Source organism: Pseudopodoces humilis, chromosome 4 (genome assembly GCF_049639895.1).
Source record: "Pseudopodoces humilis isolate 2021_Gansu_Grassland_sample_001 chromosome 4, ASM4963989v1, whole genome shotgun sequence".
Lineage (NCBI taxonomy): Eukaryota > Metazoa > Chordata > Aves > Passeriformes > Paridae > Pseudopodoces > Pseudopodoces humilis.
In genome coordinates, this window is record NC_142203.1 from 27,555,246 (window position 1) to 27,699,424 (window position 144,179).

At 40.4% G+C, this 144,179-nt stretch overlaps 3 protein-coding genes across 6 annotated transcripts in view; 1 reads left to right on the forward strand and 2 right to left on the reverse strand.

Annotated features, from left to right (window-relative positions):
• Nucleotides 1-2,899: 2,899 nt before the first annotated feature.
• On the forward strand, nucleotides 2,900-12,177 carry LOC148184471 (uncharacterized). The gene is made up of 4 exons (XM_088054622.1): nucleotides 2,900-3,002; nucleotides 5,821-5,914; nucleotides 6,199-7,077; nucleotides 8,217-12,177. Exons 1-4 carry the CDS (start codon nucleotides 2,900-2,902, stop codon nucleotides 8,251-8,253), a joined length of 1,113 nt encoding a protein of 370 aa, XP_087910748.1. The 3' UTR covers nucleotides 8,254-12,177.
• Nucleotides 12,178-21,464: 9,287 nt separating this feature from the next.
• On the reverse strand, nucleotides 21,465-107,665 carry MOB3B (MOB kinase activator 3B). Of its 3 annotated transcripts, none has more exons than XM_088054548.1 (4): nucleotides 107,585-107,665; nucleotides 68,283-68,890; nucleotides 38,928-39,130; nucleotides 21,465-26,262 (listed from the first exon to the last, which is right to left on the reverse strand). In XM_088054548.1, the coding sequence occupies exons 2-4, from the start codon at nucleotides 68,698-68,700 to the stop codon at nucleotides 26,233-26,235; spliced, it is 651 nt and encodes a 216-aa protein (XP_087910674.1). In that variant the 5' UTR covers nucleotides 68,701-68,890; nucleotides 107,585-107,665; the 3' UTR covers nucleotides 21,465-26,232. The 3 variants fall into 3 exon arrangements, with proteins under 3 accessions (XP_087910674.1, XP_014114199.1, XP_087910673.1); XM_014258724.2 differs by lacking the exon at nucleotides 107,585-107,665 and adding an exon at nucleotides 107,215-107,330; XM_088054547.1 differs by lacking the exon at nucleotides 107,585-107,665 and adding an exon at nucleotides 107,163-107,330.
• Nucleotides 107,666-128,867: 21,202 nt separating this feature from the next.
• C9orf72 (C9orf72-SMCR8 complex subunit) overlaps nucleotides 128,868-144,179 on the reverse strand; it is a 15,663-nt gene continuing 351 nt past the window's right edge. The window contains exons 1-11 of one of the 2 annotated variants that reach the window (XM_088054553.1): nucleotides 144,067-144,179; nucleotides 142,556-143,041; nucleotides 139,569-139,628; nucleotides 138,584-138,679; nucleotides 137,879-137,943; nucleotides 137,000-137,072; nucleotides 134,013-134,129; nucleotides 133,057-133,292; nucleotides 132,502-132,559; nucleotides 131,893-132,002; nucleotides 128,868-131,810 (exon numbers count right to left, since the gene is read on the reverse strand). The exon at nucleotides 144,067-144,179 is cut by the window's right edge and continues 82 nt beyond it. In XM_088054553.1, the coding sequence (XP_087910679.1) occupies nucleotides 131,624-131,810; nucleotides 131,893-132,002; nucleotides 132,502-132,559; nucleotides 133,057-133,292; nucleotides 134,013-134,129; nucleotides 137,000-137,072; nucleotides 137,879-137,943; nucleotides 138,584-138,679; nucleotides 139,569-139,628; nucleotides 142,556-142,999 (1,446 nt within the window). In that variant the 5' untranslated portion in view covers nucleotides 143,000-143,041; nucleotides 144,067-144,179 and the 3' untranslated portion in view covers nucleotides 128,868-131,623. The remainder of the gene's footprint in view (nucleotides 131,811-131,892; nucleotides 132,003-132,501; nucleotides 132,560-133,056; nucleotides 133,293-134,012; nucleotides 134,130-136,999; nucleotides 137,073-137,878; nucleotides 137,944-138,583; nucleotides 138,680-139,568; nucleotides 139,629-142,555; nucleotides 143,042-144,066) is intronic. The other variant, XM_005529972.3, reaches the window with a different exon arrangement.

The window sequence follows — 144,179 nt, forward strand, 5'->3', positions numbered from 1 at the left end:
AAAGAAAAAGACTCCCTTTCCAGGGCACAGACTGTTGCCTGAGAACACCTCAACACAGGGTCCTCCTGCAACGAGCACGCCAAGAGCCGCTCTGGACGCTGACGCTGTGCGTGCACCAGGGCAACCTCCCCCTGACCACGCTGTGACGTGGCAGCCCTCCGCTGACATCACAATAGCAGCCGCTCTAGGTGGGTCTGTGAATTTATGCATAGTAACACAACCTTCTCTGCAGCTAATGCGAAAGAAAGCCCAGAAAGTTCTCCTCTGTCCCAAAGCAGCACAAACCCTCCTTGCAGTCCAGAACCCATAGCTCAAAGGATCCAAGAGTAACACTAAACAGGCCCCAAGCACATGCACCCTCTCCTTTGGCCACCAGTGCTTCTGACTAAAGCAAGTAACACTTGCTTCATTTCTATGGATGAGATCACGCTTTGGTAATATCCCGGAGAGTCCCCTTAATTGGAATGCTTGTCATTTTACTGCCCATTTACTGCATGGCTAACATCGACCAGCACACTGTAGGCTCGCTGAAGGAAGAAGGATACCATAGTGGGGAAAAAGTGCCAAGTAACAAACTAGCCAGAGGTGTTTGCATGACACTGGAGCAGCATTTGTGTTGTCAGTATGGCAGGGACAGTATGGCAGTGCCCATGTCCTGTGCGTGGCAGGGGATGCCCTTGGAGCGGGCCTCACGGTGTGGGCGCACCCACGGGCGCATCTGCCCGATCTCTCCACTTCCACCGGCTCCCAGGTCAGCCCTTCACTTGACAAAGAGCTCTGTCCAACACGGGGCTTTGCAAAAACCCACTGCCTTTGGCTTGTGGGAAACCTGTGAGGTCAGATTCCTCCATGGGTGTGGCTTGGAAATCTCTCTCCTGCCTGTTATAAATAACGCAGTTCTCTAGTTGGTTCTAGAAACCAGTAAAAGAAAGTAAAAGTTCTAATGATGTTTGCTTGTTGTGTGTGATTGTACGGCTGTACAGAAACGTGCTAGCCGCTTTTGAACGCTAGAGTGGGCTATGAGGGTAACGAAGGCAGAACGGAATGGAACATTCTAGATCCTCATTGGCGGAAGGAACGGACCAATGGAGTGTCGAGTTTCAAAAATGATTGGTGGAGGTTGCACGATCTTAAAGACCAATCAATGGACCGTATTTAGACCTTACACACTGCGGATTGAAAAACGCACCAATCCCACACTGTGAGAGACTTTAAAACCCCCGGGGTGCCCAGCACACGGCTCTTCCAAGGGAACTCGAGTCCTGAGGAGCACACAGCCGCGGTGGTATGCAGGCTGTACCAGGTTGCTTGTTATCCAAGTTGTTGGTGCAGGCTGCTGGGCTTATCCCAGGGCCTCGCTTTCAGCCATTCTTGGGGTTTTTTTAATAAACGAGTTTACTTTTGAAAGGACAAGTGATCGACCTTGTTTACAACGCTGCCCATGGTGGATATGTGCTGCATAGTATACTGCATTTTTCAGTCATTTGCTTCACTCCAATTTCTGGTCTGCAGAAGCTGCATAGATTGATCCTGGCTTTCCTGAGCTGACTCGGTCTTTTCTTTTCTGGACCGCATAGCTCACAGAACTGCAGACTCCGTGTCTGCTGGGGACAGCTGCAAGCACCAAGCGGGGAAACAATACAAAGTGCGTGTTCTGTGGAATTCTCCGCCACTTCATTCTAGACCTCCTTGTAACGTGCCACACGAAGGAGCAAAGAGGTGCCAGTGCCACGGGTAACAGGAGAAGGCTTGCAGGTCAAGAGCAGGAGTTCAGCCCATGGCTTCTGGAAGCAGAGGAATTTGCAAAGCAGCTGAGTGCTTGAGATGCTGGAGGCCTGCCAAGCTGCCCGCTCTTGTCTTGGTGCTGAAACGCTGAACTTCAGTGCTCTTGAGAGCACCGCTTCCACCTAAATCCCACTGGAATCAGCATTTCTTAGCAGGACTGGCATTTGCTGAGGAACAGCTTCCGCTGCTCATCATTTTGACAATTAACCCGGGCCGTGTTTTGGAAAGGAGGTAGCCAAGTGAGTCTTTGGAGTTTGCTGCAAGGAAGAAGCCCTGTGACAGCAAGCAGCATTCCCAGGCTGCTCTCGGGGGGAAAATCCCAACAAGCTGAAGACTCTGGATGTAAAGAGGTAAATATGCTTGTGAGCTACCTTGGCCTGCAATGGCAAGGTCCTGGCCACAAAGGTAAGGGGCACCTTTACGGGCCTGATGTCCCGTTTCTGCATCTTTCTGGGAAGCAGAGGAATCCTGCCTCCGCCTGTGAGGAACTCGGCCTGGGAAGCAGCAATACTTCCCTTCTGGTTTGGGTTTTGTCTTTTTTCATTTTGGACAGCAGCTGTCCAGCCTGGCTGCTTGGACCCTGTCAGCGAAGGCATTGCAGGGAGCCTGCAGAGGAGGCAGTGGTGCTTGAGGAGGCTTTGTGCCGTGCCGGCTCAGGCCGTGCCGGCTCAGCGCAGGCCTGGCAATCGGACGCCCTGAAGCCTGCCCTCCATGGGGAAGATTCCCTTGCTCGTCAGGCTGCGCTTAAGCTGGGCGTTGCCCTGGCGCTGTGCGTGGCTCTGCCGCTGTTGCGGGCGGACGGACGGCCGAACAGACGGCCGGCCGGGTCCGTCTGTGGCTCGGCGCTGCTCCGCAGCTGCCCGAGGCTCTCCCCCCTCACAGAGGGGCCCCGCCCCGCCCCGTCCCGGGCGCCCCCTGGCGGCTGCTCCGCCCCTCCCTGCAGGCACGGAGCGGCATCGGGCCCTGCTGCTCATCCTGTCACTCGCGTCCCTTCTCTGCCCAGAGCCAGCAAGGCTTGAAAGGAAGCCTTCTTCAACCGTTTCCCTCTGCTTTGCTTTGGCGGGGCGGGGGGGTGGGTCCCAGGCTCTGCCTTGAAGGTGGCCCTAGCGCGTCCATGAGAGGCAGAAAAGCCCCCTTTGTTCTCCCACCGGTTGTCGTCACTGGCTCAAAAGCACTGCCCAGCTCTGCTAGGAGAAACAGCCCTACCAACAGCTTTGGTTGGTCCAGTGCAAAGCTTTGGTGCAGTGCAGATTTCTGATCAGGCAGCACTTGCCCTTTGTGGCTGAAGATGCTGAGGCCTGGAGTCCTGCCATCACCTGGCTCCTCAGCCCAGCCACTGACACCTGGGAATTGCGATCTGAACTTTCACATGCAGAGAGTGATCGGGCACCTCACTCCTCTTTCACCCAGAGTGTCACTGCAGAAGAAGAGGCTATCTTTTGTGCCGTTACAGAAGCTCAGGGTTCTCACTTCTTGGTGAACCTGTGATGCAAAGGAACTTGTTAAGGAGGTTAAAATCATTGGGAAAGTATTAGATAGTCTTAGAAAAAGTTACCCTTCGGTTGGGGGTTCGGTGTCCTTTTTTTTCCTTCTCACTGGGGAAAACCCGATGGCTCGTGGTTGTTGGGTGCCTGAGAAACACAAAGAGTTTGGCAGGGTCCAGGGGGGAAGGGGGCAAGAAAAAAGGAGGCTGTGGACAGCTGGGGGCTGGCTGGCTTCTTGGGCTGGAGAGCAGGACACTCTCTCTCTCTCTCAGAGATGTTGCGGTTTAGAGAAGGGAATTCGCCATCACCCAGACAGAGCTGCTGCTGCTTCTTCCCTCTTCGTTGGTGGCCTCGCACCCCCGGTCCTGCCGGGACGTGTGGCAGTGCCAGCCACCGCTGCAGAGCTGCTGCTGATCCACCTCAGCCACCGGCCCGGGATCTCTGCTCATCCCGGCCGTTCCAGCTGAGTGTTGCTCAGAGCCCTGCAGGAGCACCGGCACTGCCCGCCCGAGGGGGTTTGTGAAGCAAAGCCTCTCCTCCATCCCTTCCCGTCTCAGCCGAGAAAGCTGTCTCGGGGCCCTGGTTCTGATTTGTTGTTAACGCCGTAGTTATTGTTGTTTGTTTGCCTTGTTATACGTACTAGTAAAGAACTGTTACTCCTATCCCCAGACCTCTGCCTGAGAGCCCTTTGATCCCAAAAGTATAGTAATTTGGAGGGAGGGTGTCTACATTTCTGAGAGGAATGCTGGGTTTGTCTTTCCAAACCAGCTGTGGGTCTGCTGATAGATGAAACTAGCACTGAGAGATAAAAGAAGCAGTGGGATGGATTCCACTGGTTGATGAATGGAAAAAGATATTTGCCTTTACAAACAAACTGTAGGTTTGCTGGTAAATGAAAGTGGATATTGAAAGATGAAAGAGACGGTGGGGGAACACTATAAATTCCATGAGAATTAAAGCTTAAGAGGGAGGGTTGTACATTACAGGGGAATCTTAGGCTTTCGGGGAAGTCTGTAGCACTCAAGTAGCTCAGCCAGTGGGGAAAGAGAGAGGGACATGTGGCTGTGAATTTAGGATAAAAAGGAGGCTGCATCCTCCAAAAATTGGAGAGACCCCAGGGCAATGCCCCATGGCCTCTCCCTTTATTCAAATAAAGTAAAAGGACTCCTCTGTCTCCCTTTTGGACATAAGCCTCTGGGGTTTTCATTCAAACCTCTGACCTTTTCATTCTAAGGGAGGCTCCTGCCCTCCCTAGTAGAAGCCTGTCTTCTAAACTGAGACACCTTCTTACAGACCAAGATAACCAAGTCATTCCCTGCATTGCTCCTCTTTAAATTCTTTCAGTTGTCTACTCTGTTAGGTCATGTTTCTTCTGGTGCTTCAAATGAACTGATGGTACTTGATCTGCACCAAAGCACAAAATCATCTAGAATCATCTAAACGGAGCACAGAAACAAACTACCTCTGTCAGACCATCTTTACCTTCTAAATCACTGTCAAGATGTACATTGAGGTGTTGGAATGATTATTGCCCAAGATTCCCTTTCTGGCTGTAGGCTCTGGAGCTCCTATCTCTGAGTTCACCCAGGGCTGTGTTCCCGAACAATTCCTGGTACTATCTCCATTTTCCTTTGGGCACAATAGTCTAAATGAAAACCTAGCCTGAAATCTGAAATGAAAACCATGGCACAACTCTCTAGGCTACAAGGAAAATAAAGGACAAGTTTGTAAAGTTCTCAAACCATTTGTCCTGGACTGCTGCAAGAGTCTTGCTGCACACACAGTGTTGAAAGCCAAGAGAAGCTGCAATTGGCAGCACATTTTGTGACAGAAGCTCAACCTAGCTGTCCAGTAAAGAAAAGAGCTTGAGAAGAGCAAAGCTGACTGTGGAAAAGATTCTTGGAAAACTGAACGCTTTCCTGCAGTGATACGGAAAGGGAAAGAAACAATCCAAGACGTTCACATGTATGTGATCCCCTTTTCCGTGTTGCACAAGTTCTACATCACATTAATTCCAAATTCATCTTACCTCTGAGACCTATGACTTCACAAGATTTAGACACTCCATCATTAGCTACACACAGTTGGCCTTCCCTTGTTTTTCTTTGAAAGCAATACTGGAAAGACAAGAAATCTGCAAATGTAAGACCTTAGAGTACAGTGCTTTGCTCGAGTGTGAGTTCTAGAGGCAGGGAATAGGCTCTGATAGTATTTTACCCTCAGCAGTGACCATACACAGCAGCAACCATGGTGATTTGTGTGACACTGTGCGGAGGTCAAGACTTGTTGTCTTGGATTAACGTGGCAAAGTTAGCATGTTTAAACAGACTCGGGATCCAGCCTCTTTTGGTTTTCTTCCTGTGTCAATAAACAGCGGGAGAAATGAGCCAGCCAGCAGTTTCTTTGCAGAGAGGCCCTTTGCTCCAGTGTGAAAGTGCTGGACTGGCAAGGGAGGAGAGACGTGGGGGAGAGCTGAGCTGCTGTGTTGGATTTGCGTCCAAACTGCGGCAAGAGTAGCAGCTGAATTCTTTTCTTTTAATCCTATCCGCAGCCTGCGGTTTTCACCTGGAGCCGGACAAGAACACCAACAGCCCTGGCGCCAAGAGCACAGACGGGGGAGCCACGTCACCTTCCCACCCCGAGCGGTCGGGAGAGCAGCGCTGTCCGGCAGAGGCTGCATTTCTCCCTCCCCATGCGAGGCTTTGCCTTCCCGCACGTGTGGGCTGGCTCTGCCTGACGCTGGCAGGCTCCTCATTCAACACTTGCTAATGCTTCCGGGGAAAGTCCGGATAACGCTTTGCTTGTGTGTGAGGAAGAGATGGCAGTGCGGGGCGAGTGGGAGGGATGAGGCCCGGGGGAGGTGAGCAGCAGGGGAAAGTTGCAGGTTGCCAGAGATAAAAGTTATACCGTAGTGAAGCAGAAGCTAAAGGAGACAGTGGTTTTGGCATCGGCACAGGAGGAAGAAAGAGCTGCTCCGTGACTGCGGCCGAGCCCGCTTTGGCCTGGGAGTGAAGTGGCCAGTGCTGGCTCGGGGCGCACGGGGCTCGGCCGTGGGGCAAGCGGAGCCGAACGGAGATCGGACAAAGGGAGAAACGACAAATGGACGCGCGGACAAACGGTCCCGACGCTTCAGCGGCAGCAGCGGCAGCAGTGACTGCGGACTCTCTGCGTCTCTTGCTCTAGGTCCTTCTCTCCCTCTCTCACTGTCTTGCACCTTCTCCCAGTCTCCCTTTCCTTTGCCCTCCTTTCCCAGTCTCTCTGCCCACCTTCCAGGCCAGGCCACGCCTCTGGCCCGCCCTGGGCCTGGGCGGGGCTGTGCCCCTCACCAGCCCGGGGGTCCCACCGCGCTCTTGTCTTCACCCGGCCCTTGCCGTACTGCCTGTGACACTGCTGGCCGGGCATCAGTAGCTGGGTGTTGGGAAGCATTGTCATCCCTTGGGCTGGCTGGCTGCCTGTCACGACTCTGGCCCCGGCTCCAGCCTCATCCCTGGCCCCGGTTTTGGCTCCTCTTCCTCTTCCTCCGCTGCGGGTTCCCCGGCCCGAGCACTGCCACTCGGCAGCGTGGCTGCCGGCCCCGAGCCGCCGGTGCCCCTTTCAGACGGGCATGCCCGGCCTGGGCCGATTTGGGGGGCCGTAGGGGGGCTGGGTGGGCACCGCTCCTGGACCCAGCTCGAACGCCGACAGCCGCGTTTGGCCGGCAGGGCAGGAGCGGGAGGTCCTGCAGGAGCGACACCGGCTGGGTACACTGCTGGGCCACGGCGGCTTCGGCAGCGTCTGCTCGGGGACGTGCCCGGCGGATGGAGCCCCGGTGAGTGGGGGGGCTGACGGGGGGCGGAGAAGGAGGAGGGCAGAGGAGGAGGAGGAGGGCGGAGGAGGATGGGGCTAGGCAGAGCGGGCGGCAAGCTCAGCCCACTGCTCTCCTTGGCTAGCAGGTGGCCATCGAATGTGTGTCGCGGGATAGCATCAGTTTTTGCGTTAGCTAGTGAGGAACCGGGGCCAGCGGCAGAAACCAGGGCGAGATGGGCGGGGTAAAGCGAGGCCCGGGATGGTGGAAGCGGCCAGGACGCCTCGAGGGAGAGCAGGGTGGGGTCAGCGGAGGGCGCAGAGCATCCCAGGATGGGTGAGGGGTTCCAGACCCATGACACGCCATCAGCCCCACTGAGGGCATCGTGGTCTTACTGAAGCCCTATGGCACCCACTCAGCCCTGGAGATGGAGCTGCTGGACAAGGCATGCACTGGGTTCCATGGTGGTGTTTAGCTCCTGGATTGGTTTGAGCTCCACAACAACTTCTTGTTGGTGATGAAGAACCCAGAGCAGCCCCAGGACCTCTTTGATTTTTTTTTGATTTTACATTGTTGTGTGGGGTTCCTGTCGGAAGAGGTGGTGCAGGGGCTGCTCCACCAGGTGCTGCAGGCCGTGTGGCACTGCAGCAGCTGTGAGGTGCTGCACAGGGACATCAAGCCTGACAACATCCTCCTCCACCTGGCCACCAGACAGGCCAAACTGATTGACTTGGGCTGTGGCACCTACCTGCAAGTCTAGGCACAGTTTGCAGGTGAGCCTACACAGGGCTATGCTCCCGGTCCCGGCAGCTCATGGCCCAACCTCTCATGGGCCAGCCTGGGTGTGGCACTGGAGATTCCCCCTTTTGCTGGCAGTCATGGGTACACCTATGAGCCACAGAGATCTGCTTGTAATTGACAGCAGGAAAGAAGGAAGCTTCAGGAGCATCATTCCCTGTTTTCTCACTGCTAAACAAGTTTTCCTCTCCCTCATAAAGTCAAAATGCACTTTTTCTGTGCACTGATAGCAGCTTATCGCACCTGCTGAGCTGAGAGGCTTTTTGCCCTGCTACTGTGCTACGGGCCGGGATAGTGGCATTACCTAGCATGGATATACAGAGAGGGTCCTACAGCAAATGACTTTGTGCCACTTTGTCTCAAAGGTCAAAACTCTCAGCAGACACAGATGGAAGAGACTGACGTGCTCCCTGATTGCTGTGTTGATGCACACCTGGCTGGCACAGCTTTCCCTGATGGAGAATAACAACGAGGGACAGCTCCCTCACACCCATGCAGCCCAGAGAGCTGCAGGACATCATCAGCCCCTGGCTTTGTAAGTGACCAGTTCTGCTGGGATGCAAGCCAACCACCAAATCCTGGCTGACTTCAGTGGCAGCCGCAGCAGCAGCAGCAGTCCCTGCATCTGGTCCCCAGGTCTGGGGCTGGGCTGGACAGAGGATGCACACGGCACACTGTTCCTGAAGAATGGGACTTTGGAAACAAGCACCTGCCACTGTCCCCTGTTGTTTGCAGTAGGGTCACACCAGCCTGAGGCACCGGGCAGCCCTCAATGCCACCTGGGACAGCAGATGACAGGCCCTGGCCTCCAGGACCAAACAGAGGGGGGAACTCGCTCTCCAGATGGAGCTTCCAGATTGAAAAGGCTGCAGTGAGCAGCCACCACAAAGGGCAGACAAATGAGGCTCTCCTGCACTTTAGCTGTGCCAGCTACACAGCCCTGAGGAGCAGCTGCCGAGTACGGGGACAAAAGAAAGCAGAGAAAGCGGGGTAAACCCAGTCAAGCCCAGAGACTTTTCATGATTGCTGAGCCCCAGATGGCCCCCAAGAGTGGCATCAACCGCCAGTCCTTCTCTGTTGGCAAAGAGCAGGTCCAGTGGGTGCCTTCCTTCGTTGGCCAGGCACCTCCCAGGCTGATTTCTCTCCACTCTCCTGTACTGCCAGCAGACCTGCCAACTTTCTTGGTTCCACTTGCAGAGCCTCGTACCTCTTAGCCATGGCCACCTGGGAAGCGGGAGCAGTCCCAGAGGAGATGTGCCATCTCCACCAGGCAGGAACCACAAGCCTCTGTGTGCACAGCTGAAAGCCTGTATCCCCACAGGATGTTTTGGCTGCCCTGCTCTTCATAGCCTGTTGGCTGGAAATGCAATTGCACTTTCTTCCTCATGCAGAAGTCCACGGCTGGGCAAAAACTTGGCCGCTGGAATGTAATCCAAAGGCAGTGGAGGTTGCACTTGCTAAAGGAAGAACACTCCCAATTCCAAACCACACCCGAAGGTCCATAGGAAGGACATTGCATCTTTAAGAAAGAATGGACAATTCAGAAGGGGAACATAGAGCAGTATTCCCTGGGAGACAAGGAAGGGAATCTTCCAACTGGCTTGAGGGTTTCTAGGATTTTATTCTGACTCTGCCTGTGAGCTGGCATTGGAGAAAGTAATCCTGAAGTGCACCTGGTCATCTTCTCTGCTTCCTCGATTGCTTCCCTGCAAGTTTCCTTCATTTTCATTTGAAAAGCACCTGGAGTGGAGATTTATGTGGCGGGGGCCCTTGTGATCTGTAGAAGGAATAGCAGAAGTACTAACTAACAGTCATAAAAACAGCAGCAGTAGGAAACCAGCCACACAGACAATCCATTTCTCTGGAGCATTTGGTCTCCAGTGACTGACGACAAGGCAGGAGTCTAAAGGCAATCTAGGAAGCCATCTGCTCTGATCAGCTTGGCCAGACCAGCACACACACGTTGACTGGGCCATTTACTGGGTCGCAGCCTTCTGCTGCTCGGGAAACAATCCCTGCTTTTGCCTTTACTGCACGGGGAAGCTCAGGCAAAGCCCTCCCACTCCCAGCTGCCCTCACAAAAAGAATGTCCCAAGTGCTCCCTGGCTGCTTGCAAGCTCAACAATGGCTTCTGTAGGGGGTCCAAAGTGTGTGTCTGACCCCAGAGGGAGGAGGAACATGTGGTACAGCTCATTCTGAAGCACACACACTAGAATACCCTGCTCCATGTGACAAGGAATGCACAGGACGTCCTCTGCAGCTTCAGGCACCCCCTTAGCAGCCTGACAGCCAGCCCTCTCCCACAGCTCCAGCCTGGCTCTGCAGGTGCCTTCCTGTGAGACCTCCCTGCTTCATACCTTCATACCTCTTCTTGGTAGCTTGAATGATGGCAACTTCCTGCTTCATCTCGAGCCGCTTTTTCTCCTGCTCCCTCTGCACCTCTGCCAGGAAGTGTTCCCGTTGCTCCAGCGCCTGCAAACGCTGTTGTTTCAGCCATCTTTCGTGATGTAAGGAACAGAGATTTCCAGATGAAGTCCCAGCCATGCTCCACTATCTTCCTCATATCTTTATTTTCCTCATAAAAATAGTTACTGGATGAAAAAAGAGACATCCATCAGCTTGTTCCGTGGATAAAGAAACAGAGATAGTTGGAACTTCATGTTCATCACAGACACACTCGGTTGTATGCACAAATATGATGAGATGAAAAAGCATAACTGGGCAGACTGGAGTTACTTGCAACTATGTGTTTCAGCAGTCTCCATATTCTAGATCAGCCTCACTTATGTGGAGTTTTAGTCCTCACCTTTCATTTTTTCTTGCCTGTAAGCTACAACTCTTTCAAATATCCTTGTGATTACAAGGCTTTTCGTTTAAAGATGTAATTATTTCAAACCTCAATTTATTTTTTTAAGATAATGCAGAGTGTAGATTCTCAGTAATTTTTGGCATGGTTAACATTAAATCAAACACCTGGGAAATATATCCTGTTTGTAGTCTGTAACAGTCTGCCAAACTGACTGCCCCTCTGCCAGAACACTTTAAAGATATGTTAAGGTTAGAGATTGTTTCTAGCTTAGCTGAAGTGAATAAAAGCAAATTAGGATCCGAAGTGTCAATGTCTCATATAAGTAAATGATCTGGCTCCCTCTGCTGACTACAGAGAGACAAGTCAGATTTTTAAAATGAAAACTAAACAAAAAAAAGAGAGAAATGAGAGTTACAGAACAAAAATATGAATAAAATCCAGCAACTAAGAAACGACACAACTATATTAGGACAATATATATTAGGACAATAGAAGTCCACAGTTTGTAAATATTGATTTAACCAGCACTTTTGTTAGCTGAATTATCATTCACTCAATTTACTCATATAAGCAAGATTTTTAAAGTTGACAGAATAATGCGAAGATGAGGAGGAGCATTTCTGGTGTGGCACATTTGGATCCAGTCTGCAACCCTTGGTAATTCAGTAAAAAGGCTTTTGACTCAATGAAACTGAGTCCACTGATCATGGACCATGATTCTATAGCTATCTCTGTTCCCAGAGGCATTCGTTTTGGTTGTAGCAGTCACTGCTTTTCCAAACTTAAACTAGGACATGAGCGCTTGAACTCTTTGTGGTGGACAATGTCATATCTTTTTTATCATCAGAGATGAGTGTGTCTCTCTTTGGAGGAAAAGAAAGGTTAAGCCTCTGACTGAGGTAGACTGAATTCAAGTGATAAATCCCTCGCTCCAAGGGAATGAAATGACAGAGGCAACTGGCATGTAGTCATCCCCTGCATAGTCAGTGCAGGCAGTGCACAGATCTGTCCACAAGGAATTCAAGCTAAGATTAAACATAGTGTGTGTGACACTAAAGATTTGGATTCATATCCAAAGCAGTCTAGGAATGACTGACTCATTATTGAATAGCAGTGTTAGGAACTACCGGGGTGTTTGTATCACAAGACATAAGCAAATGTGATTTTGAGCTGAGAGGCTGAATTTGCAGAACTATACACATGGTAAACAAGAGGCTCTGGAAAAAAGCCCCCACAACATGACACTGAAACTATTCAGATTCATTATGCATATATTTTGCTTCCATACAGTGACTATTAAAAGATATGTGTGCATCTGTATTATACAGATAGTCTATAAAAGGTTTAATTTCAGGCTACTAGTTCTTAGCTGTCTTGTAACTGATCTACAAAAATCTAATTGTCTTATTTACTTTTCTCCTTTTACCACAGATCACAGATTCACTTCCATTTTCATTTTTCAACAAATAATTATACTGCCTGACATCTTAATGAATAAACATTGCTAGAATAATAAAGTTAATGAGATCCATCCTGCTAATTTCCTGTCATGGTCTTTGAAAATGCTTTATGTTTCACACATAAACATGTATTCTACTTAGAATTATCTTTTCCTCTCTTTGCTCTCATTAAGTGCTCCAGAAGGGAACCAGTTTGGTGTACCAAATCCAACACTTCCTGCCTGTGGATGATTTTCTATTATTTCTGTGCTTGTTTTTTCCTAAAACAAGTACCAGAGGAGGCTGTTACTAACATAAAATCCCCACAAAAACGCACACAAAATCCCCAAAACACCCCCAAAAAGCAAAGAACAGAATAAAACAAAACTCCAGAACAGAATAAAATACGAGGCACTTCATACCAGTCCAGGAACTAATTTCCCCTCATGATTTTCTTTCTGTCCATCAATTACAGAATAAGGTTTTTGGTTAAAGGCAGCAAATGGCATACCACTTGGAAAGAAAACACAGATTTTTCCATCTCATAACTAAAAATATATATAGTGATTACACAGCAGCCTTAAAGAATGGGAGTTCCAGTGCCATTTCTAACATGATGATTCCTTGCCACAGCTTTACTTTGAACAGAATTTTAGTAATTCACTTTTACGGACTTGGGTTTGACATCCAAGAAAAAGGCTTAGTGACTTTAACCTACAGAGAGAATAAGACAAAAGGATTGGACATTTCCTGACGTTTTTTGCCTCCCCCTAGACTTAGGACAGAAAGCCTAAGGCAGAGCAGCAGAGATGCTTAAAAAACCAAAAGAAACTGTTATAAATGCAAAGGCAGATTTGGGTTAAATAAAAACAATTTATTATAAAACAATTTCTATAAAAAAATAAACAATGAGGGAAAACCACAATAAAACAAACAGCGCAGCGCTGGGTGGACAGGGATCTATACCTAAAGGTATAGGTGTTCCCAAATCCACGAAGGAGGGTAAACTGTCCGGGGTTTTTATAGGGATTTTTAGCCTTGAGGCCAAATTCCAGGCAGGCACCATTCATCAACAGTCTTTGATTGTCGTATGAATTGATTTCCTGGCATTGGAGAATAGAGTCGAATGGACGTCCGGACCGAGTCTCCTCATATGTAAAGAAATTCTGAGTGGCTCTTGTGGTCCAGGCCATCCGGATGGGATGGCTGGATCCGGGTTGGAGCCGATGGATATTTCGGCTGGATTTTTCCTTTTGTTTACTTGATGGCTTCCCCCAACGGTAGCCCGCAAGGCGAGGTGTTCGGGTCCGGTGATGAATATCTCGTCGGTGCCTCTCCGTTTTGGCTTGATGTTTCGTGTCCTGCCTATTCTTCCCCGTTGATGGTCACCGAGCCTGTCCTTGTCAGTTTGAGGAGTTTTTTTTCCTGTCAGCTTGATGGGCCGCGTCCTGTCTATTCTTTTGTTGATGGGCGCCGGCTAGGATCGTTATCCTTTGAGTGGGAATTCGTGGCTAGATCTGGGAAGGGCTTGTGTGTCATATTATTGTTATATACATTTATTTAGATTTTTACGAATTTTTACAAGTTCATTTCTCACAAAACCCAACCTGAAGAACTTAAAGTCTGTACAGTAAAACTACAGAAGAGACAGTCTTGTTTTCCTTTATTTAAATATAAAAGTACACGGGCAACAGCTGATATTTTTACTTTCACATAGAAACTAGAAGTGTAAAAAAACAGTGTTTCAGAGTTTGGACTCGAAAATATTTGATTAGTAACAGTTTCCAGCTCTTTCAGTAGGAAAAGCTAAATACCATATCTCTGTTTATTGTCTTTTATTCTTTTACTGGTTCAAACAAAGACCTTTCTCATTTATTCACTTGTGCTGTGGGTTTCTTTGCTCTGTACATCTCGCTTTCCTTTTGACAAAAACAGAATGTCCCGTTCCGCTATAAAAGGCAGGGTCAGGGACGGATTTTTCGGTAGATTTCTTGGATGTTTTGGGTTAGGTGTCCTTCTTTAGTTCTGGTTTACCTGTGGAATTTTTACCCATTAGTTGCAAGAAAAAAAGAAACCTGACTGTGGGTACTTGGTGGGTACTTGAGAAACACAAAAAGTTCGGTTGGGCCTGGGAGGGCCTGGGAGGGAAAAGGGGCAGGAAAAGGGAAGGGTGGGAACAGTTTGGCGGCTTTTTCAGCTTCGGAGAAGGACACTTGGGGTGTGGAGCTGTTGCGGTTTAGAGAAGGGAATTCGCCATCACCCAGACAGAGCTGCTGCTGCTTCTTCCCTCTTCGTTGGTGGCCTCGCACCCCCGGTCCTGCCGGGACGTGTGGCAGTGCCAGCCACCGCTGCAGAGCTGCTGCTGATCCACCTCAGCCACCGGCCCGGGATCTCTGCTCATCCCGGCCGTTCCAGCTGAGTGTTGCTCAGAGCCCTGCAGGAGCACCGGCACTGCCCGCCCGAGGGGGTTTGTGAAGCAAAGCCTCTCCTCCATCCCTTCCCGTCTCAGCCGAGAAAGCTGTCTCGGGGCCCTGGTTCTGATTTGTTGTTAACGCCGTAGTTATTGTTGTTTGTTTGCCTTGTTATACGTACTAGTAAAGAACTGTTACTCCTATCCCCAGACATCTGCCTGAGAGCCCCTTGATTTCAGAATTATAATGATTTGGAGGGAGGGGGTCTACATTCTTTCATTCCAAGGGAGGCTCCTGCCTCCCTAGCAGACACCTGTCTTCCAAAACCGAGACATCGGATGAAAATAAAACATAAATGCAGCAATATTATATCTGAGAACTGTTTATTAGTACAAAAAAAGGTAAGTGTTCCTACTTGACGGGGGTAGAAAAAGAAGCATAGAGGGAAAAAGAGAGATAAAGAAACAGAAGAGAGGGACATCGTTAACCGTAAGAACCCTGGCGCTCTGTCAGCGTCGGCTTGGCTGGCAGACAGGGCGCTCCTGCTGCGAACCGTGGTGCATCTCCGAAGCTCCCATGGCGGGCTGGGCATGATTTCCAAACAGCAGCAGTCTGTGTGTCCCTTCTGTGTAAATGAACTTCTAAAAATTCGTAGAGATCTAAATAAATATATTTGTAGCGATAATAATATAAAATATAAAGTACAGTGTGGCCCACAAGTCCTTCCCAGATCTAGTCGCGAATTCCCACTCGAGAGATAACGACCCTAGCCGGCGCCCATCAACGGAAAAGAATAGACAGGACATGGACCATCAGGCTGACAAAGGAACGAGCTCGGATGAGATACTCATCACCGGACCTGAACACCCCGCCTTGCAGGCCACTGTTGAGGAAGCAATCAGGCAGACAAAGGGAAAAAGTCCAGCCGAGATATCCATAAGCTCCAACCCGGATCCAACCATCCCATCCAGATGGCCTGAACCAAAATGAAATCAAGGAACACTCAGAACTTCTTTACATATGAGGAGACTCTGCCCGGACGTCTATTTGACTCTATTCTCCAACGCCAGGAAATCAATTCATCCAACAATCAAGGACCCTTGGTGAATGGTGCCTGCCTGGAATTTGGCCTCAGGACACAAAATCCCTATAAAAACCCCGGACAGTCTACCCTCCTTCGTGGATTTGGGAACACCTATACCTTTGGGTATAGACCCCTGTCCACCCAGCGCTGCGCTGTTTATTTTATTGTGGTTTTTCCTCATTGTTTATTTTTATTATAAAAATTGTTTTATAATAAATTGTTCTTTTATTTAACCCAAATTTGCCTTTGCATTTATAACACTTCCATCGGCGGAGAGCAGGCTGCTGTGGCTATGGGCGCGCTCTTGGAGCAGCCGCGGGTTCTCAGTGTCGGGGTGCCACAGCTGCGGGCTCGGCTGGCTGCGGCTGCCCCCGCTCCCTCGAGGAGGCAGCGGAGTGCGAGGTCGTCCCGGTGGTGAGCTGGCTCGTGGAAAAGGTGAAGCAGGGCAAAGCAGGCGCGGGTAGGAAAGCAGGACCCCAGGGAGGAAAAGCGAGAGGGGGGGGAAGAGAGCCAAGACGACCCTCCGAGTCAGCCCATGATGACTCCAAGAAACGTAAAGCAAAAATAGCTGGCGTTGTGTCGCAGCTATCTGCTTTTATGTGCTAAGGCTCCTCCCGCAGCCCGACTTCACGGTCATTTTTGACGGGCTTTCTTTGCGGGTGTAAGGGCATTTGCCCCCACCAGCCTGTGGGGGACTTCGCTCACAGTCCGATCCTGGAAGTTCTTTCTGCCCTGACGGGCTGTCAGGCGAAGCCTCTCCGGGGACTGGGCTGTTGCACATGTACAGCCCTTACAGGAATCCTTCGCCTCATGTGTAACATACGTTGAGGCATAAATAAAAATCAGATCGGTCCCTCTCAAGGAAGTTTCTTTCATCCTTCTGAATACGGCCCATAACTGGGCTAGCTGGATCAAATAATGAACCTTTGGCTGTGCCACAGATGCAGGAAATAGCCAGCCTGTTAGAGCAACTGTTTTGAATGAATGCAATAGATCCACCTTGAATCTTGCAAAACCACCTCCAAACTAAGAACAGGAAGTGACAGTAAAGTTCAGTCCCATTTGTCATTCCAGTCAGTGAATGAGAGAAGGACTCTAAGAGCCACTTGCTTCAGAGTCTCTTACACCACTTACTTTATAGACATCAATTTTTAAGCCATGAGTTTGATCTCAGGTGTGAATTTTTGCGCGTTTTGTTATGTTCCTGTTACAGTAGTTTGGCCACTTTTCAGAGACCAGTTTGGATAATGGCAACTTGTGGAACTGCAAGATGTCACGAATCAAAGGTAACAAACTAAAGACTTTTTTTTCCCCCTGCACATGAATTGGCAGTGTCAGAAATAACAGCAGTACAGGCAGGCCTTTGACCTCACTCAAGGCCTGAGGAATAAATCCATCAGCTTGTTTAGTTGTTTTGCTGGTTTTTGTCTCTGCTGTACTTTGTATTTTGGAATTAGTTTTTTTTTCCAATGGGCTGGTATAAAGAATAATTTATGTAGGTCCATTAAATGAAATCAACTTGTGAAATGCTGGCTAAAAGCATCAAAATGCTATGTCAAACTAAGGTAGTAATTTATCACAGTCCCTGCTCATTTGCTGGAGCATTCAGGTTGTTTGAGATAGAAACCCTGGCAGACACTCAGACATTCATCTACCAGTAAAATTCAGTTTTCTCTGTGTTAATTGGAACAGACATTTTGAGGGTCAGACCTACATCAGAAAGCTCAAGATCATGCACTGGTGATATGAAAAGTTGATTTTTTTGAATCAACTCAGACTCTTCCTTTAGTTCAACATTCCTCCCATTTTTATAACTATATGTCATGTCCAAGTAACTCTGAGGCAGAAACACAGACTGGACAAGTCTGATTTTATTTCCATGGATAATCATCTTCAAAGAAAATTATCAGCAGATTGGTTGATCAATGGGCTCCAAACACCACTACTAAAACAAAACAGTGCTCTGTGCAATTTTCTTTTTTTTATACTGATTTTTTTTTCTGCTAGGAAAATCTAGCATGGGAATATTTAATGAAGTGTGTCCTGCCAGTGAGACCTTCTTATTTAAGAAAATCAGCACTCATTCCTAGGCACATGCACTCCATCAGAAATTTATTGACAAAATTATAGACCCATAGAACGGTTGGAACTGTAAATGTCACCTACTTCCAACCTCCTTGCAATGGGCAGGATCACCTCCCTCTAGAGCAGGTTGTTCAGAGCTCCATCCAATTGCTCCTTGAACAGCACCCCTGGGCAACCTGTTCCAGTGCCTCCAAAATCACAGAACCTGCCTTCTTTCAGTTTAAAGTGATTATTCCTTGTCAAAAGTTTTCCTGTAGGTCCCATTTAGGTATTTCATACCACCCTGTTTGAGAAGGACAAACGCAGTATAGATCATTAGGATTTTGGGGGTTTAAAGAGTTTTTTGGCTAGTAAATCTCATTTGTCTCTTCACATTTGGTCATGCCATAGCTCCCTAAAAATTAGGCAATCAAGTAGATAGATTAATTTGCCATGGTATTGGTATCGCTGGGAGTGGCAACTGGGATCAGGGGACTTAATGCTTGGACTTAACACTGCAGGTCTTACCTGTGTGTGTCCCTGAAGCCACTGGTATAAGAATAAGAGATTTTGGAGTGCACTGTTAACTTATTTCTCTGATTATTTTCTAAGATAAAGCCTCAGAAAGTTTGAACAGGTAGTGAAATAGTTTTCTTTATTTTGTTAACATAGTATAGAGTCCACATACATTTAGCTTACTAAATACTTGTCTTCTGGGAACACAATGGAGAAGTTTGTGGAAACTGATTTTTAAAGCTTGAGTCCAGGGGAGGCTGAAAGACAGAAACCATGAGTGAAGTGCACTCCAACACAGCATAGGGAGACAAGGCTTGGACAATCACTCACAGCTGACCCTAGACCTATCTGCAGACTCAGAAGATCTTCCAAACCTCAGCCAGAATTCTGTTACTATCACTGCATCCACTGATTCTCTTTCAACTAACGAAATTTGTTGCCAGTGTGTAGAAAACAAATTGACAATTTGTATAAAATTACAGTGTCCCTAAGCCAGAGACTATCAGCTATAAAGGATGCAGCTTTGCTCAGTGTGTTCCCAGCCATTTTGATGTTTTGCTGCTCCATCCACATAAAGTTAGGTGTGTTCAGCAAGCTCCTTCCTTCATTTGGAAGGAAAAGTGATGTCACTTTTTAGAAGCCAGTCTTTTGCTATGCTATGAGACCTTTCTAGTGCGTGAGTTGGTGGCTGTTGCCCATTGCAAGTCAGAAAGTAACATGAAACATTCTTAACACTGAACAAAAAAAAGTATTTCTGTCCTGATTTGCAGAGCTGGCTAGCCTGACAAGATTTTGTGGTGCTCTAGGACTACTCTGTGATGCAGTTTGTACATTATAAATGTGAAATTTCATAACTGGTCTGGTTTTGGTTTTATGTTGTGTTTGTTTTTTTTTTTTTTTTTCACTTTTCGATGGATAGAATGGGATTACACCAAGAGAGCCCTAATGTTTATGCACCTTCCCTCCTAAATACTGCTACCCTTTGTGCCAAATTTATTACTGAATGCTTAGTAATTATCTACAATATGGCTTGTAGCGGTGTGAGTTATGTATGACTTTTACTCTTCCAGAATGGCTCCACTTCCCAAAATGCATGCACCAGGTGGGTGACAACTTCAGATGACCTGTCAATTTACTTGAACTACTCTAATTGCCAACATATTAAGCACAGTCTAAAGTTTCAAACCAAGAGTGCCATCTGTTCTGTGCCATCTAATTTATTTTTTTTTTTAAATCAGGAAGATCTGCTTGTTTTTCACCCCATCACCTTCTGGCTTTGCCCCACTTTTATGCTCTTTCCAAGGACTGTGAAGAACAATTTGGAATAGAGAAGGGAGGCTGAATTCTGCTTTGCCAAATTGAGCAGCAGTGGGAAAAAATCATCCCTGTTATGGTGGTAAGGTAAGTAAACAGCTGAGCCAGCTTGTGCACTGTAGCAAAGCATGTGGGTTTTAATAGCCAGCATCACTTCTGCCCCACTCCTTTGCTTCTCAGCTGATGCAGGGGGGTGCCTTCCTCTTGCTGCTCAGCTTTCACTGCTGTATGGATAGGGAAAATGAAGGAGGCATGCAACAATATTCTATAGGAAAGGGTTTCCTACAGTGATTTCCCCTGACAGAACAGGTCTCTTTTGGCCTCGACAAGGGGGGTGTCAACAGCAGACTGCAGAGCCTCATCACTGCTGGACAGCCTAGATAAGCTGCTGTGGTCACAGGCCCACCACACCACTGGACTGGAGGCACTGCAGACAGTCCCTAGTTCAATGCCACATCAGAACAGGGTCACTTTGAACTGATTTTTCATGTGTTTAATAGGAGTTTCCTGTAGTTTGTGTCCAATTGCTTTTGTCATTGGATAGCACTAAGAAAAGCCTGTTTTCTTCACTCACCTCATTAAATGTTTATTCATAGAGATAACATCCCCCATTGGCCTTCTACAGGATAAACAGTCCCATCTCTTTCAGCTTTGCCTGTCTGAGATATGCCCTGGTCCATTCATCATACTTGTGGCCCTTTTCTGCATTCCTCCAGTCTGTACCGTCTCTTGTATTGATGCATCCAGGAGCAGAGTTAACTCTCCTGACATGTCTCACTAGGGCTGATCACAGAAGAAAGATCAGCCCTTGAACTGCAGGTAACATTTCTCTAAATGCAGTCCAGAAGGCTATTTGACATATTTGTTGTGAGGGCAGATTGTTGGGTCGTGGTGAGCTTGGTGTCCACTGGGGCCCTGGGTCCTTCCCTGCCAAACTGCTTTCCAGCTGGGTGGCTCCTGCACATACAGGCTGTCTGGTCCTCTCAATTGCAGGAATTTCCATTTCCCTTTATTCAACTTCATGAGCTTTTTCTTGGAATTTTTCTATAAACTTTTGAGTGTCCTCTGATTGTTGGCACAGCCCTCTGGTGTACAGAGATGCACATGCCACCCTGCAAAACTTCCTGCTACCTTTGCCATTGAGCTTCTTTCAGTTTGCCAAGTTCCTCAGCTTCCCTCAGCAGCTGCTTTGCAGTTACTCCATTAGTCCCAGCAGCTCTAATCTTCAGATTCTCCCCATGCCACAGAGAGACATCCAAAGTCCAGCATCGGCTCTCCTGCTAGCTGTTTTCTCCACAGTGCCATTCTTAGCCCCAATGCTTCTGCTCCTCTCCAGCTCTGTACCCGACTCGTATTAGGTGCAGTAATTTTACATTTAATTATGCACATACATGTGCTTATCTGTGCTTCAGGAATGAGGGCAAAGAGAACAATGCATTGAGCTCCGAAGTCCATATGCTGGAGATAGTTTCTATTTCCCTATTAGACCTTTTCCCTCTGTGGAAGCCAAATTCAAACCGAGGCTCTTTAGTTTTGATTTCAGGAGACAAAACTTTGCCTTTAACTGGCTTGGTGTTGCTTACAAGTCACTTCTGGACACTCCTTGAAGCATCTGATCAGGAATCAGCTGAAGGACAGGAAGCCGGTGAGTTACCCAAGCCCTTGGGTAACTTGACAGGGAACTTTGCCTTGACAGGCAAAAATGAGCAGGCCAGCTTAGCTAAGGAACAGCTACTCACAGGCTTTATCTGATCCTACAGTGTTGGTGAGAGGCTGGCCACTTTGCACTGGCATGACATTTGGTCAGCTTTTCTTGATGTCACACTGGTGACAGGAGGACTGTGAAGCTGGTGCATTGGCAGTGATGGATCTAACCTCTGAGTCCAGGGACTCTGACAGGGAATTCTGCTCTCTGGTATGAAAACCGTATGCATTTTTCTTGCTGAAGAGTTAGATAACAAATAACTTCACAACACTTTTCCATTGCTATGTTTATTTTATTTATATTTGTATTCCATTGCTTCATCCATTATGATTGGTTTGTAATGTAAACTTTCTTTTTCTTTTAATGACTACAACAGTTAATGTCGGTCTCTCTTCCCATTCAGTTGAAAAAAATCAATTAATAACAAATAGAACTAAAAAAGTCTGAGACAAATGTGACATCATCAAAAAAAAATTAACACACCCAACAAAGCTGATGCATGGAGGACGAAAAGGAATTAACCACTTGTTTTTTAGAAAGATGCATTCCCCTTAAATATTACCAAAATTTAAAAAAATGTATCTTATAGGAAAGACTAGTTAGTGCACACGTGCATATGCTGATGCTTCCACATCCATATCCCCAAACACAGACACCCACACACATATATATATATGTATATATACGTGCACATGCACATACACAGACAAGCATGTATTAGACCAGAAAAGTAATTAATTTTTTTCCCAGGAAAAAATTATTACAACTTTTAATTATATTAATTACATCTGTCTTTAAAATGGGAAAACTTATTAAAACACAGAACAGAAACTACTTTAAGAACTCTAACATATTTAGCTATACCTTGGAAATCACTAACTATTTAGCATAAAATACATTAAAAAAATCAACTTTGATAATTTTTTATTTAAATGTACATCATCACCAGGTTCTTAGTGCTGTTTTGGATTGCTTTGCCACTGGAATAGTCTCCATAATTATTAAAAATTTCTTCCAATATATAGGAAAAATGTCTGAATACTGACCACATGTCTATACTGGGTGCCCCAGTGTTATCCCCTTTCTAAAGCCCATAGAGCATGCTTTACTATAGCAATCATATTCCCGTTTTACAAGCAGTGACTCCTGTTTTGCTGCTCTTGCAGGTACCTCCTGCTCTCTTGCTTTTGTTCTTCTGAAAAGAAGTACAGACAGCCCTTGATGGTCTCTCTTAAGAGGGCATAGGTGAGAGGTGGCCCTTCTGGAGGCACAGAGATAGGTGAGAAAGCTACTTTTTGTAACAGAACTGTCCTTGGGGAAGCAAAATGAACACTGAAAGGCTGAAGGCTGGCTCTGAGACCTCCCACCCAGAAAATGAGAACACACAGAGAAGGTAAAAAGTGACAGGAAAGAATACCTTTTTGTGAGAGGGCTCCAAAATATGTAATTTATTTAACCCAAAGGTGCTAAAAGATCCTTTTAGTCTGTTGTTAATAGAGACTTTACAAAAGTGGCTTCCCAACTACAAAGAGTATCATTCTCTGCATCCTCTCCACAGACAAGGAATTTGTGATCACTGAGGATAATGTTCACCCATTAAGTTTCTGCACATCTTGAGTTGTCTGTAGGTCCCTGTGGAATTTCACATTATCTGTTTTCCTCCTCTTTCCCTCCCTTGCTCTTAATGAATCCATTCTTCAGGGGAATCAAATAACTTGCCCGATGTAAGTTTTGCTGCTTAGAGCCTGAGGTCTTGGAGAAAACTAGCAGGTTTCGTAAGTCCCCAGCTTCTCTCAAATCTGATAGAAATCATCAGTTTCGCTGCTGTGGATTAATAAAAAAAAACCCCACCCTTCAAAAGACCCTGGGACTCCATTTTCATAAAACCTAAGGGAGATTATGTTCAGATTTGTTTCATATTACAGTTGTCACTAATTCCATGTTCACACAAAACAGAAGTTCACTACAAAATGATTCCTCTATAAAGGCACTCTATAAAGTGCCTTGAAGCTTAACACAACAGCATCCTTAAAGGTAAGCATCAGGAAAAAAAAATAGGTAAGAAAAACAAAACCATGCTGAGGAACTAGAAAAGTGATTAAAAAACCACAACAAAACAAAAAATCCAAACAATAACCTCCTCTCTCCCTCTCCTCCCCTCACCTTTCCCAATCCCAGAACAATATGGAATGCTGGCATTATTTGGAACATACATAATAATATGATCAGGTAGAAAAAGCATTAACAAGCAAAACATGATTCTTTTAGTGGCCCTGAGCAAATTATGGATGAAGCTGGAATCCTTGATCACAAGATTCAAGAGGAAGCTGCCTTTCTTTCTCTATGGGAAGGGGTAAAACAGTACTTTTACGAAGTGATGCCACATTCCAAACATTCGTAATTGCTTATCAGCTACCATGGAGTGGAACAGGAGGAATGGCCCAGGACATGAGATGGCCAGGTGGTGGCTGAATAGCTGTGCTGCAGAAGAAAGAGTACCTGTTGGGATATACTCCGGAGAAGGCCACACTTTGTCATGTGGAGGAAGGAAACTCCATGTACTTCCTAGCAGAATAAGCAACTAAAACAAGTACACTTTTCTCTCCTTTGCAGCTGGTTCATCTCCTGTGTAATAACAGGCTTTTACCATTGCAGTGATTTTGGCCAGGTCAAACACAAATCCTCTAGGGTTCAGCTCTGTACTTCACTTTTTTGCCTCATACGGTGTGCCATACCAGAAAATGAAACGTAAGGGTTTGTGGGAAAAACACAGTTTAAAGGAAAATGAAAACACTCCAACTGATAAGTTTTGCATTCACAAAATTTATACATTCACAAAAAGATTACTGAGAAAAAATTCTGCCTAATCTTCAGACTGAGATGCAGTGAATAGTCTCAAAACAGCATATGGTAAGTAGTGTAATAAAATGAAGACTAAATTATGCATACAAAAACCCAAGTTTTTCAATTTGTGTCGTGACTTTGATCTTTATGCACTAAATTCCACACCTTTGCATCTTTATGTTAATCTTTCAAATACAGTGCTGCCCAGACTGAGAATACCACATGGCAACTGTCCATGGTAGCCATGGAATTCAAGTGCACTGCATCAGCTAGAGCTCCATCTCAAGAAGTGCCACAGCCCAGGCACTTTTCTTGAAGAGTTCAAGAAACCCTTTATATGCAATTGAAATTATAATTCCAGGCAGTCACCAGCTCCATGAACCAACCCAAAGAAGTTATGTTTTTCATCTTTAAAATGAGGCAAGATCAGGAGTAGCTGTGGCAATGAATTCCAGAAGCTAGTTATATCCTGCAGAAGTGCCAGCAGAACAAAAATCTGTGTGTGCGTTCCAATCCCCAAGGAATTAATCTGATTGCAAAGACTACCAAAGGAGGTAGGAACACTTAGATGCATCCCCTTGAAAGCAAAGGATAATGCTGCTTATGTAGTTCTAGAGATACAGAAAAGTTCCCATTGTAGATACACCAAATGTTCACAGAAAAAAGCACTTTTTCCAAGCAAGAATGTGATCACTGACATTTTACAAGCCCTGATTTAAGCAAGCAGGCAAGTAAATCAGAATGTGCTACAACATTGATGTAGAAAATATTTGCTATTATTCTTTAGTGCCTACTACCCCTCTATTTTGAATGTTCAAATCATTGGATACTCCATGAAATTTTCTTCTGTTTCTGTCTCAGAAGATGTAAACATATCTAAACTTATTAGAGGAGAAGGCAGCAACAGGGTTCAGCACTTACTCAGGAAAAGGAAACTTTTCACAATAACACAAGTGTGCAAAATTCATTACAAGGCACAGAATACATAGATGTGTTGCACTTGATTTCCATTTATCCAGGAGTATTTCTCTTGTGATACCTCTGTTAAGTATCACTCTAATTTTTTTTTTTTTTTTTTTCCAGAAGAAAGTCTCCTCAGGGTGTATTTGGCTTAAAAGACTTGATTTGCTGCACAGAATCCTTCCAGGCTGTCCATACATGTGTTGACTTGGATCAAGTTCTGGAAAAAAGTATTGTGTTAGCCTGGTGTATAAAGCAAGTCACATTGCTGGGCACTGCAACAGAGACCTTCAATTAGTCCCTCCTGCTTTAACTTTTTTACTACCCATCTTTACTGTATCTTCCTGCAAGCTACTCAAATTAAATTTATTTTTCTCTAAAAAGATTATATTTAAGGGTGATTGAGAAGGATCCTTTTCCTAAGGGGGTAGAAAGATATGAAATTACATGACAGATTGGTGTACTTCCTAGGGTACTTCAGGAAAATGATGACTGTAGCTGTTTTTTTTTTTTTATGTAATATGGAGATACTGAGATCATTTGCTGTCAGTCACAGCATACATTCAAGGAAAATACCTCAGCACTGCAGAGCCTTATCTGGATCCCTGTTCATGTAGTTGAGATCAGAAACCCTCCTACTGTCATTAAATTATGAGTCACAATGAAGCATAAACTGCCTGTTCAGCTGAAAGACATGGCTGTCTTCCCAGGAACACAAGGCTTGCTGGCATTTGGGAATGGGGGCCAAGCCTTGGGTGGTCTGGAGCAGGATAGGGGGCATTAAAGGCTAAGTCTTCTTTGATTCTAGAACCTCTTAATAGTCTGTTGCAGTTAGGAAAGAAAACACATACCAAGAAACAAAAGAAAAATAAAGCAAGATTGCAGATTTAATTTCAAAACAACTAGTCTGGAGGTCAGCCCAGGGACTTGTATTTCAGTAAAGCTTTGGCAGCAGGGGCACTGTCTGCTGTTGTTTGTGGCTGAATAGGTTCTTATTTCTGATAAAGGAGCTTGAACTGACATGATTCTTCTTTTTCTCAATAATCCATGTTGCTCAGATGAGGTTCCTAGCAGCATATTTAGGGTTAACAACTTTGACTTGAGAGAAGCATTTGTGACAGTAACTTTCCAGCTTTCAGGGAATTACAAGCAGGTTCAGTCCACAAGGGCTGTCATGTTTTTGAACTCTGCAGTAGGAAGAAAATAGAACTTTGCTTTTCTTCAGCAGGTAGTTTTTAGTGACACATCCTGGTTGTCATCTCTTTCTGTAAAACAAGAAGGGGAAATAAAAAAACAAGTGGCATTTGTGATAAAGTGTACACAGTCCCCTTCACTGTTAATATTTCTGCAACTCTGCAAATTCATGTGGTTTTATATGGCACCATGTTTCTGCCCCTCTCTGTCACTTGCAAGGACAATCAACATAACTGGCAAATAAAATATAGCATTTTGTCACTTTTGACAGCTTTAATAACCTAATAAATCCCTAGACAGGTCAGGTAAATGGTGCTACCTGCCCAAAGAAATAAATCAACTGCAAATGCCAGAAACCTTTTAATTTAATGTAAGAAAAAGAATTCAAACCATTCTCGTTGAACCTGCAGCCAACAGGAGTCCTAGATATACCTTCTCTGCCTAGTTATTTCTGCCTGCCCACAGGTACAAAGGGCATAGGAATACAAACCTTGAGGACTTGACCAGAGCTGTGGCATTCATCTCTATGATGGGGTTTTGGACCACTCACAGACTTCATTAGGAACTGGGGTTTGGGATCCACATAGGATTTTATTTGATCCAATTTACAAGCACTTTGATACAAACTGTCTGGTAACATAAAACCTCATATTTGTCAGCAGATTTTCTGGAAGGCATTATCTGAACAACAGCCATCCACATATACCAGACCACACAGCATTTACCTTGGAAAATCAATTGAGGTTTACCAAGTTATCAGAAGTCTCTGAAAAATCTCTTAGCTTGCTTGATTAATTTGTTAGAATTTATAAGGTTAATAAGATCTAATGCAAACAGCTTCATGACAATTTTGTAACTGTATCTTACTCTGTGTTTAACAGATTACTTTTCCACCTAGAATCCTATGCATAATCGTGAGACTTCTCCCTTTCCAAACCTTTGACTAGTTTTTCTTTCTTGTATACTTATCTTGCATTACTTGTTATTTTGTTGCTATGCATGTAACAGAAGGGAATGTTGTCATTTGTTATAAAGACAATGGTAATTAGTACATGAATTTATACAGTTATATGTGATCTTCACAGTGATTTATATAGTAAGCTGAACTAGTAGTGGCCTCTCCTCCAATTTGTTAAATTCGACAAAGCTGACTGTTCATGGAAAAATCTGTCTCCTTTTCTCCTTAAATGTTTTGTAGAGGTTTTTTTTGGGTTGTTTCGTTTTTTTCTTAAAAAGCTGTGATTAGGTTTATTTCATTGGAGCAACAAATACCAAATGCAGAACTAAATAATATTCAGCACAGTGTTGGACAGCTTCCTACTGAGGATTAATTAGGTGTTAATGTATTTCAAGGCAGTTTTTATCTTTGCTGGCCCCTAATTTTACACATACTCAGTATCTGCATGTTCCTAGTGTACTTCCTACAGTCAAGGCTAACAGATCTGTGAGATAAAACACTGCAAATTCCTTCTGCAACTGCTGCTGAACAGTGATTTCAGTCAGACTGTATCATCTTGCCCTGTTATAAAAGCAGTCCAGGGAGTAGCAGTCCAGTGGAGCATACCAGAGCCATTGTAAATTGGGCCACCCTCCTTCAGACACAGTGGGAGGCAAACTGCAGTAGCATGAGAGGTAGGAGTCTAGATATGGATAAATGTGTTCAGGAAAAGGGCAGAGTCAGAGCTTACATGATCTGTGCATAAGATGTAAACCAGAGGTTTTTAAACCAGTTTGCCAGGACAGCCATGGAGCATGAATCTATCACGCCATTTCTAACTTCTCTCTAGTGGCAGAATTTATTTTTTATAGTAATATAAATTCATCCCAAGCCTCTTTCTCCCTTAATTTCTGAATTTTTTTGGTTATACAGTTATATCTGCAGTCTTCTCCGTAGATCCTGTTTCCTCACCATGTTAGGAGACCATTGCTGCAAATGGCTCTGTAACTTTCTCTATGCAAGGCCTTCTGTCCCAACAGCTGCTTGGCTACAGTTTTGGAAATCTCACCAGAGTTGTAAAGTCAGAAAAATGTTTAACCTTAAAAAGCATTGACATCTCTGATGCATAGAAACATTCTCTGTATTGATCCATATTGTTGTTGGTAAATGAAGGACACACAAGTACAGTCACATTGCATTCCTGCATATATGTGCTTGAGCTTTTACTGATTTTACCCAATGAGAGTGAATTAGATGTGTTTTTAAAAAAGCCCATGATTCCAATGATAGTGAATTGGTGCAAGCTTTGTGGGAGTGACCCATTTCTACTTGTTATTTTCTTAGAGGAATTCACAAAACAACCAGGAAATGTGCTCTCAAAGAGACTGATATAATTTGGATGCTGGCAAAGAAAAAGTTAGCTTCTCTCAGAATGCTGGTGAGGAGGAGAGGAAGGGTCAAACCCACGGTGTCCAATCTTGGCTGGGTGGCAGCATGAGGCATGCTGTGTGCTGCAGAGCCTGCTGCTGAGCCTGTTGCCAAACAAGCTGCTCCTAGTTGCCAGACTCTGCAAGACCCCTCTGAGATACTTACCTTTAAAAATTAACCACACGCTCTTCACAGAGCCTGCTGGCACATATCTCACTGATTCTGATGGGCACCAGAGAATTTAGCACACAGTCCCCCCTCCACCTAAGTCTTCAGAACAGTCCCCCTCAAACCTCACCAAAGATCAGATCCTGAGTTATTCTGCGGCTGCATAGCCTTAGGTGAGCACTGTCTTTAACAAAAATCTGAATGTTCTTCAGTGTCTCCTGCGTCTTGGGTTTGTGCTTCTCTGAAACATCACTGTTCATTTTAAATTGGGAAGGCTGTAAAAGTATGTTCTTGACTAACAATTATCAATTAAGAGTACATAAGAATATTTCCCAAACACAGCAAATGATAATTAGCCATCAACTGAGTCTTCTGAGGAAGCAGGAAGACTGGAAATGCGCTTTGCCTTAAGGTACTGTGATAGCCAGTCCCATATTATATATATATTATGGATATTGAATGAAATATAAAAGCTACACAGACAAGGGAATCAGAAAATCAAACACAGAGACACAGATAGACACACATGAGCACTTGAAAACATATTGAAAATTTCAAAGTCCTTCTGTGTTCATTAACAGAATCTCTCCATATCAGAGCTTTCGATAGCAGATGCACTTCCTCATGAAAATTATTTGCAAGACACTTCAGAATATTGTTCTGCATTGCTACATTCAGACTTGTTCCTGCTCTCTATTCTGGATTGCACTAACTCAAAAAAATGAAGGCAGAAGTAGACGCTATTTTTCAAATCCAAAATCCACAGTGGAAGTCTGGACCCATTCTATGTGTTGAATATGCCCAAAACCAGTAACTATGGAGAATATAACACGGAACTTACTTCTAAGGAACATAAAGAGAAGCATTTGCTATTCTTTATCAAATCCTTGAAGTATTTACTTACTCACTGGAATTAATCCTAATAATCCACTCTGTAACCTGTTTTGTTAGTATTTGTGATTTCATGGAAGGACACATTTCTAAATATTTTTCAGGGAGTACCAACTTGATTTCACAGATGAAGGGAAAAAAGAAATATTTAAAAAGGTAACCAATATTTATATCTGAAGAATGTCTAGTCCTCTTTCCTCCATAATGCTCCAAAATAAATTTCAGAATCATTCAGCACATAAATCTACACCTAACTATTTTAATTTTTAGTCCTCAGTTCACCTTTAAATGCAGCAGGAGAAGAATGGAAAAAATGCAACATAGCCAGGAGCAGTTGAGGAAATCTCTTTTTATCATGACAAATTTACCTGTGCTAAGATATTGATTGTATCTGAATGGTTTACAATAATGAATTTCCCATAAGGAATGATGTTCTTCTAAGAAAATTGTGTTTCTGTGCTTATGTGAGTAAAATATATAGCTGGCAAAACACAAGGTAAAAATCTTTCAGGCAAGCATCACCTTTGTACCAGTATGTAATAGAACCTCTCCTATGGAAAAGCTGATGACAAAGAAGATGAAGTGAATAAACAGTATAAATAATAGTATTCTATAAGAATACCAGAAAAAATAATAAATGCAATAATGACTAAAACCAGTGTTGTTTTAAAGACTCAAATCCTCCTTCAGTGCCTGGATCCCATCCTCACTTCCAGTTCTCCAAACTGAAGCAAAGCATGGCTTGACATTCCCTCTCATCAGCTCCTCCTGCTGCCAGTTAGCAAACTTAAGGATGATGTGGAAACATCTTGTTTTAACACTTTGATAACTGTTTTAAACATAGTGAGGTTTTAAAATGTATGGACAAGTGTGTCAGCAGACAAGTGGATAGAGAAACAGCACTACCTGCTGACAGGCGGGGACACCTTATCTGGAGGCACCCATCAGTCTGGAAGACCTGACCAAGTGGGGAAGAGGAAGAACATGCCAGCAGTGGGCACCATGCCAAATCCACTTGCCAAGCTTACTGACTCCACAGGAAGCCACTCATATCTCCAAATACTGCGACCAAAAAAACCCCAAACAACCAAAAAACATTGCCCAGCATTAATCACATTCTCACAGGAATTATAAGTAAGGAATTTATAATCTATTCAACCATCCTGTGAAGTAATACACAGTGTTGGGCAGAAAGGCGATACACAAACAGGCCTTTCAGTTTATGGACCCATAACAGTCCAATCCAATCTGATGTGAGGTTCATGACTAGAAGGCTCTACTGAGCAAACACAAGCATCACTGGGACACACCTTTCTCCTCCCTGCTCTCATGGACAGAGAAACAACGCAGAGCCACAGGGAATGCTATATGCATACAGAGAGGCCCAGTGATGCACCAATGCAGCCAGTTCACAGTATTTTCATAGTTCAAATCACAGCTGCAGAATAAGCAGAGGAAGAAGAGAAAGATCTGTTCTTCACAGCACAAATGCCTATGACATCTACAACTTCTTCTTGGTGCTTTCTTCACAAACCTCTCAATAGTTAACAAGTAATTAACATGTGGACAAAGCTCTTTGTATCCTGGTGACAAAGGAAGCTGTTTACAACAGAATACCGATCATGAGGTCTGTGATCCTGTTCGGCAGAACTGGTTTGTATTCAGACTGCTGATTGATCAGGATAGGAAGGCTGACAACAGAATTGTAGCAGTAAAATAATCTACAAAACTCCATTTTTGTCTTTTGGTTTTTTTTTTAATGGAAGTTTTACTTAAAACCATGCCCTGAATATTCATTTAGAAATTGTTCTCTCCAAAATAGTAAAAAAAAATTCCTCTAGTTCTTCCATTGTCTCTCTCTCTGTATCCTGACTGAAAACACCCCAACAGAATGGTAATTGCTGTCCAGTGGGTATATTCATCATTCAGGTACTTCCTTTGTTAGGTTTCATAATGACTTCCACTTGAATGAGACTCAATTATCATGATGCACAGCATTAAATTAACCTCTCTGGCTTCAGGGTAGTTATTTGGAAGCTAAGGACAGGCTGACAATAATCTTATTTGGTTCCTCCCGAATTTGTTTGGTGATGTTTGCAGGACACGGATAATACTCCTGTCTGTAAATGTAACCACTTATCACTGATGACAAAAGTATTTTGTCAACTGACTGCAAGCAGGAACAGGATCAGGAAATTGCCCTGCCAAATACACCTGTGAGCTGTTAGACCCAGCTAGATAAAAAGAATGTGCATTTTGATGACTAACTTGCTTAAAATTGTCATATTCCAAGGAGGTATTTTCACCTTCTGCATGCTTTTGTCTTCTGTAATAATAAAATAAAAGTTGAATTTAGTGTACCTTACCCTTAAATGGACTTGAAATATGTTGCTTTTCACACTAAAGTAATGCAGAATCAATAAGCAAATATTACAACTACTACTACTTCAACTATCTTTAGCATAAATTTTGTATAACACTTATCAGGAGCCATTTTAGTTCCCTACTATGAACTACAATACAGTTTCATATAGTAGGTATTTTGCATAAATTATTTTATACACTAACCTAATTAAATGGGACATAAATACATCTTTCCTCCTTTCTGTTTTCTTTTGCAGAACTAAGTTTATGTGATATGAAATTTTTTTTCTTTGACAATTAGAGAAAGTGGTCTTGCTGTTTCTCAGTTTTTTGGTTCTTGCAGGTTTAGAAAGAATAGTAACAGTCCAGTGCAACACTCAATAAAACTAATAGAGTCACTCACCATATACTGTTCAAATTAAGAAAACACATGTTTTTATCTAACTAAAGTAGTTTTTCTGAAATTTCTTCTTAATACTGACTTCATAATTGCCTGATGACAGACTACTGAAGGGAGCTGTTAAGTGTTAAAGAAACTAAATCATAGGCAATTTTTGACAGTTAACCAAAATCACACTAGGAAAGTCCTTCTGTCTTGAGTCCAGTGCAAGCAAAGCAGCTGATGCCATAGAAATAGTCACTAAAAATGTGTGCAGAAATGATATACTCAGAAAATCCAGCACAGCAGTGACCCTTAAGGCTCTGCTTCTTTTGAGCATCAGAGTTGAGAATTCCATTTTTCAGTAATATTAAGTCCTAGAGTTCTCAATTTCCTTCTAATTTCCTGCAGGATATGGAAAATACAGCATTTACCTATAAGTGATTTCATCTTTAGTTAGTGATCAGATCTATTTCTTGAGAAATTCTCACTGTTTATACAAGGTAAAGAAAAATCCTGTTGGATATTAACATCATAACTGGACTGGGGGCAGGAAACACGAGATTGTTCGGGTTTTTTGTGTTTCTAAAAGAAAAAAACCAACTGTTTTCTAGTTGGCAGTAGTGACTGAACAAGTCTGAACAAGATTAAACTGTTACATGTTCTCTGCCCAAAGCTTAAACCATCCAGGCAGCACATACAACGCATTGGGAAGTTTGGAAGGATAAGCAGCCAAAGATATCTTTAAAACAATGTGTTAATATTGCTGTTGCCTTGCTTCTTCTAAGTGCTATAACACAGGACACCTTGAAAAGATCTGAAGGGCTGTACTTTGATGGGCAGCAGTATAAAAGTAAAACTGGGCAGCTATAAAGAATAGTGACAACAAGAACACAGTAACTATAATGAAATCAGTTCTTCTGTACTTTAGAGCTCAAACTGTCCCCTGCTGACTGGCAAATAATTTGTATTTCAGACTCTACTGATTCATGGATACCTTCACTGCTAAGTGGATATACAAAGAATATGGACTGGAAAAGTGCAAATTCTAATTTTCACCAGAGACATTACAAAACCCAAAACCTAAGCAGACAAAGCAACATTTTGGAAAAAAACTCCAGTGAATTAAAAAAGGAATCCTTTTATTTTAAAATATATGCTTGAAAATTTTGTCTGCATAAATAGTCTCTTCTAATCATCCTGTTTCACTCAGCTGTGCTTCATCTGTGTGCACCCTGTGTCAAAAGTGCCAGTACTTTGCCATGTTTTGCTAAACCTGCAAGAGCTGAGTTTTCCACTGTGAGTACTGAATGAAGCTAGTGTTAGAAGTGTTATGTTTATAGTACTTCTACTACATCTATGACATTTCTGGCAATCAATTGCCTGATAGGCAAACATTTTTTTTTTTGTGGTATAGACAAAGATGCAGCAAAGCTGCTAATTATTTAGTGAAAAGACATATACCTGTAGCTACTTTGGCTTCATGCACAGAGGCAGAGTTATGAGTTACAAGTTACAGAAAGACAAGAGTTATGGAGCTAGGGGACTGATATTCATGAGGTCTGTATCCCTGAAAACACAAAAAGCATAAAAGAGAAATTCTAAATTGTTCACCTGAGCCCTTTATGACTACAGTACTGTTAGTTGGCCCATCCTGAAACAGACAGGAGACTTGGCAAAATCTGTGTGAAAACAGAGACTTCTTGATTTGTTATCTTGACTTCAATTTTATAATAACTTTTAAGCAGCTTCAAATATAAGATGAAAATGTTTTCAGAAACCAATCATGCTATATAGCCAATGGAAGCTTTTACACTGAGAATAATGAGTCAAGAAAATCCTAATGTCCTTGCTTATCTTGCAGATGAAGTCCATGCTCATGGAGGCAATTACCAGCTTCACGATTTTGATACACTCAACTCCACTGATGGTCACCACTTCCAGCCCCGATTCTAGCCAATTGCTACCAAAGCTGATAGTCTCTGCATCTAAATGAAACCAACATTTCAAAAGTAAGCAGAACAGTGCATATAGGGAATAACCATCTCTACTTTTTGTCATTCAAATGTAATTATTACTTCCTGTTCTTATGAAAAAAATGTTCATAAAAATTACTTTGAAAAAAAGCTCAATGTTTTCATAGGATGTGATTTATAAAAAAAAGAAAAACTTGAGAAGAAGAAGCAAAGCAGATTACCATATTCTGCTATCTATTAACCCTGACCTCAGAAGAAAATTTTGCTACCATCAATAGTTTCCACTTATTTAGGAATCTGCTGGGAAATGAACTGATTGCACTGCTATCAAACTAGTAGGAGTAGGATGGACTGAGGTTCCCCTCCCACTGGCACTTTTAGATTAAAGGCCTCCTCACCACATTTGGCAAGTCTATCATGGAGATGCTCTTCCCCCCATCTGACAGATGGACCTATCAGCCCCTAGCAGACCAGGTTCATAAAAGCTTGCTCACTCCCATTTCCACCAGAGTAACTCCTAGAACAACTCAGCAAAGCATATCAGCAAACACCAAGTTAAGGAACACAGAAAGCTTGGGTCTTCCCATTGCTTTTGTATGTGGCAAAGATCCAGTTTGCTGTTGAAGGGAGGATGTAGAACTAGGAGCAAGCTCTTCTCTTAGTACAACTCTTATTTGTGGCACCTGAGTATTTTGCAAACACTGTTAAATTCAAGCTCACAAGACTTCTGTCAAATGATAAATATTTTTATATTTCGCATAAGAAGACTGATGAAGAGACCTGTTACCCAAAGACAGGCAAAAAACCTAAAACAAAATTGGAAACAGAAAGTAAGTCTTTAACCAACAGATCACATATGACTTAGAAGAGGATGCTTTGTACTGGGCCTTACTGGAAAGGTTTTGGTGGCAGGGGGCTAGCAGGGTGGGTTATGGTAGCATAAAGTGTATATATACACCATATGTATATATATATATATACACCACATATATGGTGGCATACTGTCCTGTGCCATCCAGCTACTTCCATCTGCCCTAACACCACTGCAAAAAACCCACTGTGTGCCAAAATTTCCGCTAGAGAAGCACGTGGTGCCTCTGCTCACAAATATTTAAGAAAACAGCAGTTGTTAAGAGAAGACAAATGGTGGCACTGTTGGGATGTTGTTGGAGACATATTCTTGGAAGGAAGGTGTGCCAGAGCAGACACAGCCCTGCAATGGCTGTGGGTCATGGGTGCACACCAGAGCAGAGATGCTGTGGAGGGACTATGTCCCACAGAAAACCCACACTGGGGTGGAGGAACATAAGTAAGAAGCAAGAAGCAAAAGACACCCCCCCAGTCTTCGTGGGGTGTTGCCCCTCACTTCACCAAAGGGATTAGGAGTATCTAAATGTAACCTAGCAAACTCACAGTGAGTGGAGACCTGCAGGCAGGGAGAAGTTTTTACTGAATTAGAACCCAATGAAAAAAGGCATTTCTTTGCCAATTGTTTGGTTTAATTATATTTTTTCTCTTTAATACACAGATCAGCAATCAAAAGCTTTGTTAACTGGTAATAAATTAAGTAAACTTCATGAACAATGAGAGTTTTACTTATGATGTGCTTATAAAGTTACAGGGTATATTTCTTAAGTCCTACATACTGTAGAATACATTGTCAGAGGAAAGGCTTCACAGGAAGGAAGCAGAGGGGCTAATACTTGCTGCAGGTCTGCTAATGTTTGAACAACAAATTTATGTGCTAAGGCAGCTGCATAAAGATTCTCACTAAAAAAATATATTTAGATGCTGTGTTTGAAGTTTTACAAGCTGTCACCTACAAGGGCTGAGGGTGGGATTGAGGTAATAAGCACCCCCATGTCTGTGGCGTTTTGACCATTGGAAGAGACTCAGAAGTGAATTAAGGTGAACTACTGACAGTGGGAAATAATGCTGGTCACACAGGGAAATGGCACCAAACAAATAACACATCTTAAAGCTAGGTATGTTTCCCCATAGCCTCCCCATGAAGGCATAATTTAAAGGTCTTCTGAGAGCTCTCATGGTGCTGCATTCTCTGCTGGTTGCAAAAAAGAAATCATATGCTTTCAGACATCTTCTTTTTCCCTAAATTAACCGATTGGACATGTGTTTTTTTCCTCAGGACCCCCTGAGGGGGTCAGTGGGGTCAGTGACCACATTAGTTTCCTCTTTTGTCCCCATATAAAGCAACTCTATGAAAGACTCAAGAATCTGTCAAATTAAACTACTGATGGGTATGGGAAAATGACATATAGCATTTTTAACTATAACCACCTCTTTGACTGCAGAAAGGACAAGTTATGCAACTCCCAGATGGGAGGGAGAACCCTGTTTGAATTATTTGCTTCATTCGATTTTATAACAGCTGCACTGGGTTGCAAAAGGCTGATAAAATCTATTTTAAACATAGAGCATAAGTCCTGCAGACTAATACTATGATTCATCTACTGCCAACTTCCCCAATTATTCTCCCTTCTTAAAGTTATGTTGATAAATCAATTGTCTTCCCATTTATTAAAGCATGTGGCAGTCTGTTTATTTAATCATCTCTAGGCCCATTTTCTAATTAAGGGAGATAATGCAGGCTCATTTCCTGTCATGGTGAACCTGACAGTAGTCCACAGGTCTGCTGTCCTTAGTCCAAATGACCTCAACTACTACATTAAAATTCAAATCTATTTGTAATGCCTGCTTTGTTTGGCCATTCCCTCCATTTCCCTTGCTCAGCTGAAGAGAAAAATACAGGAATGGGGTTTTTTTCTGCATTTCCACACTGCTCATACCCACCCACGTCAAAGACAGGAAGAGGGAAGCAAGTGAAACATTTATCTGGGAGATGGTGAATCCCAGCAAAATTAATAATCATACAATGATCCCAAGAATAATTTTGTGAAGGGAATAATACAAAAGGAAAGCACACACAAATTGGAGCACATTTTCCATCTTGCTCTGCTGCTGGACTTGAGTAACCTCCTGCACCACTCTGGCCCCAAACCTTCATGTGTCAGCTTTGTGCAGGGATATTGATACCCACTAACTGCAGCATTAAACCATTTTTGTCCCCTCTGTTAAGATCTCTTATTTCTGAGATACTCTGATTTGTATATTTCTATTGATTCAACTTCAGTATTTAATAGTTACAGGATAACCTAGCATCACTACTCTGGCTGAAAAACTCTCTTTAGCAGGGTTGCCTTCTACCCCTTAGGACATATTTATAGAGCATATTAAATTCTCCTATGCAGGAAAAAACATAAATACATTTCAGCTTATCAATACATGTCAAATGGAGTGTCTTTCAGTGGGCCTTGCAAACTGCTGAGAACAAGATGATACATTTTCTCTTACTTCACAGACTCTCCTCCAATCAGTGTAAGTATGTACAAAAACCACATGTGCAGCTACTCCAGTTCCTGCAGAAACACAGGCAAGCATCACTTTGCTACACTGTCAGAATTTTTTCATGTCAACTGTGCTATACACATCCTTGCAATGTGCCTTTATGTGAAACAACTAAAACATGATGTGATCCTGGGTACCCTTTCTAGGTGACACAGGGATTTGGACTACATGATATCCACAGGTGCCAGCCAATATCTCAGCTGTCCTGGGATTCTGTGTTCAAAAAAAAAAAAACCATAACAGAAACACCCACAAAACAAACAAACAAACAAACAAAAAAAACCCCAAAAACCACAAAACCACAAAAACACACAAAAGCCCAAGACAAACAAACAAACAAGAAAACACAACAAAAAACAAAACCCAGCGATTCTATCACTTCTTAATAGGCTGTAGGATACAGTATATTCCAAACTCTGACCTATGGACAAATATCTCCCTCATGCCTTTTAAAGTTGGCTAAACACCCACAGTGTGGATTTGAACTGCTTTCTGAACTGTCCCTAACTTTTCCTTCTCTGCTTATACTTTTTTATTTGCATTTGCAAGCAACAGCAAAAACATTTCCATTTCTGGGCCCTTGCTTCTGGAAACAATGATTTTAATTTTAACCTATTTCAGTCTACAAGGAAATGTTGGTTTTGTTACACTGCTAATTATCTGAACCTCTGTCTCACTTCATCTAACTTAGAATCAGAGTGTCCTCTGGATCTAGCACACTCCATACCTTCACAAACACCTACTTAAAGACTTAAAAAAACCTCACAATTCACCTTTATATAGATAACTGTTCCCTTTATATGCATTCAAGTGACTGCTATGAGTTACTGACCAGTGAAAATAGACAGAATAAAATTATATACTAAATACATGGTACAGGAAGAAGCAGAAGACAAATTAACTTCTATTTTCAAATGTCAGGATTTTCCACCTTGTATTTTTCCATACAATTTACATTGCACTTTTCTCTTTCTGTAGAGCCTACTGAGGATGTCACAAATACTGCAGCAGAAGGGTCTGTGCAGAGAGGCAGAGTTCATCTCTTTCAATTGTCTGTTGAACAACAGACCTTGCTCCTAAAGGAAACTCACTGCAACAATGATGAGAAAGTCTTGGTGAAGAGAGGAGGAAAATTTCCTATAGCTTTTGCCCAGATCCCACACTTACCAAAGGCTCTAGTTCTTTGCGGTCTATGAGGTTGAGCTCTGTCACAAAATAATAAAAATGCTTGTAACAGGTGTTGACATGGGCCTCAGCACCCATAAGGATGATACGGTCGAAGTGATGGATGTAGACATGAACAAATACCCGAAAAAGCCGACAAAGTATCTTCTTGCAGATCTGGAGAAAGTTTTTTGGAAAGGGAACACCTGTGAATAGAGAAGGCAAGGTTATCATAACCATCCTGTCATCCTCCCAACACAAAAGCTTTACAGCCAACTGTGAGATTGTAACTGCAAACTAGGTTATGACTTCCTAGGCCTCCTTTCCAATCCAGAAGATGACTTTATGCATACATTTATTTGACAGCTAGCACCAAAGATACCCAAATACTTAAACAACTTTAATGAATCAAGATTGACAGGAACAGGTTCTTCTTTTCCTGTGTATAATTTAATTCCAGTATTGTAACATTCAGAAAGGTGATTTTCACTGAAGTGCACGCTGACCTATTACCATCAACGGATTTACATAATGCAATAACTGTTTGCCAAAGTGATACATACAGAGTACTTCTTAGAAGTAACACACTCTTCCTGCTCATGGTGTTCAACATGGCATTTCACAGCACCAAATTTAATAAAAAGTTAAAAATAACTGATAGAAGGACTCCTTTGCTTTCAACCTCCTCCCAGTTACATGTACCAATCTGATTGCTCCTTTAATAAAAAATCTCTTGAAGAGATACAGGAATGGCCCTTTCAACTTTTAAAGTTACACGACTTTGCAGCTGGAAACTCCAAAGCAGAGCACCATTTACTTATAAATTGTCAGGCATCAATAATGGGGCATGAATAATTTCTTCAGAACTCTCCATTAAGGACTGATTTTGCATGGAGTTATGTGCCGCTAAACTGTCCCCAAAATCTTAAAGTTTCATCTCCTTCTATGATTGTCTCTCAGACATAATGACTTTAGTGCCATGCTTGGAACTTTACTGCTACTTTGCTTTGTTGCACAGTTTCCTGATTTTTTAGTTATCTAATTCATGTTTTCGTTGGATTTGAACCACATAAATTCAGCTTTTTCTTTTTTAAAAAATAAAAAACCTCACAGCCAAGCATTTTCATACTGCCTAAAAGCCAGTTCATGCTCTGAACAAGATAAACATTTATTATGAAAGAAGGTGGAGATAATAAATAAACACTTTCGTGAGCTTTCTAGTTTTCAGATTTTAGTCTCCTGTTAAATATTGCTCAGCACTCATAAGAATGGTGAATTAATGGACAAATTTACCAGTTTCACTGAGGGTGATGTGAAGACATACAGAGAGAATTTCCATACCAAACCCAGATTTTTGATTACAGATGACATAAATTATCCACTGTGTCCTTATTTTGGAATCCCTGGCCAAGGACGTACCAGGATATATCCACTGTGGATATTAACATTGGTGTGTCCATCAGCATATGAGTCTGGAAACACATCAGCCTGCAGAAGTATCCCTGAACTACTTCTACATTTGCCACTGCTGAAGTGCAGATAATGTTGGGAAATGTCTTGCTTTTTTTGGCCTGTATTGTGTTCACCAGATATTTCAAAATCCTTTTGAAATAATTTTAGGTAGCTTGTAGAGATGCAATGGTGTCCTTCTTATTCCTAATGTACAAACCAAGGATCAGAAAAATAGATGCATCTATCAAGCACTGCTACATTATTTTCTTAAGAAAGGTTTGCTTTTTGTTGTCAAATACATTCATTTAAGTACTAAAGCTATTATGGAAGGTCATGGAGGAGAAGGTTTGAATGCTCAAGACATGGTTAAATTACAGAACTGACAGTATGTACAGATATCTTGTTTAAGTCACAACTCCACACAGTTAGCTAAGCACCTGGATTATGACAATTGTTGCTATTTCCAAGGGCAAAATAAATATAATCTATCAAAAACTTAATAGAAACTCCAAGTAACTGCTCATTAACCAGGGGGATCACATTCTCATTCCAGCCATTAGAGCATGGCTAAATTCAAGAACGATTACAGAAGCAACCTGCTTTACATTTCTGTAAAATTTAACCATACCAGAAATTAAAAAATATACCCAAGAAAATGTGAAGTCTTAAAAATGGCAGAAGATGAATAACTGGCACTTTTCACTGCAAGCTAGTTTGCCAAACTGAGAGATGAATTCTTGAAAACCCTGTATTTTCTAATACAGAACAGGTATGTTCCAAAATGGAGAATAATTAGTTTCATCTTCCAAGGGCTGGCACATAGTTGTTACTGAAGAATGTTGCTGTAATGAAGACATTCCTACTTCTGTATTAACTGACTAAAACAATCTGGATAAACCAAGCTGACAAACCCTTTAACTTCTCTTCAGGCCACGTTCCCACTTCACAGCTATAGGCAGTAAGTGCAAAAGCCACAGAACACTGTTTCTGCTTCAAGAGAGGACTTTCATCTGACATTTTTTTAGATGCATTATACAGTCAATTTGAGAACATGTAAACAACACATTAGAAAAATAGTATAGAACAGCCTACGATTCGTAACAAACTTGCAGTGTTTCCCTCTGCTCCTCACATGAATCAAGATTTCAGACAAATTGAGTACCTTCACTTGCTGTTGCAAAATTTTTCCTATTTTGTGGAGTTGTATCTGATTCATTTTCTCTTAAACAAATAATAAAATTTAAAGAAACATTGCTGCTATCACAAATATATCATCTGGGCACAGCAGAATTGGTAGTGGCTCTCTGATTTCTTTCCTATTCCAGCAAAACTCGTTTACAAACTGACACAGTTTTAAAGAGTTAAAAGGCATCTCACAGTATCACTGAAAGCAACTGGTAACTTTGTAGTGACCTACCTACACTCCTCAGCCTTGAACAGCCTGTCAGCCTGTCTGTCTTTCCCTGGCACACAGAAGAGGCTTGAAATCTGGTCAGCCTCAAGGTACAAATACACATATTGAGGTGCTTGCAGCCCTGCTTTGAATGTACATCCTGCTGTTCTTTGTGTTCAAAATTAGATAAAAGAGAATAGATTCTGACCTCAATTACAATAGAATGAACACAAAGTAATGCCATCAAAATTGAAAAAAATCAGAGCAAAATGATTCTAGATTTATATTCTGAGGTCAGATTTTGGCCTACTGTTTTGTTCCCATTGAAACTCTAAAGTTATAAATAAATCAGCCACAGAACAGAGTAATTTTAAGTGACTCTTGGGAACAGACTAACTTAGATTTAGATCATTTGATTTGTTAAGAAGCCTGTTCTCTGTCCTTTGTCTCAGCCACAGCAGTCTTTGCCTTAGAATCATCAAAGTTGAAAGAGACCTACAAGATCATCAAGTCCAACTCTCCACCCAGAACTATGACTGTAGTCTCTAAAACACTAAACCACATCATCAGCACCAGACCCAGATGCCTCTTGAACACTTCCAGGGATAGTAACTCCACTACTTACCCCAGGCAACCTATTCCAGTGCCTGACAACCTTGCAGTTAATATTTTTTTTCTAATTACTGATCTGAATCTCCCCTATCTCAGTTTAAGGCCATTTCCTTTTGTCCTCTCACTGCAGGCACAGCGGGACTGACCAATCCCAATGTCCAGTCAGCTTCTGGTTCCAGTTCCAGGAACTTCTCCAGTTAACCAGGACTGCTGATAGATGATTGAGAGGGGCTTGGCAAGTTCTTCCACCGTTCACTCATTCCTATGGGGTGGATCCCATCAGAACCCATAAACCTGTGAGTGTCTAACTCGCAAAGCAGGTCACTAACCACCTCCTCCTGGATTATGTGGGCTTCACTCAGCTCCCTGTCCCTAACTTCCAGCTCTGGGGGCTGCATATCCTAAGGACAACTGATCTTGGTATTAAAGGCTGAGACAAAAAAGGCATTAAGTACATCAGTCTTTTCCACATCCTTTGTCAATACACAGCCCTCTGTATTTAACAAATGATGGAGACTCTCCTTGGCCCTCCTTTTGCTGCCAAGGTATTTATAGAAAGTTTTTTCATTGTCCTTAACTGAAGGCCAAATCAAATTCTTGCTGAACTTTGGCCATTCTAATCTTCTGCCTGCATGGTCTCATTGCAACCTGATAGTCCTGTGAAACTACCTAGTCCTCCAGAGACAATAGATTTTTTTCCCTAAGTTCCAGCTGAAGTTCTCTGTTTAACCAGGTCAGTCTTTAACCAAGTCTCCTGGCAACCTGTATTTCTACATGTGGAGACAGTCTGCTTCTGAATACTTAACAGTTCTTTTCTAAAACACATCCAGCCTTCCTGGACTCCTTTGCTCTTCATGGCTGAGTCCCAAGAGACTCTTGTCAATCAATCTCCTAGACATGCCAAAGTCTGCCTGCTGGAAGACCAAGGTGAAAGCTCTGCTGGTGCCCCTCCTTAATTCACTCAGTATTGAAAACTAACATTCATGGTCACTATGCCCAAGACAGCCCTGACCACTACATAACCCACCAGTCCTTCTCTGTTTACAGTCCACCAGTGTAGCAGGGCACCTCCTCTAGTAGGCTCATTTACCAGTTGTGTAAGGAAGCTGTCATCCTTAGATTCACAGACACACTTCAGGAACTTTCTAGACTGCTTTCCCTCTGTTGTGTTGCATTTCCAGCAGACACTTGGCAAGCAGAAGTTGCCCACAAGTATTACGGCTGGAGACTGTGAGACTTCTGCCAGTGCTTGTTGAATGCCTCATCAGTCTGTTCATCCTGGCTGGGTGGTTTAACAGACTCCCACCACCTGCCTTGCTGATCTTTGCCTTGATCTTCATCCATAGGCACTCAACCTTGTAATCTTCATCATCATCACTTTCAACACAATCAAAACACTCCCTAATGTACAGAGCTACCCCACCTTCTCTTCTGCTTTGCCTATCCCTTCTGAAGAATTTATAGACATCTATTGCAGCACACTAGTCATGAGAGTCATTCCACCAAGTTTCTATGATGGCAAATACATCATTGCTTTCCTACTGCACAATGGTTTCCAGCTCCTTCTGCTTGTTATCCACGTGCATTGATGGAGGTGTACTCCAGCTGGGCTGTCCATTGCACCAGCTCTGGCATGTCACCCTCATGCTGCATCCATTTGTATGCAGGCACTAATACATATATATCTTATATATATACAAAACAATATATCAATCTAAACAAATATAACAATCAACCAACCATGTTCCCCAAGAAGGGTGTAAAAGGATAGCAATAAGCACCCATGATGTGTGTTGTGCTTTGATCCTCAGCTCCAGGAGCAGCTAAGAAACATCCATCTCTGCACTGGTTGCTATGACCTGCTCTGCAGGAGGATGCAATGGCACATTTGCATCCTACCTCCCAAGTCCTTCAGTTTAAAGCCCATCTCACCAAATTGGCCAGTGTGCTGCTCATGATTCGTTTTAGCCAGGGAGATCCCCTTCCCCCATAACAGGCTAAAAATCATAAAAACACAACCCACAGTTATAAAAGCCAAAACCTTCTCAATGGCAGCAGCCACCAACCCAGACATTGATCTGCATAACGTGTCTGCTTCTGGATGTCCTGATTTCTCTAAAAAGGTGGTCAGATGAGGAGATGACTTGGGCATGGGGATGACCTGGGATGTTTTTCACCTGCTTTGCCATGGCCTTATAGTCTTCCTTGATCCCACCTGTATTTTGGCTTGTGGTGTCATTAGTATCCATATGAAGAAATGATGGGGGTAGTGGTCTGTGACAGGTCAGGGTCAGGAACACCATGGATCCTGGTTCTGGAGGGCAGGATGACTCATGACTGTCTATCAGGCTGTCAGATGGACAACTCAGTGCCCCTTAACAGGCAGTCACCCACCACAATTCTGGTTTCTTTTTACAGTAAAGTGCTGCTGGTGAGGTTCTCCTTGTTGGCCTTGCTCATGGACTTACAAATCCTTTAAAGCACCATATCTGTTTGTGCATCACACCAGCACAGTAGAACAATCACGTTGTTTTGTTTTCCCTGTGTGTCAATCTCCCCATACTCTTTTGATCTTTTTGCTTCTTTTGACTTGCTGGAAATGCTACTTCTCACATAAAGCAGGGCTCTTTACAACTTACAAAACTCAAATGGCCCAATACATTTCTGAAAGTCTTAAGAAAGACTGAAGGTCTTTCTTAGGTCATCAGAAAATAGAGGGATGTTCCCTTTTGTTTTGAAATCAGCCATGTATCCATGGCTCTCTGTGGCTACCAACTTCATTCCTTACATTTTCTTAATTTGCTGTCAGGTGATCTGCTCCTGTGCTGGAGTGAGGATCCAGGTCTAATCTATCCATCATCAAATAGACATACAGCTCAGTGCTAAAAAAGTGAATCATGACATTGATCTTTTGTCTTACTTCTTTGCATATTCCACCCGTGTAACTGCAGAGAGTGTCATGGCCTTCCTCTCATGACTCACTCTCCAAAGGCACAATTACAACTCCTGTCTGCTCAAAAAGCTGATCACAATCACATGTGAATATATGCTGAGTATCCTCTGCAATGACTACCAGTAAGCTAATGGTTTGCTGGTTTAAAACACAGATGTTTTAATGTCACAATGAAGGTCCTAATTTAAATCCTGCTGATACAGAAATTATTCTTTGCATGATGAAAAAAAAAAAGAAAGATGGATTAAGAATTAAAGTAATTAAATTAGGTGGGGATAAAGGAGGGTGACTAAAAGTCTGAGATGAATGCCACAAACAGCTTATCTCATTTGACAGATGATAATCTTGAATCTTCTTATTTCAATATGCATCACTGTGTCCCTGGAATAGGTCAATTGCATAGTTTAGAGAAGAAACAGAAGAAAAGTTGTTATACAGTTAGTCTTTGTTGCCTGTTTTTCTCTAGGCAAGAATCAGAATGCATAAGGTCACAGAAAGACAATGCTGAGGAGCCAGAAAGAACAACCTACCCTTTTTGTCTGCCACATTAACTGCAGTTCTCAACTGCCCACACTCCTGTCTGTAACATGCAAGGAAAATGACTGCCTAGTTAAACCTTCAGTGATCCAGACACATTTTACCAATTTTACCTCCTGTATTTGTGTGGTTTGAAGTCTTGCTTTACTCAAGAGCAGGTGTTAAGTCCTTTGGCAGTCATGCACAGAAATTTTGATGCACACTTGAAAATCCTTTTACAGGCCACAATCATAATTCATTCTTTTTTAAAAATACATGTGAGGGAAAAAAAGATTGCATTTCTGCTGTCAAAAGCACTGACACTATCCTATTGCAAACACAGCTTAAAAATTTAACAACCTGGTAAAGTAAGAACTGTTTTCAATTTTGTAGTAACTAGCAAGAAAACAATGTTACCAGAATTCCAACGATGTTGAGAAGTTAGCTGAACCAAACCCTTCCACTCCTACTGCTCCCATGCACCCAAAGCACAAAAATTTGCAACAGATGCCCTTGGCTGCAAAAGCACCTATCCTGAGTGAAAGCCAGTGTGTAATGTTGTCACAGTGTGTTAGTCAAGGAAGTGTCTATCTCAAAGGCCAATGAAAACAATGTTAGTTTTGCTGGACTTTGTTCCGCAAATAAATAAGTAGATCACTGCAAAATATTAAGGATAATCTACACAACCATGCACCTACATCATCATGATACTGCCCTCCCTTCTGCTGTCAAATCAGAGGGAGAAGAAGGAAGGAAAACACTCTTGAGATTATATGGCTTTCTTAGCAAAGAAACTTTCTTTTTAAATGGGAATAACCCCTAGCAATGTTACTCCTCAGTAACATAAATCAGCAGGCATGTCCACTGTTAGTTCTTAACAAAAGTATTCATATGTTGTCCTGGTAGAGAGCTCTAAAGGAACAGGTTACAAATCAGAAAATTGTTGAAAGCATTGCAATATTTGAACATCCTTAACAGCTCTCTCTGCTGCTCGATTTCAAGAAATGGGTGACAGCACTAAAATCTGCCATTTAATTGTCAATTTCATCACAAGACCGGTCTTATAATGCAGATATTGTGAAACAGTATGCAAAGCATCTGAATAAAACTCTCCCTGAAATCAGATTACAGAGACCTAATTTCCTGCATTGCATAAACCAGACCCCATGGACTTTAAGCAAATTTACAGTGGCTGTGAACTTGACTGCAATCTGACTCCTCCCCTTTACTGATTACTTCTCCTGCTGCTGCTTAAGAAGAGCAGAAGAGAAATTCTGCAATGCCACAGTGCAGAACACTCTTGCTGCCTGTTCCAAGCAAAGGTGGTTTTACTCCAGACAATAATCAGCCTGATAAATCCATTAGAAAAGCTCTGTAACTCTTCAAGGCAAAGAGAACACTGCCATAAAAAGCTGCAGAATCATGATTATGGATCAGTATAAATCACCTGCCATGGAAGATCCATTTTGACCATAGTAACAAAATTAATTTTGTTGGATAGCTGCATTTGAGGAAGCCTGTATGGAATTTACATATATATGTATGTTCTAAATTAGCTTGGAAAACCATTAGAATACTTCAGAGACCAGAAACCATAGTACAGGTGAACAAAATGCAGCCCGTTCTGGGACAGAAAATATAGCAGCCATTTGGCAGTGTAACAGCTTAGGAAGTGAAAAGAGAATTTATTAACCCGTTGAATGAACATAAGGAAAAAGTATGTATGTTTGTACAACACTGGAGCCTTGCCAAGTTATCAAAGGAAAAGCATTCCTCCCCTACTTGTTAATAGCCTTGCTCATGTAATACTTACCATGAACCAACAATTTCTGGGCAATGGTATGGTTTTGGCTTTCCATGCTCAGCACAGCTTTTACTTTCCTTAACTCCTGATGTCTCCAGTAAACGAACAATCTGGCTGCCCATTAATTTCACAGGGACACTGGAAGACACATGCTATTCTAAGGGCATGTTCTCCAGAGGGGCTGCAAGAGGCAGCAAAATGAAACATTATCAGAAGTAGCAAGCAGCACAATCTCAGTGATGTATTCAGGACCAGACCTCCTGTCTGCAGGAGGAGATATTCTGGCAGTTAACTGAAAAACACAGGCCCCACATCTGACAAAATTCAGCATGACAATAAGCAGCTGTAGTTGACAGGTTAATATCACGAAAGAAAATTTTGTTCTTAAGATGATTACTGTGCTAAATTAATTTTCAGTCAGCCATTAGAAGAGATAGGCAACTCTAACTCCTCACACTGCAGCCCTTATGTCCTCTAATGCAACGTTTTCTGACTCTTTGTGCTGACTTAGGAAGCTTTTTATGTGCATGAGAACATTCTCAATTAATATCAAGAGATGATTCATAAAAGGAAAGACGTTTCAAATTATTCTGGAAAAGGAACCTGGACTTTAGACTCACAGGTGACAGCACTTTCCAAGAAATTTCAGCTTATATCAGCAGCCACACACATGTGCACACACACAAACACATTCACGCACAGGCATACAGGGAAGGCTGCAGAAAAGCTATCATAGACCGACAAGTTTTGGATCCAGCATAATTCCAAACCAGGACCAAAAACTATATAAATAAAATTTGAATATTTTGATTGCATATGCCCCATAAGATTTATGTTTACTGTTAAAGTAAAGGTCAAAAATGCTTGGATTTTTAAGGCACTCAAAACCTACAACTGTCTGTGCAAAAGGAGTTACTATCACTTAAACAGATTATTCCAGCATGTCATCAATAGATAAGATCTGACTCTTCAGATAACACAGGGGTCTGTCTGGTATCTGGAAATCAAAGAAAGCTTTGCCATTAATTTAACTGAAAATGAATCTGGAAAATCAATAAGCAAAAGTATCCTACCTCTTTAAAAAAACAAACAAACAAACCTAAGCAGAATAATAATATATTAATGTCACTAGCAAAAGACATTTACAGAAACAATTTCAAAAGATGCAATAACTTGACCTTCACAAATGAGTTTTGTAAAACACATTCAGGGCTAAGTAAAATTTTGAAGAAAAATAACTAAATAAATATCAAATGCTCAACTTTCGAAAGTTTTGGAAGAGAACAAATAGAAGGGTTAAGACATAACTAGCCAAGAATAAGTTGATTTGCTCTATCATCAAGTACAGCTGAAAAAGTGAGGCATCCTGATTTCACTGGAGTAAATTTTATTTTTTTACAGATTAATCACAGGGTTAATACAGTCAGAGTCCTTCCCTAAGCTGGCATCCATCATCCAATTCTAAAGCAACAGTAAGAAAGTTAATTGTTCCATTCCCTGCAGTAGCACCTCATTAACATGAACGCTTAGATTTTTCTTCAATGATCAATTTGAGTGGCCACAGAAGCTGAAGTACAATCAATTTCAGTAGTCTCTGGGTTCTTGCTCTTTATTCTTTTAACTCACACACTCATAACACCTTGGTCTACTTAACTCTCTTTGGAAGTTATTAATTTGGCAGTTTAGCCATTTTCTGCTATTTCAACTTAGTGCTCAGGTGTATTGCATCACCAAGAATAATTTGGTGCCCTTGGTGTATAAGACTTTTGTAAGCAAAAGTTCCACTTTAAAGATCACAAAAAACTCTTAAAACTTTCCTGCTGCCCTTTACTTAATTGCTTCAGGAAGTCAAGTTTCACCACACTCCTGGAAGTTAATGTTATGTATGGCCTTAGACTGAGATTGTCCATTGCCCTGAATCATGTGCTGCTTCTTAGACATTCCCAGAATCCACTGTAAGGCATATCCAAAGAATCTTGAGTTTCTGTCATTCATGCAGTCACATGATCAAATCATTAATAATTTCTGAAAATTTAAAAGTTACTCCAAGCTTTTCCTTTTCCTTTGAGGCCACCAACATTAAATGTAAACATTAAGAGTTTCATGCTTCTGCTTAAAAAAAAAAAAAAAAAAAAAAAAAGAAAGGAAAGACCCAATTAAAAATGTGGATGACTTTAAAAAGCAAGTGAAATATTAATTGGAAGCTTTGTGGCTATATCTCTTGAAATAACCATGTTAGAAAAAAAGCACTGTGCGGAGCTCAAATGTGGTATGCAGATGATAAGTTTAATAGGTACCTTTAAGCACCATTAGGTAATTTTACAGCCTGTCCCTGGCCAACAAGGGGAAATGGGCCATTAAAGATGCAATACTAAGAAAGAACCATCTGCCAAAGCCTGCAGAGGTTGGCTGGTTGAATTAGTGGCTGGGATCTGCAGCTGAGAGGCCTCATACTCATGTCTTTGTCTGTCTCAGTCAACAGGAATTAACAATAGGAAGTTTAAAAAAGAAAGCAGTGTCCACTTCACTCTGCAAAGGGAATTGGAATTTCCTCCAGGAAGACAAACTACTTGCCTTTTTGGGATCATATTCTGACAAATAATTTTTTAGTCAAAACTTAGTCATTGGGTAACAGAATTTGTGGTAGAAGGTAGCGGACATAAATTCCTATTTGGCTGAATGAATCTAGACCAGATGAATATACAGAGGAGAATGCTGGGATCATATAGCAACCAAGAAGAGAGAAAATATAAACAAGAGGAAGATATTATTTGTTCTATTCTAGAAGAAAATATTATGAAGAAAAAGAAAAAGAAAAGAAAAATAATCTGAAACTAGTAAGCCTGATTTTCAATATTCTAGTTTTCATAGTCAGCCATACTACAGTGAAGGCAATTTTCAGTTTTAAATAATTTAAAATTTATCAGTGATTTTATTTATAATTTATATTTCCATCCTATCTTTTTCTCTTTGCCTACAAGACATATCATTCAAACATATTTACTGAACAAATAAGTGTGCATAAGTAGCTACACTCTGAGAGGTTTTATGAAACAGACTGCTTGCCACACCTTCTGTTATCCATCCCCAGAGCCACTTGCCTGTGTCTCCCAGCAGCTGTTAGCTACACTGTCTCAAGGGGTTTTGGAAGAAGGAGGTTGACATCCACTAGATACAGCAGAGAATATTTTGGCAGGTCAGATTCAGGCTAGTTTGTCATCTAGGGTTGAACCACAAAATGACATTTAAAACATAGTTACATGAATATCAGAAACTGTAACATTTTTTCTAAGTGACTACATTATAAATGTTCATGGACTGGTTAGAGGACTGCAATGATTACTGACATGGTTATATTGGGAATAACCTGCTGCATGAGAACATTTGAAATGCAAACAGCTCTGCCTTGGGACAGGACTCAGAGAACAGCTTCTGCATCAAGATTAGTGGGCAGACCAACGTGGGAACTGTTATGGTGGGAACATGCTATGGCTTGCCCACTCAGGAAAATGTAGGTAATGTCTTGAGTAAACAAGCAGAAGTTTAAGATTCACAGCCTCTAGTCCTCAAGGGGACCCAGAACACTTAAGATCTGCTGGAAGGACAGTAGGACTCAAATAATCTAGTATACTTCTTGAGTGCATTGTGACCTACTGGAACATATAGTGGATGAGCCAAGAAGGAAAGGTACTCAGCCAAGTTTAAAACTTGAAAATGGAAGAACTGTTGGGAAATAAAAAAGTTAGGGTCTGCCTTAGCTGCAGTGACTACAAAGCAGTGGAGAGCAGATCCTAAAAGGAGATAGGAAGGCAAAAATCAAGACCACAGCCTTGGATTACACAAAAAGCCATTTCCATCTCTTCAGGGGTCTGCTTGGAAGAATGACAAAGGATAAAATCCCATGTAGAAGAAGGTTCCAGTAGGGCTGGCTGATGTGAAAGGATCACCTCCTGGAGCTCAAGAAAGGTCTGTCCAGACATGTATGAAATCAAGCAGGATAATCTTCCAGGAGGTCTGCATGGAAGCTGAATCTTGGAAGGTATGTGAACAGCAACAATAAAGGATTTTACAAGTATATAAACTGCAAAAGGGAAACAAAGGAAAATATGGGTCTGCTGCTGAATGGTGCATGGGAACTGGTGACAAATGACACAGAAAAGTTAGAGGCTTCCTAGGCTCAGTCTTCACTAATAAGATTGACCTTCAGAAATTCAAGGCCTCTAAGACCAAAGGGAAAGTATGGAAAAAAGAATAATTAGCCTCAGTGGAGAAGAACTGACTTAGGGGAAGGTTAAGCATATTTGGCATGCAGAAATCTATGGGGCCTGAAGGGATGCACCCAAAAGTGCTGAGGACACTGTTACTGCAAGGCTACTCTTGATTACCTTTGAAAGGGTGATTGAGGGATGTTCCTAGAAACAAGGAGAAAGCAAAGATCACTTCTATCTTCAAGAAGGGTGAGTTGGAAATGTGGGGAACTCCAGGATACAGAGCCTCACTTCAGTCTCTGGGAAGCCACTGGGAGACAATCTTTTTGAAACACGTCTTCAAACACATGAAGGACAAGAAGTTTATTGAGAGCAGTCAGAATGTATTTGTGAGAGGAAAACACACTTGTCCCACCTGATGGCTTTTACAATGAGGTCACTAGCTAGGCAAATAAAATGGGGAGAGCAGCTGATGTTCTTTAACTTGACTCCAGCGAAGTCACTCTACCTCTGCCATCACAGTCAAGCTGACAAAGTGAGGGTTAGAAAAGTGGACAAGGACAGGGATTGAAAACAGGCTGAGCTGCTGAGCCCAAAGAGTTACTACCAGCGTCTTGAAATCCAGTTGGAGGCAAGTCAGTATCTGTGTATCTCAGGGATCAATACTGGGGCCAATACAGTTTAACCTTTTCACCAATGACCTGGGATACTGGGTCAGAGTACACCCTCAGGAAGTTTGCAGGTGACATAAAGTTGGGAGGAATGTTTGATAAATCATACAGTTTGCAGTGCTGTTCAGAGGCATCTAAACAGGTTGGAAAAACGGGAAGAGAGAAATCTCATTAAGTTCAGCACAGGTAAATGCACACTATTGCTCCTGGGGAGGAACAAGTGAGATGCCAGTACATTCTGCAGCTGAGTAGCTGTAAAGCAGCTTTGCTGAGAAGGACATATGGGTTCTGGCAGACCAAGCTGACCACAGGTGAGCAGTATGTTCTCAGGATGAAAAAGGCCAACAGCATCCTTGGCTGCATTAAGAAGAGCACTAGCAGGCATGTCCCTTTCCTCTACTGAGCCCTAGTAGTGAGGCTAGTGAGGCTGCATCTGAGTGCTCGGTCCAGTTCTGGGCTCCTCAGTAGAAGAAAGACATGGATTTAATTGAACAGTGTCAAGTGCATGACTCCAAAGCTAACGGATAAAGGAACTAGAACATCTTTCATATGTAGAGAGGCTCAGGGGTAGGACTCTTCACTTTGAAAATGGGATCCAGGAATCTTATCTATGTTTATGAGTGCCTGATGAAAGAGAATGAAGATGAGGGGGCAGATTTTTCTCCATAGTCCAGCTCGCAGGACCACCTGACCACAGAAAAATGATTTTTTGCTCTGAAGCTGGTCAAGAACTGGAATAGGTTGCCCAGAAATGTTGTGGAATCTCCATCCATGGACTGGACAACTTGCTCCACATGGCCTTGTTTTGAACAGGGAGGTTGGAACAGATGACCTCAAGAGGTCTTTTCCAGCCCAAATTATTCTGTGACTCTCTAATTTTGTCCAGTACAGCACCAAATGTGAGGATCTTGGCAGGATACTGTCTTACCACACTGCACTCATAGCCCTTAAGGAACACCTTTACACCAGAGCTGCAAGGATGTGGTTTAAACATGATCACTTTAAGAGGTGAGGAGGCCTGCTCACATCAGCCAACCTGGAGCTGTACAGTACAGCTCCCATCTGGACTTGTATGGCTATAGGAGGATAGACAAAGTAACCTGGGTACCAGACCTAGACGGAATGCTACTGATTGCAGGTATCTTGACAGGTTCACAGAGCAATTCCTTCCCCAACAGCAAGAGAGGAATGGAGACACACTCGACTTCCATCCAACAACACAGTCCAGAGACTGGAAACAGATTCAGGGATGCAGACAGCTTAGGTACATGCTCAGCCAAGTACCTGGGTGAAAACAGAGTATGTCTTTGACACTGGACTGTTTGTTTTCTCATTGCTGGAAGAACAAAAGCTAGTTTTTACTAAAGAAGCACAAAGCTTTGCTAAAAAAAAATAGTTTTTGCTGAAAACCAGAAACATTTGTGAATATCTATCTTGTAGTCTGGGGCCAGAAATTTAGCAGGCGACAGTTTACATTAATACAATATTTAACATGCAGTAAGACTGAAAAGGACTTGTTTAGTTCAGAAATGTAATACACCAAAAGTCAAACTATTAAAAGAAATGGGGACTCTGAATTCTCTAAAGGAACAGTTTTTCAATAAGACCTTTAAATCCATTTGTGGCCCCCATAGCTATATATCCCCACGATGCTGAAAGGAGCTACAGTTCATTAGTTGTTGCTATTTCCAGTGAGCTTTTATGGGTTTAACTGCAGAATAAAGCAAGACTTGAAATAGCTCTCAAAGGTGGCTGTATTTTTTTTTCTATGATTTCTGCAGCTGCACACAGAACTTTTTGTCAAAGCAGAAATCTGGTTTTGTTGTCCCATGCATAAACAGGGTTTGATGCACTGCAGTAGTACTGGTGTACGACTGAGGATCCCACCTGTTCAAGAAATTTTCTGTGACCTTTAGGACAGCTTTGGCTTAGTAGTCACTTAGCCAAAGTGTAAACTGGCATTGACTGCAAGTGCTGGAAAGAACTGTTACAGTTTTTTTCATCTATTTTTTGTTTTGGCCTACACACTCTGAAAAACTTCCTACGACAGAAATCATTAATTTAATGCTCCCAGTTATGCCATAAAGAATCAGCCTGTCTCAGAAAGATTTTATAAATGAGTCAGATTTTAGATTAAAAATTTCACTGAAAGTCAATGATATTTAGAGCCTGACTCTGTTTTTCCTATATTTATGAAACCGAGCCTGATGATAAAAAATGTCAGGGGAAGTTGCACTACCAAACAAAATAGGATCCAGAGACAATAAATATAGCTTTTGTTAATTAGCCCTATAAAAAACTACACATACAAAAAAGCCTGCTCAAAAAAATCAAGGAAGGTCCTGTTGTTACCAGCATTCACTTTGAGAACTAAAAAATTTTTGTGGTTTATTTAAAGAGGAACTGTTAAGGCAAATGGAATGAAAAGAAGTTTTGTGCACTTTAATAGCTGAGGCCTTATAATAGGAGACATGCTAGGGTAAGCTTGGGCAGATGACAGGAGAGATTAACAAGGAAAACCTTTATTTTAGCTAAGGCTATATTTCAGGTTATAATTTTTTGTCTTGAATATATACACCATTGTTTGGTTTACTGTCAAATTTCTCTACTCACACGCAAGCAGCTGAATCTTTACAAAGACATCCTCAGTGTCCTGCAACCCAATTATCTGCAGGAGGCATAAACTATGCAAAACCAAAAGTTTATCACAATGCTGGTGGCAAATATCCACATGAGTGAATAACTTTAGTTTCTTTGAGTCAATAAACTTCAGCTGTGCTTGGGTTTTTTCCTTCTTTTATCCTTTTCTGCTCTTGGTTTCTCAGAAGCTTTTTTTTTTTGTTGGTTTTGTTGGTTTTTTTTTTGGTTTTCTTGGCACCTTTTGCTATGCCTTGGGACAATTGAAAATGTCTGCAATCTCTGTGGCAAAAATATATCTTGTTAGTTAACTGATACTCAACCAGCTCCAATTACAACACAACCTGAATACTAAAATTAGCATTACTTTTTGCTCAAAAATTTTGTGTCTGGATGTGACTGCTACTGTGACATGAAACATTTTCAACATATGCCTGTCCAAAGACAATCTATCAACTGCTCTTTTCTTTGCAAGGAAAATTCATGGGCAGAAATTCTCAATGCAACCCAAAACAGTAGAAACTGAAATGCATAAAACAGGGAGTCACCATGAAGATAAAATTGTAAGACTATCATTTGTGAAATTTTCATTCTTACCAGAATCTCCCAGGTCAGAAAATATTTTGACTCCTCTGAGACAATCTCTATCATGTGGATTGCTGGAAACCGGGAAAATAGCATCTTTCCCTTTTCTTACATTCTTCAATGAACATCCCCTGTTTGGCTGAATGGACCCTTGCTTTGACCTTTACAGCCTTGCTTCTGCAGACTATTTAAAAGCCAGGGATCTGGAAACAAATGTTCAAAGAAGTGTAATCTTGTAGGTCCTGAGTAAACAAACAGCTAGGCAATACCTTTCTGTTTGATCTACAGTTTTAAATCCCCCGGAAACTGTATCAAGCATTCTCCTGGAGGGCTAGAAATGCATGGCATTGGGAGTCTTTCTAAAGCCTTTCAGTTTGCATTCTCTTTAACCTAAATGCATATACAGAGTTAGGAGTTTACAAACAGATTAAGAGTACACTTGGCAACACTAACACTACCATGTGTTTGTGACCTGTTTCTGGGACCACAAACAAACCACTGACCAATTCAAGAAAAATAATTTTTACTTAGAATTTCCTACCTGAACAGCTACTTATACACTATGTAGACTACTTTGAGTACCTGAGATTTGGTGTTCAATTTGACAAGTGAAACATTTACCATGCCTTATAGGGCTCTTGAACAATTACACCTCATTACAAAAAACCAAATAAAACCAAGCCCTAAAAATCCAAAAGAAAGGCAGCCATGGCATGTAACTAATTTTAACGCATATAAATTCTAAACAGATGTATTGTTATAATGCCTAAATATTCACTGGCTCCTTTCTAAAAGGTATTATGTCATCCATCATGTGGTTTGGACATGTTTCTGCTGCTGAATGCTATAGCCAGCTTCAGAGATTTGTCTACTAGAAGACTGAATTTTTTCTGTTAAGTGTGGTTAGAGTCAATGCTGTACAAATAACGATCACTATTATTTCACCATACTAATGTTGATAGTATAGATCTATTGGTAAACTGTAAAGTTTTTCAGTTCACCTGAACATCAGCTTTTTAAAAGAAAAGATACTTCTTTCCATATCCAGATGAGAGGTTAGTCTATCAAAGACATGCTGTTCATTGTTCCCCCTTCCCTTCTCAAACTATTGATTGACTTTGATTAATCCCTTCTTGATTATCTCTGATTCCTGCTGATTACTCAGCAACCATCCTTTTGTTTCTAAAGGAGTGTAAAGGAGAAACTGATTCACATTATGATAAGGAAATACAAGTTTCCACTGTGAATTTTCAAGCATATGAAATGGCACTGCCTTCCTGAAATTCCTAGACATGACTCACTGTGAGATGGAAAGAAATAAAAATTCTCCTGTGTCAGCACTGTTTGTACAGTCTATTTCACTCTATGAAACACTGTTGCTGAGATGCTCTGAGCATTTGCCAGGTCTTTTCCAATCTCTGAGTTTCCTGCAAGTGGTATTTTCTGCTCAGTCATATATAACAGTCACTGAACAGGTATCACATATACCCCCTCTTCCAAGGATTCTAAGCATGACTCAGAGGATTTTCCAAGTGAAGCATACTTCTGGAAAGGGAGACACATGAAACACTACAGAGATCTGTGCTTCTAGGAAATTCCCATATCCATTTCCATATGGAGGAGCCAACTGCCGTGGTAAATCATCTGCTGGACAGCATCTTGAGTCAGTCTTCAGGGAAAAGGAAACAATTTAGGCCTTGACTTTTGTGGTTTTTCTCTACTTGGAAACAATAGAGAAACAGTCTTTTGGACTTGAAAATCTAAACAGTCTTTTAGGCTAAATGTGTAATCAAAAATTGTGTAATGACTTGGGTTTTCATATAAACAGTGTCAGGCACCAAAAATTATTTTATATTTCCACAGTCCGTACAATGCACATGTAAGTTTTGTGGCACTGTAACTGAAGAATTTGTACTATAAGGGTTGTTTATCCCTGTGACACAGAGCTTACTACTTAGGTTGAAGAGCCTGAAGAGTCAGGCTGACTGTCAGGCTGAAGAGCCTTTCTCTGAGGAATCTGTCATTAATGTGAGTTACAGCATTAACAGTCGCCTGGTATCTCTCAGTCACTGCTTAGGCACATGGGGCCTACATTGACCATTATGGTAGGATAAGTGAAGTTTATTGCTTCAAGTCAGCTTATGCAGTCCACATGGCTAGCAGGAGGTAACAGAGAAGGCAACTATTTACATTATTTCTTTTACTCATCAGATGTTTGTAGTTCAAGCACTTGCCCTGTCACAGATATATTTATAAGACTGGCCTTCATCTTTTGTCTTTGAACACCAAAAGGCATATGCAGGATGCACATTTTGTTTCCTGTTTCACTGCAAGCAGTTTCTGGAATGTGCTGGTTAATGGGTTTCAGTAAAAACTGCTCAGCTCACAATCAGTTACAACGTTAAGAAGACAATGAAAGAGAACGATTAAATTCCAGATTCTGTTCTATATCTGTGCAATTCCAGTCAAAGAGAAAGTAGATTTTCATGGGAGTAACAGCTCTGCACAGAGGTAACTTATGGACAGACTGGAGATGTAGATGAAGTTCTACAGGGCTTAAAAACCATGATCCTGCAAAGTTGTACACCTCCCATGAACAGCCACAGGATGGTTGTTTAAGAAGCAAGCAAGCAAGTCCCATAGGAATGCCTGCTCCGGTGAACTGAGAAAACACAGCTCACAGTTATCAAGGACTCACTCCACCTACAGACATGCCTTATATTGGTCATATTTCTAGAAGTGTTTGCATTGCAGTTCTGAAAATCCAAGGCTTGCGCTTTGATTTTTCCAGCACATTGAAAAGACTGAAGAGAGCATTTTATGCTTTCTTGGATAGACTCATAGGAACAGGTAGGAATAACCTACCAAAGCTTCTAAGTTTTGTTTAGGTTTTCTGAACCTTCAGGCAGTTCCCCAGCATGTAACAGTTTTCCATGCTAGAACCAGAGTAAATATTTGCCCTATTGAAGCATAGAGCATAAGCTGGTGAGTATCCATTTTTGTTGAGTTGTTCTTTGTTTTCAGTTACTTTGATTTCTACCACTTAGCGTGGATCTATGTATACTCCAAAAACTTTTCTGATATTTACTTTTTGAAGTTTCCATTAGCTAGGATGTTGTAGAAAACATGTCTTGGGCGGACTACACTACAACTGGCTAGTATGAACAATTCTATGCTTAAACCCCAATTTTGACAGGAAAACAATTATCCATTTAAACATGCCTTACTTATTACTGGATCATTAAGCGAATAAGTGTGTTTTACAGCAGTGTCACTAGTATTTGTGTACACAACACCAGCTGTGAATCCTGTGTGGTGCTAATAGTTTGGAAGCTATGACAAAGACACAAGCAAGGTCTTCTCCCACAGCGAACCAATGATGACTCAAACTTGCTTTCAAGAGTAAATCAGTTTTTCCTGAACGTAGCACGTAAACTTAAATCTGTTCCATTTTAATGAATGGCTGAATTACTCTATCACAGTCTTGCATAACATATAGGGCAAGCCTTGGGTCCCTTTGCTAAGGACCAAGGGACAGTGAATAAGCAGGAGGTTTGTGTGTACTGCAGAAAAGTTTTCTAATAAAATGAACATTGTCTTTAATAGTTCAAAGACTGACAATGGTGCAAGACTGACATCTTTTTTTTTCTCCTCTTACCTCCTAAGCAACCTTATATGTTCATGGCCAGGGCTGCATGCACTTATATTTTTCAAAAAAAAAAGGATACTGCTGTCCTTCCTACTTCAAGTTATCTGTTAAGGTTCCAGGCCACTCACAACCCTTAATAATGAACACTAGAAAAAATACAGCTATTTTTTTCAAGAGCACATCACAGTCAAGATTTCAAGTTGTTTACCTCAAAAGACTGATTAGCTAAGGAACAGAATATTGACAATCTTCTGCATGAGGGACTACAGTGGCCTACATACCACAAAAAATATTGAATACAACAACCACAGAGCTAAAGAGAAGCCACTCAGAGTCTCTGAATAAACTCCCTTCAGAATGAAACCCATCACCTTACCTTTCACTTTTTAAGTATGGCCTTAACACATGCAAACACATCCATGAAGAAAAGATGCATTCATGTAGACAAGGAGTAATCATGTCATTGTGCAGCACTACCAGTTAGTGCTCAGCTGAAAACACTAACCAAACTAATATGATGCAGAAAAATCTATCCTAGCAGAAGCCATACCAAACTGCTTTTCCCTGGAAATAATTTTTCTTCCTGTACTCTCTTGCTGACTTTTTTTACTAGGAGCATGTAAAGCTCCTCAAGGCAGAGAACGTATGCAGAACTAGGCACAGAAACGTACTAATACAGTTGTCTTTTAATGGTAAACACAAAAGTGACTTAATCACACTTATAAATAATCATGTTAAAAAATTCTCTGTAGCATTATCAGAATGAACACTGTACTTACAAATGTTTCAGGTTATCTGAGTATATAATTCTTGGCTTTGTGTTTAAGCTAAAAGAATAATGAAATTCTTAAGGTTTGAAAGACCCTTAAGATCCAGGTGAATTGTAAACCTAACACTGCCAAGTCCATCACTAAGACATGTGCCTAAGTGCCTTCTACATGACATCTACCTGTCTTTTAAATATCTCCAGATGACTCAACAACTTCTCTGGGCAGTTTGTTCCAATGCCTAACAATGCTTTTCATGGAGAAATTTTGCCCAATATTCAATCAAAACTCCTCCAAGCACAACGTGAGTCTATTTCCTCTTGTCTGGTTGCTGACTACCTGGGAGCAGAGGGTGACCCTCGCCTGGCTGCAGCCTCCTGTCAAATTGCTGTAGAGAGCAAGGCCCCTCTCAGACTCCTTTTCTCCAGGCTAAATACCCCTAGCTTCCTCAGCCACTCCACATAAAACCTGTGCTCCAGGCCTTTTGCCAGCCTTGTTGCCCTTCTCTGAAATTGCTTCAGCACCTCAGTGTCCTTCTTGTAGGGAAGGGCCCAGAACTATGCACAGGATTCAAGGTGGGCCTCATCAGTGCCAAGTAGAGAGGGAAGATCACTGCCCTGATCCTGCTGGCCACACCATTTTTGACACAAAGGTTCACACATGGCTTTTAGCCACACAACATTTTTTTTTTTATCCATGTATTTTCTACATACATATTTGACTTGCTTCAAAAAAATACCTATAAAAGACAAGAACCTCATTTAAAAACAACTAATTTTTTTTCCCTCCTATACTTTCTGATTTTTCTCCATTTACATACTATATGTGAATTTAGAAGGTCAAAATTCTATTTGAAAGAGGATGGAGGAACTTAAAGATAGTACTGATGTTTCTGGCTGAAGCAAAGATCTTCTCCTGGATTTAGGCCTTCCAAAAGTCCCCTAAGAGCCACACACTAAGGGGCACTCCAGCTATTCAACAGTGAAGTCAAATTGAGATTGTAGTTTAAACAAATTAGGACTAGATTATTTTATTTTCATGCCTCTACGACCACACCTGATTCTGGTGATTGTTATCATGTATCTGGTGCAGCTGATGATGCCCCATCATACATCTCTTCCCTTGGCCAGATTGTGCATAAAACATGCCCCAAAGTACCAGTGTTGTCCCCTGAAGATCGACCTTAAGGATGAAAATACATTTCTCAAAGTAGGGACTACCATAAATTTTCTACAATATTTCTGAGCTAAAATAACCACTTCAATCTGACAAAAAAACATGAGCAAAAAAAGTAGTCACTAAGAAAATTTGTTCCTGTGAATCTTATTTTGTTTGTGTTCCAAACAATGAATCAGCAAAGTCATTATGACATGTAAATTCTTCTCCTACGCACATTCTGCCTTGCAGCCTGTGACACAAAGTCTTTTTTATAAGGTCTCACATAAGAAGCTATTCTTCTTGTTCATCAGAGGAAGGAATTCACACAGCACTGCAGAATGCAGAGTACTCAGTTCACAAAAACCCGCTTCCCAAGGTAAAGCACATTCAAGGTATCACATTGCCCACACTTTTTGAGCTGGGCACAAGCTCAACCCCAGCATGCCTACTTAAACATTGTAGACACCAGCTGTGCTGTGAAAGTGGTTAAAGAGAAGAAGTCACAAGTTCAATTAGGGTAGAAGTTGTGGTTGTGGTGTTGCTGATTCTCCGAGAGACTAATTTAAATATTGTCCCACATCATAGGTAATGAAAATTAGCTGAAAAGCTGAACTCCTCAAGAACAAGGGAGATGGCAGATATCGGACAAACCACCCCAGCTCCCACATGGGATGCCACTACTTGCAGGTATCCTGTACTTTCTTCCTCCAAAAACAGCATCAGACTGAGCAGAGATCCTGAAACCTTTACAGAGCAAGTTAACACATCCCTCTCCTCTCAAGATTTCCCTCCACCACCATTCATGCTACCATTTAAGTTGATTTCTTTTTTTTTTTCCCCCAAGTTTCAGAAATGGAGAACGGAGGAAGAAAGCCACCAAGACCTGTTTTTTAGTCTGTTAGCAAAAATGCTTTTTAGCCCTTAATGACTACCATAATACTGAAAACACATCACACAAGGCATCAGACTACCAGTACACATTCTCCAGGTGAGACAGCATTCCTTCATACCAGCAGTGCCAAATCCTTCTCATGGAAAAGCAGACAACACACTAATAGATTTCTTACTTTCTGCACGTATTTTCCTTTTATCATCAGAACTGAAGAATCAGTTAATTCATATATCTAAGCTGGCAGTGGACCTTTATATAACTCAAATGGTTATATAACTCGAATGGTACACATAGCAACAGACCAAGGGAGTACACTGAGCAAGGCACATGGAAAGGATAACAATGATATGGCTTGAGGACTGTCTAGACTACTCCCAAACTTTTGTCTCTATTCTTATCGTATAAGCAGAATACTTAAACTAATCCAAGCATTTTAGATATCAGATACAAATAGGGAATCAAGTTCCTCCAAGATACAATCAGTCAGCAAGAAAGTAATACAACGCTAAGAAGACCAGATAGCTAGCTTCTAAACACTCACCATTCAGATGGACTTAATGCAATTTTCATCAATCTTTTGTGATGGTACTCTTGAAGCGTGCTAGGTTTGTGGGCTGTTTCATCTGCCATCTTAGGTTACTTAGAATCACCTATTAGATCCTGAACCACAGGGGCAGAAAAAAGGTGCAAGGAAGAGGAAGCTCAGATGTGTAATCTCGTGGTAAAATATCTACCTGATATTTTCCAAACATGTATATTTCAAGTCACCAAACTCTCTAAGACAGTAGCTGTGCTGCTGCTGTAATATACATATAAGCACAGAATTAATAAAGTTTAATGACTGGAAAAAAGCTGTAGTCATAGAACAATCTGTGTCTTGCAGAATTTTCTTTATTTCATTGCCACAAAGATTAATTCAAAGCTCTTGGCCAGCATATCCATGTTGAAGAAGATCAAGAAAGAACAGCAACAGGGGCAAGCAGATATGCTTTACAAAATAAAACCCTTCTATAGACCAAATTCACCATCAGTGTGACAGGTGCACAGATCAAGCAGGAAGGATTATTTGGATTTTACAGATTTTACAGTCTTCAGGTGGTAGACCACAGCTATATGCATTCACTGCTGGGTGACTGGATTAACAGTTAACAGCCAGCAATCTGACCCCTCCCTTTGGTCCTTGGCAAAGCTTTCTCAAAAAGAAGAAAACATCCCAGCTATAGAGATTGTATATATCTTATTGCAGGGTGGGTGTGTATGAAACAATGGCAGTTCCTAGATAGTGCAATTGCAACAGCTGCAAAAAAATAAAGAAGTATATGGAGGAAATCCCAGCAAACACAATTTTGCCCACACTGTGGCCAGTTCCTCATACTTTGGAAGAGGAATAAGAGAGACATAACTGTAAGAAAAAGTCAGTGATGTCAAACATGGTCCCCGCATTACTACAGGCTGTATTGTGCAGACACCTTTAAAAGTCAAGTAAAGTGAAAGTCAAGCTCAGTAAAAGTATTTGAGCATAATCTATTCACATCCAGCAGTCATCTGCTTTCCTACCCCTGCAGAAAAGTGCCTCAAGCAGTAACCGTTAGTACTAGATAGAGATCCAGAAAAATTCTATCACAGTATTAGTAGGAAACCATTGAAAAATTTGAATCATGTTCACAAGGGCTCTCAAGAATCTTGGTCTGCTTTTATAGGCGCCTTGTGTTGACAAACTGGGTTACTTTCTTTGGAAGCAGCATCACACACATGCTCTGTGCAGAAACTGAGGCTGCTAGCTACCAAAATTTACTAGTCAAACATGGAACTGCCCAAGTATTGATAAAGATACATTAATTTTTCAGCTGAAGTCCTAGGCTTTAAATATGCTCAAAGTATTTTTTTTTTTTTTTTACTTTACTATCAGCCAAAACTAGGCTATTTGATTACATTAATAACTTTCTAAATCCTTCTATACAGAAACTCCCATAGCTTAAAAGTGATTTTGTATTTCCTTTAAATGTCAAACTGTGATTTCTTAAACTGTTTAATCAGGTTTTAATCAATTTAGCTCTTTAGTTCCTTAGGCAGCCTGGCAGTGCTGAAACTGGAATTAAGAATCAAAGAATAATTAAAGCTAGCACTGATTTTGCGAAAAGTCTGCATCCCATCAGATCAGATTTCTCAGGGCTTTATTCTGCCTGGTCTTGAAAACCCTGAAGGAGGGAGATATCACAATCTGTGTTCTCTCTCAACTGCTTTATTTTGTTCATTGTGGAAAAAAATTAATTATGTCAAGCCAGAAAAGAAGCTAATTCTCTGTTAATTTCAGCAACATTTTCTGTTGTTTGACCATCGTCTCATTTCAATCTGTGGATCTGATGAAGGAATCATGTGGTGATGTTCTATGGCCTGTGTTATGCTGGAGTTCCAATTAGAATAAGTGACATAATGTCCTGTGGCCTTAAATTTCTGTGTATCTTTCTTACAACAGAAAAAACCTCAGCATTCCATTCACTGAAAATCCAAACAAGACATAATTATTCTCATTTAAAGGCTACAATGAGTATAGGAAAAAAACTAAAGCAAACGGATTTATCATGTTTGGGAATCAGGATTGAAAGGGAGCACAGAAGAATAGAGCTACTTTCTTTCTTAGCTCCTTTTTTGACATTGCCAAAACTCATATGGTGAAAGCTGACAATTACAGTTCAACAAACACTCCATCTGTTCCAAGGATCCACTGCTTTCCACTCCAAATTATTTCTTCAGACTATTCACCAAAAGCTGAGAAATAGATTCTTCAAAAAGTTAAACAGTGAGACTACTAGGTGCCCTATAGAGCAACTTTTACCACAGAATTTACTCTAAAGCTAAATAAACCACAAGCACATCACAAAAAATCACGTTGAGGGTGGATAGCTTCACTGTAGTGGCTGAGCAGGCACTTAGACTCTCCTCTGTAACCTCATTCTTGCTCACTGAGGAGTGAGAACAGATCTCTATGTGGTTACCTATAGAGCTTGTTTCCAGAGCTGTCAGCCTCTTAAATGTCTTAAACCCACTTAAATAGATAAAGAAATTTTTAATAATGGAAATAACAACAAGAACATAATCATGTTCACATAATCATCTGCAATCCTCTACAGATCGTGAGGTTGTTTTACAAAAACAGTCCTTAAAGTTTTGCTATATAAAGAAGTAGTCTTGATATTCAGCACCTGCTTTTATCACCTTCACACAATTATTGACAGTTCTTCTATTTCCATACAACCAGCTCCCTGTAAGTGGGAGAGTGGTTGAGGGAAGAGGCTCTTTACCAGAAAATGAATAAACTAGAAAGACAAGGGAAAGCAGAGAGGGAATACCAGACTACAGGTTGACTGGTAAGAGGCCAGAGACCATTGTGCCAGTATCAACACAGACAAGGTTAAATATTATATTTATAACAATATATAACTTAATGGCATTCATGTTTGTTTGGTTGTTTGTTTTCTTTTTCCCTTTTAAACCACAGAGGAACACCAACACCACAAAATGAAGATCCCACTAAACCTGGCTATCTCTACTCTGAAATTATATTCCTTGAAACTAGCTCCACAGTGAAAGCTGCACTTAATCACAGCTCTTGAAATCCTTCTTTAGATAGTTTGCATGAGGTACGGCAAATGAAGGAGGAAGAGTTTAATTGGATTAAGCTGAGAAAAGTGTGTTCAGGGTTTCTGTGAACAGGTCTTACTTATTCAACTCTGGATCTCCCCATCAGACTTACTTGCTAATGTAAAAGTCAGCCCAAATACCATCCACTGGACATGTTTTGGGTTTTTTTGTTTGTTTGTTGTTTTTTTTCCCCAGAACACTTATCTTTACACTAGAAAGATTCAAAGCAATGAATGAATTTCTAAGTTTCAGCCACTTAACACTTTAAAGCTGTTGTCCTATTAGTAAGGTCATACATAGGGCTGTTTTTTTTTCTGAGTATATCATCTTTCAAGATTTATTTCAGCTCCTTTGAAGAATGAACAAATGTCATATTCATTGTCATTAATTTATATGAATGAAAATAGAGATTTTAATTAGTACTATGCCTATGGTGAATCTAACCAAAGGCTTCTGCAGAACAGGTAGGAATAAACAGTACCTAACACAGCAACAAAGGTTCCCTCTCTGATAACTTGTGAAATGCAGAACAGGTAACAATATACATGTTCAGTGACTGCATTTCATTCAACAGCTTTATGAGCAGTACTCAGATAGTACCAGGTAGTATCACATCCAAATATGGGACTGATGCGAAAATCAGTCAAAAGGATTCTTTTGAAAGGCAACTGACCCCAGGAACAGATCCCTAAGTAGGGACTTGCTCACCTAAGAGATACCCAGAACACCAAATTCAACACAGCACATATCTGTTCCTGAATTGCAAGATTGAAAGCCTCCTGAACAATTTTATCAACAATTTCATACAAAAAGTGGTAAATAGAAAAGATGATGAGAAGTATGTGTGGGCCAGCATACTTTATCTGCAACAAAGGTTGAAGAGGAGGCAAGAAAGGAATAGGTGTACAAGTTCTGTTCTAATAATGCTCAAAAGGTATCTATAGCATCTCTTTATGGGACTGTCCAATCATCTCTTATGTAATATGAATACACAGTCCAACACAAGTAGACTTGTCCCTTTCCTTTTCCTGTCAATTCAGAGTGAGACAAAGATTTCGTGAACAATGAGCCTTGACTCATTGACTTTGTTTTGGCTTTTATCAGAGTCCAGCATTTTAGAGACCAGATGCCCTACAGAAATACCAGTGGAAGCAAAATCACCTATCTCTCTGCACCTTCAACCAATCATCAACTCCAAAAATCATTTACCCTGAAGAAACAAAAAGCAGCCAATGCTTGAGGAATCAGACCCATTTTTCACTACACAAAATATATGACACTGCTTCCTCTGATACTCTCTTCCTTCTTGCCATATAATCAAAGTCCTGATTAAAAATGTAGTTAATGCAGCCTTTCTACATATTAGAGTAGAACAGAAAAGTCATAGAAGCTATTAAACAAAACACAGGTTTGTCCAGATAAATAGCCATCAAGTCCGAGAGTAAGGTATTTCAAAGGTCTGGAAACACTGATGGACACAACCTCCTTGATGCATCATCTACCAATTAATCGCAGGCCCTAGCTGCCTATAAACTCCAAAATATTGGGCTGAACTAATCTAAACGTATGGCATTTTTCTTGTTTGTTACTTTTCAGGGCCAGCTAATTTACAACTTACATTTCTTACAGCAAGCTCACAGCTTTTCCATTTGAAAGCAGTAAATCAGGACCCATTAATTAAAACTGCTTAAAATCATGCAAGTACATGACATTTCTGAAGTATAACTTTTTTGTTGTTGCATGCAGCCACAGCTAAATATTTATGCTGTCTACACTGCACAATGCACTCTTCCACTTTCAGCAAGGATACTTCAACCTACTTGTGCCACTCTTCAGAGAGAACATTATAAAAGGAAATTTGTGAAGCTGTTAACAACTCTCTCATCTGGGCTGTCTGCTTAAATAACAGCAATGTTTATTAGCTATATGTAGTACTGAAAACAATACTTTTGAGAATAATTCACTTCACAACTTGTGAGTTTTGGATGAGAAATCAAGAGAAGGTGGGAGGGCTAAGTTCACTGCATTCCAGACTCTCCACTGTCTTGAACATAAATGTACACACTAGGAGAGCAGTGACTAGTTTTACTTTCCATCCATTCTGTATCTGTCTAAGTAGCTGGACAAAGTGTGAAGTCGTACAAATTTGATTAGCTTTCAAGAAGGTACTAATGCAATGCTGATCACTCTCCGCGATTAACCTGAGGAGCTCATCAGGGACAAACATTTAAGGCTAACAAACTCTAACATACCAAGCAACCACAGTTAACATTTCATACACTGCATACTATTTCTGATCCCTCCTCCTCCCCACCTGTTGTTCAACAGCTTTAATGTCCTTAAATATGGGGGAAGAGAATACGGTTACTCCAAGAATGAAAGGCAATTTATGCTTTATGACTTCTTCCTTTACACTTACCTACACTTGTAGGAAATATATCCTCATTGTTGATTTGCACCTCGATCCAGTCCATGAGAAGATTCATATATTGGGGTGCTGGCAATGCTGTGGGCTTCTTGTACCTCAAGTCATCCTGCCACCGGTACTCATACTTGGGGCCTCCAGACATCACTGGGCAAGTCCTCTCCGTGCAGAACTCACAGATAGTTCCATAAATGAGGTTGATCCTATTGAAGAAGTCAACAACATGAACAGCCACCCAGTCATTCTGGTCTTCACCACTGGGCAACTGCACAGCTGCTTTCAAGTCCACGCCCGAGTTGAGAGATGCTTGCGCTCGCTTGTGAAGTTCAAACCTCTGGGTTCCAGGTTCAAACTTGCGTTTTGGGCGGAAAGTCTTATCTTTATTAAAGACTTGCTTGAGTGCTATGGACATGTCTGCTAATCTTCTGCACTGAAGTAGCTGGCAGGAAAGCACGTCTGAGACTTAATGCAAGTATCTGAAGACAGCTGCTCTCTATCACAGGCTTTCCAGGCCCAGCTCTTTTTCCCAGAGAAGCTTGTATCAACTTCAGAGCAATTTATTAGCTCTTCCTCTTGAAAGCCTCCCTGAAAGTTTCATTTCCCTAAGGATATAGAAATGATACACATCAATGGCAAGCTCAAGTCTGGTCTTGTCAGTTTGCTACTGTTTTACCAGAATTTTCTAGCAATTACAATAGGAAAAATAATATATAACAAGCAAGCCTTAAAAACTGCCCAACCCCTAATTTGAAGATTTAATTTTTTTTAAGTGTCTCATTTTTGAAGTATTAGGGAATTGACTTCTCTGTTCTTTTTAAATATCTACCCAAATAGAGGCTTTTAAAGATGAAAATTCAGTACCTCTTGTATGATCTTCAAATTTCAAAACCAACTTTTTCACTTTACTACATTTTTATAATCACTGCCTAACATTCAATATGTGCATATAAGTTCAGTAGAAAAAATACTATGTGACAATTTAGAATCTTGATCTAACTGCTCCTAGAGCCACCAATCTAAGTATTTTTATAGCTTCAGTGCTCCTCTCTGTGGGAAAAAATTAATTAGCAAGAAAAACTTATCCATATCTGTTCTCTGTTTTAAATTATTGAGGTATTTGCTTTTGCAAACCACATAGAACCTAGTAAGAAGGACAACTATAGTATTGCACAGAAATAATTCCTGTCTCCCACAAAAATGTATAGAGATTACTACTTTTATTGACCCACCTTCAGAAATTCACTAGTGGACTTAGATTTCTATTGGATTGTGTGGACCTAGCAATTAGCAATTGTGAAGCCAATTTTTTATAACTTTATTCATCTTCTTTGCAGGGGAATACTTGGTACTGTTCTTACAAAAGCAAGAGCACAGACTTTGTGTTGTTTCATCTAACCTAAGCTGGCAATTGAATGGTTTCAACAGTGAGCCTGACTGAACAAATAAATTACTGCATTAGAGCTTTATTTGCTCTTATATATACATACACATGAAAAATAGTATATTATCATTAAATATATACACTTAGGAGAGACAGGATAGATAGATGCTGTTTCAAATAAACTTTTGTTTCAGTACTGAAGATTTTAATAACAATTTTAGAGAGTAAACATTTCATTCTGTGCAATACTTAAATTAAATAACACAATACGTGTTAAATCTGCATAGAAATACAAAAATCCTCCCCTACCAGTTCTTATGGGATTATCTGTGTTCTACTGTTTCCCTTAACAGAAATCACATCCATGAAAATTTTACTAGGCAGTGTGTGCCTAGCACTAAATTCTTTTGAAGACAATTGCCTAAGGCATTGCAGAGGGGAAAAAAAGAAGAAAGCTGTTGCATTCTTCTTAATAACCACAAGAAAGCAACACCTACCTTAGCAAAGAGAAACCTGGTGTGCTAGACTCTGTGTCCACACAATAGGATGTAAGTGCCTCAAAAAATCCTCTTCCGAATATGTGAAAGACTAGCATGCAAGCTAATTTGCTGTCAAGCAGCAATCACACAGAATCAGCTGAGAAGTGCTTGCTTCAACTTTTCCTGATGGCACGATAGAGGAATATTCCAATCATGACCTCATAAACAGTCATTTTTTTCTGTATCTGCAAATCCAAGAAATTATGGAATGAACTCCACTGAATTTATTGTCATATCTGACATGTCCCTTGAGGAATATTCAAAGACAGAGATACTGAATATTCCAGTCCAGAAATTCTTTCCCTGACAAAGGTCAGGGAAAGAAGATTTTAAACAAAAATAGCCTTGGAACAGTTAAGTGTCATTGGCAGGAAATGAAGGTACTTTTAAATAGTCAACTTTGCCCTACAATTTGTTGTTTAAAGCTTTCAGCTCTCAAATACTCTGTGGCAGCCATCTGTATTTGTTTATTTAAAAGCCCTTAAAAATATAGGTGTGTAGTGCTGCATAGACTGAGCCTGTGACTGACGCACTTGGAGATGGCAGGGAGCCAATGTCCCAGTTTGCAATAATATGCAGGTTAAGTCCAGAATTTTACAGCTCAGGTAACTTCCCCACATTAATATACCTGGTGTTCTTCTGTGGTTTGACTCCATCACCTGCAAATATTCACCAGAACATGCAAGGAGTTTTATTTAAAACAACAAGCTGAGCACCAAATAAAACTCATCTTCAAAAGAGACATTTTGAAACACAGTACTCACTGCAATTAAAGCTCCTTCAAGAAAAACAGAACATACTGTATTTATAAGCTGTTTTCTACTAAATACGCAAGCATAATTAGTCACATTAAATAATGTTTCATATATAAATAATACTCCTTTCCATATATTCAGGAAATCTGTATAAAATCAATTAATTCAGAGAAAATTCAACCAAAACATCCAGCAAACAACTCATCATCTCAAGTCTTATGTTGATGTTGAAAGTCTCTGTGGAAGCACACACAAATTCTGCTTAAATTCACCTCAAAGACTCATCCAAAAGATTACTCTACTGTGCCACTAGATGAAATTATTCAACTCACCAGGGCAGAATCAGAACAAGCAAGAATTTCCTATACATTTTGGGTCTGGAAAATCTTCTGTTCAGTATCCTGCAATAAAAGCCAAGGCTGTGCAATGCTAGGGGATGAAGACTTGCCTTCTCATGTATTCTCACATTTAAGAATGCAAAATAGAAGATTCTAAGACCTGACCTTCACGAAAATACTAGACTGAATCAGCCCTTTGAAATACTTTTTTTGCATCCTGGTTTTTCATGGTATTTGCTATCTAATTAACCATTGTCTTTACTCAAAAACTAGCAGAAATTAACAAAGAAGTAAGAATTTAGGCTTTGTCTAAACATTTACAAACAACATCACTACTACCTCCCTGGAATAAAGAAGCTTTCCCTTTACTCACAGGAGACAAAGGAACATACCTTATTTTCAGTAGAGATCAAACACAGACATTTTAGGTTTGGATCCTTCCAAGGCTGACGCTAATGGGAGAACTCTAGCCAAAGTTGTTGGGCTCTATGAGCATCTTTTCTGCTTAGGTAATAAAGTGGCAGGTGTTAATGGTAGTAGGTAGAAGGTAGTAGTGGCCACTCCTTTGCTTAGGCCTGAATCACTAATCCCTTGCAGGAACTCAACTGCCTTTAGACTTCCAACTTCCTGTACTGTGCTTAAATCAACAATTATGACAACAGTTTTTTCATTCATCACAAATCACATACTGTCATTTAAAACCTTGTACGGGGGAACTTAAAAATCAAAGCTATTGATTTAAAATTGCATAACATTAGCAAAATGAAAACTCATCTGATAGCTTCAACAACAAATGATAAACAAAATCTCACCATTTTTAAAGCATTGAGAATGTAACTTGCCTTGCCATTCATCACATTTGCTTCTATGACAGTTTACACCTTACAAGCATGAAAAATGCTTTGAGTTTCATTATCTCAACTGGTCTTGGGAGAATTGCTTCAGAGCTGAAACACTGTGGGCAATGTGGTATGGATCAGACTGAGTCATAACTCCTTGAAATCTGTGGTACAGTAGAACCCACCTTCATTCCATATAAAACTAAATTCGTCTTTTGATAAGAGATACCTTGTACTTCACAAGGTATAGTAATGCTAGCAGAACTGCTCCTGTCTTACACTTGTGTCAAAAGTGATAAAAACTGCCTTCTAATTTTTTATGACAGGTTCTGACTATACATAAAGGTATAAAGAATAATATTATCACTCATGGCATTTCGCTTAATGCAGTGTCCTGCACGTCCCTCTGAACTAAATGACTGTTCTGGTATGGACAGCTCAGAGAGGTAATTCCTCCCAATGACTCAGTTTCTCTTCTTTTTTTCTAAGAACAATGTATTTCTGGGACAGTAACTGACTATTCCATGGCACATATAATGCAGATGGGTGAATTCCCTTACTGGAAGAGCCATGCAGAGAACGGTAACCACAGATGTGGAGATGATCTCAGGACAACCAGACCTCATAAGCTTCATCCATGGCATCAGCACCACAGTGACCAACACTGTCTTCCAGTTTGTGCACAGAGAGAGATAAAAACTTGGCCTAAAATCAGGTATATCAATATATGGAAATAATAAACCAATCCTACCCATGAAGATACCATTAAAAAAACCCACAACAAACAACACATCATGACCAGCATCATATCAGAGCCACTGCTGAGTTAAAAGCATGCTCTATCATTTCCCCATGCATTTTCTACTAAATCACAGGTAACTAGAATGTTAAATGAAACACTGTTTATAGACACGTACCTTTCATCATGATATTCTAAGGAGAGTTACACAAGCTTTAGAGGTCTGCTGGGAAGGTAGCTGATATAAATCCTGTTTTATTAAACCAGGCTGTGAGGAAACATGACTTCCCCAACAAAAAACACACACAGACATGTCTATCCAGCGATACACAATATGAACACCATCTGCATCAACTGACTTCTAAATTTCTATATTTTCTTTTTAAAACCTAAGTCTCTTTTCCTCATTCTTTCAGGAATGATACTTAGTGGTTGAGTGGCAATATCCTTTCCTCTAAGGCTGATGGGATTCCTTTATGCTAGTAACTACAATAACGACGCTGCAGACTCAAGACACTCAAGTGGATTAGAAAGATGCCTTCTCACAGTCAGAAACACTCCTGACAAATAACATTATCCATTCATTTGACATGCAATAACTACCCTTTGCTTTGTCTGGGCACGGGAAAAAAAAAGGAGCAAGTGATTTTTGCAAGCCTAACAAAAACCCACAATTATAAACAATCACAGGAATCAGCACAGTGTTTCCATAATCAAAGTGTTAAGGCCCAATGGAGCAAATGTAAATAACCTTTGATACTTTTCTAATGTAAAAGACTGGAAAGGGTAAGCAAGATACAATAGATAGCTGTCTTAAAACCTGTATGCTTTAAAAATATCCTACAAAAATAGTGGGCAGCTATGTAACAAGAGATAAACAGTTGCTAAATTGGATCAGCCTAAAATAAATAATTTATGATTCTGAAAAAATACTGAGGTTTTCATAGGGATAAAATTGAAGATTATTATTTGGCTAAGGAACACAATCACTGCCATGATTGAGTAGGAATGGCTTGGGCTTAGATTAGGGCACAATACATGACATTTGTAGTAATTTTTAGACTAATGCCCTTAACCATAGCATCATATTTCCCATGAGCATGTTAGGTCATGTTAGGTAGAACTATTGCATTTATGTAAGTTCCTTTCTATACAAATGGAAAAGCCCATCTTTTAGGCAAATTGGTTGCACAAAACAATTAGAAGTTGACCTAGACAGCAGTAATTTCTATGATGAAGTGCATCAGCTGTTCAACAGCAGCAGAATCAGGTATGAGTGCTCAAATCTTTGATGGTAAGTGCTGTTCAATAATGCAAATTGAAGCATGTATTTTCTCAATGGGATAAATGTCTATGTTTTAACAGAAGACTTTCTGCTCAACTAGTACCATTCTAGTGCCTTTTACAGGTCTTAAATCCAATTACATCTCCTCTGAAATTCTGCAAAAGTACACTGATCACCACAAAGGTACCAAAAGTACCCTGACACTTACTCACTACAAGCTTATATTGGTTACAGACTCCATGGCATTCTAGTTAGGAATGTGGACTTATAATTTAAGGTAAACTGAAATAAGTATCTCTTAGAACTACAGCAAAGAAACTACAAAAAATAAATAACTTAGATTACACTGAAATTCAGCTTATATTCCCCTATTATCCACGAATATGAGGTCTTGACTCATTATAGACCCATAGTCATGCAGGGGTATTTACAGCTACATATTTTTTTCTGAAAAGTCAGTTCCTCTTCTCTCCTTTCATATTCCTACCTTCTTGACATCTCCCCTGTGATACCTGGTCCAGGCATTTATACATCCCCTTGCAGGGAGCTGTATGAGACTCACACGTAAACTGTAATAATTAAAAAAAAAAAAGGATTTTTCATCCCAATTAACTTCTTTGATCCCATTTGGTCACACAGGACAGGGAAAAGTACAACATAAGAAAAGATGTATGGAAGGCAGAGGATGAGACAGATGGACTAAAACCCCATGGGAGTGGTTATTTAGCCACAGCCACTTAAGTGAATTACAGTGTTTGCCATGACAATTTCAGATCTCCCGAACTTTCAAGTAGATTGGGAACTCCCTCCTATTAGCTCCCTTGAGTTCAGGCTACTAACAGAGTGACAGATCACAGTGGAGCAGGCAGTTCTGCCATTCCCTTTGAATGCTGTTTTTTTTCACTGCACACAGGTTTTTCCAGCTCTCTCTCTGGTTCACAGGCTTTTTTACTGGTCTGAGCTGTTGGTAGCATATGTGCAAGCACTGTAAATCCTGCACCACTAATCCTGAATCACTAAACCACATTCTCTAACTACAGAACCAGCCTCTGCTCTCAGTTATCAAGCCCCTGTTACCTGCTACATCCTTTCACCACCAATAAAGCAAAGCCTTTACAGCTGCATGTGCTTTGTACGCGGCTGACCATACTGTTGGACTTGGTGGGTCAGCTTACTAACTGCCTTATGAAGACCAATAGAGCCAGATCACTGACCCTGCTTCTGACAAAATCTCTCGGTCTCTGTGGACAGAGACTTCATGACAACAGTGGATGATTTTTAGGCTTTTGTAGTATGCATATTGCAGCATTTTCTGCAACAGAGACCAGTTATCCTTCATTCCTTCAAAATCAATATACTAAGATCAGGTAAAAGAAGTAAAAGCATTTAAATGAAGAAAAAGAGAACACAGATTAAATTACAGTTTGATTCTCTATTATAACATTTGTTTCCCCCAGATTGCTTAATTTCTGATTCCAAGCCATTTCTGATGATGAAACATTGACTAATATGCATTCAGTGGGAGCTATGATAATGAATTCAGAAAACAGAGCTAAAATTTTACTGTTACACTCTGAAAACTCTCCTTTACAAAACAATAAGATGTCCTTATCAAACTGTGGTTTGATCTCTGATCTGTTCAGCTTAAATCCTAAATCTACATTCTGGCACAACTGAGTAAACTTTGAGAGAGTTAAAATATTATTTCCTGCCCTCTCCAACACTATCAGATCATCCACACAATTCCCATATGAAAGCCTTAAACCAAGTCCACTCAATTCCACTGAAAAAATGATAGTTAGCTCATATGAGCTATAGGGAGCAGAAAAATGCACACACACAAAAATGTGATCTGAGACCTCATGTCAGAGCCTTTCTGTACAAGGCCTATCTTCTAGAAGCCAGCAGTTTATGTGCCCTAGAACTTCAGATACCCTAGTCTGCATGCCCTGGCCAAACTCAAGTCTTATTTTTGGACTATATCTTAGCTTTAGGAAACCACGTATGTGTTCTACTTTATGAAAAATGTCTAAATCATATATTCCATTTCAGTGACATTTCAAAAGCCACTCATTTTCTTGTCCAAGCAAAGCATGCAAAAAAACAGGCATACCATGGCAGAGTCAAGTTACAAACATTATGCTGGCAGAGGCAAATAGCTAACACTCCATGGTGAAAAGAGCACTTCCCACAAGCAAACACACTGAAAACAAGATGTAAAAACTTCAGCTGATACCCATTCAGACCCATTAGCCTTAGTCTGGCTTTTCCCCCCAAAGCTCAGGTTAATGTGGCAGGATGGACAGTAGAGACAAACTGTTGGTGACACAGTGCCTTCAGCAACTGTCCTAAGAAATTCATTATATCAGAGGTATTTTCTGAAGTAAAGATCTGCAAGGAGGCTATGACATCCTTACTTGGTGCACTGCACCCTTTCTTAAACACTGATAAATCTGAACATGAACATGATGACTTTCAGTTACAAAAAATTACCCTTAATTCCGTGTTGCTAAGAAACAAAACTCACCTAAAATTATGTGGGAGTCAGTGCAGCCCCTCAAATAACTAAAAAATTATAATTTACTTGTGAATATCTTCCAATTAGTTTTACCATAAATCTGTAACCTTTTCCTGAAATGGACCTCCAGCAGCTATAGGACTCACTAACTCATTAACTTTAAAACACAGCTCAGCATGAGTATCAGAAAAGCTAAGTGTATGAAATAACAGCAGAAGTCTACTTTCTATGGTTTGGATCAAGTGCCCAATATGGCAATACACAGAGTAGCAGCAACTACAGCTGATTATAACAAAATCACCTGAGTAGGATGGGACCCATCAGGATCATCAAGTCCAGCTCCTGCTCTGTACATGACATCCCCAATAGTCATAGCATGACCCTGAGAGTACTGTGTAAACATTTCTTGAGCTCTGTCAGGCTTGGTGCTGTGATCAGCACCCCATTCCAGTGCCCAACCGCTGTCTGGGGGAAGAACCTTTTCGTGACATCCAACCTAAACCTCCCACGACGTAAGTTCAGACCATTCCCTCAGGTCCTGTCACAGGTCCAGAGAAGAGATCAGTGCTGCCCTTCCTCTTCCTCTCATGAGGAAGCTGTAACTGCAGTGAGGTCTCCCCTCAGTCTTCTCCAGGCTGAACAGACCAAGTGACCTCAGCCACTCCTCATATGGCTTCACTTCAAGGCCCTTCACCATCCTCATGCCCTCCTTTGGACACTCTCTAACAGCTCAATGTCTTTCTTGTACTGTGATACCCAAACCTGTCCCCAACACTTGAGGTGAGGCAGCCTCAGGGCACAGCAGATTGGGACAATCCCCTCCCTTGCCCAGCTGTGGTGCTGTGCCTGATGCACGCCAGGACGGACATTTTAAAATTCATATCAAAGCGACAAGGGCAAGATATTTGTACAGATATTTTTTGATGAAGATATCACAGATTTATGATTTCACAGTTTATAGGTTGAGGGCATGGCGTAGCCAGAGCCTGCAATTTGGCATGTGACGCGATGCTTCAGCAGCATGCAGTCACATGGCATAGCCTCTGCAAGTGGTGATGAGTTCATAACTGTGTAGTTGTGAGATTTATGCTTTCAAAATTCAAAGAAATAAATCATCCACAGTGTTGATTTCTACATCAGTCAACTTGCAGGACCGAACTGAATTGATGGCTGGAGAAATTTTTCTCTGGAGAATAATTCTGATCCCCACCATGTAAACTTCAGCATGTTCAAACTTAACATTTGGGCAAAAAGACCTACATAGGGCAAAAAAAAAGAGAATTTGCTAGATGGAAACAATAACTGGGGTGGAGCAACCATCCACACTCCAGAGCTCTAAATCAGCCATTTTGAAAGACTCACTTGGAGGAAAAAACCTGTTTTCCTTGCCATCTGTGATACCTGAAATATGAAAGCAAGTAAAGGAAGTCAGAAACATCATATATCAAAAAACAGTATTAGAAAGAACACTTGAGCATTATAACTACCTCTCCTGCAGAATGCCAGCCCCCTCTCCAATGACAATAAAACTAACTGCTGCTGTAACAAGGCTTTAACGGGAGAGTTTAGCATAGCAAAAATGCGCTGCCCTTTAATGCAGTTTAGCAGATGGTGACTAGCCAGCATTGTATTGACTGCATAGCTCTGCACAGACTATAAAGTAACAGCACTAGAGGAGCAATGCCCTAACAGTATGCTCTAGTGAACAACTGTGGAATTGCCTTGTTCCCCCTACACACTGAAAAGTAACTTCCCAGTTTATGACTCTGCTTTACCCTTCTAGTGAACGAAACTATTTTGAAAGGCTTTTCTGTATCCGCTTAACCCATGGTGTGTTCAGAAAGAATTTAACAAAGCAAACAAAACTAATCACAAACTGATATGAAAGAAGGGTTTGGGTAGTTTTTTCTATATAAATTTTATCCATCTAGTAAAGCGCTTCATACACAGAAGTACAGAATTTGATTACTCTTTACAGCTTGTGGTCAGAGCAATTCTCACACAGTATGAGCTCTCCTTCTAACCATACACACAAAAAATTTACTGTAACAGAGTTACAGCACCAAGCTCTTAAAAGGTATAAATCGAGGAAAGCTACCTTCACTGCAATTTAAGGATCTTGCTTTTCAAACCAAGTTGCCCACAGCTGTGGCCAATAAATATCCAATACTACAAGAAAAGGAACGAAACTCGTTATTTATACAGCATATGGACATAACCAGCAAGAAGGGTTGAGTTCTTTCTCCTATGACCACAGCAAGCAGTTTACACTGAAGCAAAATAAATGAGTGCTCCTTGAGTGTGTGGCCACAGCTGCCAGCACACAGGGAAAGCACAGCTGACAAGCTCTGGAAGGTGTCATCGGCATTGCACTACATTGGCTCCCCACAGCCTGGCAGTGCTCAGTTTAGCTCTAAACAAAAGTCAATTGCTGATTTTTACCAAAAATTGACTGTAAAAGTGGCACAGTTTGAGTGCAGGAGTTGTCAGGTGGTTAAGCTTCCTCCTACAGAACTCTATGCAGCACGTTTCCCACACTATATCCCCAACAATTTCTGACCCAGAAAAAGGAAAGCCTGGTAGCTTCTTGGTTCTACTTGTACATTTGTGTGCAGCACATGCTGTGACTCAACAGGAAGGTCTTTGTCCCAGATCCCAATCAGAATACACCATTACAAACTTTTATTTGCTGCTCTAATTAAAAGGTCACTGGGGGGTTCTGTGGTGATGTTTTCTCAGGAAACCTTGAAACCTTAAGGCCACTTTCCACCATATTTCATCCCATGGCTTCACAGAAGAATTTTAGTGGGAACTGTTAAAAGCATTGAAATCTTAGCACTTTCCAAGACAGAGCACATGCTGGGAAAATATACTGCAGGACAGGCTGTCTTATCAAAGTCTCATCCAAACCAAAAGGTGGTTACTGTGATAACAGCAGTGGAGGAATTCATAGCATCTTCAGTGTATCATTAAACCATACAAATAACCAATTCACTGGTAAGATTCCTATTCTCTCAAAGTAAGATTTCTTAAGACTGGCACACTCAATGACACTTAAAGACATCAGAACCAGAGGCTGGTTCAAAGCAATCATAGCAAAAAAAAAAAACAAACAAACCCAAACCACCACCACTAAAACCAACAAAAAGCACCAAAGCCAAACCAACAAACAAAACCACCTGCCCAAGATATTGTCTCTCCACTCCCCACCCCCTCCCAAAAAAAACCAAAACAAAAACCCCAACCCAAAAAAAGTCCAAAAGCCAGAAGATCACTGAAGAGAGAAAACATGTGAGATCAGCAGGAAAAGCCACCAAAATTGTGGAGAAATCATTGGGGTAAACAGCCCTGTACTATGTGCATTACCTGCACTCAGTCTGAGTCTTCTATCTTAATCTTTTAACAGACCATCTCCAATTTCAGAATTTGAATATGTGGCACTTTTATTACGACTTCAGATTCCACTGGTGAAATATTGAGTTAAAAGAAAAGCAAGGATGGCTTCAAAACACAACCTTTGCAGATCATTTGGAGAACCTTACACAAACAGTAATTCATACATTCAATGTAATTGCATTTAGCTGTAGAAAAACAACAACAAAAAATATCCTCCCAAAATATCATTTATTGCTTGATTAGTGCCTGAAGTTTCTACCCTACTGCAGTCCTCACCTCACATCTGTGCATTCTTCTAAATGGGAAGCACTTGGATCAGCGACAGATTTTTCACCCGTTCATCCAGACCATGGCCTAGATGCTATGCCCTCTTTCACATCATGACAGAAACAAGAGCATTTGTTGTATTTTTGAATGTCCTCATGCCCAGGTTCTTTTATCTCCTTCCCTCTCCTCTGTCCTGCCAGAAACAAACATTCTTCAACACATAAAATAATGTGCTAGATCTTTTTTTCATTATATATTTAGCACTTCGTTACATTCTTGTATTATATTTAGTCTAACATTTTATTTTATCCATTAGAATTAGGTGGAATCTTTAACTACACTGAGGATACTGATTAAATTCACACAGATTTTAGCATTTGTAATTTATTCCTGAATTGACACGAACCCAAAAAAACCTTAGACCTACTTCCCTCTAGCATGCTTTCATCATTCTAATTGCTACATAACAAACAGGAAATTGCATTGCTACCTTGCTATTCTTTATCCCATTTCAATTACATCTTTTGCCACTCACACATTCCATATATTTATGATTTTGATACAGTCACAAATTATCTGAATATACTCAGCCGTATCACACACAAGATCTGCCATTAGAGAGGCAGGTGCCATCAGAATTTTTGAGGCAGTAATCACTACAGATCCCAAGAGTACTCCCAAATAATAATACATCTGTTCTCTGAAAAGAAAGCCACCCAGGTGACTAACTGAGAAGACTGAATTCCCATGCTAGTGCAGCAGGGAGTGAAGTCCAAATTTTCTTTAGAAAAATGAGTGAGAATCCAGGATAACAAGTCACAAAATCAAGTTTCTAAGTACGCAATTTTTGAGCCACTGTCACTGTCTTGAAGACCATCACTCTGGTGTCAGCAAGATGGAAACTTCATCTATGGGTATTTCTTTAGGAGCCACCAATAACACCTGAGTACCAAGGTGCAAAACACAGGAGGTGTACCTGCAGTTGTCATGATTACAGCCACTTGGATGGTTATGAATAGACACACTGTTTCACACACAGAAAACACACATCTCACTGATGCTGTAAGATCAGGCCAAATTCTGAAATGCTGAAATTCTGTCTGTTGTTCTTTGTGAGAAACTTCTATACCTTCTATTAATTTAATTTAATTTAATTTAATTTCATTTCATTTCGTTTAGTTTCGTTTCATTTCATCCTCGACCCTCTTCAATGTCTTAACACCATTTTTTTCCTTTCTTCTCTTCTTTACTCACCCAGCAACTGCATCAGACTTTGGTTTAAGCGTCAGCTAAACGGCAGCTCAGAAGAATGACAGGCAGACGCTAAAGCAAAGGCTGTTGGCCACACCCCATTTTGTCTCTATTGAGTCCTAACCCTAGGTTCAACTACGGAAAACAATCAGGCATATATACAAAGATAGTGTAAACCACCTACATTTGCTGCCTTTTACATAATCATGTTCAGACAGGTTCAATTATTAAATTATTGCATGTATGTGGGAGTACATGCAATTAGAGAATTATTCTTGTGGACTTCCTGTTTTAACAGCAAGACAACATACTGCAAGTTAGACAGCCTATAAGACCAGAACCTATCATGCAATTCTTCACCTGCTTGCTCTAAAATAAAAGGACATTAGGTCCATTTAGGTCAGAGCCATACTGGTGTGAAATACATGGGAATTCAAGATAAAAAACACTACTCATTCTGTTATTCATTCTTTAATACACCTGCTTAAACTGACATGAAAAATGTGAAATATTAATTTAGATAACATGGTCACTATAAAGGAACATGATAAAACACAGGAAATTAAAACACAGTTATAATTGCAAAGGAAAATCTATTGCCAGAAGATCAGGATTTCCCAAATTCTGCTAAGCATCATTATTCTTCCATTTCTTTCAGCTCCAATTTCTTTATTATAAAACAAATATGGCCATTGGCACTGTATTTTCTACTACTTACTGAAACAAAAAAAAAAGTAGGCAAAACAACAGAGAAAACTTGCAATGTCCTAAATATGGAAAAATAAAAACCTTACTTGCAATGCAAGTATACATTGATTCAAATCACTGCATTGAACAGAAGCAGACAAATAAGGCTCACAGCAGTAAAATGGTCATGTCTGCATTTCAACAAAAAAAAATATTCAGAAGTCCACCCAGACCTCCCTAATGGGTCAAATGAGACTTACTTTATTATAAACATACTGAGAAGTCTTATGAATACAATAAAAATGTAAAGTAAAGGTGCTTTTGGAAATGTGCAGGCCCTATGCAAACTATATAATTCCAAGGTAATTTAGTGAAGCAGATTCTGTCTACAGTGAGTCATGCAGACGTAGTTTGTAGCTGTCCTGTCCCACAGATATATGGCAGGTGCCTTTCAATTCTATAGATTTCATTCAAAGCTTTTAAATTTGATGTAATCTCCAGTTTTCCAGGAGACCCACCCATGGAAGTGGAACATAAACCTTAACACGGGTACCCATCCAACACCCCTAATGCCAAATGACACAATACCCTGAAAAACTCCACAGAACAGATGCCATCTGTGGTATGCTGGACACATAAAACGTATCTGTTGACAGCAGTCTTTGAATAAACTGACTCATATTTCAGCTCTGTGGCAGAGATACTGTACCTAGACTGTGAAACTGCATACTCCATGCCTAAACTGTGCCTTTAACAAAAGATATTTCAACATACGGCTGCTAAAGGGTAAGGGGTAACCGTATATGCTCACTTCTGATCTCTCACATCCCTTTGTCATTAGAACTGTTAGATTAATTGTATGGTTTATTCCAGCATCAAGCAGATGTTACAAAACAGCTTCACAGAAAAAAATGCAGGAAACATGTCAAGCTTTATGCTTATGGTCTGCTTAAGACTTCATAATATTTTGGTTTCTAAGGCATTATCAGATGAATTAGTCTAGGGTGCAGATGGTACACTGCTGTACTACTATTCACAGGAGCATCAAAATATGAGACTTTGATGGAACATATTCCAAAGCGAAGGCAGCAAGCCAAAAAAGTGAATTCAACTGCACTTTTTTTTTGTATGAAGGTATAATGAAATGGACCCAGGAAAGGAGATACCTATGGAGAATACAAAGAATCACCTTATTCATCCAGGCCCCAGTATCCCAGAAAATGAAAATGATCCCTACTATTATCCTACTGTTTTCTTTTGAATTGAAACACTAGTATGCACACAGAAATATCTTCAGGAATAAACTTTGAGTACAACAAGCTTTTTTTCTCCAAGACAGAGGTAAAGAGAAGCACAGAATAGTACAAAACTGTCTCATGAAGACTTAAACTTATGAGCCAGTTAACACCTTAAAGTAAAGCAGAAGTCTTTTTGTGGGTAAACATGTTTCAATGTTAGGTAAAATTTCAAATCAATTTTCCGTGTCTGTTTTTGCAGACTGTGTATCAGTCTTCTCTGCTATCATACCCGTAACACATTCTGTCATGCTTACAGATCTGCAAAAAATATTTGCTAGCAGTGGAACATTAGTTCCAGGCAAAGAGTTGATGACCCTGTGGAATGTAAGTAGTAACAGTCCCTTTTACCTATTTCTGTTTAAGGAAAAAAAAAAAGAAAAAAAAAAGAACAAAAAACCAAAAACCCTCTGGAAATACTTTACCTGTCAATCATGAGATGAAATGGGATGTTAAGGATCTCGTAACTATGACACTTTAAGAAACAGTTCTCAAAGAGGATTTAGCACTTCAGAATTGCTCACAATTGCTTATTTTTATAATATCATTCTAAACCAATCCACTAATGGCAATTCTGCTATCATCTCTCTACAGAGCACAAGAGGTAAAAAAGTAGTCTTCAGTGCAAACAAAGATTTGGCCTTCCAATATGAAAAATCATGGCAAAAATGTATTTTAGTAGATCTGATTTTTTTTTTGTGCTTCCCATGAGGTGCTTTCAAAATAAATCTTGGAATTCAAGGGTCTGAGACATGTTTAAAAACATTCCTCTCATTAGATGAATTATACCAGACTTTTGCATGTCTCTTCCTCTAGTTTAACAAATAAAACTAGTCTGACTGGTCTAAAGAGAAAATTAGCTTTGATCATGAAAAACAGTTAGATTGTGGTGAATGTAGGACAAATGCCTGATAGTATTACTGCAGCTATATAAAAACAATCATTAGGACATAATTAAATCCCACAATTTACAAATGAAAGGGCAATATGAACAACTCAACAACTCAGTGTCGTATCCATCAGCTTAATTTACTGCATTGCTGAGCACAAGTCATATTATGAGCAGCTAATGGCCCTGCCTCAGAAATAAAATGATTACAAAGAGTAACTCAGCAACTCCACTTTTCTGGACTATATATCAAATTGCATGGCGTAATAAACAATCACACATATGACAACAAATAAATGCATGAACAAAGTTCCTAACAAGCAATTCCAGAAACTCAGTTATCTATTAGTATGTTAATTCAGTAGGAAACCATTCATGAAGAACAGAAAGTAAGACAACTGTGCCTCTGGACTGACATGGTCTAAAATGGACTAAATTCTGAAAAGACATAGGAGTGAACAAATTTTGATTGTATGATTTGAAGGGATGAGATTACCAGCCAGATAGACAATTCTACAGTGAACACAGCTTGATCACCCAAGCCAGCACTGATGCTTCACCACTGCACCCCCAGGACATAAAGATGTGTTGACTTTCTAGTTACCAGCCCAGCCCAGCCCAGCTCTCAATGTGTCACTACATTTTGCTCCTCAAAGCATGAAAACCAGGGAAGGTTTCTGGCCCTTTGAAGCACACTGGTCCAGCACTATGGTCACGCAAATCAATGCTTCAACAATGTACATTGTGGCTCTGGCACAAATAATAAATACAGTACAGCAGGATCAAGTGCAGCTGACACTGCCATGACTAGAACATGGCAAAAGCTAAAGCTTTCATGTAAACTATGTGGGTTATTTTCACAGCAAAGTACATAAACCTGGAGTATTTGTTTCTTCTTGGGTAACGCATTGGATAGTGGTAAAATATAGGGGATTACAGTTAGAACCAAGGCAATTAGCAGCTTGAAACAATCTTCTGTGGCCTCCCCTTGTGCCATTACAGGCTCTTATCAGTCACCTTATTTTATTTTCACTGTATTGAATATGTTGCCATGAAGCACTAGGCTCTAAATTAAAAGGCTCTAACCAGTGGAATTCAGACTCTCAAAGCTAAATTCTTTATCTAATAAATAATTCATTTATCATTAATAAATCCCTATTATAATGTGAAGCTTTCTACTGTGCTGTAAATTAACTTCTTATACCTTACTTTGTCTTAGAAGACATTGAGTTATGACTATCTGCATTGGATTTCCATGGCCTGGTTTTGGAAATGGCAGGGGTGGGAGGGAAGGAAAGGGAGGGATTCTGGGATGGCTTTGGTGAAAAGATACTGGACACTTCTTCCATGTCTTACAGAGCCAGTTCCCAGTGGCTCTAAAGACAGATGTGCCTGTGGACAAGTCTAGACCAATTAGATATGGTGCTAACACCTCTGTGTTAACACATTTAAGAAAAAAGAAAAACCAAAAGGGGGCATGTAGTTGTAACTGTGACCAGCGAAGAGCAGAATGAGAAGACGTGAGAAGAACAATGCTCCAGACACCAAGGTCAGTGGAGAAGGAGGGGCAGGAGGTGCTCCAGGCGTGGGAGCAGAGATTCCCCTGCAGCCCCTGGTGCTGCCCATGGTGAAGCAGCTGCACCCTGCAGCCCATGGGGGATGCAGAGGTCCACCTGCAGCCCATGGAGGAGCCCCACAGTGGAGCAGGTGGATGCCTGGAAGAGGCTGTGTCCCCATGGGACAGTGGTGGAGAGAGGGGCCCTGCTCCCAGGCTGGAGCAGCCTGTCCTTGATGGACTGCACCCCGTGGAAGAGTGACCTACACTGCAGCAGTTTGAGGGGGCTGATGCCCATGGAAAGGATTCACATACAGCAGGTCACAGGGAGCTGGTGCTCATGAGATGGAGCTGCATCGGAGAAGCTCATGGAAAACTGTTTCCTGTGGGAGGGACCCCAGGGAGCAGCAGGGGAGTGAATCCTCTCCCTGAGAAGCAGAAGGTTTGGGTGATGAATTGACCATAACCCCCATTCCCCAGAGGCAGAGCTGGAAAGAGGGAGGGGTGGGGGAAAGGTGTTGTAAAGGGCTCATTTTACTTCTCATTATCCTGCCTCTGATTTTGTCAGTACTAAATTCAACTCATATTTATAAGTTGAACCTGCTTTGCACGTGACATTATTTGATGAGTGATCTCCATCTTGGTCCTAATCTCAACTCAGAAACCCTCTGTTAAATTTTCTCTCCTCCGTCCAGCTGCAGAAGGGTGTTAAGTGAGCAGTTTTGGTGTGTAGTTAGCATCTGGCCAGGGTCAACCCATGACACCATCTTTTAATCCTAACTAGGTTCCTAGATAAGAGCATGAGTAGGAAAGACTTTGGAAAACAGAAGCTGTATTGGTGATGTAAGCTCTCAGGCCTTTATTTGTTTGCTAAGTTCTGTTTTGTTAACATGTTAGTTTACAGTATGATGCACAATATAGTGCATTGAAAGGAGGTTATCAGTTATTGAGGTTATCATAGCAGACTCTGATGCCTCCTGCCATGTGGATTCTGCCATCTGTCTCAAAGGAAAAGCCTTGAGAATTTTGGGGACTGGAGACTGCAGGAAACCTTTCTGGCTGAGTGAGAGAACTGGGTTATAAAGGCATCTCCCAGCTTGTGCTCCAGTTGTACTGTTAAGAAGTTGATTATTCTTAATTTGCAATTCTGACTAAAAAAAAATGTGACCTGGGGATTGCATTTGGGTGATTGTATTTTGTAAAGCAGCACACACCAGAACTCAAGATTGCCAGAAGCAAAAAGAAGAAAGAAAGTCCTGTACCCTTCAGACTCCTCATAAAAGAGGGAGAAGCTGCTTAGATATATAGCCAGGAAGGAATGCAAAATCCCTTTACTTGCAAAGGATTTTGCAAGTAAAAAACACTAAAGAAGAATACTAAGGGAGTTAAATCATATACCCCCTGTGTTGTACTCAACAGATAACAGCCAGGAGTTAATTTTGACAATCCTTGTGGGTCCCTTCCAACTTAGGACACCCTGTGATTCTGGTTTTTTGCAGATTATCCTATTCATTTCCTCCATTACAGGGGACAAATGCTTCAGCAGAAAGCTTTTCAAACTAAGCACTTTTGTTGCAAGACAAGATCTCTTAAAGGTAACGTGAAATCAAGATTTTGTTCAGGAATTTCAGTGGCATGCCAGCAATATCTTACATACTAAATATTACACTTCTGGATTCTCCCATTCTGTGCATCCCAATGGAAGCACACTGCCCTTGCAATCTGCCATATTTGATGACACTGCAGAAACCAGTACATTACTAGTGCAAAGCACTGGAAAAATGTAGAAGAAATTACACCTGCAAGCATAATGAGATATACAATCTAAGAGAAATTTTCTTCCTTTTTAATTCTATAAAGGTCATTAATGTAATTAATGTAATTAATCAAAATTATCAAAATCATTGTCTCATGTAAAAAATTCGTCTCCTCAAATGCTTTAGGAACAACAGATGAAAGCAGGAAATATGAGAGCAAGTCATTTGTCCAAGACCACACACCAGGCCAATAGCAGACCAAGGAAGGAAAGCACAGTTGCCTCATTTGGAGCTGCCATCTGTTCATAAAGCTAGACTCCAAGCACATTCTTTAAACATATTTGGCCCCTGTGTTTAACTCAGCTTGAACCTGCTCAACAAAACAACATATATGCAATTTTCCACTGCATAATGGAGTCTTTTGGACCTAGTAAATTCACAGTGGAAATGAAATATCTGAACTTTATGATGCCAGAAAAATGGATAGCACAAAGCTGACATCTTCTACATGTATATTCATTATTCATCAAGCATTTTAGAGCTGTCCTTCCAATAGGAAGCATTTATATAAGCTTGAAATATGCATTACCATGAACTGGTTCATGGATTCAGCATAACAGAAGTTCTTGTGTTCAGAAGCTGCCCAAAACATTGATCTGTCATGTTCAGCCCTCTTCAGTTGCCTGTTGTGTGTGGCTAAGCAATTTCAAAATAAGCATGGGTGTCAATGACCAGTTACTAATGTCACAGAATTAAAACTCATGCCAATTCACCAGTTCCAAAAGTGATCTCACATACAGTCCAACTGCTTACTTAGCAAAGACTAAGAAAGGGCTTAGAAACCCATCTAAGTTCTAGGTACTGGGAAAGTTCTTCCACAGACAGACTTCTGCAAAATTCTAAGTAGCAAACAAGCAGTACCAATAGTTTTCACTCTGGAGTCACAGTCTACACTGAATGATGAATTGAATATCTCTGGATTCACTGAGGGTCTTCAAGCAGGAAATCTGAACTGTTTCTGATATAGTGTGAAGGGAAAGTTGGACCAGATGTGGGACCCACTGTGGTCCCTTCCTGCCTTACCCATTCTGTGATTGTGTGAGAATGGATGGTACTGCAAGAACTTCTCTGAACATGGGAGAACAGATGCAATCATATTTTCATGGGGCTACATGACGTATTCCCAGCCTGGAATGCATCCTGTTACAGGAACCTATCCGATCATACATTCCTAGCAATGTTTATCAGAGCCTTCAGAACAACTATGTTACTTGGTAATACATCAACCACAGAGAGAAGTGTTCCTGCAACCATTTATCCTTTAGCCAAGATCATTAGCAAGGCAGGCTTTTAGAGTTGCTGGTAATGTCCATTTTCATATGTGACCAGCTCCCCAGGGGAAACAAAGCTAATCTGAAACACTAACATTTGAGGGAGGGGCAGGACACAGACACAAATGACACAATGAGATTGGTACACAAGAAAGAAAAAAACCAACCAAACACAAAGGCCCCAAATAAACAAAACAACAACTAAAAAACCCAATAAATAAGCAGAATTTGGCATAGTTATTATTCCTGCTGTCAAACCAAGCTGACGTAAATATTCTTGGTTCCCACCTTACTTTATTAAAATGACATTTGACAATACTTGCTTAGACTTGCTTAGTTCTCTATGTATGCTATTAACTTTTAAGAACTTTTTAAGAGAAAACATTTATTTATTACATTTTTAAAACTGATTTCTTTAAAAAAGAAAAAAAAATAGAAAGAAAAAATAGAAAAAGCCATTCAAACCTTAAAAAAAACCCTCAAAATAGACTCAGTCCTCCAGAGCACACAAAATTAGCAGCTGAATGATGATGAAAACAAGTCTACTGACTGACAAAGGACAAATCTAATCACTCAGCACATAGAATCATAGAACAGCTTGGATTGGAAGGGGCCTTATAGACTACTCAGTTCCAATCCTGCTGTGGGCAGGAAACCTTCCACTAGCTTGTCAGAGCCCCATCTAGCCTGGTCTTGAACACCTTTAAGGATGGGGAGTCCATAACCCCTCTGGGCAACCTGTTCTACCTTCACAGTAAATTTTTTTCCTAATATCTAGCCTAAACTGACTGTTGTTTAGCTTAAGGCCAATCTTCTTTGTCTTATCACCACACGCTTTTGTGCAAAGCCCCTCTCCTCTCCTCTTCTTATAAGGTAGTGGAAGGGGTTACAAGTTCTCCCTGGAGCCTTCTCCACTCCAGACTGAGCCAACTCCAGTCCCAATTCAAGAAGTTTGTCTTCATAGGAGACGTGCTCCATCCCTCTGATCAACTTAGTGACTCTTCTCCTGTCTTGCTCCAACAAGTCCACATCTTTCTTGTGTTGAGGCTCCCAGAGCTGGATGCAGTGTTCCAAGTGGCATCTCACCAGAGCAAAGCAGAGCAGAGCAGAGGAGAGGAGAGGAGAGCAGAGCAGAGCAGAGGGGCAGAATCTACTCCTTCTGGCTATCCTGTTCTGGTTGCAGCAAAGGACACATTTGGCTTTCTGAGATGTAAGTGCACATTGCCATATCATGTTGAGCTTTTTAGGCACATATACCTTTAGTCCTTCCCTATAGGGTATCTCAATCTGTTCTCCATCCACCTTGTATTTGTGCTTGGGACTGCTCTGACCCAGGTACAGGATCTTGCATTTCACTCTGTTGAACTTCACAAGGTTCAAACAGGACACCCTCTGAGGCCTGCCAAGGTCTCCCTGGATGACATTCCTTCCCTCCAGTGTGTCGACTGCACCACTCAGCTTGGTATAATCAGTAAACCTGCTGAGGGTGCCCTCGATCCCACTGTCATGAGTAACCAACAAAAATATTAAAGAGTGGTAGTCCCAATACCAGCCTTTGAAGAATGTCACTCATCACTGCTTTCCACTTGGACCATGAGTCGTTGACCACAACTCTTTAAGAGCAACCATACAGCCAATTTTTTATCCACCATGTCCACCATGAAATCACAGAATCTGAGACTATTTTGAGATGGAAGGGACCCACAACGATCATCATCAAGTCCAGCTCTGACCCACAGGGATTGAACCATGACCTTGGTGTTATTAGCACCATGCTCTACTTAGCTGAGCTAATCTGAGGGTCAAATCCATGTCTCTCCAGTCTAGAGAAAAGGATGCCCATGTCAAATGCTCTGCACAAGTCCGGGGGGTGATGTTTGTTGCTTTTCCCTCATCCATCACTGCTGTAACCCCACAGAAAGATGCGGAGTTGGAAATTAGTTACACTATGTCCTCTGCCCTACCTTCTTTGACAAGACACAAGGAAAAGGTGTTGGGAGAATAAAGTGAAAGAGGTCAGGAACCAGGCTTCATTAGTTCATAAAATAAAATTTTGAAGTTTATAAACATGCCTGGCACATATAATTAGTCATCTCACTATGACAGGGCAATTCTGCATCACTATTTAATTAATAGTCTCCATACAGCCATGCTGCATTGTTAAGACATTTCTCAAAGCAAACTGCCACGCTGACATAAAAAGGATTTGTCAGCAATACAAAGATGTTCTCATTATATCAGAATAGTATTTGCTATCCACCTGAGTGACCAGAAATACTCTGTTATTTGTTATTACAAGGATGACACAAGATTGCCTACAGAATCACTGTATACATGTATAGTGGAATAAAGTTATGTTAATGATGCTAATATGGAAAAATTTCAAAAGGTTTTGGTCTGTTCTACATTCTGTAGCCAGTGTCACATCCAAGTACTAGAGATGAAGCGCTGTGACACTTTGCAATAGAGCTAACACTTCCCTCTGTGGATGTCACAATGAGACAAGACCACATGATTAATTCAGGTTGCCTTGTACACAGCGCAGGCTCCTAAACTCAGAATTCCAGGTTTCCAGCCTTTTAGTGTCAAGTCTTTTTTTCAAAATAGATCCTGCTCCTATACTAACAGACATGTTCTTCCGGTCATCCCCGTGTACCAGCTATGAGCTTTACCCTGATTAGCCAGTTCAAGGTAGAAAAACAGGCAAAAAATTGTTGTCATCACCAATCATTCCTGCCCAGAGAAAGGAAAGGTGATTAGCTTTCCAGTCACACCAATTTTTCCAAGTTGAAACAGTATTAAGTCTAAACAGGAGACAAAATGGACCAGCTCTTTGGGTAGGAGTTAGCCATTAGATCAATTTGGCAGTGTGTGGTAAAACTTCATGGCATCATCATGTCTTATTAGAGGCTTGCTCCAGGAGTAGTTTGGCTGATGAGAGATCTCTTAAAATACATTCAGTGTAAAATATTTCTTCTGCAGCTGGGGATAAACAAGTCAGTGGAGATTACCCTATCATGTTTATTGGATTTTGTGATTCAGGCCTAAGGGTCTTCCAGAGGAAAAACAAAGTGATGTATGCACTCTTCCCAGAAACAAAATCACTGTTCAGCACGAAAACCAAGCAAATCTAGTCTGGCATTTTGGTTTCTTATTTAACTACATGACACCTCAACTTTCATGCGACCAGCACTAACTCATACTAGTGAGAAAGCATTAGGAACTTTGTATCTCCTATTGCTGGGACAGTGTTTTCATAACCACTCTTTCACTAGCTGCCAAGATGACCTCTTACAGACAGATGAATAACGTTAGTCTGTTTATTACAATTGATTGCAAGCAGATGAGAACATTAGTCAAAAAAATCTAATCCAAAGAGTTGGACAATGCAGCCAGATGTAAATTCCTTTGGAAAGTCAAACTGTCCCTCACCCAGGAAAATACTTAGAAATGGAGTTTATTGGGAGGGCATAATGCTCTTCAGGTCACAACAGAGAAGAGTTTTTGACCAACTGCTGTTTAAACATGACCAGTCCTTTTCATCCCTCTATTTTTACATGCTTTTTCCTTCCCAAGCAACCCAGTTCTATTCCTTTCCCTGACTTTGGTTTCTCTCCTAAGCATCCCATAGTAAATCCTGTGTAATCCTGAAACAGTCTTCCTCTGTATGCTGCAATGTGTCCTCAATCTCCAGGCAGCAAAACCAGGAAGTCTGTGAGGTGTTCCAGGACTAACGCATGTTGATGCATTTCTCTCCCATGCCATGGGGACAACGCTGCCCCAGGACAATGCTGGAAGGGCCCTTTCCTCAGAATCCTTACATTGCATCTCTGCCTGCCACTGTCTCTTGTGCTCTTCTGGGTTTGAGGAGATAGGATCCAGGGACAGGGCTGCAGAAAGGGTTACTAAGGCTCCTGCCAATGTTTCTCTCCACTACCTTGTGGAGCACAGGCAAGTTATTATCCCGTAAACTAACATTTCATCACTATTACTTCTTAAGCAAGAAAAGAGGGCAATGCTGAGGGAAACAAAGACAATATGGAAGCTAACGTAGCACCTCTCTCAGAATTTAGGGTTGTCCAAAATCAAAACTGATTTTCAGGCCTCAGACTTTTTTTTTCTGCTTTTTTTCAGCATTCTTCAAAAACCTTTCACTAGACAATCTTGACATATAGCCTGGGTAAAACTGTATAACACTCCCAAGACATGTAGCAACTAGATATAACTACTTTGTAAAGAAAGATGTAGTTTAAATACAGGAACACTATGAAACTGAACCTAGGTAAATTCATTTAGGTGATCCCAGATCTGGGATCTCAGTTTCATTCAGCTGACTCCTAGTCCTTTGTACTAGACCTTCAGCTTTATCCTCTGGATTTTGTTTTCAGCTTCCACCTGAGCCATAAAACGTTTGTATCATCATCTGCTTTGGCACAAAATGGGATCCTCAGTCCAAAAGTTCTTTAGCCTTCACTGAAACATGACAGGTTATGTGAGCATAACTACAAGACATTTTGATGCTCATATTTGTTACAGACATACAAAATCTGTGAAAGAGTGATTTTTAAAATTATAATCATTGTTGCTGTTGTTGTTGAGAAAAACAAACAACAAAAGGAAGCAACTAAAAAACCCCAAACTCAACAGCCATATTCTATCTCACTAGATAAAAAAATATTTCTTTCAGCAACTCTTGGTTCATCCATCAGACTTCAGAGAAGTGTTTAGGAGGCAAGAACACAATGAAATGCAAAATCCTGAAGCAATGAAACCAAAGCACAGATGCATAGCTTTTGACTTACTCATTCAAGCTATTCTTCTCAGTCCCACAGGAAAAGTATTTCCTTATTTACAGGAAGAGAAAAGGACCACTGTGAAGTGCTTGATCACAGGGTGGATGGTTTGCACTACAATGTAGAACATGTGTATCTCCCTTCTCTGTTTTCAGGGAAGAAGAGTTCTGATTTAGAAGATGGTAATCTCCATGTGGTACCTCAGATGTCCCCAAAATAAGGGCAGTTATGCATAATATTATGTAGACGTAACTTAGCTACTCTGGGAAGCAATTGTCCTGACTTGTCCTCAGATAAGCTGCACAAAGCCAACAGGTCTCTGATCCCTTACCCTGACCTGAAGGTTTTTACACAGTACATTCTCTCCTTCATCACTTACAATCACTTCATACTGCCTAATCTCCCCTTGAAATTTTAATTTTTTTTCTACAACAATGAAATAGTTAATGGGTCTCCTATGAAATTAAGGAAATGGAAATGGAAGGAAAAGAGGGATGAGTATAAACAGTATATAAATAGAATACAACCACTGAATAGAATGCAATTCACTGAACAATGAATTAGATACACCTCATCATGCAGCACTAAGTTGTTGCTCATATTGCTTTAGTAGATGAAAGGACTGGTCCTTACTGGATTTAAATCAGCGTTCCATTTAATGCAAAAGATCCACACACATGTACAACAAACTAAAGTTAAGAGAACATCTGTGGCAAATCAATGCACTGAATCTACTACAGCCCTTCTGATTCTCTGTCCATTCTTTCAAACACAAAGCCATCCCTACCACAGATTTCACTCATAAACTAACTTCTCTGAATACCTCTGGGTGTAGATAATTTGTGACAATATCACAACACAACTACAGTCTTAGCAACAGCAGAAGCAAAAAAAAGAATAATTGTGGTAGAGTTCCTATATTAGTAGGATATTACTGTGTAGCTGCTTAAGTTATTCACTGGTTTGCTAAAGAAACTGCTTATCCATAGCCAATTTTCACCCTGTCAGACTATAACAGGTGCTTCCAAACATCAATAGGATTTATTTTTCCTTTAACAAAATATAATCTCAAGATCATTGTGGAATTCCTTCAGTGCCCGCATCTGGCATGGTTTAACCCCAGCTGGCAACCAAGAACCCCCACAGCCACACACAATCACTCCTCCTTCTTCCCCAGTGGGAAGGAAAATCTAAAAGAAAAGTAAAATGCATAGGTTTAAATAGGAACAGTTTAATAAGTGACACAAAATGTAATATCATCATCATCATAACAATGATAAACAACCACAAAAATAGTGATAAAGAGGAATAAAACCCAAAAAGAAAAGGGATGAACCTTACAATAGATCATCCCCCACTGGCCAGTGACAGATCAGCAGCTCTTGTACGACTTCCCCCAGTTTATATACTGGGCATGATGTTCTGTGGTGTAGAATATCCCTTTGACCAGTTCAGGTCAGCTGTCCTGGCTGGGCTTTCTTCCAGCTACTTGTGCACTTGCTCATTGGCAGGGCATGGGAAACAACAGTCCTGATGACAACAGCCAAATCATTAGTGCTTTATCGATACTATCCTCCTGCTGAATGTAAAACACAGCATGCAATTAGGAAAAGAACAACCCCATCCCAGAAAAAATCAGAACATCAAATATTTCTGAGATTATACATGTTCCATATTACTTTTCAAATATTCTTGTAATTATGCAGACTGAATAACATAAAGGTAAATCACTTTGGCTCACTTTTAGAATTAGCAATCCATAAAGATTACCACAAGAAGAAAATCAAGTCTGCCTGCTAAATACTTTGTAATTTTTGCTTATCTTAATGTCCAAGTCAGTCTTTCTTTTCAACCACCAATGACTTCCTATATTGTGATTACAAGTTCAAAAGGCTGGTACTGCACTAGAGGATGTCAGTGATACATAGAAACATGGCGCTTTGTTAATGGATATTCAGGAACCAACCATGCACTTAAATTTCAAGTTGACAAAGTCAAGTGCTTATGTGGCACTTCCTTAGAAGTGTCATTATCAAAGGCTTAGATTGATTCAGACACTTTAATTCATCCAGTGGTGGCTACCTGCAGTCCTACTACAACCTGGCCCAAAGACCTGATAGTCAGAGAATTACATCAGCCAGACCCTGGGAGAAAAATTTAAGCATTACACCAGCTGGAGTGTTGCCCGATCCGAAGAAAACACAAACAACCGAAGTCGTTTATGCGGTGCTTTATTGAGGGCCCGGGAGCCTGTGGACTAGCGTCCAAAGACAGAGCCCCGTTTCACAGAAAAATCACAGGGTTTTTATATGTTTTCTACACGATTTCTTCATCATCACAATTTCTTACTTCTCTTTCACTACTTGGTACGATTATCTCTCTGACCTTTAAGTTTTGCCAAAAGGTACATTCCTAGATTATCTCCTAGTTACACTGCTTACATTGCAATATCTGCTATATAGCTCATCTGCAGGTTACATGTGGCCTACCAAGCCTTAGCATAACTACTACTAATGTCAACTAATGCTAACTATTAACGTTTGTTACTATCTTAATAGTACAGTTTATTGAACCAAATGGCAACAGGAGTAGTAATGACTATGGGAAATTTTGGTAACAATGAAAGTGGATTTAGTCTCCTTGAGAGCTTGTTTTAATGGGAGTGATGTCCAGACATTAGGAAGATGAATTACTTGCCTGAAGAATAGTCTTGTTAAGGTTTAGGGCTTGTCATGATTCAGTGATCACAGACCTAGCAGGAGGTTAGCAGAGCTGGGGGAGAAGGAGGCACCACTAAGAGTGGATGCAAAGAATGCAGAATTTATAGGCCACAAGGTCATTTGGCAGAACTCCCAAGATAAGGAAGAGAAAAAACTGACATTTCAATCAGGTAAAGGGTAATTCTGGCAAGAAAAAATAATGACCACAGACTCAAGAAATCCACTAACTCAAAGAAGAGAAAGATTGAGCAAGCAGGCTAATTAGCAAAAGAAGCAAGGGAATCATTTAATGAAGAGAAGACAGAATACTAATTAATAACAGGATTATGTAACTTGTATCAAATGAACATTAATGCCTTTGTTTGCTAAAATGTAGAAACAGTAAAAAGTTTTGGTAGTCTGTGTGCTGGGAATGTGGGTCTGCCACCCAGCACCCCTTTCTGTTTGGAACTGTAAATAAATTAAATACCTCAGCTCTGTGTGTGGATCAGCCTCTTGCATTAACAAGTGAAGGAATCCATTTTGGGACAACAATATTGGTGACCCAAATGGGAGCTACGAAGCCTTGCCTTGCCTGGATTATCTTGTTGCCATCAGCAAAGGAGAATCAGATCAGATAGGATTTGGACCAGTTTGATTGGAGATTCCATCAAATCCTCTCCAGCATGAAGGCAGTGAGCAAGTCAAAGGTAACACTCCAGAGGTATTTGAGCAAGGGCAAAAGTGGTGTGAATTTCTGGACTGGTGAATATCAAATTTCATTTTGTTGTAACTGATCGGTGTGACCAGTCCTGAGCAGACCAGTGGGACTGGTAGTTGAAAACTTCAAGCTCTGTGTAAACTGGATAAGGACGATTTGGAACAGTGACTGTCACTGCACACAACAAAAACAGTGTATGAAAGACGGGATGTGTCCTCCTATCTTTCCTGACACAAGGTCAAAGCAGCATGTAACTAACAACAGATTAGTTGTTAGGGGATCAGAACTGAGAAATAAATGCATGCCTAGGCTTTAAAATTGCTACACACAAAACTGTGTGATGGGAGAGAGTGCTTTTCCTTTCTCTGACAATAAGGAGTTGGAGCAGAGAGTAAAACAATTATTTGTATTAGAGGTCTGGACCTAAAGATAAAGGAATTGGGCAAATGAGTATTGGCAAACTAGCCCACAGTTTTTTTGGGGTTTTGTTTTGAAAAGCTGGAGTAAGCTGGGAAAGATCCAATGATGAAAGATAAAATGAACACATATTGTAAGCAGTGGTGGACACTTTGTACATTGGAGAATGAGTAAAATGGATTTTTGCGGTTTTATTTTGGAGTCAGTGTTTTGTTGCTGACTTGGTAATGGGATCAGTTGTGGTTTATGTTGATGCTTTTATGACACTGTATAGAGAGACAGGTATTCAGAAAAAGTGTATGTTGGGAGGAGATATGCTGATGTCATGTACTAAGGAGAAAAAGGCAAAGATCATGTGTTGCAGAGGGGATGAGGCAGAAGATGTGTGAATGTTACTTCCCTCCTTTTCACACCATAGAACATAGGAGTGGGGATAAATAAAGAGAATATGGATCAAAATAAATAGCATATCGGAAGTAAAGGTTTTAGTCCTGCTGCTGGCCAGACTCAGGGAAATAATCAACCAGTGATTCACTCATTTTCTAAACAAGCAATAGGGGTCTGCCTGGTTTTATACATGTCATTTTTTATATTTCATATTTGTTGAATTGCAAGTGATCTGTTGGTTTGTACTGAGAGAATCTTGAAGGAGGGTATCAGCTTTTGGAAACTGTTAACAGTTAGGTTATCCTAACTGGAGGTGTACTTAGGCTAGATTGACTACCTTGTTACTGTGGAAAGAAAAGAGACTGGGATTACAAAGGTGAAAGAAACACCATAAGCAGGGGGCTTAGGGCCTGAAAGGCCCCTACTTCCCCCTGCACAAACATACACACACACACACTTTTGGCCTGAATCAATGTGATATTTGTAGGCAGCAAGGGTCATTGATGTTTGAGAATTTTTTACAATGAATGAGGGGACCAGGGGAAAATATCAAGACCCTCTAGTTCTAGTAAAACTAGAGAAACAACAAATTTTTGATAAACAGCAGAGCCACATATTCAGTAAAAACTATCTGTAAGGGCTAAGTAAAGTTACAGCACTGATTTTTGGGGCAGGTTTATGGCCATTCCTGAAACACAGAGTGGCCAATTGGAGACAGTAAATTGACTGATGAGTTACTATATGCCAGAATGTCCCTGTCCTCCATAGGATGAGATTTATTATGCAAGTTAAATGCTTGAGTCAGAAAGTTCTATATATTTCACAAGAAAAGGCACAGAAGACTCAAATCTGTTTACTAATGACCCAGAGCTCAACAGAATGAACAGGATTTAAGAGTAAGAAACTAAATAACTGTGGACAAATACTTATTTGACTGGTTTGGATTTAAAAAATGCTTTCTTTTGCATTTCAGTGGATGAGCAGAGACAGACTCTCTCATACACCAGGTGAAAGAACCACTTTTGGGACAACAGGAGGAGGCTTCAGAACTAGTTTTCTTACTCTGAAATGTAAGGAATTCCTCTTTTTTTATATAAAAGCATGCTTTCCTTAATGTATGTAAAAATTGAGGCTGATTCATCAAGTGATGGAAAAGAACAAAGCTTCTCTGAACAGTGAACTATCAGAGATTTTGGAGAAAAAGACAACTTTCTTAAGAGTTGTATATACTTCTTTTTTCCCAACATAGTCATAGCAACATCTGCCCCTAGTGAGTCAATACTTAAGTCAACAATGTTATTTTTCTGATAACATTTAAGCCATTGCCCTAACAATTTATTCTACTAAAAATATATTTGTTCTTAAATCAATAAAATTACATCTTGCGTTGATTGCATATCTGTTAGCCAGGGACATGATTATTTTTCACTGTCTTTGCCAATTTAAGCATAAAAATATAATTTCTCAAGCAGGACTGCCTACCCTAGTTAGAATGTAAGAAGATTAAATGCTCCTACCACATTCTAACCTGCTGATCTGCCAATATCCTCTGAATCACTAGATTGACTGATTTACTCATTTTTCAGTCAAAGCAGAAATGAGCAAAACTTTTGCAACTGTGTGAAACTGAAATAAACAGTAAACCTTGGCAGGACCATAGCTGTTAGAAAGAGTAACTCCCACACAGTGAGTAATACCCATCATGTTGTACAGATGAAATAAATTCAGAGATGTGAAAGAGAAGCATGTGAGCAAGACAAGACAACCAAGAAACTGCAAGCTTACGGATCTGCAAAAAGGAAAGGAAAACACTGCTGACTGCTTCAACAGCATGACCATTATGGTTCAGAGAAGTTTACTGCAAATTTGCATTATACTGGCATTGTACATCAAAATCTCTTGTTCAGTTTGTCTTTTCCAAGGAAACAAAGTGAACTATCATATCATAAACTTTCTGTGGAAAATGGGTGGTTATTTTCCTCAGCAATGTCTTAGGGAAACAACTGATTTCAGATTCCCTGTGGAGATTACTAAGGTCACACAGAAGAACATCATAAGGATCATCTATGAATTCCTTCAACAGATCTTCCAACTATTTAGCAAAAATCTTCCTGTTGATGTTTGGAATACAAGCAAGATCGAGAACTTCCAAAATGGAATTCATCATCAAATTGAAGAACTGGAGACATGTTTGTCAGAAGAACAATCAAAAGCAAGAAACAATTTTCAAACGTGGATCCTAAAAACCACGATATACAGCATAAAAAAGTACTTTCAAAGAATCACCAATTTCCTAAAAGATAAGCAATACAGCCATTGTTCCTGGGAAGCAGTTCAAATGGAATTGAGAACATTTCATATAATTTTTGACAGTCTTTTGAAAAAAAAACCTACATAAAGAGGTAAAATCTTCTATGTTTTGTTTATTTTAATAATACATTAATTTCCCACTTCTTGATAGGCTTTTCATATCCACATTTTAATAATTTTCAAATTGACAGCTGGGGCTTGTTTTCAAAAAAAAACATTCAGTGCTCTAAGTTAAACATGTAGAGTACTCAAATGAAAGGGCACTTGGTATCATTGCTTCTGTAGAAGATCTTTAAAAATACAAATGGATATGCGTTGTCTCTTTGCACTATTTTAAAAAAGGTTTTGTGGTGTTTCCACATAAAATAACAGTCGTTTTACAACCTGAAAAATTTACATACATTACTGCCTAGATTTTATTTTTGCATTACTTCACTAACTTGGAAAAAAGTACAAGATGCAGGCATGCATAAGGAAGACAGACATTCCTGTAGTCTTATACATCATGAAGATCTTAAATTACCAAACAGATGAGAACTTAAGATGAGCATGACATCTTTAAACTAAAAAAAAAAAAAAAAAAGATAGGTAGTCCTCCCAAACAAGAAAAGTGAATTACCAGCTTTGATATTTATTTTGCAAGTATAATTGTCTCCACAGCCTATGGAGATACATTTATATCTATTTATATATTATATATTAAATATACATATATATATATATGGTATATATAAAAGATTTTTATATAGCTTTCTATACAGAATATTGAATAATTACAGCATAGATTTTCAGGACATGTTGATTCAGAACACTATGTAAAATATGTATGCATTCACTGTGCTTCAAGTTCATAAGCAGACAAAATTAATTTGAAAAGAACTACTGTATGAACACAGATATTAACAAATTTTTTCCATTCCTCTCCCATCTTTCTTTCCTTCATTCAGGCAGAAGCAAACAGTACTTCAAGTTATCATCTTCATCTGTTTAACTGTTACTCAAGATACCCTGAATACCCAATGGTGTCAATATCACTCCCTATACATTATGAAACTGGAAGACTTCTGACATGAATTTTTTCCACCTCAGATTTCACATATCTTCAAGCATATCTCATGCCTCATATATTTTTATCATAAATGGAATGTGACAAATTTGAATATAAGAAGAAAAGAGTTAAAATATGTCTGTAACTTCTGGAACTAGGGAAGAAAAAGAGATTATTTTGACAAAAAAAAATTATGTATTGCTACCATTACCTGAGGACAGAATCTCAGCATCTTACTAGAACTTTGAGGGCTGAACTGTAACTCAGGTTGCCTTTCCTCCCTTTATTCAAATGCAATATATATCTAAAAATCCCTTCCCACTTTGGGGGAAAAAAAAAAAAGGAAAACTTATTCTGCATGCAGCTACTGAAATGGATTGGTAGAATTCCTTATCCCAGGAATGCAACAACAGGATAGTTACAACTGCCTAATTTTAGGCAAATTAGACAGTGGACTAGGGAGATCAGGCCCACCCATTCCCCTCTCCATGCTCCGGCTTTGCAGAGACAGGGAGGAAAGAATGGATTTCAGACTCCTGAATATAATTCTGCTTTCAATAAACAGAAGAGCTCAGTTCTTAACTGTTTGTATAGGGAACATACGAGCAGTTTGGCACATGGATAATGTAACATTCCCAACTCCTTCAGTCAGTTTCTGTTTTATTAATTTAAACACTTTACAACTATGCTGACACTGAAGTGATGTTTGATGCCTGTAAAATATGTTCAATTACACTTACTTTACTTGCTTATTTTTTTTTTTATTTTATTTTTTTTTTAATTTGCTGTTTTTAATCTGTGGTTACTGTGGGGAATTAATGTAAACAGATTTTGGATCTTAAGATCAAGGACGTTGAGGAACTGAAGGCCATGACCTTTAGGTTTCCCTAGGCATAATGTATCAGGCAAGACAATATAAGATTGTATCAATGGACCTAAATTTATATTGTACTTTCTTTGCTCTGTTCTGCACTTGGGTTCCAGTCTCTAAAAAGCCAAGGGTCAGCACAGGCTAAAGCAAGTATGACTGGTAACAACCTTGCACAGCCTACTGGATTCTAACTGGATACTATATGTTCTTCATGGGATCACATCACATTTTGGTTAGGTAATGACAGCGTCAGGACCTAAAAAAAGCCCATCCCTGGACAGTGCAGAAACATTCACTTCCTTCATCAGCTCTACTGGAGAGCTACTTCCATGACTATAAAGCAGATATGCCTATTAACTCATGTATTCCTCAGTGACAATTGTGACACATACTTCCAAGATGCAGGCTGGTTGGATTTTTTTGAAAAGGGGAAATAGAGACCTCATTAGATGGTAATTTAGGGTATCCACACAAGCTTACCTGACTGATATCAACTAAGCATTTATAGGGAACATGGCTGTTTAAGAACTACCGAGGCTAGCTCTCTGTAAAAAAATCTGTGCTTTTTTACAAGTTAAAGTTAACTGTATCTTAAAAAAGAAAAAGGAAGCAACTGTAATCAATATTAATTTCACATTTCTCACCTGGAATTCAGCCTCAACCCTCCTTGAGGAAACAATATGTAACCTTCTATTCCTGTGGAAAGATCTGCATTTTCTGAAACTGAATATGATCTTCTACTATTTGAAGCCAAGTAACAAAGTCTTGACTATTTTTTTCTTTACATGAGTACTTAAAAATGAAACACTGAACATTCATATAAAAATTCTAGACTACTGTTGTTATATATAACTCTTGCAATGAAACTTTTTGTAACTTTTTATCGCTGCTGTAACAAAAGAAACACAACCACGTCTGTTTGTTCAGGTTTTTTTAATGCATTTGCTTTGAAATGTCTGTGAATAGTCACCACTTCAATGTCTATCTTAATCAAGCACTCTAATACCATGCCGGTGGGTACAAGAACAAAGCGGGGGATAGCTGGGGAAGGGGGGTGGGGGGTGGAGAGACACTAAAATGGGAAAGTGAAAATAGTTTTCTATGGTTTTTTGAAGTAGCAACAATTTCAAAGCCACTTAAAATTTCTTTTAAGAAAAGATAAAAGACTACATTTCAAGATCCTCTTGAATTCTTTTTTTTCTTGGTTAAAAGAAGAAAAAGTTAAGTTCAAATTCTGCAGGGAAGCATCTGAATGATCAATGATCTGAAATGATCCATTGTACCATATTGTACTGATCAATGAAATTATCTGAAATATAGACAGTTGTGAGCTGCTTTTTCTGCAATTCTGCCAAGATAAAAAGCTGAAGCAAGGAATGAATAACCAAAGGTCAAGAAATCAGCCCCCAGTTACACTTTTCCAGTTTCAGCACACTGGAAATACCATTCAAGTCAAGGCTTAGTATCAGAGCTCATGAAGCTGCTTTAAACGCTTGTTCAGCACCCTCTCCAGCTGCTGATTCAGAGACTGAACTTCTATTTGCTATAATTTGCTTTAAAACTTTAGACTGGCATTATTTATTTATTTTTATACTGAATGGTAATTAGTGCTATATCACAAAAACAAAAATCCAAAATCCGAAACTGATGTTCACTCTGGTACAAAGAGATTTATTTTTAAGACAGAAGTGGTCATCTATTACCAACCACCTGCATATACTGCATGCAACTATCCACAGAACTTATTGAAGTCTTTCTAGATTAAAAACCTGCACCTTTTGTCAGCAAAAGGGTATGTTGAACCTTCTAAACAAAAATATTTTTTTTTATTTGATTGTATTGGTGTGGTATTTTTTATTGTAGTATAATTTATTGGTTTGTATTGGTAATCAAATGCCCTCAACAGCAGAAGCAGCATATGTCTTAAATTGAAACCGATGACAGATTTCCCAGACCAAACAGTTCTTAGAAACTCTTGGCCAAAGAGCCCTCTGCTCCTAAAAAGTGTGTTCTTCTCAATCTACTTGATTAAGCTAAGTCTCCTTTTATCTTTCCAGGGTAAGTCAGAAACCAGTGATGGTTCACAAGACAGGATGTAAAACTGGGTCATCTTTTCTTCCTCCCTTTCTCGCTTTCCAATTTCACATCCTTGTTCTATTAGCTGTTGAAACTTTTCCTGAGCTGATGAGACCAACAGAAAATTATCCAAAATACCCAAACAAATACAATCCATACTTTTGTTCAAAGGTAGAGATTTAAAACCAGACAAGAACATGCACTGCATATGAGAACCAGTGCAAAAGAGAAAGGGTAGAGTGGCAGGAAGACTGGGTAACAAGAACAGTTAGCAGTTATCTCCTCTGCTTTTCTTGTCTGGTCCAAATACCTTTAAAAGAACCTCTCAGTTACTTGGTGTATAACTGATCGTCAGCCACACCTGCAGCTCCCTTGCTGCAAGTGTTTCTCCTTTAATATAATAATATGCTAATTACCCATCACCAGAACATCTTAGTGGAATAAACCTCTGGAAATAAATTCGCTTCTACAGTAGTAGCTTAAAATTCCAGTTATATCTTACTCATTTTATGTTTCTCTCTCCATCTTATCTGGACAGTTCTTGTCTAAGTCTCTGGCTCAGACGTGGCTCACAAGACACTCATCTATCAGTCAAAGGTACTGAAGCATCTAATCCTGAGACAATACCCTAAAACAGAAGAATGAAAATAACATTTGTTTTGTCTAAAAAAATTCCATCTGAAATCTCAGTTTACCTAACTAGTGATAAAGACTAAATATTAAACAAAGACAAGTACCATGTTTGTCCTGTAACATTTCTAAACAACTGCTATTCCAAATGACTCTGTAATCCTTATTCCCAGAGCACTTGGACCTCTCTGCTCTCAGTTTCTGTTCCAGAACACAAGTACCTTTCTCAGGGGCCTAATGATGCCAAGTACTTTTCTGGCTCTATATATTAAGAATATTTTTCAGGAGAGAAACACCAGCAAAGAAACTGAAGTGATCTGGCCCAGTCCCAAATCTCACATCACTCACTAATGCGTTCTAAGCAGCAGCAGCTACTACACCAACACACCAGCAAGCTGCATAAAATCATCATTGCAAGAGGCTTGATGCCAAGCAACATCATGCCATTTTGCACCCACCTCCTTTTTTCTTTAGCACTTTCTGGAATTCAGTATTGCTTGACTGTACCCTTATGTACCCTCGTGCTCCTTTTCTTTCTCCCCTACAGCCGGCTTTCAGATGTGCATATTGTCTGCTAGAAAACCACCAGTAGCCTCCTTCTGGTGTTTTTTTGGTTTGTTTTTTCATTTTGTTTGGTTGGTTTGGTTTTTTTTTTTGGTTTATTGTGGTTTTTGTTTTTTTTGTGTTCCAGGAATGCTCTTTTCTGTGCCCCATGGAGCAGGGAAGCATAATCATCACAATTATCAGCCCACTCCAAGAAGTTTGCAAATCTTGAACAATATGCTTTGCTGTGGAAGAGGGAAATGGGCTCTCCTGTACCTGCTGCAGTGCACCCAGCCCAAAAATTCTCCAGTTAGGTATGTCCAGAATACTGTCTCACGAGTGTCCCCCATGAAATAAAAATTATATATGTGTGTAAAATACAACTAAAAGGCTTGGAGAATAGAAGCAATCCTGATGCCTATTTAAGAAATTGTTGAAGGGTTTAAGGAAGGGTCCTAAAACAACTTTATCCTTTTGACAATTACACAGCTATTCAATCAGAAGATTTTATTTATGAAAGCTGTCCACAACCAGTCCCAGAACAGGCTGATTTGACCATCAAATGGGAGCAAGAAGATTCTACATCTTCAAATGCCAGCTGGCAGCAGTCTTGCCAGAGGACAGATGATCTTCAGGGTCAATCAGCTTCAAGCAGGACTCTCCAGGAGCCTCTGCCTGTGCTTGCACTGCAGTTCTTCTCTTTTCAGCCAACAGCGGGTACCTCTAGGGCATGTGAGTCCTTGCACTGGCAATTACTCATTTCTCCATAATAAGCCCTAGGTCAGCTTCTGAGAGGCTAGGTGCCAGGTTGTCACACTGTGATTGCAAAGACTTTCAGGGATTTCAAATACTGTGTTCCACTAGGGAACAAGGAGTTTAACAAAAACCATTTTTTCCTTAAGCAACCTTGCAAACTAAATGTAAAATCCAGCACCCTGAGCCTGTGTCTCCACAACTAACAGACCTGGCAGATCAGCTGCATGGCACATTTCTTGAGACACTATCTTCGCCCACACCACTGAAGAAAGCGCAGCAAAATTGCCATTTTAAAGAAGCTGTGTCTCAGCGTTTGCCACGGAAGACGATAAACTCCCGGCTGAGTCTTTCCCTTTCCCAAAACATCCCTCTGCTCAACACGATTACAACAGGAGCAGCTTGCAGGGCTCCGGACCTCGCCTCTCTGCGTCAGAGCACGGTGCAGAGAGGCGGCTGGAGCTCTGCGCCCAGCCCGGCCCGGCCCAGCTCGTCCCTCCCGCGTTCGGGCACCCGCCAAGGGCAACAAGTCCAGAGAGCCCGCGGCTCCATGGCAGCACCGAACCGGCTCCTGAAGCTCTGGAGGAAGCACGCAGCGACCTACCTCTGAGAGACGGGATGGGGAAAAAGGAAACGAACAAATAAAGAAACAAACAAACAAAAAAAAAACAAAACCCCACACACCCCGCCCCCCGAAAAAAAAAAAAGAAAAAAAAGCCCACCAAAAAACAAAACAAAACAAAACAAAATTAAAAAAAGAAAAGAGAAGAGAAAAAGGAAAGAGGAGCCCTTGGGACAGCGCACCTTCGTGCGGGCTGCAGCCCAGCCGCTGCTGCTCGGAGCGAAGCGCGCTCACCTGCACCGTCCCGTCCTCGCAGGCAGCGCCCACCACCTGTCGTTCCGGCCGGGACCGGGGCAGGTTCCGCCCCCCACCCGCTCCTACCGAAGGCGGAGGCCCAGGGGCGCCAGGGCAGTGCGGCCGCGGGGGATCAAGAGCCCCTCCCAGCGGGGCGGGCACCGGCCGAGCCCCGAGCACGGCAGTCCCCGCGGGGTCAGAGGAGCTGGGCGGGGCTGTCACCTCCGCCCCGACCGAGCGCAGCGGGGAGTGGGCGGGTGACTGCTGGGCCGCAAACCCATCCCGCTCACGGCGGGAAGTTTGTAGGCGGCGGGACCGACCCCACCCTCACGTGCGCCGCCCTGACCCATCGCGACCGCCCCCGTCTTACCTCCCACCGCTGTGAGCGCCGCTGCTGCCCCTCCAGGTGCCTTCCTCGCCTGAGGGGCACGAAAAGAACGCTACGGCTCGGCTCGGCTCGGCTCGGCTCGGCTCGGCTCGGCTCGGCTCTCGTCCCCCCCCACCCCAGGCGCCACCCCCCGCCGGCCCCGGGCCCCCGTGCTGCCCTGCCGCGGCGGAGGGCGCCCCCTGGCGGGCATTGCGCCCCTGCCCGTGCGCGGGGTGTCCCAGGCCCACCGCATCCTGCGCCCTCAGCACACACTGCCCCAGCCCTGCACACACTGTCCCAGCCCACCACACTCAGTCCGACCCGAGGGTCAGCCTTCATCTCACAGAATCACAGCGCATCCTGAGTTGGGAGGGACCCATTAGGATTATCACGTCTAACTCCCAGCCCTGCAAAGGACATCTCCAGGAGTCACACCATGTATCTGAGAGCTTTGTCCAAATGCTTCTGTCAGGCTTGTTGCTGTGACCGCTTCCCTGGGGACCCTGTTCCAGTACCCAACTAGCCTCTGGGTGAAGAACCCTCTCCTGGTAGCCAGCCTAAGCCTTCCCTGGCCCAAGTTCAGGCCATCCCCTCAGGTCCTGTCACTGTCACCACAGAGAAGAGATCAGTGCTGCCCCTCCTCTTCCCCTCACAAGGAAGCTGTAACTGCAGTGAGGTCTCCCCTCAGTGTCCTCCAGGCTGAACAGACCAAGTGACCTCAGCCACTCCTCATATGGCTTCACCTCAAGGCCCTTCACCATCTTCTTGATCCTCCTTTACACCTTCTCTAATGGCTTTATACCTTCTATTATGGCACCCAAAACTGCACACTGGACTCAAGATGAGGCTGGCCCAGCGCAGAGGAGTGCAGGATAATTACTTCCCATAGCTTCTGGGAAGAGGCCTAGTCCCATGCCATACCAGTGCAGTGTTAAGGGAGAACTTCAGTTTAGGCAACAAATTTGACTTTGACCTATCATTGAACCTGTAGCAATAGCAGAAAAAACCTTAGGCCCCATGACCCTCTTTTACAGAGCTCCTCACAGACACAGTGCTCTGTAGGAGTTTACCCTCCACAGCAGTATCCCAGCTGGTGTGGTAGTCATCAGCATAGACCATGGACCACAGTCCCTTATCTCAGGGTTGCCAGATAGAAAAAAAATAAATAACAGTATCCATGTTACTGCTTTATCAGCTAATGAGATTTTTGGTTTATCCAACCCATGGCATTTATGGGAGTAGTATGGGATACACAGCCATACATGCACCTTCACAGTTACATTGAACTGATTGTCTCCAAGGGGAAAAAATGCAACAATAACACACATTCTCCCAGCTGACTATATATATATTTACACACACACAACCTGGAAAGAAGCTCTTTCTTTTTCATGCCTTTCATGCCTACAAAAATTTCTTACACCCTCCCATCTGACCCATCTTTTCCACAGACAAAAAAGAGGCAGGAGGTGGGAGGGAAGAGAGAGAATAACAGCAGATACCCATTTCACTGACACTCAGCTAAAAGTAAGGTGGTTATATGCCAAACTCTCTGTTCTTAAGTGGAAAAAAATTCAAACCCAAAAGCAATGCTGAATGAGTTTGGGAAATCCTGGTTTCACTGAGTGAACAAAGCCAAAATTCCCCTCTTTTCAAGTAGCAGGGACCCACAAAGGTACAGCCTAACAAAGAAGCAAGGCAAATAATCATGCGAAGTTGAAGGTGTTCTGTGAACAAGAGCAGTGTGGCAAACATTGACCAAGAACTGCCCACTTCACAGGTTTGCAGAAAATACCAGCAAATCAACCAGGTTTGTTGAAGACTACTGTGCCTCTTTTCCCACTATGAAAGGCAAGGAAGGTGGCCTCCTGCCCTGCTGTGAATCCCAACTGTACTGTCACAGAAGAGCCCAACTTCTCTCTCTCTTCAAACTGGAGATGAAGTGAGGTAGCGGCTTTCATGTGGCAGAGTCAAAGCAGAACCTCAGTCACCTGAAGGAAGGACCAAATTTGTGGCCTCTTAGATGACAGCTTGGATTAGCAGCTACTGGCTGCCAAACCAGAGAAGAAAAGGTGGATGGGTACTTAAGAAGCTGTTAGCATGTTGTAACTGGGATGGGAGATTGGTTTGCTTGGAAGAAAATACTCTGTTGTGACTGATTAACTTCTATTTCCAAACATTTGCAAATAAAGATAATAGAAGTAACCCTGCACCTTCACAAACATTGTAAGAAAAGCCTGAAAAGGACTCTCTTTGAAACAATTTTCTAGTTTTTGTGAGGCAGCCATTAGATGTTTCTCACAAAGATATCTGAACAAATAGCAGTAAAAATAATCTTTTTGCTGATAGGAGAAAGGTTTAAGCAGGTTTAAGTCACTGGTAGAACTGCTTTTTGAGATCATTACCAATTCCCTGCTTTCAGGCAGTGAGTCAATTCTTTTTTCTGCCCTGCAGCTAGGTTTGACACTGACATTACTGTGTTCTATATCTCTCTGTACTAAATTAAGAACAATAAAACATGCATACAGAGAGTTTGTGGGATCACAGCCCTAAGAAGGAGTAGGTTAAAACAGAGAAACTGTTAAAAATTCCCTAAGGTATTTGGAAAGACCTAAACATAATACTAGGACAATCCCAGGTAAAAGAACCAGTGGCAGTAAAATAATTTTCAGACAAGCTCCCTGTTAAAACAGCTGGACAAACAAAACAAGTTACTGTCTTCCCATTATCTCCCTAAGTTAAAAGATTGAATCCCTCTAAATGCTCCATGGAAAGATGTTTCAAAAAAATGCAGTAGGTATAGTTTGATACTCAAATGGGGGACAGGGACAGACAGTTCCTTTGAGGACAGCATTTTCTTTTCTGTGACTTATAATAATTAGAGCATATCAAGAACCTGCCATCTTTGCTTTGGAATAACCTATTTTTGGTGACAAAAGAAGAACCCAGAAAGGACAAGCTACAGACACAATACTTTTCCTGAGCTTCAGTCCACAATCCCTTTATTTTCTAACCATCAGAAATTACTAGAGTGCTTAAAGGCACATCAAGTACAGCTGACTTTCTGAACAGAAAGATGCCTGCCTCTCCATTCTCTGTAGTTATGTTGCACTTTGGATCATTGCCATGGCTACATTCACCCGCATGCTTGATGGAAGTTGTTCCTTTGCTGCTGGGAGAGAAGCCAGAAACCAGGGCTGTGAACCCAATCAGTCAATTTACTTCAGCTGAATTTAACCAGGAATCGATTCAGTCATCTATGCCCTATTATTCTAAGCTCATGCAGCAAAGATGTAAAGTCAAGGCTCTTTCCTCTTCCTACTACACAAAATACACAGCACAAGGAAAAAAAATAAAGGAAAAAAAAAAAGGTAGGTCTTCAGATTAATTGTTGTCAGTACAAGCAAACTGAAATGCAATTTAGTTCAGCATCAAATGGTTGAGGGCTGCTTAGTGTCTGCCACTGTTGGAAATACAGGAAGGAGAATTACACAGATTGGGCAAATCACATTGGTACAAACAATTTGAACTAGTGGGAACAACATGTTGTAGTGTTGCTGTTTACTGCCAGGTGTACTTGAATGCTCTGAAAGAACAAAAATTTTTTAAGTGGAGCTTACAAGGATTATTCTCCTGTAGCTGTTCTCTGCCTGTTTTTTGTATTGTTTTGAGGTCTTGTGCCTGATAGGGATAAATTCACATTGTCTCCTTGTTAGTTGATAATGTTTGTGTACATCCATATTTCTACCCTCGCAAAAATATGCATAGGATTTGCTGGAACATGCATTTTTTATATTTTTATCCCTTGACTGATTTTACAAAAAGGGCTAGCAAAATCAGAGTTGAACTGGGGACAATGAGAAGAATGCAAACATATGTTCAACCAAGATGCTATCATAAACTCTGTTTTCTTGGGAAAGCAGAATAAAATTAGAGCCTACTTCATCTCCCTTTTTCAAGTGGCCAGCTTATGGTTTTGATTTGAATCTACAAGAAATTGCTGTGGCTTCGTTACACCCGATTTGAACATAAAGATAATTTTTACTACAAACTTCAAAGTACGGAATTTTTACTCCATTCTACATCAAACTTATTGGTTTAATTTCACATGAAAGCCTTGAATTGGTTGTTCAGTCCATGTGCTGACACCAGACTGGCTTCTTCCTATTGCAGTGTCCACCTGGACCCAAGCAGGGCCAGATACACAAGCACACAGCAATGGTTAAAAGGCATTTACTACCTCAGCCCTTTGGGAACCCTTTGTATCTGTAAAGAAGATCTTCTCAGTCCGTCTTTAAGAGAGTTTTCCGTTTTCATCAACAGCATGACTTAGCTTCCCTGTGTTACTTGTAGAAAAATGATAAACATAAAAAATTAAAAGCAGACAAAAATTCAACATGTGCATACAATCAATTAATGAAACTCTGAATAGGTTCAAGCCACAATGTATGCAAAGCTAAATATACTTTCTGTAGGATTTTATCTCCCTACACTCTTTCAGTTGGTAACCAGAGGGTACCTCACATCACTATCTGTCATGGTTGACTCACAATTTTAACAGCTCTTCATTGTTCACAGCATGACCATGCTGTACATAATACTGAGCATTAGGTTCTGACTTAATTTCATCTTTCTACACAGTGAAGGCCTGTTGTCACAAAGACATATTCAACACAAGAATGCTCTTTCATACTATACCAGATCCTTCACACCATACTGTATCTTTGAAATTTCTGTATATGGCACAGATCTAGCACAGTTGCTTCTCACATAGTTCTGGAAACATTCAGTGTTCACCAGCCGTGGCAAGGCCACAACAGGCAGTCAGATGGGCTGCAAACAGCTGTGGCTGCTTTTGTGAGCTGAAGGCAGGATGTTCCTGGTGTTGCTGAGGGAATGTCTGAAGTACAATAGTGAGAGCTGTTGTCTTGGGAGCTGGTACCACCACGCTATTGCATACACCCTCTGCAAAAACAAATGTGTCTCTTCCACACATTCATTACTAGCTTTATTTCTAGTCCCTAGCTACCCTCTAGGGATGGCCAGAACAACTTGGACCCAAAAGCATGGTCTCTACCTCCCGTTGATGTGGGACCAATAGACAACTTACCTTCCCTACCATACACATGTGCTCCTGTGATTACAGATAGAAAGAAATGGTTTCTTTCCTATAAAAAGAAGATGCAGAATTTCCTTCCTTCCCTTCCTTCCCTCCCTTCCTTCCCTCCCTTCCTTCCCTCCCTTCCTTCCCTTCCTTCCCTTCCTTCCTTCCCTTCCTTCCTTCCTGTTATATGCTTTCATATTGTGTAAGTATTCTTACTAGAAAGTCTAAATTCTCAACTCCAAAATCCCTGACTCACATGTTACTGTGTATTATTTTGTTTTGTTGTGGTTTCTTTGTTTTGTTTTGTTGGGTTTTTTTTTAATATGGAAAGCATACACTGAAGTTGTTGGTATAAAGAACAAATACTATAGCAGTAAATCTGTTATATTTAGGAACTGTGCAACCAGTCCTGATTTTTCACTTATTCTAAAGAAACACAACCTGGAAATCTCCCACTGATATACCTGGCAAAAGAACGTGTTAAGGGAGATTTTAAACAGTGTTCTTGCTGTCAAAAGTAAATACAGGATTAGCCCTTTCATATATTCACCAATTTCTAGGGGGGATTGTTTTGGGTTTTTTTTTGTTTTGGTTTTGGTTTTGGGGATTTTTGTGTTTGCCTGTTTTAGTTTGTTTGTGGTTTGGCGCTTTTTTTTTCCCAATTTAAGATTATTTCTCTGCAATTTGGAGAAGTTTCAGTAAACACAGTATGGTGGCAAGAAAGAGCAGTGAATATCTTATTATAAAAAGCACTTTAAGAATGGTTTTGTCATTCTTTTGGGTGACTTATGGAGCATCTGCAAATGGCTCTTGCATAATGGCTACTCCTTACAACCAGACTTCACCATTCACAGAACTGCCAAGAGGCATGTCATGTGGAGGGAAGGTTCAGAAATTTTGAATAAAGCCATTGAATGACCCCAAAACAGCTTTATTAGGTTTGGGATCCTGTTTTAGTGTTGATGTTGGCCAGAGATTATGATTATTCTGTCAAAAGCCTATTTTTTGGTTCAATGATTCAGAAAGACAACTATTCCCTCTTCTGGTTGTCCTGATAGTTGTAGTTGCCCATAGAAAAATTTATTTCTAGCAACTGAATAGCACCAGCAAGAACATTTGGTGGCCTTGTTGTGGTGCCAGAGGCCTAAGCATGTTTTGCTGATGTGTGCCCTTGGTTACTTGCCTTTATTCTGGCTCTGTCACCACTGCCTTGAGAACTCATTATGGGTCTGAGCTGAAAATTTGGTGAGGAGAAAAGAAAAACTTTTATCCAAGGTCTGACACTGGCACTAACCTGTGGGTTGGGTGGTCAGAGGGCATTTTTGCTGTGGCAGTGTCTCATGGAAGGAGTTGTGTTTTCTTGGAAAAGCATGTGAACGCCGCCAGACTAAATTTGCTGGTAGTTTCATGAGTGAAAAAGAAACCCATCTGAGGTCAAAAGATTGGTATGAATCATCTTGTTTCTCTTGCTACCTGCCTGTTTCTGCTCATCTGTGAGAGTCTCATGGTTTTCTGTGGCTGAATACTGAAGGAGAGAGGCAGAGACCTGTGTATTTCTAAAGTAATGAAATCTCTTTGATGTTTTCCAAGCAGTGTGAGTGATGCTAAAATTAAGGAGAAAACACCTAGGAGTACCTAGAGGGAAAAGGCAATGTGCCCAAATTAGTAGACTCTCTTTTGCATTAACATAGCTTTCCTAGAACTCTCCAAAGCAAAATATAACCCTTCTCTGCTGGTAATAGGTATCATCGTCCAGATGTTATTGTGAAGTGCATGGAAACAAGTTTTAGCCAATTTTGGCATGAACTAGGAAAATCTTCTGCTTCTAGAATAAAAAGATTATATGTTTTATATGAGGGTGACCAAGACTGGAACTCAGTGCCCTTTGTCCCTCTGAGATTAGAGAATTGTTTGCTATTCCTACCTGCAAAAAGTAAACAGCAAAATTCAGTTGCTGTTTCCTCTGACTCAAACACTGCTCAAGGTTTCTCTCAGGACAATGGTTATATTCAAAATGCTGTCCAGACTCCAGTTCTTTTAATGACAGCAACTCTTTAAGATACTTTTTTTTTCCCAAAAATGTGTGGATTAGAAAGTTCTAAAATCTTAGTGTATTTTGATAAAACATAAATCCCCTTCTTAGAGTTCTTGGGGGTTTGTTGGTTTAGTTTGGTAGGGTTTTCTTTGGGTTTTTTTAAAAAATCTTTGCTTCCTCTCTCCTATCAACAGCAGAAAAAAATGCTTTTCTGGAACTAATGCCAGAATTTTATCTCCTCCTGGGATTACTATAACATTAATATAACATGAAGGGGTCTGGGACTCTGTCACATCCACAAAGCACACACTTGTTCAGTTTCTGGCTCCACTAAGAGCTATTTGATGAAGGATTTTGTTTTCAACCACTCAAGGCACATTAAAGAAAAGGCATGGCCAAAACCAGCTTTCCCCTGTGATTCTGTATAGTTGAGGGCTATATCTCCAACAAGTGAAAATCATTATAGCCTTTAGAGCACCAGACAGGACATGGATGCTTGGTTAGCCTGGGAACATCAGCAGCACTTATGAGTTCTGTGCAGTGGAGCCCTCTTCTTCAACCCTTGCTGCCAGTGTTTTGCAAGAGGACACTAATGCTCAACCTCCTCAGGAGAGGAAGCAAAGAGATCTCCAGGTTTCATCAAATATCAAACAAGCTTATATTCTCACCTAGGCCAAACCTACTCACCATCATTTACTACAGTAGGAAATGAATAAGAAAAATATTCTGTTTAACACAGGACACACATAAGTGAAAGAAAGATATAACTGCAATGCAACAGAGAGGCAAGAGGAGTATCATCCAGAATCCAGCCTGCCTCCTTCCTGGTGTACAAGATCCACTTGAAATACATTGCTAAGCAGGGCTACTACTAGATCTGACTACAGGTTTTCTCCTGATCTATTTTCCCTTCACTCTTAGAAGACCCCATGGTACTTCTAAGCTTCTGCTTAGAGCTACCACAATCCCTTCTCCATCTGTGCTTACAGCAGTTCATCAAAGGATCATATGCAGAGTCCTGAAAACTGCCATCTTCACCCAAGTTCCCAGTGACCCCACTATTTATTAGAGAAGCTATATCCCTTTTTGAACCCACTCTGAATTATTTTTCATTAAAATATCCGTTCAGTTAATTTTGAAGGGAGACCCACCATGAACCAATGTCTGTTATCCTTTGTCACTAAATATTGACACTATATAGGGGGTACAGAAAAGTTAATGGTGTCTCTTGCATGACATGTCTGACACATCAGAACAGTTTAGATATGATCATGGCACTTTAAAATATACCCCTCCCCACAATAAGAAGTATTTTTGCTTAGCACTTAACCTTACCTGATGAGTGCTGACATAGCATTTTAACACTTTCCAGAAAGATGTACCTGCAACTGAAGAAGCTGTGGATTAATGCAGTTTCAGATTCTGGCTGGCCTATTCCCTGTCTAGCCTTAATCTCTCCTTCTATTTAATGACACCATTTGGACAGCAAAACTAATTTGGAACCTGGTAGCTCACTTAAGTGGGACTTGGTGACAGGAGAGCATTACGCTGCTGCTCAGACAGCTGCACTGGCTGCCTGAAAGTCCCCAAGGAAAAGTCAAAGCTTTCAAGGCCCTAATTGTTTTGGATCTGGTTATTTTATGATCAGAAGAGGCACTCAACATTGAGAAGCCTTGATATAGAAGAGAAGTGGATGGCAAGAGCACTTGAATATTCAGGTCTGTTCATCCCCAGATTGAACTCCCACACGTGTTATTAAAGCCTATTTTCCAGTCTGACAACTGGGAGAGGGAAGGCTTGCAGAAGCTTTTTGCAGCATATAATTAGTTTAGGAGCTCAGTGCAATAGCATCAACTGGAAGAATACACAGATGATGAAATCCTGTAATTTTGAACATTATTATTAATTAGGAAGACTATACAGTCCTTGGAAAGGCATTTCTGGTGTTTACATCTTGTAAAACATACCTAAATAAAATATACTCTCAGAAGATTTTCTTTGAAGACTCCACAAATCCAGAATGCTAAATTAAATTTGGATTCAGAATAACAACACAGACCGTGGAGCACAATGTCATGTGTTTCTCTTAAAAAAAACAAAGGAAAAAAAAGTGTTATTTAATTCACTCTTTTATCTAAAGATAACCCTACTCTCTTCCATACAAGGATGGTTGTGTTACAGGCCAAAGCATGGAGAAGTAGTATTGATTCAGTGAAAGACATGTTAATCTTGAACAGTCCACAAGATGAGTGGTCTGATGTCCTCAGGAAGGGCTCAGACCCACACATTCTGCAACAGGAGAAGAAAACATTCAAGTTCTTTCTTCACTTGCCAACTGGTTCTTTCTTTGGCCCTCAGTGTGCTGCCTCAGTGTGCTTCAGTTTTCATCAGGGATGTGTTGACTAACCTTACATGCACTGTCTACCAGGGCAGAGCAATTTTTTTCTCTCTACCCTCTGTTTCACTGAGTCAATTTGTAGGAACATCCAGATGAACACAGTAACTCCTCATTCACATACAGCAATATCACCTGGGTCCTACTTTTGCAATGTTATTCCAACCACAGCAATTGAAGGAAAGGCAGGAGCTCAGTACTGCCTGTAAAAGTATACAAGATATTCTTAATAAACAAAAGGATTCAGGTAAATGCAACTTCAAAACACGGTTAAGCCACAAGGCTAACATTTTTCAAGGTGACTGTCTCCTTCAAACAACACTAAAGACTCACTTGATAATATAGGAAGTTTCATAGTCTAAAATCTTATCTTAAAGCATTACTTCCTTTTTTAAAATTAATACGCTAACTTTAGTAAAAGTCCCATCTCTTAAGGAACCAGTTTCTTGACCAGTAAAATATGATGTACTTACTCATTAAAGAGCAGGTAGCAGCACATCTTGCCGCCTCCCTGAGCTGTGGAAATGTGAAATAATTTATCATAAGATAAAACTGTACACTACAGCTGGTCAAAAAGACTAATGGAAGGGAGTGAGGAATGTATTTCAAAATACAGGATTAGTCTAAACATTCCTGTGGATTATCTGCAGTGGGTACAATTTGCCTAGGAAATACACTTCTCTAGTGAAAAGCAGAGGGTTCAAATAAATAAAATAAAATGTGCATGAGTGGGTCCTGCCTACATGCAGACATCCTCTTGGTGTAACTCCAGTGGGATTCTCCAGCCTGAGCATGAAGCCATGTTCAGACACTTTTACTTGTTTTCAGGATGACTATGTTATGAATATTTATGTAAATGCATTCCCAGACTACATAAACTAATCACTGTTAGATATCCAGATAGCTGAAAAAACTTTTACAACAGTCAAATGGAAAGGACTTCAAGTCACACTGAACATAAAAAGAAAGTGAAGAATAAAACTCAGATTTCAGTTTCCAGTGCCTTTTTGCACCTTACCTGAAAAATCCCTGTCCATGCTATTGTGTCCTAGCTGATGGTGCAATACCTATACAGTAAGATAGAGGTTGCAGTAATACTTTAATTCCTTCTATCCATAGGTAGATGACACAAAAAGACAGTTCTTTCTCTCACTGTAAACTCTCAATGGTCTCTGATTCAGACTTTAGAAAAAAAGATTTGAATTTGAAGAGAAAAACCATCAGTTTGAAGTGTCTGTGTTTAAATTCCCCGTACATTTTTAATCACACATACTTGTAGTGGGTTTTTAGTAAACTAATGAAAGATGTTTCTGTTCCTGTTATCATGGATTATAAACTCACAGTTTTAAGATTTCAATTTGGGACCAGTGGTTTTGGTCTTCAAGTTCCATCATAATTTTCAGATTTAGACATGGTTCCCTGAGCCTACCTGAACCTGCTACATTCAAAGAGATGTGTCTTTTTAATCCACTCAAACCATGCATTCAGAGAGGTCTTCTTGCCCAGTGGAGATCTTGACACAGGATAGCTCATGACAGAACAGTCTTCAAAGGTATCTCCTAAGTAAAGAGACAAAAGAGATCCCTGAACCACTCTGAAAGTAATGTCCATTCACAAACCAGGATCCAGACTGTTAAACCCCATGTCCAGCTCCTACAGGGAGAGAGAAATCAAAGGAAGAACTGAATCCTTGTCTACAGCTATTGGAATTACTCTTGAATTACATCAGAGAGAAATTTTTCCTTCTATATTTTTCCAGGTCTATGTAATTCTAGGGTGTTTCTGATTTCATAGTCCATAAATAACTTTAGTTAATTACTTCAAGTTGGAAATGATTCTATCAGGAGTGCTCCACTCCAACTAGTTCTGTGATTATTGTTTCTGAATGGGGTCCAAGGGTATGATAAACTGCATGCAAAAAATTCAAGAATTCAGAATACCTGAGATTAAAGAAGAATCCCATCAATTACATGGGATGTAACACACTTTGTATGTAACAAATGACAAAGTATGTGAAAAAAGTCCTTGCAAGCTATGAAGTGAAACAAAAAATCTATGAGAATTTAATTCCATTACAACTTTCACATTTCAGGACTTTCTGTATAGACAATGAAAAAACATAAAAAACATAAATCTCAAATTTAAAAAACATAATCTCAAATAAGGCAGCATTTATCTCAAATAAGGCAACTGAATCACTCAAAAAAAAATCAGAAATTTGTTGCATTTGGGTTTTTATTTTGATTTTCTTGTTATTTTATCTTTTTTTTTTTCTTTTAGTTATTTTACAAAAACTGCTACAAATGATTTAAAGTTCTCATCTCTTTCTAAGTATCTGTCATACTCTTTCTGACTAGTTTTATTGAAAACTAGTCCTATGGCAGATTTCAAGGAAGGTAATTCGTAAAATACTTCCTTACTTTCTCCTTTACTTCCTGCTTCCATTTCTGCTTCCATTTCCCCTTCCCTTCCTCCTGAAAACAACTAGGTCCAGAAAAGGGAGCAGAGAAGCTTGCCATCAGAAATATACATGTCACCTTCCATCACGAAGATTCAAGAGAGACTGAGTGAGCAATTTTGCTGCACAGCAAGCAAGGAAACCTCTGTTCATAACAGAGGGACTAAACTACAAGAGAGAGGAACAGGGGGAAAAATTTGGTCTGGGGTTTTTTTGCCTTCCCTAACTGACTAAAGATCAGCATTATGGAAACACTGTTGTGGTTCATTGCTTGTTTGGGGCTTCCAAATGAGCAGCCCTGTCAGAAGCTAATCATGAATGTCTGCATCACCAAAGCTGTGACATATTGCAGACAAACATTACAGAACAAAGCCTAGCTTTCTTACTGACAAGCCATAACTTGCTGCAAATTGACTTTGTGACATGTCTCTGCTTGGGGAAAAACCTAGCTGTTTTGTTAAAATTTTCTACATTAATGAATTTTTTCTGCCACCCTTTAACTCAGAACACTTATCATACAGTCCCCAAAAAATTTAACAGCAAATATAATGTCTGCTTCAGAGAAACTGCTTAATAAAGCAAACCAGTACTAAAACCTATCAGACCTTGAATAATTCCTCTGGACCATTTCTAGCTGGCTTTCAGTTGCTTACCATAATCACTTAGCACTGATTAATGAGGTATAAACATCATCACCTTTTATCTCTGCAGCCATCTATCAGTAAAATAATTTGTACTCATCAGAGAAGTCTCTTAACAAGAGAAGTGAAGTTAACGACCCAGAGCATCAAAAAGCTGTCTAAACCTCACACTATCCAGATGACTGTACAATCACTGGAGCTGTTTTTTCCAGGTGTGTTCAGCAGACAAAGCTAAAACTCTGAGATGCTGCCACTATATAAGCAAATTGTGATTTAGAAGCTCCTTCCAGCTTGTGGTAGATGACATTTAGCTCTCCTGCCTCAAAAATCAGGGAAACATGTAGATCTTGTCCTTGGCTGACTTTCTCCCCCACACCTACAGCCTCCCCCTGCCCAAAGTCAAGCAAATTTCAAACATGAAACACTAAAAACATCCTGGTTCTGAAGTCTGTTCTAAGTCAGCAAAATCTACACTGCTTAACAGTCTCAAACACTATAAGAACCAGATGGGTCTTGCTCTTGTTGGAAAAAGTAACAATGCTGTTTTAAATAATGGCTTTACTTTTCTCCAGCTGTTGGCAAGATCTGACATGCAGAATAGTCAGCATTCCACAATTCTGCCCACAAGCAAGTGTGAGATGGCTCCAAGATGCCTTGCTTCTCTGTACTGTAGGAGTTTTTTTAATGAGAAACCAAACTCTTAATAATTGGAGATGCTGCAACACAAAAAGCCCTGGGAAAGGAACCTTGTGAAAAGTAGAAATAAATTAAATTGGGCTACACTGGAAATACAGGAACCTATAGCAATGAGCATAGTAACAATTTTCTTCCTGTATACTCTTTCAAACAAATGGTGAAAAACTTAAAACATACTAAGTTTTTCCACAACCTCATCCAATGGCTGATATCAGTAGATGTATTTCAGTCCATTTCAATTCCCTCTGAAGAGGTCACATGTCCTCACAGGCATTTCAGTGTATTATAATAGTTTTAAAAATTCACCTAATAATAAAGCATGTACTGAAATATTTGCTGAGGCATGTTCCTGCTTGCTTTTCCTGATGCATGCTGCTTGAATTTTCTGCTAAAAATAAAAATGTTGCCTACATTTAGGATTAGTTGAAAGGAGAAAGGAGGAAGGAATTGGATAAATGCATTTTAACAGTCTTCTACAAGAAGAAAGAAAAAAAGTACAATAATCCAGACCAGGTGAGGTGAAAAAAAAACCCACACATAAATATGGTCATTCTAATATCTATTTGGTTTCCGTAATTCAGATTTTTTTGTTTTTAGTGCTGAATATTCAAATGCATTTGTGATAAAAACAGACCATTTTTCTAACTGAGACACTGATCTTGAAGCAGATTAATTTCTGCCCCATGCCATGCTATCTTTGAAGATAAAGATCCATTGGTAGTCATTTTCTCCTCTTCTTAGTAATCATTTTGTTTCCCTCCTTTTCTTTTCACATTTTCTCCTTTCTCCCTTCTCCTTTCTCTTTTCTCCTTTCTCCTTTCTGTTATCCTTCTTCCCTCTAGTTTCATTTAAACACTCCTACCTGTTACTTGTGCAGCTTGGTCAGAGAGCACATCTGTAGTAGTTTTTCAGTTCACACCGGGAATACTCTCCTAAAATAATTCACCTGATCATCATCTTTCTTCACTGTGGTTTGCCTCACCTAATGGTCTGCATAAACTGGATTGTGTCCCATTAAACTGAATGGGAAGAGGTACTGCAGCCAGTGGGCAGTCAGTGTATGGGATGGAACTAAAGCTTCTCTGAAGCACTGTACAGCTGAAACACACATATGGATCTCCAGTCCTCAGCACCAGTTATTTTGCCATGTGAAACCATTCCCACAGTATTTCATCAAGTGCTAACATGGTGCAGCAAAACAAAAGGCATGCATTTGAGTGACCACACAGACTGAGGCTGTGTGCTGTGAGTGCTTACACTGGTTTTCATCTCGTGCTGTGGTTGTCACACACGGCTTTGACAGTCTCCCTTTGCACTCCTTGGCCACTGGGCTCCCCAGCATACCATTGATGGTCTCTTGCTGCTCTGCTCTTGCCAGCATCCTTTTGTTCCCCTTTCTTTCCCTCTAAGAATGCTTGACTCAGTTTCCCTGACCTCCATGGGTGAATTTTTTTCGTTCCCACTTGGGAAGAATTTTCCAAGAGCCTAAACACTCCAAGTCCCACTCCTTCCACCCAAATACTTTGTTCGCACTGAAGTAAATGCTGTCCTTTCAGCACAGTCATAAGCTTGCAGTTTGTTTTTGCTGTGTCATTGGGCTGTTCTTCTCAGCTTCTTCCTCAGAATATTCTGTGAATTCTTTGCAAACAGAGAGCGTTTGAAATCCCACTGGCTGCTCCTTGGCTGGTTCAGTCACAGGCTCCACTGACAGCAGCAAAGCTGTTTCCAGCAGCTGCCTGCAGATAGACAGGAGGTCTCTGTGCACTGAGAAGGGCAAAGGATAGCTTTGTGATCTCTGTTACCCAAGTTATCTAAAAGCTTTCTTTTTACAACCCAAAGAATTGATCTTTCATTGCATAGCAGAATAACACTGGCTTGTTTTGAAGGAAAGTAGTAGCCCTGTTTGGGTTTAAAAGCAAAAATGGTTCAATCTCTGCACAATCAGGCTCTTTGGAGTTCAGACAAATGGTCTCAAATGAAAAATTCTTAATTCATTTCCACTTAAACCATTTTAAGGCCATGGTGAGATTTCTCTCTTTATAGTAAAGACCAATCTTTCTGTCACTGAGCTACAAAGGTAAAAGGCAGAATTTGAATAACAGGGGCTGGTGGGAGGTGACTGGAGTTCTCATCTTGCTCCTTTTCCTTGGGTAAGTCACATTTGATCTGGGACTCAGAGCACCAAACTGTTGCCTCTTGGATTCTCTCTTCATTCTCTTCCAAAATAACTTAACCTCTTTTCCTCTCTACCTGACTCCAGCTTTTTTTTTTCCTTTTTTTTTCCCTTTATTTAACCTCATTTAGTAGTTTTTCGTAGTGTCTGAAAATCAGAGCAGGCCTGGGGAGCTCAGCAAAACAGGCAGGAGCACCAGTCCAGCCTCCTCCCACAGAGGGCAACCAAAGCTTTCAGAAATGGGGCTGAAACTGCTTTAGAAGTTTCTCACAGGTTTTTCTGTGGTTGCAGCCTGCGGCTTCAGCATCACTCTGGTAGCTCTCAGCTGTCCGAGTCCAGCCTCAAAATTGCTGCAGTTTCCAAAGACTAGCTTTTGTTGAAGGGCTGTGTTGATTCAAAACACATACATTTTGGCATTTATCCCATTGAATTGTTTTTGTAGTATGTGACATTACTGAGCATCAGAAATTAACAAATCCAGGGGACATGAATTTGCACTCCCAGGTAAAATTACCAACAGAGGAAGCCACAAAAAAGCCACATTAAAAAAACCTGGAACATTAAATGCAGCCTCCACCAACATAACTCTCCACATAAACACTGTATAATTTATGCATACACTCTAAAGAAACTCCATAATTAGAAAAATAGATTCACTAATGTGTGATGCCATAGATTTGACTACCTTTTATTGGTAATAAGCACATTTTACAAGCTAACACTTCTCTGGAACTAATTAAAGGCATCACATTGTCACCACATCTGTAAGAATAGTCAAATAGACAGATATTTATTTTCACTTCTGACAGAGCGGTAGGTTTGCTCATAAATGGACAAAGAAATCTATTGATAGATGGAAAAATGTGAATGAAAAATCAGTAATTAGTTTGAAAACAGACATGCTGAAAGTTAATGGAGTCTATTAGCTAAGAATGTTTTTTTAATGTTAATTTTTTTTCTTAAATGCATTATCAGAAAGGTGACTGGAATGTTTTATTTTATTTTTGTTCCATCTTCACAGTTTACACTTTATTTATATCTACATGAAAATCTTGCCTGAAATAGAGATAGCTATAAATACAGTTCAGCCCAATGCTCCCATGATGCAAATATCCTATAAAATGTTCAGAAATATAGCTGGTTTTTTGTGGAGACCTTCAGAGAAGGGGTCTAAAGTACAGTTCACAATTTCTAGAGCTACCATGGCAACTATTAGTTGGCATCAAAGAGTAACTTTATTTGATGGAGTCACAGGAAGTCAAACATCCATGAGTAAATCAAGACATCCTGGCATCATGCAACTCTGAACCATAACCAAAACTTTGTTTTGTGAAGTGCTGTGCCGCTACCTCATGCTATTATACCCTCAAAGGGATCTTGTTAATGACTATATTTCCCCATCCTGGAGGTCCTGGCACAGAAAGCTCAGCTTCCTTCGCATTCTGCAGCTCACAACCCTCTTGGCCTCGGCACATCAAAGGTCCTGTGAGACATGTGGCTCCACAGAAGCCAAGGTCCTATGGGAGACCTGTGACAGAGCACAGCAGATGTGTGATAAACAAGTTATTCTGCTTCTCTGGTATGTAAACTGCTGGTGTGTACAAGGAGAACTTGCTCATGCTCAGTATGAACTAGCCAGAGCACGGAGGATAAAGTCAAGCAATTACACCTAGGAATAAGTCCAACTAGGCTGAAGTGAACAATGGCAGGAGAGCTTGGAGTGCAAAGCCACTCCACTGAGCTTTATTGTTGATGAAGTTACATATGTCCAAAATGTCCAAAATGTGCCTGAGTGTTGCCCAGTAAATATGCCCAGTGTTGCCTAAGTGACAGTATCAGAAATACCGCTTTTGTGTGACGATGTAGCAAAACTAGGGCCAACAACAAAAAATAGTCAGGTGTGGGGGGCTGAGGGGAGTAAGATGTAAAGATGACAAAAATATCAACTAAATATAAGAAAAAATGAGTTGTAAAGTATGAAGTCAGGTAGACAAAAAAGGAAGGTGATTCCTGTAGCAATAGCAGCATGAATGCCTGCAGACAGTGCTGACCTGCATGCCCCTATCCATTGGGATGCTAAAGGGATCCTCCTTGTACAACCCATCATCTGGACAGTGTCCATTACATGTGGTGTGGGAGGAAATCACTTTGTACCTTTGCTCCTCCACACTAACAAAAATGTAATTTGACAACAATTGCATGCTTATAGGTTTCACTGGACTTCAAACCTATAAAAACAGTGTCACACTCAAGCCTAACACCCTGCATTGTTATTTAATTACAAGCTGATATATCTGATTGCCTAGATCACTGAGAACTTTGCTGTCCTATACATTTCCTTCTAGTGTGATCATTATTCAAAAACATGTTAATCATGCTTGCATCAGCTACCTCTCAAGTCTCCAACCTGAAGGGAAAGTGTCAGACTTTGGCAGTTATGATGCTAAAAGCAGACTGAACCTAAAATGTTCTTCAGCCTGCCAGCACCCAGTTCTCTGCCAAAAACTGGTATGAAGTTAATTAGGCATTACTTATTATCCAGGTCTCTTTGCTCTCTGTGTTTTATCTGTGGAGCTGCGTTTGGCTACTAAAAAACCTCCAAATGCCAGAAGGTACTTCTTCCAGATGCTAGGTTATCAGAAACTATTTTCAAATACTGCTGTTACAGAGGCAGGGTAGAGAATGTGATGAAGTGACACAGGATTATTCTCCAGTGAAAAGGCAGCCTGAGACAGACAGAAATCTCACAGCAAGGACAAACTGCTCTGCACTTCTGTGGATGAATGATGAAGGCCAAAACTGGAGTTTCATCAGTCAGCTACACTACTGAACACTTTGGCAAAAAATGTTCAGTTACTCTATGTATAGGCTGCAGTACTAAATGTCAGTATTTCCTGACCTCTACATTTTTACATTCCTGCTTCTACTGAAAACAAGGAGTCTGTCCATTAATCATATTTAACTGAAGCTGTAAAATACTCTCTCGTACTATAATGAGACCATTTTATAAATAGAAGAGACTGGCATTGAATTCAAAGTGTCATCCATTAGCTTTTGGCTGTTGTACATTTTCAAACATTTTGGCTTTTTGTTAGAAACAGATTAGGAATGAAGTTTCAGATGTTTGCCTTTGAGAATCACACTTTTATTTTGAAACTCAGCCAAAAATATCTTAATTGACTTTACTTACTCACTCTTGCTTAGATGTGTACATTTCTCTATCTTAAGTCTTTGTTTCCTTGCTATAGAGAGATGTTTCTACAAGAAGTTCTGGTTAACCCCCAGTTTTCAATTAGAGGACATGCTGCCATTAATTTTAACATGTGCATTAGACCCTACAGATGAAGTATTCCTGATATCCATAGTTTTATTTTTGGGATTCATGTACTAGAAACCTCCAGTTTTACTGGCCACCTCCAAGCTTTTGGAACGAAGTTCTGGTCAGAACAGACCAGACAATTCTATGAGCGATGTTGACAGGAGTTGACCTGGTCCAAACAGAGGGTTGGACAATCACCCTCCAGAGGTCACTGCCCACCTGTTTTCTCTGGCCTAAGGAAAAATGGCTGTAGCCTGGCTGCCAGGCCATAGCGCCACAGGACACTGTGCTGACAAGAACCTCAGAGGGTCTCCATTTCTATTCCTGCTCAGAGCAGACTCAGCCCTGCAATCAGATCAAGGCTCAGGATGTTATCTTGTGGAGCCTGGAAACCCTCCTGGAAGAGAAACAGCACCACCTCTCTGAGTGCATCACCACTGCTCAGCTGTCCTCCTGGGCCATAGGTTTTCCTTATCTCCAGCCCCTCTGGTTCTGCCCAGCCCACCAGGACCCAGGGCCTTCTCCCCAGAGCTGCCCATGGCCTCACAGGCATGGCTTCCAGAGCTCTGCCTCCCAGGGCAGGGCTGCCATTTTCTGCTGCCCCAAGGACATGGGGAACCCATCCTTTCCTCCCACTCACCCTGGTGCTTATGGACAGCTGCCCTGGCCTTGTGCATGTTGAACAATGGTCCCAGATTTAGCACCACCTGCAAACCTGAAGGCCTTGGTCACCTTCTCAGGTCATGGATAGAGACATTGCACAAGACAAACCCCAGGGGAGACCCTTTGGAATCCCACAGGGCACAAGCCCCTAGTCAGATATGACACAGTGGCCATCACATCTAAACCCAAACACCCAACCAGGTACATACTGCTCTTGTGAGGCATACACCCCCACCCTAGCCCCAGCTTGGCTGCAGAGAGATTGTGGGTGGGTGGTGGAAGCCTTGCTGATGTCAGTCTGTTACATCCCACTGTCCATGTCCTCAAATCCAGTCATTTTATCACAAAATATAATGGAGTGGATGAAGCATTATTCACTTTGTTAGTCTGTACTGGTAACTCCCAATCACCTTTTCTTCCCTCATGTGGTAAGACACAAAGTCTAAGAGGACACATGGCATGATTTTGTTTGACACCTGAGTAAAACTGGTGAACCTGCATTTCCTCAGACAGTTTTTTGGCTCTTTTCTGCTTGTCAGAGGACTTCTCCATCTATGTGACAATAAAGATAGAGCTATCTAAGAGAAAGGATCAATTACCAGCTGCCATTCTATACTAAGTAATTTCTCTTTCTTCTGATTTTTTGCTTTTAAAAACTGCTCAATGCTAATCAAGCAATGCTAGTCAAGCAATGCACAGTACGTCTATTATTTTATTTAGAACTGAAGTCAGATTTAGTCGATGGCCATTGGCAGGAATGCATCCTTTACTTCAGAAATTTAAGTGAAAGTCTTCTGTGTTTGAAACATTTGAACGTGCATATGAACAGTACAGCTTTGAGATAAGTACTTCCTATAACTGAAATATCATGTAAACAACCCTGAAAATAAGGATATGCCACTCTGGAGCTTCCTTAGAGTTTTGCCCAGGAAGGAAGTGTTAACAGGAGCTCTGCGTCAGGACACAGGTAAACAAGACAACCACATTCTAATCTTGTTCAAAAACCTACTCTGCATACTAATGTTTTGCTTCTCCTCGCTGCTGAAGAGGACAAAGTACTTGCTTTGTAGGCTCTGATTAGATAACAGAGGGAAGCACCATGCCTGTTTGTCCTCATGTTCTGGATCACATTCCTTTGTGCTCACAGGCTGGAGAACAGGAAGAAAAAGCTTTCTAACATCTTTTGCCAGTGAAGAACTGAGTGAAGATCCTGTTTTGTAACAAACTGCTGGCTTAGAGATAAGAACATCACCAAAATGCCCATTCCGCTCTAGAATAAAACTGACATTGCAACATACTGGTATACAGACAGGGAATATCCTCTGTGGTCCTAACAAGGCATTCCAGTGGGTATCTTTCTGTGCTACCTTTTTAAGTGTGCAAAGACAAGAAATAATGTGCTACTAAAAATGCTTGAAAACACTACTTCCTTTTCAATCACAGCTGGAAGAAATAAATTTGCGGTTTTCTTTTAAATATAAGAAAATGAAATCCTGAAGAAGGGTTTTCACTGACTGCTAGATAATATATTTCTAACTTCTCACCTATGGGATTAAAGCTTTTTGAAGTTCATAATTGAGTACATCAGAGGCATAGCAAGTCCCACTGGTCTTAGCTTGAAATGAGTAAGTCCTTACCAGAAATGAAGGAACTAAATAACATGTGACTTTCATCAGTGACAGCAACATCCAAGCATAACTTAATTTAGTAAGAAGGAAGAAAGATTTCTTTAATTCATAGCACAAAAGATAATGATGCTTTTAGATTCAGAGCAGAAATTCTGTGAAAAAAATCAGCACTAATTAAAGTCCAAAAATTGTGCATGAATTTTATTACTTTGTTTCCTGAGCTAGATTTACAACACAACATGCAGATGCACTTAACAATGTACTTCACTATACATTCTGCACTTGTGACAGCTGTGCAACAAAAGTAGCAATTGAATTTCCAGTTTTTATTAACTTCAAAAGGTAACAGAATCTTCAGTAAACAAAAGCTTCACCGTTAGTGTCAGTGTTGAGTTTCCAATGCTTATCAAGCTGAAAGGATTAATTTCAGTAGATTTAAAGCTCTTCTATTTTGACACAACTTCCACATTAGAAGTTTTGGCAGTGTTTATTACATTTCTTTCACTATTTAGACATGAGAGTAACAACTTAAGCACATTTAGGCACTAATGTCTTGACTGCAAACGCAGAAGGGAACAGTAGTGGTAGAATGACAAACAATATCAGCACAAGTAACTTATGTAATTCTGATAAGTTTTTTGATGAATCACCAAGCTTACTGCAAGAGCTCTACATGCATGTACAGCAAAAAGATGGCTGCATAAAATGTCAGTTCTTTAGCAACCAGGTAACAGTGATGATGCAAACACACAAAAATGGTGTGCAGATGGGGCTCAATTTCACATCTTTTACAGGCTCTAAACATTTGATTGAGAATCTTTGTCTTTCAGGAAATGTAAGGGAATTTTGGGCATCTAAATAAAGGACAGTATTTCTTTTAAAATCTAAGTGTTAGACATTTCAGGAAAAGTTGTGAATCTAACTTCTAATTTTTCTGCCACCCTGCATGAAAGCAACACTGAAAAGCTATATTGAAAACAGAAACCTATTTACAAAAGAGAGTTACAAACAAGGTAAGCAGTAAGCATCCATGGCTTCTCCAATCAATGAAACTCTTTCACTTCTCCAATGAATACTGAGTTATGACTTTACATTGAAACATTGCACAAATAAAGTCCTATACTTATCAAAAAAGAGCAGAGATACAACAACATGCAGTACAGATGTACTTCTGATTTCTTGGTAAAAAAAAAATAAGTCTGGATTCACCTGACACTGCTCTACATGCTACTGAGAAAGGCTGAGATACCAACAGAAAATGTGTTTTGCTTTTCAAGCTAAATTTGACATATGCTAAGCTGAACTAAGAAGACAGGTACACTTAATGACTAGAATTAATAAAATGCTCATCACATTAGCTCATAGCCATGCACATCTCTAAATTAAGGATTACTATATATGAATGCTGGATGTGAGAAATGAGGCAGTGTCTGTGTGAAACTAAGCCACATAATTTTCTTACGCTGGCCTGAGAATGTATGGCCTGAGAAATCATAAGGAGGAATCCAAACAGTCCTTGGAGAGGGAAAACAACCTTTGCAGGTGTTGTTTGTTCCTTGTTGTTTTCTTGCAAGAAATGATCAAGGGGTGCTGCTCCTAACTGCCCAATGATGGTGATGCGTTGATGACCAATGAGAGTTTTACCTCTTGGTAAACTTCCCGGAACTGTCTACAAAAGAAGATCTGGAAGAATGAAACTTGTTCCTTTTGCAACTAGAGCTAAAGAGTTCATGTTGTCACTTTCGCCACTCTTAATACAGTGCAACAACTAAATACATTAATAGTGATGTAAATGAAAAAAAAAAACCAGTTTTATCTTTTAGCTTGGCTATCACCTTGTTCTTTGGAAGGGTCTAATACTTTAATCAGAATATTTTGTCAAGCATTGGAACAATCAGTCCAGGAAGTGGTAGAATCAGTGTCCCTGGAAGAGTTCAAAAAATGTGTAGATGTGGCACTTAGGACAAGGTTTATTGGTGGACCAGGCAGATCTGGGTTAATGGTTGGACTCAATGATCTTGAATGTCTTTTCTTGAATGATTCTTGAATGATTCTGTGAGCCTTGTTGAAACTGACAGTGCAACTACCAGTAGCAGTTTACACACAGAAAGACTGAGAACTGCTGTGGAATGACATGAGTCTTCTGTTTTGTATTTTGAAAGACCTAATTTAGCTGAACACTGACCACTCCACTGCAGGACAGCCCAGAAATATATGTTAAGACTATCCTGGTTGGCACTTACATGCAGAAAGCTGCTTGAGTAATGACCTAATGCCCATGTGCAACGTACTGCTACTTAAGCTGCAAATAATCAACAGCCTGCACTCAAAAACAGCACTTGGTAGTACATTAAAAATTCCAAATATGTTTAAATGCTCTAAAGGAAGGAGACAGTAGTGTTTAAAGAGGCAGATGAGTAAAATTAATATTTAAGATTTGCACCACATACATAAGAGCAACAGTATTAAAAAAATTCTGAAACTCTTGGAAGATGCCTTTTCTGCAACCTCCATGGTTAGAGAGGACATATGTACAGTTTTCTGTGGAAACACTGAAAGTAATGACACAGCAGAACAGGAAAAATCTGATACACACCTGGAAGAAGTCTCTGGGGAACTAAAGCTAAAATGCTTCCTTTTATCATACAATGAAACATATCCACATTTATCCACCAAGCCAATATGGCCAAGGAACCTCTGGTAACATTTACAATTAAAAAAGCACATAGAAGAGACCAATTAATTAAAATCATACTTATCTAGCTCAGCTGAAATTCCCTCTAACAAGACCCCTACTACTTGAGACACACCTCAATGTTACTGTGCTCCTGAGGCTTCATCCTCAGTCGTCAATGCTTGTCACCAGTATAGGGGTCACACTGACAGATTTCGTGCTCTGCAGGACTGCAATATCAGATGCAAGGAGGACTTTAAAATGTCATGAGCATGTCACGTTCTTGTACACTAGTGTAGAATGGCCTCCCAAAGATAAAGGAGTGTAGGCCTGGTTTAATCTTCTCAGCCAAAGCCATTATTATGTTAAGATCGCCCTCTGCTGTCAAGTCAAGATCTATCTTTAGGCTACGAAGAGACTTAAAAGGTTTTTTGCCTTTTTGCCTGCAAGGAAATAAAAACATGTGTTTTAAAAAAGGACAAAAGAAATTTCTCTACATTTGCTTTCCATTATCTGTTCACTTACGTGTCATCCTCTATGTACTTTATTAAAGTTAAGGCTTTTCTGTGAAGGACTAGCAGAAACTGTGCAAGGAAAGTACTCCTTAGAGACAACCCAGGCTTCAGGTGAAAGATCTGTTAAAAATAAAGAATATTAAGTAGATATGAAAACTCAAAAATAATTTCAGGAATCTTGAAAATAAAGAAACATTATGCATACACACATAACATATCCTTAATTATAGCAAAGGAAACAAATAACAGCAGATTTGTACATAATCAGCATCCTTTCTATGTTTCCTTTGTGCTCATGTACAATAAATTAAGCTGCATTACAATTCTGTTTGGATGATTATCTGAAATTATTCCCAGTTAGGCAGCTTTTTCAATACTGTAATTGTAGACACTGTTGTACAGCAATAGAAGATGTCCCTTGTTTTTCACACTTAAACAGGAGTTTCAGTTTTATATCAATATTTTTCTTTCTACTTATGTAGAGAACAATCACAGCAGTAGTATGAAGAAAAGCTACCAAACCATTAAATTATGTATTTGTGTTAAACTATCTCTTACAAGGGGTCAAAGTACTGACCTGTGGTTTTTGTTTTTTTTTTATGAAAAAAGCAACAATTACCTGATCCAGGAAGGCTTTTACTAATGTATCTCTATGCACAATATCTTGAAAGACATTTCTATAGAAAAAGAAAACAAATAAATGTGTGAGTTAATGCCAGTAAGGGATATTAACCTTACAGGAGTCAAGCACGGCAGCAGCATGACTATTGATAGTCTGGTTGAAATTAAAAGTGAACTTAAAATTGTAATGAATTGTAATTATGGTATTTTTAAAGATAACACAGAATTTTAAAGCACTCAGATGAAATGAACTAAATCCAGGAAAGCCACTGGGCTCTGTCAAATACACTTAGCCCTATTACACCCCTAATTAAAACAGGCAATAAAACTAACATTACATGGTCAGAATTATTACTGAAAATTAACTTCAGTAATATTTGATGTAACCAAACTACTGAAGGACCTGGTAAATTCCGCCAGAAGAAGTGTAACTACCAGAACTGAAGAAGTTTTTTTGCGTTTAAGAAGCTCCATATAGTTAGCAAGAAGGCTCTGTACTCTACACTCTTATGCCAAATCAAGTAACTCTGTGAGATGGGAGAAGAATACGTACAAATCAGGTGTGAAACTCTCATCAGTGTGGATAATATGATCTTGAGACATTTCTTCATCTGAATTAGCTCTCCAAAATGCCGTCAGCTCAGATCTCATGTATCGTCGTTGGTTATAGATGTGCTCATGACAAGGGGGCATCTGCTTCACTGTATTGACATCCACATCTATGTGTGTAGTAGGGTATGGAGCATACATTACTTGGCGGAAGGGCAACACAAAGCTTCCTGTTGCATCCTGTTTCAGTGAAAAAAAAAATGTCCCTATTTTAGTTAAAAACGTGAAGCTGTACTGGAACAAAACAATATTAAAACATCATGCCTACATTTTTTTACCTGTTTGTTTATATGTATTTTGTTTGGGACAACTGGTGGTTCTACTGCAGTAGTAAGTCCTTAATAATGGCTGATTTCCTTAACAAGAAAGTGAAAACAGGTACTGAGGTATATTAAGAGTATTGCAACACCTGGTTTCTGAGCCCTTTAGCACTGCTGCGTTATAGTTACCTGGTAAGTTCAGACTGCTTACTAGAGCAAGAAGCATTATTTTTCTATTCAACTTCACTCATTACTACACACTGTTTAAAATACTCGAAAACTCCAGGCCTGATGTGCCCGTTCTTCCTTGGTTTTGTAAAAACATAAAAACTTTAGTGCCTTTTGGAATTCTTGCCCCAAGCCGACGTAAGTGTATTATTATTGAACTTCAAAGTACAGAAACAATCCTGAACAATCCTCAAGAAACAGATGTGTCATAGAAAAGGCTGGCTTGGAATTTTTACATGAAGGTAATTACAAGAAAAATTACAGTGCCAGAAAAGATGACATCAAGGGAAGAGGATGTATTTTTTTAATGTGAATGTGTATACGTATATGTGTATGCATATCATATGCAAAAATATACATTAAAGGATGTTCTTAAACTACAGAATAAAAGAACTTTCCTAAGCATACTTACTTTGAGTAAGCCTTGAACAAAAAGTCCTGATTCATATTTGAAAGAGGATTCACTTCTACAGAGCCTGGAACACTTCCGCTCAGACGGTGTGAGAAACAGGCACAATGTTCTCACAATCTGCATAAAAAATAATAGTTTTGAGAAATATGAAAATGTAAGGAAGTAAGTCTGACTAGACTGTATTAGGCATTTCAAATTATGAACAAAAGAGTTCACCATGCATATTAGAAAAGCCAAAACTTTATAAAAGGCCATAGAACAGTGACATGCTTACTTTTACTTATTTTTTAACTACAGGCATTGTAAGCCATACTATTCCAGCTTCTTGTCAAGTAATGAAAAAATGCAACCTATTTTTGCAACCAAGTTTTTTTTTTTTTGCTCAATTATGTAGAACAAATCACTTTTGTCTTCTACATCTTTCTTTTAATAAACATGAGTTACTGCGATTACTTTCCTAGCCTTTTAGGTGTCTTATTTTTTTTATTCCAAATTGCAATAGCAGTTACTGTCTCAAATCAGGCACAGTCAATTTTGTAAATAAGCATCCATGCTTATTTCCTCAGTAATTTCCTTGAACTCTCTACTATAATGAACACAGGTACTTCATCACCCATCTTCAAACCTCTGGGCTGAAATAGCTACCAGTAATCACTCCAAATATATTCCATTCTGCTCATCTTTCAGTCTTTACTTGTGGTGTCCTATCTGTGTCTGCAAGATATTTGAAAAGGCTCTGTTCTTGCACAACATGTTTCTGCAGTACCTAAAACAGTGACAACGTAACTTCTGACTGATGCTTTTTGTCACAATATGCCACAACTGTTATTTTTTACTTTGAGGCAAGCCGAAACATGCTATTAAGAAAGCAGTTACTTCAGAAAAGTGGTACCATAACACCAGGAGCATGCTGCTGATAAGAACTTGTAGAATAAATTTATAAAATTTACCCTGTGGATCTTGAAGCTCACTTTTGTTTACACTGTTTTTTCCTATACTGTCCAGCTTATCGATACATTATTTTACATATTCATAACCATTTAAACATTAAATCCTTTTTATTAACTATTTAATGATCCCTAAGCTTTTTATAACTACTTAAGCTTTGGACATTTCCTCTTGTATTATATACAGCATATGTGTGTACATATATAAGAATTCTCTTAAACACATAATACTTCCAGTAACTTAACTGTGTGGAAATCTTAAATCACTGAAACAATACCTATTAACTATGGTTAGCTGTGATTTCAGCTAAGGTCTGAGAATTTTATTTTCTCTGGTTTGCCTGTTGCTTATGGGCATCTGCAATCACTGTTGATATGATCAGATGTCCTTTATCACCGCTGGTAATACACATGAAATCATGCATTCCCTCTGCCCCAGTTTTTATGAAGCATAATGAACTGTTTATTTCAAAACATAGGTTTACTAAAGGTATCTTTATTTTAAAAAAAAAAAACTTTTATGTTTTAGTAAAGCGAGGAGCCCTATAAAATACATAATATATAGTATGTATAGTCTACAAGTAATGTATAATATATTCAGCAGGCTCACTGTTCATCACTTTTTTATTTCATATTGAAGAAACAGACACAGATTCCACAAAACACAAGCAGCTCATGACACAGAAGTATGTTTACTAGCCAGTGCAAGAGAAATTATGGAGACACTAATTGTTAAAGAGCATACAGACAATACCCAACAGTATGGGTATTGTCTGTATACTCACCACTACCGGTGTTCCCCAGGGTTCAGTTCTGGGCTTGGCTGGGCTTCAATATATTTACTGATGATCTGGATGTGGGGACTAACTGCACCCTCAGTCAGTTGGCAGGTGACACCAAACTAGGCAGGAGCGTTGATCTTCTCAAGGGTAGGAAGGTTTTGCAGAGAGACTTGATAGACTAGATCAATGGCCAAGGGCAAACTGCATGAGGTGCAAAAAGACCAAGTGCTGGGTTCAGCCCTTGGGTTACAACAACTCCATGTGGCACTACAGGCTGGGGGCAGAGTGGTTTGAGAGCTGTTCGGGAGAAAGGGACCTGGGAGTGCTGGTTGACAGCCAGCTTTAAATGAGCCAGTAGTGTGCCCAGGTAGCCAAGAAGGCAAATGGCATCCTGGCCTCTATCAGCACTACTGTGGCCAGCAGGACCAAGACACTGATTGTCCCCCTCTACTTGGTTCTTGCAAAGCCACACCTCAAATCCTGTCTTTACTTCTGGGTCTCTCGCTTCAAAAAGGACACTGAAGCGCTGGAGAGTGTCCAGAGAAGGGTAATAAGGCTCATGAAAGGACTAAAAAACATGTCTTAAGAGGAATGGCTATTTACTCTTGATAAGAGGAGGCTCAGGTGACCTCATCACTCTTTACAGCTCTCTGTAAGGAGGGTACAGTGAGGTCAGGACCAGTCTCTCCTGCCCTGCCTTCAGTGAGAGGACAAGAGGAAATGGTCTTGAAATGAGACAGGGGAGATTCAGATTAATTATTATAAAAAATATTTTGCTGTTAGTTGCCAGGCACTGGAATAGATTGCTCAAGGAGGTGGTGAAGTCCCCATACCTGAAGGTGTTTAAGAGCCATCTGCCTCTGATGTGGTTGAGTGGGTTAGGGGTTACAGTGGCAGTGCCAGGTGGATGATTGGACTGGGTGACCTTAAAGGTCTCTTCCAACCTTGACAATTCTGTGATTCTATGACATAGCTGAAATGGGCAAGCCAGTCAGGTCTCTTCCATTTGTGTATTTTAGCTAAAAACCTGAATTTTAAAAGCTCAGACTCATTTACTCTTCATTATGTACTATATCAGTTAAATACATTGGTTTTCTTATAGATGTCAGAATACAACTGAAAAGCGATTTCCTAGCAGAATCATCTTCTGCCAGACAACAGTACTCCTTCCTTCTTCAGCCTCAAGTAAATTTATAGATTAACTTTGTTCCAAGTAACACTCCTAATAATCAGCTCAGTTTATTAGAAAGGATGTTACCTTATTAACTTTTTCTGCACTGCTTCCTACGACTACAGAGCAACCACAGGTCTGCAGGTGTGAGCTAATTGCACTGCAAGTAAAACCAGACATAGGTTAATACATTTAACCAGATATTTCAAATGAAACAATTATCATTTTCACAACAAGAATAAATATAGCCTACATGCCCATAACCAGGAGATTTTGAACAGTAGTGTAGGTTACTGCTGAAATCCAGAAGTTCAACAGTTCCTTCAGTATTGGAGACACATGTGATGGCGTATAACTAGATGTCACCAAGCACTACATATATGAATGCAATTATGCAAGAGATACAATGAAAGGCAACAGAATAGCAATTAAAACCTATTAAATGCACTATCCCACAGGAAGAGACCAAATTACTCTCCAGTTCAACTATTTCCACTTACAAATTAAAAACAAGGGAAAAAGAGAAGCACACAACTCAACAATAAGCATGCTATATGCCATACCATTAATGACTCTTATTTAGTGTTTATGCACAACACAGGTTTTTTGCTATTTCAAAAAATGAAAGACTTTGACTTAGAGTCTTATAAAATTAAATGGAGGCATCAAAGAAAAATGTGTATTTGATATGAATTCTACTATCAAACAACAGAGTCTGTTGTGGCTGTGACAACCGAGTTTACAGAGATGCAGTTATTAGCCCAGACTCATTCTTCTAAAATGACAGAAACCTTTTTAACATTTTATTGACAAAAATCTCAAAAAGCCAAACACATCATTGTTCCCCCTCCTATAAAGAAATCTATTTCAATCCATGTTCACGTGCACATGCAGACAGATACATTCAGATGCATACACAAGTTTTAATAATTTTACTACAGCATAAATCAAAACTGAACTTCATACTTGAGGAGAAAGCCTTCATGGCAACTATCCCCAATGTCATCATCATTTAGCACTGTGTCACTTATCTGAAATGCAAGTAAATATAAACAAAAGTTAGACAAGAATCTGACCACCTTCCAATTAACTGATTTTTTGCTTTGATAGATAGGAACTGTTTGGAAATAATATTTAAGTTAAGTTGTAAGGCTTCCCCAGAAAGCATAATCTTAAAAAGACCTGACTCAGACAAAACATTTTGAAAATGAGAAAGTCACCTGATTATTAAGTCTTCACCAGTCACAAGTAAGGGTCCTCCTAGTTTTGTTTTCTTTAATGTAAAAAATGTCCAGAATACTTTAAATTAGTGCATGTCATATCACTTCTACTTCTTCCACGAGAACACTATAAGGCACTGAAACAGGTATCAACACCAAATCCATTAATCTGCCTGTTCATTTTGTTTTGCATCAAACCACCTTCCCACTCATACAATGACATCATTCTATGCAGTCAATTTTGTTAAGTGATGACCATGAAAAAATACTGCCATTTCTTACACCACTTAGGAGAACTTGATGTGAAGCAACAGAAGTATACAAGAATTTAGGAAAATGGGCATTTTCTCTGGCAAAGTGAGTACCAAAGTAAAGGCCCAAAGGTATGTTTTATGCAGAGGGAGAAAGTCACTTTTTAATATTTCAGAATACAAATAAAACAAGAACTTACATCTATTTCTTCTGGAACACTGTGTGATTTCATAGATGAAAGGAGTTCCATTACAGGAATGACTTCTCCTGTCAGCATTGGAATGATGCTTTGACCCTGCAAAATAAATAAGATGCTTGAAGTAAAAGCACATTGGGTAGTATTAGAAGTTACTACTAACACAAACTTGCAGTATTACATACAAAACATCCTAACTTTCTATTGCTTGGAAGGATAGTATGAGCAGTAATTGATGCACAGACTTATTGGGCTTTGCTCATCAATAATTATGAACTGGAAACATATATTTGGCTTTTCAACATCATGCCTAAAATGTGTTTCTGGGTCTTATGCTAATTTTCAACATCAGTTTTGCTTGGCCTAGACAACACATGTTTGATAATTTGATCACACTATGTTATGTACAATTCAGTGCTGAGCATTTTATGTTCGTCTGATGTTTTTAACAATGACTGGAAAACAAAACCAGGCATATTACTTATTAACATGCAAAAATACTTTCCTGACTCATCTATCACAAAAAAATGAACCCACAATCTCACATTTAGAGTTTCAGAAATCAAATTCTTTTCATAGTCTCATAATTAAGTCTCCAAGCACATTTCAACATGACAGACCCTGTATGTCTCCATAATTTTAAAAGGAGACCTAACCTAACAGAAAAACAACCTTGACAGGAGGCTGGCATGACTCTATGAAGAACTTCAAGTCCAAGCTAATGAGTTTTTTTTTCTGAAAGGAAATATTCTTGACGGATTTCTACTTTATCCCTAAAGTGATGAAATTTTTCTTTAATTTGATCACAGCTTCCATCATCCTATCTTCAGAAACTTTGCCTACTGTGCATGTCACATTATTAGCCAGTCCAATGCATCCTCCTGGATCCCAAAAAATAAGAAGCAACACCAACTTCTACAGTCATCTGATGTAGTCAAATGGTTTTGCAGTGGTGGTGTGCCACGTGCATCCACCAGATGGCCCTTACCTGATCCTCCATTCTTTCTGTGCCTTCTAAGACAATCTTCTGGAAATGTTCTTGCCTCTCCTGAGCAAGAGAAGCAGTTACATATAAACACTCTGGCATTTGTTCATGTATGTATGCACACAACAGTCACTCAGTACAGTTTCTTTCCTGTGGAGTCATGCTTCTTAGATTCAAATTTTGATGTTCCAGTGTTTTTTCTTTTACAGAGCTGACTTTAGGAGGAAGTGTTGTCATGCAACACAGATCAACACTCCCTGCTCTGCCCTCCACTGCACATATCTCATGTTAGTGCAGGAAAGGAAGGGTTTGATAACAATGTCAAAACATTTTCTTCATTCCAGATCAAGAAAATGCCACATGATCAGATTATGAAGAATTCCACTTTATGTATTGTTTTTTATTTTCAAATGGATTCAGTATAGATTGAGGATTCCTGACAAGAAAAAATTAAGATCTTCAGAATGAGAGAAATTATTTGACTGGGGAAGGTGGGAAACAAAATATCTTTTTCCCCCCACCTCCTGAGGCATTTGCAAGTCCTCAAAACATTGTTTTATAACTAATTACAGGAGACATGAAACCTCGAAGTACACAAACCACAAAGTACAAGAGGCTGAACAAAGCTCTGAAAACAGACTCATCAGCAGTTGAATAGCAAACCGCATTTAAAATCAATTTACAATGGAATAAAGTTATTATTCACAAAGATAATTTGGCGTTAATCACTGGAGCATCAACACAAGTCACACAATATACCAGACGCTGGGAGAACTAATGATAACTTTTGCTAGATGCTGACACGTTATTGCATTTTTACTGGTTACTCATTAGTTTCCTGTGACTGACCTACTCAGAGTTAATCAAGTTCAAGTGAGAGAAGAGTTTGCAAGAGTTTTTTTGAGCAGATGAATAGGGAATAAGCTAGAGTAGTTTGCCCTTAAAGCAGCAGTAAAACTTTTCTAACCATCTAAAATAAGCATCAGTGAAAAACAATACTGGAACAAGGCAGATTCCTTCAGGGCACCTCCACCCTTCAGTCAGAGAAGGAAGACATCCTTGACAACCATTTTAAAATAACTCAGTCTTCTTAAAGACACGTCTGAACAAATGGTGTAAGACACTTCTTTTCAGAAAGGTAATTGCACAAAGTTATTAGACAAACATACAAGTAGGTGAAAGGGGTTTCTGATCCCATATTGATAACTTGCTCAGAATTGCTTGTCTTTCTTTGCCAGTCTGAACACTGCTCCATGTTTCTCCTAATTCGTGAGTTCAGAAGGCTTCTTCTCAACTCTAGCTGGAAATGTTGTATGATTCTACACAGAATTAATGAGAGCTAATATTCAGCACTATTAAAATGTCCAGAAAACCATTCAGATAGAACTTAATCATTTTTTTGATTTGCTGTATGTAACCATAGCTGCTAAACTGCCTCAAAATGCAGACTACAGAATGAAGCAGTTTTAATTCATTATCACTGTTATGATAATTCTAGAACTCATGCCTAAATTTTAATCTACATTTTCCAGTTAGTTTTCTAACAAAAACGGAAAAACTGCAGATATATGCAGGGATCTGTGATCTCTCTTTAAATAAATAAATAAATAAATAAATAAATAAATATTAAAAAAAAAAAATCTGTTTCAGAATTTAGAATGTATCACTTTCTCAGCTAATTCAACTGACCAGCCTGCTTAAAGAAAAAAAAAAATTGTCATTCTTGATGCTGCTCGAAGGTTACTTCTACTGTGAAAACATACTGGACCAATACCTGGATACATGGTAATGGAAAGCATACATGGAGCAGTATCTAAAAAGTGAACCAATATATTATAGCTAAAAATGATGGATAACTCTTATTTGACCACTCACATTAGAAGTCAGTGCAGAGGACATTAAATGAAAGAAGCAATGTAATCAGGAACATGAGACATTCATGAGACATTCACTTACATCAAAACCACTAACATCTAGCAGGGTTTTAAAAGACTAGATAAGGAATTAAATATTTGCATTTCTACCATATTGAGAAAGAACTTTATGTACTATCCTTTCTCTGAAAAATAAAGTAAACCCCAGAAAGTATGATAAGCCAGTGATTCAGAAAGCACTACCAGCCATCATCAGGCAATAGAGCAAAAAGGAAACACCACCACAAAAAATTATTTCTGTAATTAGTTCAGATAAAAGAACTCAAAGAGTAAGTTTAAAGTATGTTGACTCAGAGCAGAAGATACCAGGCAAATATGCATCACCATAAACATTACAGCTGATACGCACTCTACTGCTCTAAGATAGCTTGGACTCCATGAAGATGACAAAAAAATTAATTTTTACCATTAGACTGTTATTTAGTTTCAAGAAAAATACACAAAAGATTTCACTAAATAAGGAAATAACCATGATTTACCCAAAGGTCAGAGTTCCAATGCTTGAGAAAAATTTAGCATGTTTTCCTTTTTGAGTTTCAGGAGTAAACATATTTGGACTAAAGCAGCTGTACTTTTATATATCTCTCTTTAGTTCTACACAGTTTTGTCACCCTCCTTTTAAAAAATAAACTTGTAACAGCAATGAGAAGATTAACTGCATCAGTTCCCTCTTCTGGACCACAACAAGGAAAACAGTGATTTGGAACACAGTAAATTTACAATTATACCTAGTTTAAATAAAAAAATGAACACAATTAAAAGCAACAATTGATATGAAAATCAGAGAGATTAAAAACTGTACCAGAAATCTCTTTCAACTACACAGTCTCATAGAGGCTATATAATATCACCAGGATAATCCTGTGGCTAAAAATCCCAGCCTTGAATTTGCTGAAATAATAATTTGATAACCTTTAACCTACAAAACTGTATAGAGACCAGCCTTTTCTGAGTTTGTGTCTCTGGACTCCACATAACAGAGGCCACAGCATCTCAATTTTTGCTTCTGCACAAGACAATCTAACAGTTATTTTAAGTAATGAACAATAAACTTACCTTATGCATCCATATCCTTCCTTTCCTTATAATATGTGTTAACCTATCAACACATACTCTGTGAAGTGGCAGGTAGAAACCAAGTTCACTTTGTGGAAGTATAATTGATAGTCCATATGTGCTTCTGTCTCCGTTCCAGTTTCCATCAAAGATTAATGACACAATGATTACTCTTTTTTCAGCCAAAACAAAGAACTTCACATCAATTGCACCACTTTCTGCATTCCGAAGTATTTCTCCATTCAGGGTGTGGTTAGCAAGAAAAGTTATTTCACCGTCACTGAGAAGTACCTGTTCTGTCTTTGGAGCCCAGATATGCCGTACTCGGGGGCCCAGAATATTGTCCCAGTAAGCAAAAGTGGCAGCTAATAATGGTGACTCGCCATTCAAAGAGATCTCTGTCTTAGCAACTGCAGGAGATGGTGGTGGACAAAGAGCTGACATGCCTATTTCCTCTCTCTTGTCTAGCTGAAATGCTTACATTACCTAAAAAATAAAGAAGTTTTTGTAGGGAAAAAAAAAAAAGTTAGAGCAGCCCTCATAATTATCTCATCTTCTTTTTACATGGGCAGGTAATGATAGGACTTGTTTTAAGCCAAGACAGAAAATATTTAGATTAGCTATTAGGAAGAAATTGCCCAAGAACAATGTTAGGAACAAGTGGCCCAGAGAAGTGGATACCAAATCCCTGAAAATACTCAAGGCTAGGCTGGATGGAGCACTGAGCAACTTGATTTAGTGGGATGGCATGCCCAGAGCAGGGAGCGTTGGAACGACATCATCTTTGATGTTTCTTCCAACCAAAGCCCTTCCACAGTTCTTTTCTTTCCAAATGACACTTTCAAGAGGCAATCTGACTTCTTCACCCAAAATTTCATCACAGACCTCATTCAGGAAGGAAGTTTATATACATACATATGTATGTTTCACGTGACAAAGTGGTACGCTTTACAGCCATTAGTCAAACCTCAAATGCCCTACTCACTAGAGAAGTATGATAAACCTGCACAGCATACAGCTTGTGTATGAAAACTGACACAATAAATATATTCCTTACATGAAATGCAGGGTGTTATCATACAAGACAAGTGCTCAGCACTTCATAAAATGTATTGACAGATAACTTTTTATCATGTGTGGACACAATTCCTGAACATTTTCCCTAGCAGTTTCCACCAACTCTACAGCTTCCCCATTCTGATGAGGCTATAGGAGATAACAGGAAGTTCCATCTTCCCTAAAAGTTATGCTAGAGTCACAGGAAGATATGAAATAAAAAAGGTTTGCAAACAAATTCAACCAAGGACAGAAAACTAATAGCTAGAACCCACTCATATTGAGGAAAATATCTCATAAGCAGTTGGCAACTTTCCTTTCTGCCTGCAGCACTCCACGACAGCAGCACGGAATCCCACCCGGGACCAACGGAGCAGGAACACACACCTCACTACCGCAGCTCTAACTCGCCAGAGCTCAGCATCTTAACTTAGTTTTCCTTTTATATTTATTACCTCACAGCGGAAACGTAAAGCCTCTTTCGCTCCGGTTCCTCCTCAAGCGGCAGCCGGTGCCCCGCCCGAGAGGCAACAGAGAAGCCAAGGCCACCTGACTTGGCCATCTGACA

What these genes read in the sequence shown, in the direction of transcription:
- LOC148184471 (XM_088054622.1), top strand. Translation starts at nt 2,900, where the DNA reads ATGAGAGGCAGAAAAGCCCCCTTTGTTCTCCCACCGGTTGTCGTCACT. An exon ending in CAGCCCTACCAACAGCTTTG is followed by an intron (nt 3,003 to 5,820) that starts GTTGGTCCAGTG and finishes TCCTATCCGCAG; the next exon opens with CCTGCGGTTTTCACCTGGAG. An exon ending in GCCCGGCGGATGGAGCCCCG is followed by an intron (nt 7,078 to 8,216) that starts GTGAGTGGGGGG and finishes TTTGTCTCAAAG; the next exon opens with GTCAAAACTCTCAGCAGACA.
- MOB3B (XM_088054548.1), bottom strand. Translation starts at nt 68,700, where the DNA reads ATGTCCATAGCACTCAAGCAAGTCTTTAATAAAGATAAGACTTTCCGC. An exon ending in TATATTTCCTACAAGTGTAG is followed by an intron (nt 39,131 to 68,282) that starts GTAAGTGTAAAG and finishes CTCTATTCACAG; the next exon opens with GTGTTCCCTTTCCAAAAAAC. An exon ending in GCAAAGAACTAGAGCCTTTG is followed by an intron (nt 26,263 to 38,927) that starts GTAAGTGTGGGA and finishes CTTGTTTTACAG; the next exon opens with AAAGAGATGACAACCAGGAT.